General features: G+C 36.6%; 11 protein-coding genes and 7 pseudogenes across 13 annotated transcripts in view; 11 read left to right on the forward strand and 7 right to left on the reverse strand.

Moving 5' to 3' along the window:
• The first annotated feature begins 292 nt into the window (after window positions 1-292).
• Window positions 293-32,737, forward strand: LOC137730929 (uncharacterized). The gene is made up of 63 exons (XM_068469940.1): window positions 293-600; window positions 1,774-1,855; window positions 2,048-2,151; window positions 2,260-2,355; window positions 2,497-2,541; window positions 3,057-3,107; window positions 3,835-3,938; window positions 4,058-4,175; window positions 4,571-4,672; window positions 4,815-5,015; window positions 5,396-5,553; window positions 5,851-6,009; window positions 6,762-6,854; window positions 7,028-7,379; window positions 7,690-7,803; window positions 8,788-8,883; window positions 9,548-9,615; window positions 9,793-9,913; window positions 9,996-10,217; window positions 10,338-10,556; window positions 10,644-10,753; window positions 11,625-11,721; window positions 11,939-12,037; window positions 12,128-12,265; window positions 12,459-12,527; window positions 12,972-13,460; window positions 13,625-13,945; window positions 14,076-14,207; window positions 14,312-14,425; window positions 14,605-14,789; window positions 15,152-15,260; window positions 15,345-15,488; window positions 16,970-17,245; window positions 17,481-18,158; window positions 18,538-18,756; window positions 19,073-19,173; window positions 19,371-19,666; window positions 19,782-19,866; window positions 20,641-21,342; window positions 21,446-21,764; window positions 22,313-22,471; window positions 22,564-22,727; window positions 22,812-22,992; window positions 23,149-23,418; window positions 23,510-23,716; window positions 23,806-23,860; window positions 24,404-24,534; window positions 24,641-25,600; window positions 25,685-25,761; window positions 26,372-26,825; window positions 26,943-27,029; window positions 27,383-27,538; window positions 27,632-27,816; window positions 28,069-28,596; window positions 29,244-29,421; window positions 29,513-29,655; window positions 29,744-29,870; window positions 29,995-30,216; window positions 30,633-30,989; window positions 31,118-31,276; window positions 31,390-31,671; window positions 31,919-32,158; window positions 32,252-32,737. The coding sequence occupies exons 1-62, from the start codon at window positions 586-588 to the stop codon at window positions 32,063-32,065; spliced, it is 12,432 nt and encodes a 4,143-aa protein (XP_068326041.1). The 5' UTR covers window positions 293-585; the 3' UTR covers window positions 32,066-32,158; window positions 32,252-32,737.
• A 5,973-nt stretch (window positions 32,738-38,710) lies between these two features.
• Window positions 38,711-41,243, forward strand: LOC137731435 (probable protein phosphatase 2C 13). The gene is made up of 2 exons (XM_068470540.1): window positions 38,711-39,046; window positions 40,019-41,243. The coding sequence occupies exons 1-2, from the start codon at window positions 38,852-38,854 to the stop codon at window positions 41,009-41,011; spliced, it is 1,188 nt and encodes a 395-aa protein (XP_068326641.1). The 5' UTR covers window positions 38,711-38,851; the 3' UTR covers window positions 41,012-41,243.
• Window positions 41,244-41,915: 672 nt separating this feature from the next.
• LOC137731206 (dihydrolipoyl dehydrogenase, mitochondrial) lies at window positions 41,916-44,337 on the forward strand. The gene is made up of 2 exons (XM_068470309.1): window positions 41,916-42,310; window positions 42,856-44,337. Exons 1-2 carry the CDS (start codon window positions 42,032-42,034, stop codon window positions 44,104-44,106), a joined length of 1,530 nt encoding a protein of 509 aa, XP_068326410.1. The 5' UTR covers window positions 41,916-42,031; the 3' UTR covers window positions 44,107-44,337.
• Window positions 44,338-44,459: 122 nt separating this feature from the next.
• LOC137732634 (uncharacterized) lies at window positions 44,460-49,429 on the reverse strand (annotated as a pseudogene).
• Window positions 49,430-52,127: 2,698 nt separating this feature from the next.
• LOC137730535 (stress-response A/B barrel domain-containing protein HS1-like) lies at window positions 52,128-53,452 on the reverse strand. The gene is made up of 2 exons (XM_068469524.1): window positions 53,234-53,452; window positions 52,128-52,588 (listed from the first exon to the last, which is right to left on the reverse strand). The coding sequence occupies exons 1-2, from the start codon at window positions 53,374-53,376 to the stop codon at window positions 52,348-52,350; spliced, it is 384 nt and encodes a 127-aa protein (XP_068325625.1). The 5' UTR covers window positions 53,377-53,452; the 3' UTR covers window positions 52,128-52,347.
• A 1,936-nt stretch (window positions 53,453-55,388) lies between these two features.
• LOC137732635 (uncharacterized) lies at window positions 55,389-56,902 on the forward strand (annotated as a pseudogene).
• A 9,162-nt stretch (window positions 56,903-66,064) lies between these two features.
• On the forward strand, window positions 66,065-68,427 carry LOC137730442 (laccase-7-like). Its single transcript, XM_068469430.1, has 6 exons — window positions 66,065-66,154; window positions 66,415-66,566; window positions 66,660-66,904; window positions 67,017-67,145; window positions 67,245-68,198; window positions 68,297-68,427. The coding sequence occupies exons 1-6, from the start codon at window positions 66,065-66,067 to the stop codon at window positions 68,425-68,427; spliced, it is 1,701 nt and encodes a 566-aa protein (XP_068325531.1).
• A 366-nt stretch (window positions 68,428-68,793) lies between these two features.
• On the forward strand, window positions 68,794-70,133 carry LOC137732636 (peptide-N4-(N-acetyl-beta-glucosaminyl)asparagine amidase A-like; annotated as a pseudogene).
• A 5,078-nt stretch (window positions 70,134-75,211) lies between these two features.
• Window positions 75,212-75,992, forward strand: LOC137732637 (uncharacterized; annotated as a pseudogene).
• A 7,238-nt stretch (window positions 75,993-83,230) lies between these two features.
• On the forward strand, window positions 83,231-85,593 carry LOC137732516 (laccase-7-like). The gene is made up of 6 exons (XM_068471838.1): window positions 83,231-83,320; window positions 83,579-83,730; window positions 83,824-84,068; window positions 84,181-84,309; window positions 84,410-85,363; window positions 85,463-85,593. Exons 1-6 carry the CDS (start codon window positions 83,231-83,233, stop codon window positions 85,591-85,593), a joined length of 1,701 nt encoding a protein of 566 aa, XP_068327939.1.
• A 367-nt stretch (window positions 85,594-85,960) lies between these two features.
• Window positions 85,961-87,403, forward strand: LOC137732638 (peptide-N4-(N-acetyl-beta-glucosaminyl)asparagine amidase A-like; annotated as a pseudogene).
• Window positions 87,404-102,117: 14,714 nt separating this feature from the next.
• On the forward strand, window positions 102,118-102,588 carry LOC137732639 (pectinesterase inhibitor). Its single transcript, XM_068471941.1, has one exon. The coding sequence runs from the start codon at window positions 102,118-102,120 to the stop codon at window positions 102,586-102,588; it is 471 nt and encodes a 156-aa protein (XP_068328042.1).
• Window positions 102,589-102,774: 186 nt separating this feature from the next.
• On the reverse strand, window positions 102,775-104,558 carry LOC137731910 (stress-response A/B barrel domain-containing protein HS1-like). Of its 3 annotated transcripts, none has more exons than XM_068471168.1 (3): window positions 104,390-104,558; window positions 103,520-103,703; window positions 102,775-103,222 (listed from the first exon to the last, which is right to left on the reverse strand). In XM_068471168.1, exons 1-3 carry the CDS (start codon window positions 104,527-104,529, stop codon window positions 103,178-103,180), a joined length of 369 nt encoding a protein of 122 aa, XP_068327269.1. In that variant the 5' UTR covers window positions 104,530-104,558; the 3' UTR covers window positions 102,775-103,177. The 3 variants fall into 3 exon arrangements, with proteins under 3 accessions (XP_068327269.1, XP_068327268.1, XP_068327271.1); XM_068471167.1 differs by having other exon boundaries at window positions 102,775-103,225; XM_068471170.1 differs by lacking the exon at window positions 102,775-103,222 and having other exon boundaries at window positions 103,352-103,703.
• Window positions 104,559-105,187: 629 nt separating this feature from the next.
• LOC137730707 (stress-response A/B barrel domain-containing protein HS1-like) lies at window positions 105,188-106,130 on the reverse strand (annotated as a pseudogene).
• A 175-nt stretch (window positions 106,131-106,305) lies between these two features.
• On the reverse strand, window positions 106,306-108,806 carry LOC137732382 (galactinol synthase 2-like). Its single transcript, XM_068471692.1, has 4 exons — window positions 108,475-108,806; window positions 107,411-107,731; window positions 107,127-107,261; window positions 106,306-106,700 (listed from the first exon to the last, which is right to left on the reverse strand). The coding sequence occupies exons 1-4, from the start codon at window positions 108,763-108,765 to the stop codon at window positions 106,476-106,478; spliced, it is 972 nt and encodes a 323-aa protein (XP_068327793.1). The 5' UTR covers window positions 108,766-108,806; the 3' UTR covers window positions 106,306-106,475.
• A 6,581-nt stretch (window positions 108,807-115,387) lies between these two features.
• On the forward strand, window positions 115,388-118,149 carry LOC137730783 (small ribosomal subunit protein bS1c-like). The gene is made up of 7 exons (XM_068469742.1): window positions 115,388-115,764; window positions 116,196-116,471; window positions 116,682-116,762; window positions 117,028-117,309; window positions 117,393-117,503; window positions 117,720-117,806; window positions 117,928-118,149. The coding sequence occupies exons 1-7, from the start codon at window positions 115,471-115,473 to the stop codon at window positions 118,033-118,035; spliced, it is 1,239 nt and encodes a 412-aa protein (XP_068325843.1). The 5' UTR covers window positions 115,388-115,470; the 3' UTR covers window positions 118,036-118,149.
• Window positions 118,150-118,434: 285 nt separating this feature from the next.
• On the reverse strand, window positions 118,435-122,613 carry LOC137732640 (uncharacterized; annotated as a pseudogene).
• Window positions 122,614-132,257: 9,644 nt separating this feature from the next.
• The window catches only part of LOC137731649 (E3 ubiquitin-protein ligase UPL6-like), a 12,169-nt gene continuing 2,157 nt past the window's right edge, over window positions 132,258-142,269 (reverse strand). The window contains exons 3-26 of the mRNA XM_068470821.1: window positions 142,257-142,269; window positions 141,344-141,455; window positions 140,572-140,752; window positions 139,295-139,477; window positions 139,000-139,182; window positions 138,578-138,659; window positions 138,304-138,425; window positions 137,884-138,188; window positions 137,629-137,725; window positions 137,258-137,398; window positions 136,987-137,070; window positions 136,840-136,926; window positions 136,592-136,732; window positions 136,202-136,327; window positions 135,475-135,573; window positions 135,326-135,393; window positions 135,163-135,229; window positions 134,330-134,500; window positions 134,156-134,245; window positions 133,487-133,567; window positions 133,247-133,320; window positions 133,044-133,115; window positions 132,844-132,933; window positions 132,258-132,744 (exon numbers count right to left, since the gene is read on the reverse strand). The exon at window positions 142,257-142,269 is cut by the window's right edge and continues 115 nt beyond it. Coding sequence (XP_068326922.1) covers window positions 132,678-132,744; window positions 132,844-132,933; window positions 133,044-133,115; window positions 133,247-133,320; window positions 133,487-133,567; window positions 134,156-134,245; window positions 134,330-134,500; window positions 135,163-135,229; window positions 135,326-135,393; window positions 135,475-135,573; window positions 136,202-136,327; window positions 136,592-136,732; window positions 136,840-136,926; window positions 136,987-137,070; window positions 137,258-137,398; window positions 137,629-137,725; window positions 137,884-138,188; window positions 138,304-138,425; window positions 138,578-138,659; window positions 139,000-139,182; window positions 139,295-139,477; window positions 140,572-140,752; window positions 141,344-141,455; window positions 142,257-142,269 — 2,736 coding nt within the window. The 3' untranslated portion in view covers window positions 132,258-132,677. The remainder of the gene's footprint in view (window positions 132,745-132,843; window positions 132,934-133,043; window positions 133,116-133,246; window positions 133,321-133,486; window positions 133,568-134,155; window positions 134,246-134,329; window positions 134,501-135,162; window positions 135,230-135,325; window positions 135,394-135,474; window positions 135,574-136,201; window positions 136,328-136,591; window positions 136,733-136,839; window positions 136,927-136,986; window positions 137,071-137,257; window positions 137,399-137,628; window positions 137,726-137,883; window positions 138,189-138,303; window positions 138,426-138,577; window positions 138,660-138,999; window positions 139,183-139,294; window positions 139,478-140,571; window positions 140,753-141,343; window positions 141,456-142,256) is intronic.

Raw genomic sequence — 142,269 nt, forward strand, 5'->3', positions numbered from 1 at the left:
GAACAATAGAAAATTTCTCTAAAAGAGGGACTTTAGCGGCCAATAGTAAAGCACATCATTTATTTCATTTTTGACAAAAAAAAAAATCATTTATTTCATTTTTCAGAATATTTCCAAAAATGGACACAGTTATTAATTATCGTAACAAAAAGACAAGATCAAAACGCACCTGAGCTTGTCGTATGACACACTTTGTAAATTCAGAAAAATAAATAAATAAATAAAAAGAAAATAAAAAAAGGATCACCTGATAGCCGTACCACGGTACAACCGCCGGCATTGCACAAACTTCCCACTGGGTACACGCACATATATAAACGTTCACGCGCCTGCTGCTTCTGGCTTCCAAATAAAATATTCCCCATCTGGTCCTTTCAAACCGCTCGCTTCTCTCCCTCTCTCTCTCCTCACTCTCTCTTTCTCTATCCTCCCCCTCTCTCTCGCTCCGAGGGTTTGAGCTTGCAAATCCTAATTTAACCGACTTCTATGGCAGTGCTTGGGCGCCGATCACACTCCGTTTGCGCATTCTTCAGGTCGTGATCTCCGGCTGATCGTGTCCGATAAGTGGCGGTTCGTTTCGCCACCATGTTTGAAGCACACGTAAGGCTCGTCGTTCCTTTCTTCCCGATTTTTATCGTTTACACCATGAATTTGATTGTATAAGCGCTCTGTTGAATCTGTTTGATTGTTTTAGCTTGTTTAATTGTTGAAATTTGGTGAAAGCCCTTTGGTTACTGGCTTTGTTGGATTGGAACAATTGTATCTGTGATTTTTTTTTTTCCTGTTTTTCTGGTGTCAGGGAAGGTGTAATGTGCATATCAAGTGTATATCTAAGTGATTATTCATAGAGCTTGGTATTATTGCACTTGAAAATGATCGCTATGTGAATTTGACGACGTTACGGTGAAGAACCGGCTTCTTTAGTATTTTTAAACCCTGAGGACTGTAATAGGAAGTGATTGTTCTTCTGGTTAACATACACTAGTCTGTGCATGTGGAGAATTTTGATAGTTAATGCTCGCTAACTGTGACAATGGGTTGAGCATTTCATGATTCGAGTGTCACATCCTCGCAACTCGGCTTTTTATAGTTCGGTTAAAGAGCACTACTCTCTCTATCTATGTCTTTGTGTATGTGTGTGTATAGAAAATATATAAGTTGCTAGAGTAAGAATATTGAAAGTTGAAGGAACAGAAGGGTTGGAAACTTAGAATCTAAAACTGGATGTTTTTTGAGCTTAAAATCCTTGCCAGATTCTAGTTGAGGCTGAAGATGATATGTTATGAAGGTTTTTCATCATTTATAACGAAGTGAAATTATAATTTTGGATGACCTGCAAACCTGTATAACCCCTACAATGTTCAATTAGTACAGCTATCAGAGATACTATTAATAAACAAGACTCAACTAGGCCAAGCAAGAAATTCACGGACTGGCTAAGAAACAACAGTCTTCCAGTTCATATTCAGCAGAAGGAAGGGGTATCTGTGAAATCATTTGAAACCACAGGGCATGGGAAGTCCCAAATAAGACCATATCCCATAAGGAATTCGCTTCCAACTCCTGTTGTCTCAAATAGTTTGTATTCCAAAGTCTCTGGTAGATGAGATGAAAATCTTGTTTATGCATGTAGTTGTTCTTTCTTTATAATAAACTAATAAAGTTATGTTTATCATATGGAAAAGGATTACGTTTAAACATTAACGGACATGCATGCTTGTTCGTATCTAGTAGCTCTAGATGAAATGATAACTTATAATGTTTTATTGGTAGGTTCTGCATTTGCTTCGAAGATATTTGGGCGAATATGTCCACGGACTCTCAGTTGAAGCTTTAAGAATCAGTGTCTGGAAAGGTTTGTATTATGACTTAAGTGGTCATTTCTCTGTATTTTCTCGTCCTTCCTACCTAAGTTTGAAGATTACTACATTTTACCTTAATGTTTGTGAAACTTTTAAGCAACATGCTTACCATATTGGGAACATGTACTCAAGTGCGGTGGTTTATAGTGACTCGCTGATACTTTTATATATCCTCAAATTAACAGGTGATGTTGTTCTCAAAGATTTGAAGTTGAAGGCAGAGGCCTTAAATTCACTGAAACTTCCAGTCACTGTGAAAGCTGGTTTTATTGGTACCATTACATTAAAGGTATCGAGTGGCTTAAACCTTCTCCCTGGCTGGGTTTTAGTTCTTAATTACTGCTGATAGTATGTCCACTTTTCTTTTTGATGTTCTTAATGTCCTCTTTCCTTGTAGGTTCCCTGGAAAAGTTTAGGCAAAGAACCTGTCATTGTTCTCATTGACCGTGTATTCATTCTTGCTTATCCACTTACTGATGGCCAGAATCTCAAGGTACGGTGATATCCTTATGGTGGAAAAACTTTTATTTCAATTGCATACTGCTGGAGGTGTATTTTCTTATGTATTAAGATTACCTTGTTTTACATTACTATCATCATTAAATTATTGATTGTTACTAATTTTGTTGTGTAGGAGGACAGGGAAAAACTATTTGAATCCAAACTTCAACAGATTGAGGTAAAACTCAGTGTTGTCTATGTATGCTCTATCTATTTTTGATTGAGGCTGCTAGTATGGTTTTGATGGACATATATTTCGTCCCACCGGTAGTAGTTCTTTCAGAAGTAAAATGTGTGTTTCCTATAAAAAAACTGGTAAAAGTAGTAAAGGAGAAGGTTTATTGTGAGGAATAGAATTGGAAGATCTTTGACAATTGACTGTATAGTATAGGCCTGTGACTGACCATTGACTAGTTAACCTAAAAGGTAAAAGAACACACTAGGCGAAGAAAAAATCAACTGATTGAGAAAATAATGATTGAAAAAGAAAAATGCATACCTATGTCCTGCCTAGCGGGTTTTCTTATACATTCACATTGAAATTTAGTTGTGCTGTTAATGTTCATTGGTTAGGGTATGTAAATTTGTTTCTTAAATATTATTTATAGATAGATTTTGATTTTTGCAGAGGAAAAATTTTTAGATGTACTCTCTGGTCAAATATTTAGGATTTTTTTCATATATTGCGTGCAGGAAACAGAGGCAGCAACTCTTGAAGCAATGTCGAAGTCAAGGCTAGGAAGTGTATGATACTTAAATTTTATTAATATTACATTGGGCATCTATTTTTGGTTAAACTTGTTATGCATCCTTAACCCTTTTTGTAGCAGCTCTCCTAGTACATTATGCCTTACTTATAATGCCTTACTTATAATAGGCTTTTTGCCACATATTACTTGGATCTGGCTTTTTTCATTTTTCCTACATGAAACACAAAACATGGCCTTTTTTTGCTCATGGAATTTTTAGTGAGGCCACGTAGCTCATGATAGGCTTTTTGCAAATCCATCCACAAACAAGATTAATCTTGATGGCATGCACTTTTGATTTGTTTTTCCCTTTTCATAGCCAAAAGATTGGTGAAAGTGATGTTGGTTGGCTTTTTTTGATTGAGATATATGTTTATGGACTTGGGTAATGTTGACATCTATGAAATAGATATCTCCCATGAAAGTAGTGATGGGGAAGGAAATCAGGTGGTGCTTGCTAGGAAATTCACATATGTTTGACATGATGAATTTGTTAAATTTGTTACAAATAAGCATCTAACTAAAAAACTGAAGGCTTTATGCGGGAAGTTCTTGTAACACTTTGCATAAATCAAAGTAGCATTTTGTGCTAACACTCTCTTACATACAAACTGGATTGAATTAGCACCCCACTTTGTTTATTAAGTGAATAGATGGTGTATTTCATTCCCATTCTTCGATACAAAATTTAGCAGTTCAGTTGACAGCTGACTATTTTGCAGCCACCTCCTGGGAATTCATGGCTAGGTTCCCTCATTGCTACTATTATCGGAAATCTGAAGATATCAATTAGCAATGTACATGTTAGATATGAGGATTCAATCAGGTTGGTAACTTCCTTAACTTCTTTTGAAGTCTGAAATCTTCTATTTGTTTTGTACCCAGTTTATTTCTATTTTTTTGCTCTCCGGATGTTAAATTTTGTGTCCTTCTATTGTTTTCTAGCAATCCAGGACATCCATTTTGTTCGGGTGTTACCTTAGCCAAGCTCGCTGCTGTTACAATGGATGAGCAAGGGAATGAAACATTTGATACCAGTGGTGCGCTTGATAAGTTGCGGAAGGTTAGCCTTGTCTTTTATTATTTAGGATCCTGGTTTTTATGAGAATGCTCATCTGTCGAGCACGGAGCACTATCTTTTCAATTTTCTGGACTGCTTTGATCTTTGTCAATACTAAGCCATCTAACAAAACAAGCAAGTCCACATACACATGCCAACTGAATAAACCAAAAACCCGCAATGGCACTTTTGCACAAATAATATATCAATGAAGACGAATCACACTGTATCGAACATCCTTGAAAGGCTTAGAAAAGGACGCCCTACTTTGTAGAATTGTTTTCATAATTGTAACAATGTCCTGTGTTTTGTGGTTTTCGTATTTATTTGTATGTTTTATGCTTTTACATGTAAATTTGATAATCTTATGTTGAATACGAACAATCTCCTTGTGACAGTCCTTGCAACTTGAGAGACTTGCTATGTATCATGATTCTGATAGTGTTCCTTGGAAGATAGATAAGGGATGGGAAGATCTCACTCCTGAGGAATGGATTCAGGTTTGTTCTTATGCTGCAGTATTACTAGCCCCTGTACTCTACTATATTAAAGCATCTACTTTTGGTAATGTTGTCTCGCCTAACCAAATCTATTTACTGCCTAAAAGTTCTTCTAACTTTTCTTTGTATCAATATGTACTAGATCTTTGAAGATGGTATAGATGAACCTGCTGATGACAGTGGAATGGTGTCTAAGTGGGCTGTGAATCGCAAGTATTTGGTGTCACCTATAAATGGAGTTTTAAAATATCACCGCATTGGAAATCAAGAAAGAAATGATCCAGAGGTTCCGTTTGAGAAGGCTTCCCTTGTGCTGAGTGATGTTTCTTTGACAATAACTGAGGTGCACAATGTTTTTCCCTTTAAAATGTCTTATTTTCTGGTATTATTTTATTCACCCTCTCTCCTGTTCTGCCATTGGGAAACAAATATTTGTATTTATATTTTTAATTCATGGTGGGAGTTAAGAAAATGCAATAAGATTTCGTTGGAGGATCTCTTTCACTTTGTAGTAACCCCCGTATTCCTCTCTCCCTTGCTTCTTCCTCTCTCAATGTTTTCTTCTAATATGTAAGTATCGAGTAAACTTGCTTTTCTCAGCTCTCGGAGGAAAGTTAGAGGTGTTAGTTTTCTCTTTTCCGCAACCCATAAAATTTGTTCTTTTTCGTACTTTCTTGGTGTGCAGCTGGAGTGCTATGACTCATTTCTACTGGTTTTTTTCAGGCCCAATATTATGATTGGATAAAACTATTAGAAGTTGTTTCAAGATACAAGACTTATGTTGATGTTGCCCATCTGAGACCTTTGGTGCCAGTTTCAGAGGGTCCGTATTTGTGGTGGCGCTATGCTGCTCAAGCGACCCTGCAGCAGAAGAAAATGTGGTAACATATATTTTGATAGAGAAAATGTATCTATATACTCTTTTATGGTTTGTTTGTAGCCTGTTTATGGCCTGGTAGATTGTCTTAATTCAAGTTTTTTTTGTCAGCTTCTCATTTTTACAATTTGCCTTTAAATTTTATAAACTAAAAATACTGGAATTGAGTTGAGGGTTGTATTTAACTTTTCAAATATTGAAACTTCTCACAACATTCTTTTGGACGTATATTGCAAATCGTAATGTATTTTTATGAATTTCCCATGTTGGTTCTGACTTCACACTTGTTTGCCTGAATCAGTTACCGATTCTCTTGGGACCGCATTCGAGATCTTTGTCAGCTTCGCCGCCGTTACATTCAGTTGTATGCTGGTTCACTGCAACACTCATCAAACGTTAATAATGCAGAAATTAGAGAAATTGAGAAAGATCTGGATTCTAAAGTAATTCTTTTGTGGAGGTAAATGTTTTTTTATTTCCTTTTGACTTCATTGCTATTTATTAAAATTGATTGTAGATTTTAGGGAATGCATATATTCCATTTTAACCTTGGCATTATGCCTCATAGTTGTTATTTCGGGTTCAAAGGAACCACAGTTGAATTTGGATTCTATTATTTATGTTAAGTGTATGGATTAGCAATTTAAACCCATTTGGTATGTTTATGAAATTTGCAAAGTGATTAGCTTTTATTCCCTTAAATTGTTGGAATAAATGCCAAAGCAATAAGATTATTATGTTCAATTAAACTTGGAATTTAGTCTTGGAATCTGTGAGGAATTACTTATATTTGTCGCTTTAAATTAGTTAAACTTGAGAAGGTATTGAATTTTGCCTTTAATCCAAATGTTACCGTTAAATGTCAGTGTAGGTTTCAATGGGGATAGTGCAATTTTGTCTTGCGCTTTTTTATGGATTCCAAGATTTGTGAATCTTGCTTCTCCTTTATCCTATTCTGAAGTACTTTACTTGACCATAGAATGTGCAATTTAAACAACTTTACTTTCCATGGAGGGTGTACCAAAGAGGCACAAGAGGATTTCCTATGGATTTATATAAATTTTTAGCATATCTACATATTTGGGGTATTTATTTTCTGGGCTTGCTTGCTGAAGAGACCGCTTACTCTGTTCTTGTAACACTATAAATACTATAAAGGTACATTCAATTTATGATGTTGTGCTCATTTGATGTTGTGCATGTATCCTGTAGGTTACTTGCACATGCAAAGGTAGAATCTGTTAAATCCAAGGAAGCAGCTGAACAGAGGTCATTGCAGAAGAAAAGCTGGTTTTCATTTGTGTGGTTAGTCAAGACTCCGAAATGCTCCATTGCAATTTCTGTGTTCTGTGATTGTTTGTTTCTGGGTCACGTGCTGTGCTTAAGTTATTTTGACCTCTATTTTTGTGAAAGCTCTGCATGTAGTTTTATCTACGTACACCTCCCAATTTGTGTAGTGCCACTTTTTTTTCCCTCAGGCGTACACCTGCTGAAGATTCTGCCATTGTGGATGCTTCTGAGGGATCACAGTTAACGGAAGAAAGACTGACTAAAGAGGAATGGCAGGCAATCAATAAGTTACTGAGTTATCAGCCAGATGAAGCAGTGACAGCACATTCAGGAAAAGACATGCAGAATATGATCCGGTTTTTGGTAACTGTGTCTGTTGGTCAAGCAGCTGCTAGGATCATTGATATAAATCAAACGGAGGTTGTGTGTTGTAGATTTGAGCAACTTCAAGTCTCAACCAAATTTAAACATCGAAGTACCTATTGTGACGTGTCCTTGAAATTCTATGGTTTGTCTGCGCCTGAAGGCTCACTTGCCCAGGTTTGTTTCCATATAAATGTCAGAATTTGATTTAGCAGTAACAGGTTTTAAGTTGGCGACGGGAGAATGTTATGTGAATTGTAACTGTTTTGATGTCAATGTTTTCTGAATTTAGTGAATTTCTATAATTTGAAGTGGTTTTATTTATTTCTTAACAGTACTTAATCTCCGCCCTCCCCTCTCTCTACTGTTCTTACATGTGAATTTCTGATATTAATCCGACACAGAATCAAAATGATGCTATGTTGCGCTGCTGCATCTTGCTTTTAAGTTACTCATCTTTTCTTCCTGTCCTTTTTTCTTTTGGCAGAGTGTCTGTAGTGAGAAGAAGGTGAATGCACTAGCCGCTAGCTTTGTACACTCTCCAGTTGGAGAGAATGTTGACTGGAGGCTGTCAGCTACAATTTCTCCCTGCTATGTCACGGTGATTGTCCAATCTTTGAATATATATATGCACGCGCGCGCACACACACACACATATATATATATATATAGAGAGAGAGAGAGAGAGAGAGAGAGAGAGAGAGAGAGAGATCCTCAAGCTTTTGTTTGAATTTTGTATTTGTGTTGGTCTTCTTTACCAACCTCCTTTTTCTACTCTCTTAATACTACTGGGCAGCCCTCTGGGCATTGGTTTCGAATGAGTTCAGGGATTATTCTCTTTCTCATATAGTGTGGGAGGAAAGCTAAAGCTTTGTGGGGTTGTCTGGTGTCGGCAGTTTTTTGGAACATTTGGTTGGAGCGTAACAAAAGAATTTTTGAGGATTATACTGGTGTGGGGGTAGCAGATCTATGGGGAAGAGTAAGATATTGGGCAGCCTTCTGGGCTTCAGTTTCAAATGAATTTAAGAATTACTCTCTTTCTCACATACTGTGGGATATGTTAGCAGTAGTAAAATGATTTTGGTTGAGGTTGTCCTACTTGTAATCTGATCCTCTGGAGAGTTTTTCTTGTTCTGTTCTTGGTGGATTTCTTATCCACTTCTGTGTATTACACTTTTCTTTTTTAATAAACTGTTACAGTTTCTTCTCAAAAAAAATATAGTGTGGGATATGTTAGCAGCCGTAACTTGATTTTGGTTGAGGTTATGTTACTTGTAAATACATCTACTTGAGTGGTCTTAGCTAGTTTATGATGGATTTCTTATCCACTATTTTGCAATTCATGTTATTATTGTAATAAAGTGTTATCGTTTCTTCTAAAATTAAAAAAAAAAAAAAAAAAAAAAAAGAAGAAGAAAAAGAAAAGAAGAGAGAGAGTGGAACCTAGTTCAAATTATTATCATCTTGAAGTGGTTACGTGCATGGATCCCTAAGGCTTAGTTTTGATTTTCTTTGTATGCTTCCCCTCTTTCTTTTGTTCAACATCTTTTTTACATGGAGCTTCCTGAATCTTTTCTTGTTGCAGGTTTTGATGGAAAGCTTTCATCGATTTTTAGAATTTGTGAAAAGGAGTAATGCAGTTAGTCCTACTGTCACGTTGGAAACTGCAACTGCTTTGCAGGTAATAATATCATTATTGTTAGTGTATTAAAAGCGTGAGGCATGGGTGAGGCGTCCGAGGGATAGCCCGGTCTAGGTGTGAGGCAAAGCCTTACTGGACCTAAATTTTTTAATATATACATTGAGCGTACACATATATTATATTAAAAAAAAAAAGAAGCTTATTAATCAATAATCACCCTGATCACACACATATATTATAAATATATACACACACACATATATACATATATTATATTATATATATATACATATACATATATATATATATAAAATAGAGGATGAAAAGCACAATAAGCACACATATAACAATGCATGCAGACAACACACACATCCATTATATAAAAAAATAAAAATCAGAAAAAAAGGCAGAGAGATGATAGTGCAAGGAAGAGGTATGAGGTAGTTAAAACCTACCCAAAATTTGGGTTTGGGAGTTAAAAAAAAAAAAAAAAAAAAAAAAGCCCCTGAGGCGCCCCTAGGCAGCTCCAGCGACGCCTTCCACCCACTCCCTCAAAACAGAGGCGGCAACCCTCACGCCCAGCCTTAGAGGACGCCTAGGCGCGCCCTGAGGCGAGCCTTTTAAAACATAATGTGATGTGTGTTTAACTTTAATATGAATTATACTCGTTGACTAATCTTTTATCATTCATTTCTACGAGCAGATGAAAATCGAGCAAGTAACTCGTAGAGCACAGGAGCAGTTTCAAATGGTATTAGAAGAACAAAGCAGGTTAATATACTTTATGCTTAAATCTTATTTCACTTAGTAATATATACCTCTATTTGTTCAGCTTTTATATGCTAAACATCATAGCTTTTCTATTTCGTATTCTTTTAATACTTTGTACAGAGTAAAGCAACTGAGTTTTTTTCTACATTGCTCTTATGTTTACTGATCCTGTTTCAGATTTGCTCTTGATATCGACTTAGATGCTCCAAAAGTAAGAGTTCCTATCAGAACTTGTGGCTCTTCTAAATGTGATAGCCATTTTCTTTTGGATTTTGGTCATTTCACACTGCACACAAAGGTATGCCTCTTTTTTCTAATGACCTTTCCAAATTGTGCCTGATTGATTCGCATTACCTGAAATGATAAGTTAATCGTTGCAGGATGGTCAGCATGACGAACAGAGGCAGAACTTATATTCTCGGTTTTTTATAACTGGAAGAGATATTGCTGCCTTTTTTATGGATTGTGGTCCTGACTGTCGAAGTTGCACTTTGGATGTACCAGATTATGATAATCACCCACCTTTATCTCCTACCCCCTACAATGTTGAGAATTGCTATTCTCTCATAGATAGGTGTGGAATGGCTGTACTTGTTGACCGGGTAATTTGCCATATTTCTCTCCTGCTTGTTAATATTTATATTATTTGGTGTGCAAGTTTTACTCTGGTTCATTATTAGTAGATTTGTTGCTAACCATACCTATGCATCTTTGAATTTAAGATCAAAGTGCCCCACCCAAGTTACCCGTCAATGCGCATCTCAATTCAAGTGCCAAACCTTGGGATTCACTTTTCACCATCGAGATTCCAGAGGCTCATGAAACTGTTAAACATATTTACATTGGAAACTTGCAGTCAGCCTGCTCTTGATGATTTTCAAGCAGAAACTCCATGGAGTCCGGCGGATCTTTCTGCAGAAGCTAGAATTTTAGCATGGAGGGTATGTCGTCATTCGAAGGAGCAAGTTGGTAATTTTATTTGTATTTCGGCGTCTGATGTTATTTTTCCGTCTATTTTTCCAATTCAGGGGATTGGCAATTCTGTGGCTACCTGGCAACCATGTTATCTTGTGTTGTCGGGAATAAATCTTTATGTGCTGGAGTCTGAAAAGTCACAGAGTTACCTGCGACACTCAAGGTTACTTCTCTCTTTCTCTCTAGGTGAATTTTAGTACAGAGGGAGTATACATTAGAAATACCAGAAAGTTACTGCCAAATTTCCTTGATAGATGGTAATAAAAAAGGAAAAATGAGACTAGTCAATAATTGGATCATATTCCTTCATTTCTGCTTTGCTGTTGTGGATAACAGAAAATCATGATTTTTTTTTTTTTTTTGCAACTGAGAAATGAAGGACAAGATGATCCATTGTCGCAGCACTATCTACATACAACCCAATCAACCTTCCAAATGCTGGACCAGGGGAAGGAAATAGGCATCCCGCCCCTTAAAACCTTGTAATAAGGCTAACTTGAATAATATTCCCGTGGCCAGGGTGCTACTACAACTTATCAGCATCTGTCCTCCTTATCCTTACAGAGTATAAGTAATACAAAAATGTATAAACTGGCTGTAGTTCCCAGTCGTGGGTCAACATTTTAAGGGTTGGAGCCCACTGAAATCCTCCATTTGACTGAGCACCAAATCATATAATTGGCGACAAGATAAAGCTCTGGAGGAGATCCTTCAAGGCGTACTGCTCCATCGATTACACCAAAGCTATATCTGCACCCTTCACCCACATCAGTGCCATAACATTGGAAGAGGTCCACCTAGACCTCTTCCCAATTCTCTTACAAACTCTATAAGGCTCCATCACCTCATTTGTATGCTACTAACCCCATCCAAACGCATTCTTCACCAATAGCTTTTCTTACTCTGTGCCCTACAGTTTGGTTTCTTTTTCGAGCAATATGAAATGTTTTGGTTGTGCATTTCTTTTGCTATTATCTCCTGCAATCAAATGTTTTATGCTACTAACTGAAAATTTCTATATTTGGATGGTACAGCATGGCTGGTAGACAGGTATATGAGGTTCCCCGAGAAAACATTGGTGGTTCACTGTTTTGTCTTGCTGTAAGTTACAGGGGAATGGACAATCAAAAGGTATGTCAAATTTGTGGGAAGTGATAGTTTACTGTCTGAAGGTCAAACAGTGGAATTGAATATTTATGTCCGTGCTTTCGACTTGACATCTGAATTATTGGATTGTGGAAGAATTATAGTAATGTTTATGTTTATTTTGTTCAAGCCTTGCTTGGGGCTGGGCATATCCTTCCTTATTCAAATATCATACATGTTATGGATTTGTATTTCTTTCCAGGCTTTGGAGTCTCCTACTACCTTGATTATAGAGTTTCGGGCTGAGGACGAGAAGGCCATTTGGTTGAAAGGGCTTATACACGCTACATATAAAGCTTCTGTATGATATAAGATCTCTATCTTAACTTAAAACTCCTATTTACTTATCTCCTTGGTGGTATCTATAAGTTTGTATTTATTTTGCATTTAGGCTCCCCCATCAGTTAATGTATTGGAAGAAACAAGTGATCCCCCTGAATATGGTGAACCCCAGACTACGAATTCAAAAATAGCTGACCTAGTTATTAATGGGGCACTGGTGGAGACAAAGATATTCATATATGGAAAGGTTGGTTTTTCTTTTAGTAGATTCATCGTGTTAAAGTATCTACAGCGTCCTGCTTCCCATCATTTTTGGTTATTTTGGAAAATGATTATCACCTATGGGGCTTACTACTGATATTTAGAACAAAATGAAAAAAACTTACAAGGCTAATGATTAACCAAATCTGACAGTGTTCCCTTCCTACTTTATTGTGCAGACTGCTGATAAAGTTGTTGAAGAACATGGTGAGACTCTTATTCTTGAGGTTCTTGCCAATGGTGGAAAGGTTTGTTGCTAGTTTATACTTCATTTATGATTTTATTAAGGGCGAATGTGGAATTATATGAGATTTTTAAAGTAAAAAGTCAAATGCGATTGTTGACCCTGTTCATCATTGTTATTAATGACTTGTGTATTTACCCTATATTAGTTGAATTGATAGGGAGAGTAGCATCAGAATAATTGGGCTATTGGCGGGGAAGGCGTTTCCATGTTTGGAACATATTTCATTGTTCTCTGTCTATCAGATTTGATATGGTTGATATTTCTGTTTTACATTTCTTGGGGTTGTGGTATTTTGGAACATACTGTAACAAGCGTCATTCTTCTACATTACTCTCCAGTTTGTTTGTTATCCCCACTATCTTCTTGTTATCATGTTCAAGTGTTCTTAGCTCATTGTCATGCACAAGTGTTTTGTTATTAAATACTATGCCATTTTGTTTTACAGTTACACATGATTCGCTGGGAAGGTGACCTGACACTTAAGATGAAACTGCACTCTTTAAAAGTCAAAGATGAGCTTCAAGTTCGTCTGTCAACAACCCCTCAGTATTTAGCTTGCTCCGTGCTAAACAATGACAATATAGTTTCTTCTCCTGGCATAGTTGATCCACACATGAAAGAAATGTCTGCTTTGCTTCATGAGGATGATGATACTTTTACAGATGCTTTGTCAGATTTTATGTCTATCTCCAATACAGGCTTAGGTTCACAGATAATGGATATGGATGCATGTGCAACCACTGAGGACATCAATGATGATACTGGATTTGCATCTCCACAGGCCATAATTCATGAAAAAAATTTGGTTAAGGAAAAGGTCATTTCTGGTGAGACATTTTATGAGGCGAAGGGCGGTGATAATTCAAATTTTGTATCTGTTAACTTCTTGACTCGGAGTTCTAGCTCGCCTGATTATAATGGTGTTGATACCCAGGTACTACCGACATGAGCAGTTGACTTTAGTTATAGTCCTGGATCTTTGTTATATTGGTTTTATTTGCAATGCAAAACTAAATTACTGAAACCTGTGTTTCTTACAAATAGAAAAATCTTAATCTTCAATGCTAATGCTTTGTACTGATCTTTTTTTTTCTTCAGATGAATCTCCGCATGTCAAAATTGGAGTTCTTTTGCAACAGACCCACTCTTGTTGCTTTGATTGATTTTGGCCTGGATTTAAGCTCTGTGTATGACGCAGAAGGTAGTGCAGGCATGACTAAGGTTCCAGATGATAAACATTTTATGAACAAAGAAAAGACTGAAGAAAATGGGCGTGTCAAGGGGTTGCTGGGTTATGGTAAAGGTCGTGTAGTATTTTATTTAAGCATGAATGTTGACAATGTGACTGTGTTTCTCAACAAAGAGGATGGCTCTTCGTTTGCGATGCTTGTGCAAGAAAGTTTCCTGCTGGATCTCAAGGTGATGGGAATATTGTGATTAACAATTATTTCGATGTGTTGGTTGAAATTTACTACTGTGTGTAGTTTCAGACTTGATATTTTAGATATCAAATAACTATATTACTGACTTGAGTTGTTTGTTTGTTAAGGTCCACCCGAGTTCTCTTTCCATTGAAGGCACCCTAGGAAATTTTAGACTTCGTGATATGTCTCTTGGAGCAGATCACTGTTGGGATTGGCTTTGTGATATACGTAATCCAGGTGTTGAATCCCTTATCAAGGTACAAATAACATCAATTATCAGCTATTGCATTGCAGACATGATTTTTTTTTACTGTGATATTTATTTTGTTATGAAAATTTCATCTTTTTATTTGTTTTGCAGTTCAAATTTAACTCTTATAGTGCTGAAGATGATGACTATGAAGGATATGATTACAGTTTGTGTTGCCGACTTTCTGCTGTCCGCATCATTTTCCTCTATAGGTTTGTTCAGGAGGTATGTTTGGCGTTGCTCTCAATCATTTGAATACAACATTCACATGGATGTGTTAATGTGTGTAATCTAAATGCTTGAAGTTTATATTTTCGGGTTTTATGTATATTTGTTCTTTATTTTGTAATTAACGATATTCCATCTTTGAAGTATCATGTATTTTTTTGGACATGCTAATGCAGATAACAGTGTACTTTATGGAACTTGCCACCCCACATACCGAAGAGGCAATCAAACTTGTTGACAAAGTTGGAGGCTTTGAGTGGCTGATTCAGAAATATGAGATTGATGGAGCTACAGCATTGAAGCTGGACCTGTCACTTGATACTCCAATAATCCTTGTTCCAAGGAATTCAAGAAGCAAAGAGTGCGTGAATTTGGATTCTGTTTTTACTATATAATGCACATATTTGGGTTAATTAGATAGTTGGGTTGCTGTTTGATGAAGAAGTTGAGAACTGCATGGGAATTTCCAGTAAAGAGTTTATATAAATTTTTTGAAAATGGCTATCTGGTTCAAGTTTCAAATAGTTGGCAGATGAATAGTTTTCATTAATTGGAGGGGCATGGTTCTGGTGTTACTGAAGACTGCTTAATTTTTGGTCATACTGGTGGTGCTGCTCAAGATTTGGTTGCTTTATGTCTGGATCTTGTATTTTCAAAGTTAAATACATTTGTTATAGCAGTACTTAAGATTGACATTTGTCTCTATATTTGATCCAATTGCAGTTTCATTCAACTTGATCTGGGACAGCTAAAAGTCACAAATGAACTTAGTTGGTATGGTTCCCCTGAGAAAGATCCTTCAGCCGTCCGTATTGATGTCCTTCATGCTGAGGTAGGTGATTTTTTTTTTTTTCTTTTTCTTGGACATGATGACTGAAATTACTGAACTAATTTTTACTCTGACATAAAATTTCAGATTATGGGGATCAACATGTCTGTAGGAATTGACGGTTGCTTGGGCAAATCAATGATACGAGAAGGCAAAGGACTTGATGCTTATGTGAGGAGAAGTTTGAGGGATGTCTTCAAGAAAGTTCCAACAATTTCTCTTGAAGTGAAGGTAACTATTGTGTGTGAGATGTAAAATTTTATTGAATTTATCCTTATGGTGGTGGCAGATAACACATCTTTAGCAGGCATTACAATGGTTTTTGGTTGGGGGGGGGGGGGGGGGGGGTGGGGAGGGGTGGGGTGGATAGTTAATACATGTGGTGGATGATCTTGTGGGGGAGTTCATCCTGTATTGATTGTTAGTTGATACAGTACAAGATGATATTAAGTGCATGGGGTCATAATATTGTTTCAAATGGCGAACATACTTGGGAATTGCTGAGTGTTTTGGACCTATCCTTTACTTTTTTAGAATTAGTACTCAATATATGGTGATCTAACTTATTCATCCTCCTTTGAAAAAGAAAAAAAAAACTTATTCATCCTCCATTTGCTCCATTGTTGTGATCACATGTTTTAACTTTGTATGATTCCCTACATATATGTTTCTATAGAGTGATGTTTCTATTGAGGGATGCCTCACCTTGTATTTCAATGATCCAAACCATCTAATTTTAGGTTTTCTCTCAAATATCATGGTTGCAAAATATCACTCAAATCCGAAACCATTCAACCACTTGATTAAATGGTTGTCATTTAATGTTCCCTTGAAATAATGTATTCTATCTTCTTGGCTACAATGAGATGTCTTAGTGGTTTCGGATTTCTCTAACCTTTTGCAAGGATGATCGTTGGGCGGGACCTACAAGGTATTCCGCAATAGAAGGGACAGTAATTATATATATATATATATATATATATATATAATATATCTAAACTACATTAATAAAACCTCTTTGTCAACCAAAAGAGGGTAAAAAGACAATTTTATCTTCTACCACAAAAAGAGAATCATGGGCAGTAAAGTAAATTCACACAAACTAAATTTTACAGTTTTTTTTTAAAGCCTAACCCAAGGGCAATCCTAAAATCCTCTAATTTTGAAAAATAAAATATAAAAAAGAAAACTTCTCTATCCAATCCACTTTCCTTTTTTCTCCCTTTCTCCTTCCCATTTTAAAATAAAAATAAAAATTATTTCACACACAAAGTGTGGGGCATATGCTAGTATATATTTATGCATACAAATTGTTAACTTTATTTATACCCTCCAAAAAGTGAAACATTTGTGGACAAGAAATCAAAGTTTTGTTTCCTCTGATTGTGATCTTGTGTGTTCTGTATTCAAATCTTGAACCCCTTAACTATTTTTTGCCTTTGCTTCTACATGTGGCCTATACATGGTTTGGTTATATTGGGTGTGCGTGAATAGTTTGGGTGTTTGCTTATTCAGCTTTATTTTATTTTTATTGTTCAAGTATTTTTTCCCCTTTTTATATGGCTCCATAGTTGAATGAGTTTTGCTTTCCTGAATTTCAAATTGGTCTTGAATCGATGCTCTTCAGGCTTTTAGTTAATTGGATTTTATTCCATTATCATGCAGTGTCATATTTTTCTGCTGATTCGTACCCTTTGATTGTCTTCTACCAGGTTGGATTATTGCACAGTGTCATGTCTGACAAAGAATATAAAGTCATTCTGGACTGTGCATACATGAACTTATGCGAAGAGCCAAAGCTTCCCCCTAGTTTCCGTGGTGGTAAATCTGATTCAAAGGATACAATGAGACTGCTGGCTGATAAGGTCAACATGAACAGTCAACTCCTACTATCAAAAACTGTTACCATAGTGGCAGTTGTGATTGATCATGCCCTGTTGGAATTGTATAATGGCATTCATGCGGAGTCTCCTTTCGCACAAATTGCTGTGAGTATTTGCATCAATCACATTTAAGTAGGGTTCGTTTTGAATTGTGTGTACTTAAGTCCTGTTTTAACTCTCTGAGATTTCAACTTTCATCTTGGTGTTAAGATTTCAAACACAGAGTTGTTTGTTGTTTTTTGACATTGTATGACTTCTGATCGCTTGGTTATCATCTTATCTACTTGTTTCATAGAAAAAATAAAAACAGAATCTTATGTAATTTGTTTCTGTTTAACAGATCGAAGGTCTTTGGTTATCATATCGGATGACTTCATTGTCAGAGATAGATCTCTACATAACCATTCCGAAATTTTCTGTTGTTGACATTCGGCCCGATACAAAACCTGAAATGCGCCTAATGCTTGGATCATCCACTGATGATTCCAAACAAGTTTCTTCTGGAAGTTTGCCCTTTTCCTTGAATAAGGGGAGCTTTAGAAGAACAGACTCTGATGCTGGATTTTCTCATGTGGATTTACCAATATCAACAATGTTCTTGATGGACTATAGATGGCGCAAATCTTCCCAATCATTTGTGGTTAGGGTTCAGCAACCTCGAGTTCTTGTTGTAGCTGATTTCCTTTTGGCTGTGGGTGAGTTTTTTGTGCCTGCATTACGAACAATAACTGGTAGAGAGGAAGTGATGGATCCTACGAATGATCCCATTGGTAAAAACTGTAGCATAGTATTCTCTGGACCTATTTACAAACAGACAGAAGATGTGGTGCACTTGTCTCCAAGTAGACAGTTAGTAGCAGATTTTTTGCACATTGATGAATATACATATGATGGATGTGGAAAGACCATCTATTTGAGTGCGGAAATGGACGCAAAAGAACTCCATTCAACTAGGCCTCGGCCCATTATTATAATTGGACATGGAAAGAGGTTGCGATTCATGAATGTCAAAATTGAGGTACAGATCCATCCTTTCATCTGCGACAAATAGTTGACGTTTTTTTTTCTTCAGTTGTTTTTAATGCAGGCATCAAAATATGCATAAGATTTCAGTACTATTTAGAAGGTGTGTAATTGGTGTGGAGAAAATGTTTTCCGAAAAACTTCACAAAACATAGGTTTAGGATTCAGAAACCAGAAAAAAGGACTATATAGAGGTACAAAGAGCATTTCACAGTGTAGTCAGGAAAAGATAGAAAAAAAGTGCATCAAATTTTTATATGTGACCATACGTGTTGTTTTGTTTTACTTATTTTATTTTTAGTTTGTTTTTCTCATCCCTCAGTAATTGACATGTGTTCCAACTATTGATTGACACTTTCCTGTTAATACATCAGAATGGTTCTATTTTGAGGAAGTATACACATTTGAGTAATGATAGCAGCTACTCAGTATCTTCAGAGGATGGTGTGGACATCACGTTGCTGGACAGTTACTCATCTGATGATGACAAGAAGCGTTTAGAAGACTTGCATAAATCGTCAGACACCTCCAACATTTCTTCAGATTCTGAAAGTGATCCAAATATGATCCCAAGTTTCAGTTTTGAAGCGCAGGTAAGTAATTTATTATCAACATAACTGTTTTACAAAGTAATTCATGGCACCGCTTACATTGAAATTGATAAACTGATAGAAATCATTGGTAGATTATTTTGTGGTAATCTGTATGCTGTGCAGTGCTTCCACAAGTTACTACTTAAGTACTTATTAGTTATAATGGGATCATTATCTCTAGCATATATATATATATATATATATTTTATTTTATTTTTTTTAATTTTTATTTGCTTATATTATGCTGATAAACTTTTGTGCAGTTAATTGATTTTGATGTTCTGTTCGTTTGTGGATTACTTATTTTGGCTTTTAGGTAGTTTCTCCTGAGTTTACCTTCTATGATTCTTCAAAGTCTTCTCTGGATGATTCATATGGTGAAAAGCTTCTCCGTGCAAAGTTGGATTTTAGCTTCATGTAAGAGATATTTATTTTTCACATACTTTTTCACCTTTTCACTTTTTCGAGGGAAAAGTTAGGGGCGCAATAGAAGTTACTTTGAAAGCTTTGGCATATGTGAACTTTTAACACTTATTATACTTCTTAAAGTATTTTAAGGAAGAATTACGTACAAAGAATTTACACTGATTGATCTACATAACCTGTTAATACAGGTATGCATCCAAAGAAAATGATACCTGGGTTCGAGCCCTGGTGAAAGATCTTACAGTTGAGGCTGGTTCTGGTCTTATTGTTCTTGATCCAGTGGATATATCAGGGGGTTACACTTCTGTGAAGGACAAAACAAATATGTCTTTGTTATCAACCGATGTTTGCTTCCATCTTTCACTGAGTGTTGTGTCTCTTATACTTAATTTGCAAAGCCAGGCAACATCAGCATTGCAATTCGGAAATTCTATGCCGTTGGCTGGATGTACCAATTTTGATCGAATTTGGGTGTCCCCAAAAGGTATTTCTCATAACTTCTCTGGTGAAGTTTGATATCTTAATTGCACTATTTCTTTTCATCAGAATGGTTTTCATGTCAGTCATCAAATACTTGACATTTTTGTGTATTTATGCAGAAAATGGATCCTCTTACAACCTTACCTTTTGGAGGCCTCGAGCACCTTCAAATTATGTTATACTGGGAGACTGTGTGACATCAAGGTAGAATTAAATGGAATATCTTTTTGAGGACACAATAATTTCTTAATGAAATGGAAATTACAATCTCTTGACAAGCATTCCACAGCAACAGAGATGAAAATAAAAGGTCCTATTTTACAAGAAGAGTCATCAAGGAATTTGGCCCTGTGCTGCATATTGTTGTCCTTTATAATTGTAATTTATGCAGATGAGTTCCCAAGTAGTAATAAATTAAAAAGGAAGGCAATGTGAATATCATAACTATGAGTATGAGTTAATCTGGTGATCTTGTTTGTATGCATCATGGTTGTAAAGGTGGACTTCGTTTCCATCACATGTACTTTTTGAGCTTATTCACTTAAATCTTGAGAAGAAGAAAAATCTGTAGTTGTAGGTTGCCATTAGGTAGAAACTTCCCAGCCATGTGCTAATGCTCCTTTATCATGAGAAATTAGTACTCTTGATGAGTTTCAATGAAGCTTGTTTAATAACAAAAAAATTGAGTGCTGGCATAAATTTTATTGCATGAAAGCAATTTACATTTGCTCGTTCCCATGTAAGCATGATTTGTATTATTTTAATCTAGCTGTCTGGAATTAAAGGAACATAAGGTAGATGACCTAATTAATAATATATGGATGGTTTGGGTACAGCTCATTGTATTTCGTTTACTTTCTTTATTGTTGATCTATTTGGGGAAGATACTCTCCTTGTTCGTTCAAGTAGTTCTGTTTTGTGTGACAGTGTGTTTAGATGCTATATCTAATTATTTTTGGTTTCTTGTGATGTCTTCAGGCCAGTTCCTCCTTCACAGGCAGTAATGGCAGTGAGTAATGCATATGGGCGTGTGCGTAAACCAATTGGTTTTAATCTCATAGGCTTGTTCTCTGCTATTCAAGGATTTGGTGGGGGTGATTCTGATGTTGGTAGTGATTGTTCTCTTTGGATGCCCGTAGCACCACCCGGATACACAACATTGGGTTGTATAGCAAATATAGGGAAAGAGCAGCCACCTAATCATATTGTTTATTGCATACGTTCTGATCTTGTTACATCAACAACATATTCAGAATGCTTATTTTCTTCTCTATCAAATCCTCAATTTGCATCTGGATTTAGCATCTGGCGCATGGAGAATGTTCTTGGATCATTTCATGCCCATTCTTCTATTGAATGCCCTTCTGAAGACAATTGTTGTAACCTCAATCATCTTCTTCTTTGGAATTGGAATCGGCATCAGTCTTCTCCTATAGAATCCGCCTCAAATTTGGCTGTTGATAATAACTATGCAAGTCAGCAAACCAGAAACCAGACTGGAAATTCTTCTGGATGGGATATAGTCAGATCAATTTCAAAGGCAATTAATTGTTTTATGTCGACCCCCAACTTTGAGAGAATCTGGTGGGACAAGGGTAGTGACGTCCGCCGACCAGTCTCAGTATGGCGGCCCATCACACGTCGCGGCTATGCCATATTGGGTGATTGCATAACCGAAGGGTTAGAAATTTTATCTTTGTGTTTTCTTTATCAGGTTTAGTCAGTTGAATTTTTGTTGTTATTGTAAGTTTTGTTAACCAGCATGTGTTCTTCTTTCTTTCAGCTTAGAACCTCCAGCTGTGGGCATAATTTTTAAGGCTGATGATCCTGAAGTATCTGCGAAACCTGTACAATTTACTAAAGTTGCCCATGTTGTAGGGAAGGGTTTTGATGAAGTATTCTTTTGGTACCCAGTTGCTCCACCTGGTTATGCATCTCTTGGATGCATAGTCTCCAGGACGAATGAAGCCCCATGTGTTGATACAATTTGTTGCCCTAGGATGGATCTTGTTAACCAAGCTAATATTCTTGAGGCGCCAATTTCAAGATCTTCGACTTCCAAGGGATCTCAATGTTGGAGCATTTGGAGAGTTGAAAATCAGGTTGGGTTTCAATCTTTCTTTATTCAGTTTATTTAATTTTGTGTGTGGAGGGAGTGGGGGCCTGGGAAGGGATTTGAGACATAAACTAAAGATCTAACCTAAACATAACTGGTGGCCACAGCCCATACAAGAAATTAAGTTACATTCAGCTCAAAACCAGCACCTAATCATGTTGAATGACACTAAAAGAAGTTTCCTAGACTTCTTGGTCACAAAGTTCTTCAAGAAGCTAAATATTGATTCTGGCCTCAAAAATTCCACTGCCCCTGCATTGTGATCAAATGTCCTGTTATTTCTTTCTATCAAAAAAAAAAAAAAAAAAAATTACAGAAAGAAGCCAGCTTGTTAGATGAATATTTTTTTATATGTAAGTCTAAATCTGTCATGTAAGTATGCAGCTGCCATGCCTGAAGTTTGGTAAAATTATAAGAGTACAGTAACTTTCGCCTTTCATATGAAGTTTTTATTTTTATTTTATGTGATGTGTTTGTTGTGTCATAACTGAACAAGTTTTTACATAATTGTGAGGCGCTCTTCTGTTTCTGCAGGCCTCCACTTTTCTTGCACGGGATGATCTGAAAAAACCGTCAAGCAGATTGGCTTATGCTATTGGTGATTCCATGAAGCCAAAGACTAGGGAAAATATAACTGCAGAGGTGAAGCTGAGATGCTTCTCTTTAACTGTTCTAGACAGCTTATGTGGAATGGTATGTCTTATAAACACATTTCTAAGTCTGGAAACTGATGTAAAGATGGTTTTCATTTTCATACTGATATTGGTTATATTTCGATTTTTCAGATGACACCACTATTTGACACGACAATCACCAATATCAAGCTTGCAACACATGGTCGACTGGAGGCTATGAATGCAGTACTGATTTCCTCAATTGCTGCATCAACCTTCAATACTCAATTAGAAGCGTGGGAACCACTTGTGGAGCCTTTTGATGGAATATTCAAGTATTATATTTGCTCTTTCTATCTGATTTTGAGTTCAATTAAAATTTTTTTTACTCAGGAATTATTTTTGTTGACTTTTTCCAGGTTTGAAACTTATGATACTCATGTGCACTCGCCATCAAAATATGGGAAGACACTGCGAATTGCGGCCACCAGTATCCTTAATTTAAATGTCAGTGCTGCAAACCTTGAAACTTTTATTGGGAGTGTTCTTTCTTGGAGAAGACAATTTGAACTTGAACAGAAAGCAATGAAGATAAATGAGGTAATACCTCGGGTTGATTTGTTGTGTATCTATGCGTCCTGTATTTTCTATTCTTTGTGATGGGGGGATGGGGATGTGGGTGGGAGGGTTTTTTTTTTTTTGGGGGGGGGGGGGGGGTGGTAACAATACTTTGAATACCAAATTGTGTCTTTGCAGGAATCTCGTGGTCTATGTGGACAAGGAGAGGACCAGACTTTATCTGCATTGGATGAAGATGACTTTCAGACTGTAGTAGTAGAGAATAAACTTGGGTGTGAGATCTATGTGAAAAGAGTTGAGGAAAATGCACACAGAGTGGACCGGTTACATCATGGTGACTACATTTCTATATGGGTGCCGCCTCCAAGGTTTTCTGATAGGTTCAACGTTGTAGACGAATCTAAGGAAGCACGCTATTATGTTGCTATACAGATCCACGAAGCCAAGGTTACTGGTTAAATTTATTTTTTTCTTACCTTCAATGTTTTATCATTTTGTTTCCTACGTTCAGGAGATAAGGTTGATTCTTTGTTTGCAGGGTTTACCTATTGAAGATGATGGTAATAGCCACAACTTCTTCTGTGCTTTGCGCCTTGTTGTTGATAGTCAACCAACAGATCAGCAAAAACTTTTTCCTCAAAGTGCAAGGACAAAATGTGTTAAGCCTGCAGTTTCAAATTTCAATAACTTGAATGAAGGCACAGCGGAATGGAATGAACTTTTCATATTTGAAGTTCCTCGGAAGGTATCTGACATAGTTTGTGCTGTTTTTTACTCTTTCCTCCCACTCTTTTATTCTTTAAGTCTCCAACCTTGAGTGTGCAAGTGTTGCAGGGCCCAGCAAAACTGGAAGTAGAGGTGACAAACCTTGCAGCAAAAGCAGGAAAGGGTACGTTCTATTGGCAATCTTCCCTGAATTATGCATTCTTTCTTGTTTTGAACTTGCATTCGCATTTTTTTATTCGTGCACTTAGGTGGTTGATTCACATGTTTATCTAGAATTAGTAAACCTTGTATTCAAGAGGGGATTGAAATATTCAGTATATAGAATATCTTTTCCCACAGCTACTACATATACCATTTTGTATGTTTATGGTCACATCTGATAGCCTATCTGTTGCTGCTCTGAATGTGTTTTTCAGAATTGTTTTTCCCAAATCCGAGCTTCACTTTGTACTACTGCTTTCTTTTTCCAGTTCATTTATTAACCAGATGTACGGTGTACCTTACAAATGTATCATGATTCTTGTGAATCATTTCTGTTTTTCTTTATATTTTTTGGTTGGATCTTTCGGGCCTTTTCACGCAGAAGGATATGATATTACATGTTAATAATTATTTATCCTGCTTTCTTTGCAACTTCTTACTGAATAATAATCATCTAGAGGCAAGTTTCTCATGCATTTATTATGGTCTCAATACAATGATACAGGTGAAGTTGTGGGTGCCCTCTCATTTTCTGTTGGGCAAGGTGCAAATATGTTGAGGAAAATAGCTTCAATTAGGGTGTTCCATCAAGGTCATGATGTTCAGAACATGGTATCACATCCACTAAGAGGCAGGGTGAGCATGTTTCACCTTATTTATGCATTGATTGGTGTCATTGGTTGTGCACATGCAGTTAGGAATTGACTTCTTTTTCATGCTTCTTTGATGTTGTGCTTTAAAGGCTCAACATAACAGTACTGAAGACATGGACGAATGTGGATGCCTTCTGGTTTCAACTTCTTATTTTGAGAGGAAAACAACTCCAAGTTTTCAAAGAGATTTGGAGGCCGAAAATGCAACCGATAGAGACATAGGTTTCTCTGTCGGACTTGGCCCAGATGGTGTTTGGCAGAACATTCGCTCATTGCTTCCATTGTCAGTTGTCCCAAAATCATTACAGAATGGTTTCATGGCTTTGGAAGTTGTTATGAAAAATGGCAAGAAGCATGCAATTTTCAGGGGTCTTGCAACAGTTGTAAATGAGACCGATGTTAAGTTGAAAATTTCAGTATGTCATGCATCTCGAATTCAAGGTCGTGATTCCTCTCTTGGAAGAAGTGATAGCATAAATCCTGGGAGTTCTTTTATTTTGCCTTGGAGAAGTACATCTAGTGATTCTGACCAGTGCTTACAAATATGTCCTTCTGTTGATCAACCTCAGCCTCCATATTCATGGGGTTCTCTCGAGGCAGTGGGTACTGGTTATACGTATGGAAAGGACCTGACTGTTATAGATCAGGTTTCACTTTCTAGACAATATACTTCAAAGCAGGAAAATAAGATGCCAAATGTTACTTTCAAGTTGAATCAGCTGGAGAAGAAGGATATACTTTTGTGTTGTACTAGTACCGTAAACAAACAGTTTTGGCTTAGTGTCGGGGCGGATGCCTCGGCACTTCATACTGAACTGAATGCACCTGTTTATGACTGGAGAATATCTGTCCATTCTCCTATGAAGTTGGAAAATCGCCTTCCCTGTCCGGCTGAATTTACAATCTGGGAAAGAACACGAGACGGAAAATGCGTCGTACGACAACATGGTATTATCTCTTCACGTGGGGGTGTACATGTATATTCAGCAGACATTCAGAAACCTTTGTATCTTACGTTGTTTGTCCAGGGTGGTTGGGTCCTGGAGAAGGTACTAGCTCTGTCTAAATATAAGTAACATGCTTATTATATCTACATACCATTGTGAGTTTAATAACTATGGTTGTTCTGGCAGGACCCCATTCTTGTTTTGAATCTTTATTCCAATGACCATGTGTCATCATTCTGGATGGTTCACCAGAAAAGTAAAAGGTTTGTGCTTCAGAGAAAAGATTTCTTTGATATTTTTTGTTTGGTTTTGTCAAAAGTTGTTATTGTACTGTTGTTCCCAAAAGCTCAACCTGTTAGGATATAGCAAATTCATATAATATTCAACACTCCTCTCTTGTGGATTTCTATCAACCAGCAATGTACCTTTGGAGGTTTTAATTGCAAGGATTCCAACTCAGAATCTCCTATTATGCTATGTTAGGTTTTTACACTGTGGGCCAAATTTTGTTTTCTACTTAAGTCTTTTTAGGGTAAATTGAATATGTTTTGGTGTTCTCAACTTTGTTTATGTTCCTTTTATGTTGTTATGTTTTGGTGTCCTTATATATTTATCTGTACTTGTGTGTGGGTGTTCCACTACTAGTGACCCCCAACTAGCTGTTATGCAGGAAATAATTTTTGTATGATGTTTCCTCATATTTTTTGTTCTACACTTTTCTACCATTTATAATGTTCTACTACTAGTGACCCCCAACTTGCTGTGGTGTCTGAAACTCTTTCTTGTTGGAAAATTTAAACATTTCTTGTAACTAATATAACAAGTATTTTATTAATTATCATATCCCTGATCTCCATTACTATATATTTGCAGGAGACTGCGTGTGAGTATTGAACGTGACATGGGAGGAACTACTGTTGCACCCAAAACAATAAGATTTTTTGTTCCATACTGGATTACTAATGATTCATCTATTTATTTGGCATATCGAGTGGTAGAAGTAGAACCTTCGGACAATGCAGATACAGACTCCCTCATGCTTTCTAGGGCAGTCAAGTCTGCAAAAACAGCCTTGAGAAGTCCCACAAACTCTATGGACAGGAAGCATTCTGCCACAAGGAGAAACATCCAAGTACTTGAAGTTATTGAGGACACTAGTCCTGTTCCTAACATGCTTTCTCCACAAGATTATGCCAGCCGTAGTGGGGCTTCACTGTTTCCATCTCAAAAAGATGTGTATTTGTCCTCACGAGTGGGGCTTTCTGTTGCCATTCGTCATTCAGACATTTACAGTCCTGGGATATCTTTTTATGAGCTGGAAAAGAAGGTGATTTTAATAGAGCATCAAATTGGCTCATGATATTCATTTTCCTTCTCACGAGTATTGCTCCACAGTTGCTGAAATTTGTTCTCTATTATATGATCCTTGAACTTTCTTTTCCAGGAAAGGCTTGATGTAAAAGCATTCAGTTCAGATGGATCCTATTACAAGCTTTCAGCGAGACTGAGCATGACCTCAGACAGAACAAAGGTTGGATTTAAATATCTTGTGACTTAAATCTTTAATGGTTCACGACTGATGAACTGCTAGGAAGAATGTGATGAGGGACTTACCAAATTAGTCTCTAAAACATTAGCTCTGAAGCCTGTTTACAGAAAATAAGATGACCCTGCCTTGGCCTAAAGAAAAATGATGAAAGATTCTCTTCACCAGGCCATCTGTTTAGAATGGACAGATGGTTCCTTACTACTTAGTCCTTAGTAAAAGCTGTTGTTGTTGGTCCCAATTTTTTGTGCTCGATGGTACTGATAAGCTATGCATTTGTCAAGTTTCTTTGGTATATGGTAAAAATAATAAACAACCGCTCAATGGTTAATATTCAGGTTGTGCACTTCCAGCCCCACACCTTGTTTATTAATAGAGTTGGTTACAGTCTCTGCCTGCAACAATGTGATTCTCAGTCTGTGGCATGGATTCATCCCACGGATTCTCCAAAGCCTTTTTGTTGGCAGTCTAGTGCCAAAGTTGAACTGTTGAAGGTCAGTGTAGGTTTAAAATCTCTCATGTTCGCTAATTATGCATGAATAGCATACATTGTCTGAATCCCGTATGGGATTTATTCTTAAAATCAGGTGCGGGTGGATGGTTACAATTGGAGTGCACCATTTAGTGTTTGTTATGAAGGTATCATGCGTGTTTGCTTGAAGAAGGATGCCGGAAATGATCTACTTCAAATTCGAATAGCTGTAAGAAGTGGAGCAAAGAACTCAAGCTATGAAGTTGTTTTCCGTCCAAACTCTTCCATGAGTCCTTACAGGTAACAGTTCACTATGTCTTATGAAATCTTGTGAAATGGAAAAAGATAATGTAGTTATCATAAGGTATATCATAGGATAAGAAAAATAATTCTTGTTGACTAGAGTGAAATTTTGTTGAACTTGTAATGTCTGTTCATATGGGAGTTGTCTTAGAACAGTAAAATAAAAACATAAACATGGTTTATTCTCCTTTACATGTATACATGTGTTCTTTTGTTTTTGGTCCACTGCTGATAGTTTTCTATCAACAGGATTGAAAATCGTTCCATGTTTCTACCCATCCGAATTCGGCAAGTGGATGGTACCAACGATTCATGGAAATTTCTTCTTCCCAATACAGCAGCTTCTTTTTTATGGGAAGATCTTGGCAGAAGACGTTTATTAGAGATCCTGGTAGAGGGGGAAGACCCATTAAAATCAGAGAAGTATGATGTTGATGAGATTTCTGATCACCAACCCATTCATGTGGGAAATGGGCCTTCTAAAGCTTTACGTGTTACTGTAATAAAAGAAGAGAAAGTGAATGTCATCAAGATCAGTGACTGGATGCCAGAAAGTGATCGATCTGGAATCTTGAGTACAAGCCACTCATCACCTATGTCTCAGCTTTCTATACAGCAACAATCACCAATAGTCACTGATTGTGAGTTTCATGTTATTGTTGAGCTTCCTGAGCTTGGAATATCCATTATTGACCATACACCCGAAGAAATCCTGTACCTTTCTGTTCAGAATCTTCTTTGTGCATATTCCACTGGCTTAGGTTCTGGAATCAGTAGGTAAGTTTGCTATCAATTTTGTGGCTTGGGGAACAATTTGCTTAATTTATTAGTGCGGGTGCAGCCTTCTTAACTGTTGAAAAGCTGCTGTGACCTTGAGTGTTGTTGTAATGATATATTTTTGTTTGTTTGTTTCTGGTGTGTTTATTAGATGATGTTAGTAGAATTAGGTATATTGACATCTTGTCCTCTGTTTTGTACAGTTTCATTTTATTATTGATAGTTTATTTCCTATCGGGAAAAATAGGAAAAGAACAATGTTATTGTGCATATATTTTTTTTAAAATATTAGTATGTTATGAAATACTTTATGTGTGTTGCAGACTATTTGAATATATTGCTATTCAAAGAAAATATTATCGTTTAACATTTAGGCTTAGTTGGTAAAATAAGATATATAATATACTAGCAGTCAACAGGTGGTGTGATAGGCTTTCATGTTATGAGGTCCATGGTTCAAGCCTCAGCAGATGACTTCTTGTTAATTCCTGTTAGCAGATCTATATGAGAATCTCTATTCAGAAGTGTAAATTTGGCTTAATTAGCAAAAAAGACCCGTAGGATGCTATTGTTGAATCTTGGACTGTTTATGTTTCTCTGACAACGGCAGTTTATTAAATCTGGAGTCTTCTGTGTCCTGTTTTCAGGTTCAAACTTAGAATGCGAGGGATACAATTGGATAACCAGTTGCCCCTTACTCCAACACCTGTTCTTTTTAGACCACAGAAAGTTGGAGAAGATACTGACTATATCTTGAAACTTTCAATCACAATGCAATCAAATGGGTCACTAGATCTTTGTGTCTATCCATATATCGGTCTCCAGGTAAGTATAAGAAAGTTATCATTTTCCAATAGAAGGTTTTCTGATATTTTTTCTCCAATTTATATTTAATTATATGCAACTGATTATTCAGGGACCTGAAAACTCTGCCTTTTTGATAAACATTCATGAGCCAATCATTTGGCGCCTTCATGAGATGGTTCAGCAGGTCAACCTCAGTCGGTTGTCTGATACTCAAACGACTGCTGTTTCTGTTGATCCAATTATTGAAATTGGGTATGCCAGGACTTCTAAAATTGTCTTTTCATAGCTTTTCACTACATTTAGTCATAATTCCCTTAAATAATGTTACTTGTACTTGCAGAGTGCTTAGCATTTCAGAGGTTCGATTCAAAGTGTCAATGGCTATGTCACCTAGTCAGCGGCCAAGAGGTGTCCTCGGCTTTTGGGCATCTTTGATGACTGCATTGGGGAACACTGAGAATATGCCAGTAAGTGTTGGGATTCTACCTCCCGCTGTGCTGTGATTTCATGGTGTTTTCTTTTTTTTTTTTTTCCTGGAATTCATCCTAGAAGATTTTCGTCTGGCTGAAGTACTTACATTTGTTATTTTAGGTGAGGATAAACCAAAAGTTTAATGAGAACGTGTGCATGAGGCAGAGTTCAATGATTAGCATTGCTATTTCAAATGTTCAAAAGGATCTTTTAGGCCAACCTCTTCAATTGCTATCTGGGGTTGACATATTGGGCAATGCAAGTAGTGCCCTTGGACATATGAGCAAGGGCATGGCTGCCTTATCATTTGATAAGAAGTTCATTCAAAGCCGACAGAGACAGGTTTGCTTTAGTTTGTCATTCGAATTAATATAATTTCACATAATTACTTAAAATAGGATATAATTAATGAAAAATCTTTTTGGTTAGGCCTGTGCACTGATTATTTTATCATACATACAATTTTTTTATGGTTGCAATAGTATTTTGTTCTTATGGTACATGTGAGGGACATAAAACAATTATTGGTCTACATATTTTTGTGGGAAGTTATTGATTTTTTAAATTAACATCTGTTAAGTAAATTTGTTTATATATAGTAGTGAAAATAGCAAATGCAATGTACCTTACTCTCCTTGGGTTGTACTTTTCCAGCTCTTGCTCCTTGCAATTATGACAATCTCGGTATTAATTTATAGCTATATAAGCTGGACTATTTGTATTATTTTTAATCGTACTTCAAAATTTTCACTTTTCAGGAAAGCAAGGGCGTAGAGGACTTTGGGGATGTTCTCAGAGAGGGAGGTGGAGCACTGGCAAAAGGCCTCTTTAGAGGAGTTACTGGCATATTGACAAAGCCGCTGGAAGGTGCGAAAAATTCTGGCGTCGAGGGTTTTGTTCAAGGTGTTGGGAAAGGATTAATAGGTGCAGCTGCACAACCAGTGAGCGGGGTTCTCGATCTTCTGTCAAAAACCACTGAGGGTGCCAATGCGATGAGAATGAAGATAGCATCAGCAATAACTTCCGATGAGCAACTCCTCCGCAGAAGGCTGCCTCGTGTTATTGGTGGTGATAATTTGATTCGACCATATGACGACTACAAAGCACAGGGACAGGTACTGGTTGTTTGACTGCTTTCGATCCCCAGTAAAAAAAGTTCTGTCATTGTATCTTGGTTTGGTTTTTATTGATACCACCTTCACTGTTTGTTCTTACTCCAACTTTCATTTTCTTGGTCATGAAGGCCATTTTGCAGCTGGCAGAATCAGGTTCCTTTTTCCTCCAGGTTGATCTGTTTAAAGTACGTGGGAAGTTTGCTCTATCAGATGCTTATGAAGATCACTTTTTACTCCGCAAAGGAAGAATTCTTCTAGTCACTCATCGAAGAGTGATACTGTTGCAAGTAAGTTAGCAGGATTAGAATTATTCGGAGTGCTACTATCTGTCCTTTCCTATCTTCTATAAGCCATACTCAAAATTCACCAAACAATGACATTTGTACCTTTTGTCATTCAGCAACCCTTCAACGTAGCTCAGAAGAAGTTCAACTCGGCTAGGGATCCCTGTTCTGTATTGTGGGATGTACTGTGGGATGACCTGGTGATAATGGAGATGACACATGGGAAAAAGGACCACCCAAAAGCTCCACCTTCACGGGTCTTTCTTTATTTACAAGATAAATCAGAGATGAGGGAACAAGTTCGTATCATAAAGTGCTTCCCTGATACCCCCCAAGCACTGGACGTGTACTCTTCAATTGAACGAGCAATGAACACTTACGGGCCAAACAAACAAAAGGTTAGATTGTAATGCCATACCTCTGAGCTGTGCAGCGTCATGTTTTTGCTTTGACTTTTAACTTTGTCAAGGTTGGTTGACCATGGAATGCTAAAATTGTACATGCAAACTAAAGAATAATTGATAATATCGTACACCCTTGCGTTGGTGTTTGTAACACATTGCAAAAGTTCGTGATATTCTTCCTTTCCTAGATAGTTGACGTTTTATTTTGTAATGGATTTTGTTGCTTTGCAATGCTATTCAGAAAATGCTGAAAAAGAGTGTGACAATGCCATACGCGCCAATTGTTGATAGTGCCAGTCCTGAAGCTACACCAAAAGATCTAGGGTCGCCCAGACTGGTGCCTGCATCAATTCCTCATAGCTCAACTTTTGGTAGCCGCTCCAACTGATCTCGAGATTGTTGGTAAGGAACTATGGTGTTTGGGATTTCTGCTGTGGTTCGGTCACAATCCCGCATGCGCAGATTTTCATACCATTCCCAGGTATTCTAATTGTGATCATTGCATGAAGAATTATTGCAGCTCATAATGTTAAAACAAAAAGTCTGAGAAGTCCAGTTTACATTTATTTCTTAGGTTTACGACAACGATGAGGTTGTTTGAAGCAGGTGTTTTTTAAGAAGCCGTGTAAAGGACCAGTGACAAGACATGCCTACTTTAAGTTTGCCATTAGTCACCAGAGCTCTGCTATAATTATGTACAGGTTTCAAACATTCCTTGTATATGTCTTGGAATAGTCGATGAATACGCACCGATTTACCGAAGGTGATGACGCCGAAGAGCATGAAAGCCGATTGTAGGTCAGGTGCCATATTTACATGATGCTGTATAATTAAGGCGTAGGAAGTAAAATCCTAGTGAGTGCACCGTGTTTTACGTACGGCGTGTAGCGCCTTCGGACAAGGAAAAGAACCTCACCTATTCAACAACTATATGAGCTGTAATTTGGTTTTTGTATATCATATATTCGCTTCATGCTCATTCGATTACGCTGGGGAGTCGAACTATCTCGTAATAGTGTTGTCACTTGCAATCCAAAAACAAAGAAAAGTTTAAAACTAATTACTGTTATCGATGTGATGTACTCTAAAATCCCACACTTTAGTGTTGTATTAAAACCAATTATTCGCTAGGATTTGTCGTCGATGTGAACTCGAATGACTTCTCCAACTGAAAACCCTACGTTACACAAATTTATTGAATCAGTTATATGACTTCGTAGGTAGTATGATGGCTTCCAAATCAGTTCCCTTATCTTTAAAAACTCAATCGTCTCATTTTCACATTTTACTCGAATTGGCGAGGATCTACGAAATTCTATTTAAGACCATGTTTGTGTGTGGGATTTAAGAGATTAAGGTCAAATTAGTATTGCAAAGTCATGAGTGGTTTTGAATGTGTACTGTTTTTTGAATTAGCTATAACTGTTGATGGATCTGTTTCCTTGGATGGTGAGAAGTCGACGTCTTGAGGCTTGATGATGTCTGTGTAGGGTTTAACATGGAGAACTTTAATGAAAAGTTTCCGGTATTGTTCACTTTAACTAAAAACTATATTTTTACATTAAAAAGTCAATCTTGGTACTATTCATTTTACCCTTTATTTTGTCTTTATCGTTAAAATTTAAAATTTTCAAGTTATTTTCATTAGTTTTTCTTATATGAACTTAATACTTACCTTATTGCTTGGTGGAAGTTCAGCTCATTTGACTGCTTCATGACATTGTACAAGTAGGGTTTTGTTGTGTGTTATGATTTCGTTATGTTTGCGCAACCGAAAATATGTGGCTTCTTGAAAATTCACAGCTTCATATTGAAGAATAGTATTCCACATCGTTTATATGACAAAATAATATGCAGTTAATATATGAGTCTCCACCCCTAATATCACTCAGTTCTTTTGTAATAAAACTCAAGACCTAATATTAGTTGAATAAGTGGAATAGGATAATATTAGGGAGACCAAACGGTAGCTTACCCTTTTAACACAAGCAATTTGCTATTGCATCATGTAAAAAAGAAACACAGTTCAAGAGGCCAATTTTAACTTGAGTAAAAATGGAGAAATAAATGCTCTTAGATCATGAGGTAGTGTCTCGTTTGGTTACATTTGAGTTCAATCTCAACTTGATTTATTTCTAACAAGTAAAATATTTAGGAAAACCGTGATTCTTCCTTGTTTCCAAAAGGTGTGGATAACTGTGGTTTGCCACAAGTTGTCCCTCCTTTTAAAAAGAAAAAAAAATATTTACAAAAAAAAAAAGTTATCATTAGATCATCTCCAACCCTTGATTTAAAAAGTTTAACCCAAAAACTTTAGGTTTTACAGATAATGGGTTTTACATGCTGATGCGAGGCGAACTATGCTCTCGTTCGTTGCCAATGCCCGAGACTGGTGCTGTGCGGCTGTGCCTGTGGGAGAAGCTGCAGAAAGAGCATGAGGCCGTCTGCTGTGAGTAAAATGTCAAATCTTTTGGGGTTCTCGGTGGTTTCGGCAACATCCAAGGGCTTTTTTGTTTTTCTAGATAAGATCAGATTGACCTAGCAAACAAATTGTCAAGAAGAATTTAGTCATGCTTTTGAGCAAAATTGTTTCAAGCCTATTTATTAACGATTTTGTTGACAGCACTTTTACTTATAAATGCTTTTTTAAAAGAACTTTGGTTAGAAGCACACCAAATTGCCAAAAAAATTCTTACAAATGACGTGGTGGACTAGTGGATGAATGACAGTGGAGCATTGAGGAAAAGAGTGATAGGTTGACCTGTGGCTGTAAGCTCACCCCCCAACCCAACCTCCAATTTTGGACCACGAGAAGTGTGGCACCAAATCAAATAGCGATCAGACACTATCATTCTTCTACCACACGCCACATGCATTTTCTCCCATTTTTTTTTTCTCATTTTCTGGGTACCAAATAATTTTTTTTATATTTAATTGTAAAGAAATATTAAAAACTCTTTTAAAGGGAGGTTCTCTATAAATTATTTCTCTTTAACGTTATTTTATGTGTTAACATTATAAAATATTTTATTAAAAATATGAAGTAGCAAAATGTTTATACAAAATTCTAGTTTTAAAAGAGTCGACTTAGGGCTGGTTTGGTATTGCTGTGCTTTGAAAAAAAGCTGCTTCTGCTGTGCTGTGAGAATAAGTAGCTGTAAAATAAAGCAGCAGAGTGTTTGGTAAACTTTTTTGTAAAAGTGCTTTTGAAAAAAAAAAGCAGTATTAGAGTGTTTGGTAAACTTTTATGTAAAACAGATGTGAAAAAAAGCTGGTTTTTCAAAGCTAGGTTTTGCAGCTTCTTGTTTTTGGCTTTTTTTCATCCAAAACTGTGAAAAAAAGCTGAAGCTGAGTGTTTACCAAACACAAAAACAGCTCCCAGCTTTTTTTGATAGCAGCTTTTTTCAAAATCACCTCAGTACCAAACCAGGTCTTAATGTATATCCTCCTCTTATTTGTATGGTTATTTAGATGCGAATATTTGTGGACCGACAGAGTTTGAATTTCTGTACACTTTTAAGCTGATGTGACATTTGGCAGGCTGTTTGATGAGCATTGGCCAGTTTGGATCGGGGAGATCAGAAGAAAAGATTGGCCAATCCAAAGTCTTGGATTTTAAAGACTTTGCTTAATGGGTAGGCTTTATGCTGACGCACTCTCTAAAAATATATTGTTTATGAACTTTCTGTTACAGAATTTCTCTGCAATTTTTTTTTTCACAAATCATACTTGCTATCGATATAGCTCACTAAATAATAAACTTCTAGGTTAGGAATGTATGTAAATTTTATTCGCTCTTTCCTTGCGGAATTCGTTTATACTGTATTTGTGACATATACATTATTGTGCATCTATTATTCTCTGTGAATTGTTATTAGACTCTATCAAAAACAAGCTTAGGTGAAATTTACCGATACATGTAGTCTTTGCCTTGAAAAGTTTATGTCGAAATTTGGACTTAACACAATAAAGAATAAATATTATATAAGCAACCTCAACTGAAATTTTCTTTTGAACGAACACCTACACCTGCTTTTGAGCAAGCTTGCTAATAACATTCGGCTAGTTCTTAGAACCCGAATTTCAATTTCTCTTTCGTTCTCCACGACATAGCGGTATTTTAAGGTTTCTAATAATTTACAATTTATTCTAAAGTTGTATAATCCACAAAGCACCCAAGGGAGTTTAATTTATAAATTCATGCTTCGGTGATCTACATAGCAATTAGCATGTGTAGAATTATTAGATAAACGGGTCATACGGTCCACTTCCAACAATACTGATATTGTCCATAATTTGGTATTTACCATCTGCACAATCCGTCAGGTATGAAGTTTTATCACAAAAGACTTCGATATTAATTAAAGTGGAATTTGGATATTTAAATTATTACTTATCCTTTAGTATGGACGATGTGGGATTCAACAGCATGCACTATATCCACACAAAAAGACTCCACCTTACCTTGTAATGGATATGGATGCCATTGCCAAAGAAGTTAAACGTCAGAATCTTGATGGATAGGCCAGGATAGTTGATTATCTGTCTGGCTAATCTCCTTTTAACTTTTTGTTAAATATATTAAATTAATAATTAACAAAATAAAAAATAAAAGTAAATAAAGTAGGGGAAAGAGGACTTGTGAGTTAAGTTAATTTGATTAGTATTGGTCTTAAACAACAAATTAGTGGACTCGAGTGCTAATTGCTCACCCAAGCCACAAACTTCAAATCCAACAAGGCAAACAACTAACAAACACGAACTCTCGTACGCAACCTTTTGGTTATATGATTTAAAAGTAGGAGCATTAATAAAGTTCTGTAGCCATTCCACTTCTTTTAATTAAAAAATTAGTTATTGTTGAAACCAAGTTCGAGTACCATTATGTGCGGAGGAGATGCACAAATTCAATTACTTGTAAAAGAACAAACACACATAAGACAACCTTGGCATTAGTGGGGTACTGGCCAAAAACTCACCAACCGTAAAGTTAGTAAGCGATATATGAGACTCTTGCAGTGGGCAAACGAATAGAGTATATGATAATTGTGTTACTATAAATGAACCGTAGAGAAGTGTATTTATACTAGTCGAAGAGACTTTTAGAATATGTAATCTGTATTAAAACGGGAGAATTTTAAAGGATATCTAGATATAGATATTGCTTCCTTTTAGGAGTGTGACCACTTGCGTTACACGTCAATTGAATCAGATTAATGATCAATCTCAACGAAGTTGACAAACTTTGCTTTACTTCCCATAATGCAGGATGATGATGGCATCGCTAGCCCATTTGTGCAACTTAATTCAATCGGAGTTGTTGAGTCCATGACTTGACTTATGAGTTAAGTGTATTTCAATCGCTTTGCCCTGACCTTGAAAATCATGATCCACATTTAACTAATTATTGAAAGAAAATAAAATAAAAATGTTTAACATAAAATACTGTACTTTAACGGGACATGCATATCGGATCCTTGTGTGAAATGAGGGAGGAATTTCGGCTTCGTTTTCTTCATGATTCATAAATAATGGATTCCCCTTAATTTAATAATTGTACATCATGCTTCATGTGAATTAAAAGCGAAGATAATAAATTTATGTAATGATATTGCTTATAGCTATATAAATTTAAACCAAGATTTTGTGGCTAAATTGTACATATGATTTGTGTGATATTAGTCATATATAAATGTTACTCTCGTGGTTAAAAACCCTTTCAATAATGGCAGTCCACACCAAACTTCTATCCTACTTTCCACGAATTCGAAATAATTTGTGTATCAGTTATATGTAGTGACAAATCCAGAAGATATAATTAGGAGGGTTAGTAAGAATAACGTGTAAAATTTTAGGATGGAATAGCATGAAAATTGACATTTCATTGAGCTTTGTAGGCATGAAATCATTTGCCAAGTCATATTGCATGTTTGTCGACAGATGCTAACAACTTCCCGATCGGGCAAGTTGACTGATATCAATAACTTTTGAGCAAGCAAGGCGACATATGCCAAATATGCCGAGTGAGGCTATCGACAGATGCCAATAGTAATACATATAAAGCAATGCGGCTAGCAGTTACCCTACTCAATGCCTATAGAGGCCATTTGTCGAGCAATTAGAGGGTAGATTTTCAAAGGGCATAGCCCGGCTCTTTCCTAGAGTATTTATGAGATTTGAAAGGTTAAATGATTTTAAGTGTTAAATGAGTTTCGATAGCTTAAATTACTTGAAGAAGTGACTCGTATGTGCACGATATTGGACATAACTTAAGTAGAACTATCAATTAAGACTAACAATGATAACATACTTAATCATTGTATTATTACGAATTTTTTGACCACATGACTAACATTGACATATGAAGTGAACTACGCCATATGGATAATTTGCAAAATTAGCAAAGAAAAAGCCCTCCGTAACCAAAATTCCAAAATATTACAGTTGATATAGTTAGGGTTAAATAGTAATTTCCACAATTTGCACAAATTTAATTTCGGAAAAACAAATTACTGTTACCGAATAATAAGTGGCGTCAAAGTAAAGGAAAGTGATTCCCAAAAAAATAAAAATAAAAAAAATAAAAAAATAAAGCAAAGCGCTGTTTAGGAAAGCTGTCACTCCGTTAAAAGGAGTCGGTTTCAACCAGCCGCAAAGTAAAACCCAACGAAAGCGTAAAACCATCTAAAAAAACCATTCAACTGCTTTCGGGCTTTCAATTTGTATTAAGATCTAGTGATATTTCTTTTCACGTGTAGGTGAGAGGTTTTATATTCAATTTTCATTAAAAGAGAATTTGAAACACATTATTACTAACTCATTGTGAGACTAAACTTATCATTTTTTTTAATGTAAATAATATCAATTGTTAAAAAAAAAAATAAAAACTGGCTTTGGCTGCCACCAACAATTTACCCTCCAGGATCACGTGTCAGACACGCTTCCTCATACAAAGCACCCGAACTTGACTTGGATTCCCGATACAAATATAACACCGACCCTCTCACGTTCCTTCTCATATTTACACACACAACAGAAAAATCCGAGAAAATCATAGAGCGATCGAGAATTCGAATCCCCAAACCCGAAATAGAAACCCTAATTTGCTCCCCCTCTTCTTCTTCACAGAAAAATCTGTAATTTGGTATTTTTTTTTGTACGACGGCGTTTAAGGATGATTGTGAGCCAGAAAATGGTGGCTGAGGCGGATGTTATCTGCCAGAAGACGGTGCTGGACATGAAGTACCGCGTATGCGTGGCTAAGGAGCACAACCTTCAGATCGACGCGGCGGCGTCCTCGCCTTCCTCTCCGAGCTACGAGGTTCTCGTCGCCGAGACGATTTCCACTGAGATTTCTCGCTTCGAATCGGTATGTTCTATTAGCTCCGTTTGACTTCGTATGAAGAATTAGTGAATTATCTGCTGATTTCAGGGTATTTTTTAATTGACCTTTCTTTTCTGTGGGATTTGTCGCTTGTTTTGCTTTTAATTGGGTTTTTTTTTGTGGGATTTGATTCTTCTGCTCGAGATAGTTGTGTTTTGGGAAGTCTATTAACATAATGGACATGGGTTCTTGAATTTTTGTGGGTTCAGAAAGGGTCTACTGAATTAACTGCTTCCGAGGGTTTTTCATTTCCTTTATTTTTTGGAGATTTGATGGTGTTTTTCATTAGCCTGGAATACCTTTTCCTGGCGAACTTTGGCGAATTTTTTTTGACCGAATAAGTTCTAATTTTTTGGTGGTTTAGCTTTACAGTAAATTCCATGTGAACTCTGATTTGGTACATTTTTTTAATGGAATTGATCAGAATTGTGTACTTGGTAGATTTATGCTGTTTGTGGAATTTCAAGTCTGTATGAACCCGATTAAATTGGGTGAGAATTTATATACGAGGATTTCGAAACTGATTGTCTTATATGGTTTCCTCTATGCTGGAATTTCTGTTTGATGGGTTAGTTAGGAGTTTCAGGACGTTTAATGGGTTAGTCATTGGGTGATCGAGTTTTTCTTTGTATAAAAATTTGATTTGCTGCTTAATATTTGGGAAATTCTAACAGACAATCAACAGCGTAATTAAATATCAATTGCAATGAAAGAATTAGAGAAAAAGAATGAGCCTTTACACTTGTAGCGCTGTTAGACGAAATTTTTGGGTGAAATCTTGTATTAATGATGCTATACCAGTCAGTTTTGCATTTTTGGTGATTTCTTCATTCATACATTTTATGCTTGTTGGATGTCCTGTTTCTTTGTGTGCATACCAAAATCTATATCCAGGATTATGTTCTTTTGAGATGCATGGAACATGTCTGCTCACCTACTTGTTTTCTCTTTTACCAGGTTCTGAGTTGCACAGAGACGATTAATAATGCTGTAATGGAGTCTTCTGCAGTCAAGTTTGTCCCGAACATTCATTCAGGAAGCCACAGTGACATTGGATCAAGGGATTCCATGGATGACGAACACATTCGGATCGATGATCTATCTGCCCATGTGGGGCCTCGCTTCAAGTGTCCCTTTCCAAGTGCATTTTATGCGGTTTTTGACGGTCACGGAGGGCCAGAGGCAGCTGCTTATATCAAGAGGAATGCCATGAGACTATTCTTTGAAGATGCTGATTTACCACAGAGAATGGATATGGATGCTGTTTTCTTCAGAGAGTTGGAGAATTCCCACAGGAAAGCATTTCTACTGGCAGACCATGCCTTGGCTGATGAACAAAGTGTGAGAAGTTCGTGTGGAACAACAGCATTGACTGCTCTTATACTTGGAAGGCATTTAATGGTTGCAAATGCTGGTGACTGTCGAGCGGTTCTTTGCAGGAAAGGAATAGCAGTTGACATGTCTCAAGATCATAGACCTAGTTACTTGCCGGAACGTATGCGAGTTGAGGAGTTGGGTGGTTCCATTGATGATGGATATCTTAACGGTTCTATCTCAGTCACCCGAGCTCTTGGAGATTGGGGCTTAAAATTACCATTGGGTTCCTCATCGCCTCTCATTGCCGAGCCAGATGTTCAGCAGGTTATGTTAACAGAAGATGATGAGTTTTTTATCATTGGTTGTGATGGGATCTGGGATGTCATGTCAAGCCAATATGCTGTCAGCCTGGTTCGGCGTGGGCTGAGGAGGCACAATGACCCCCAACAGTGTGCCAAAGAGCTCGTCAAGGAAGCACTGCGCCTCAACACATCAGACAACCTCACAGTTATTATTGTGCGCCTCTCTACTCCAGAACGTGTTGAGTTCCCTCGCCAGCGCCCGAGGTTGAGAACCTGCAACCTCTCGGAGGAAGCACGCAGCCGGCTGAGAAGCTTGTTAGAAGGCAATTGAATGTAAATAGTAGTCAATTCCTATTTACTGAGACCTAAGGGGAGATGCAATTTTTATCTCTTTGTGGCTGTTTCAGATTTTAGGTTTAGAAACAAAGCAGCCGCCAGTTTTGCTAGAACAGAACTTGATTGTGTTGTTGAGTTGTGGATTGTAGCGGTAAAACGGAATTAACCCTAAAATGGTTAATTTACATTAATTAATTATTATTTTAAATAATTGAATTTGTTTCGAGCGAACTTTCTCTTCATCCCTGTTAGTATCTCTCTCTCATTACGGGACACAAATACTAATAGACGTGTTAGTATCTCTCTCTCATTACGGGACACAAATACTAATAGACGAGTGATGTTCTCGATTATATGTTAGAATCTCTTTGCTACCGAGGAATTTAGCGTCTATATTGTTTTAATTGGCAGAAGACAAATAACGTCATCATCTTTTGGGCAATTGTTCCTCCACCAAACATCCAAATTGGTGATATGCTAAGACCTTGTGAGGCTCTACCATTTTCTCCATTTTGTATTTTTTGCTTCAATTTTTTATTTAATAAAAAAAATGTCAGCACAAATGAAAATAAATTAGTAAATTATATTGATTTAATTGCCACCGCATGATTGTTCTTCCAATTTATTTAATAAAACATGGGGAAAAAAAAAAAGTAGTAGTCAAAGAGTGAAAGCGTGGAACAGCCGTGTTAATCACAATATACAACCATCACGATCAGACGGATACAATCCCATCTCATTTCTAAATCACAACTATATTACAACCTGTCCACTAATTTATGGAAGACCGGGGATTATATATCCTGGACCTTAGCACACTGTATCTGCAAAACAGAATATATTTAATTAATAAAAACAGAAAATAATCGTGAAAAAAGGCAAAAAACACATAGTAGCCAATAGGCCATAGGATTAGGGGCTCATTAGGCTGCGGTCGTATTTGAAGCCCCTTTACCAAACGCAGCAGAAACGAAAAGCGAGAGGTTTAACAACGAATCGGAATTTCCAGAGAGCAATGGCGATGGCGAGTTTGGCGCGGCGGAAGGCCTACCTTCTCTCCAGAAACTTGTCCAACATGTCATCGGAGGCCGTCAGGTACTCCTCCCTCACCTCCTTCTCCAGGGGCTTCGCCTCCTCAGGATCTGACGAGAACGACGTCGTCGTCATCGGCGGCGGTCCAGGCGGATACGTGGCGGCAATCAAGGCCGCGCAGCTCGGCCTTAAGACCACCTGCATCGAGAAGCGCGGTGCTCTCGGCGGTACCTGCCTTAACGTCGGATGCATACCCTCCAAGGTGCTTACTCCTACAGTCCTGTACTTGCCTACTGGGGTTTTATTTTTATTTTTATTTTTTTCCTGGGTATTTCTTATCAATTTTGTTTGATTTGTTTGGTTCTTGGTTATATTTGATTGATTTTACTGCTGCTCAGATCTAATTGTTTGAATCAATGGTGTTAATGTATGGAATCTCTGTTGATCGATTGTATTTATGCTTGATAATATTCATTTCGATTCAAATTAGTTAATATTAAAATTTGATGGAATCGAAAAAATTGCAGCCAAATTATGGAAATTTATTGCGTTTTGTGCCCCAATGGGATACCTCAGAAGTATATATAAAAGAAAAATCTTGAGTGGCATGGCCTTGAATCTGCGATTGGTAATTTACTATATAATCCATTAGCATTTGCAGTTGAAAATTCTAAAATGTTTTATGAATTACATATGCTCTTTTTGGGTTGTATTTCGTGTAATTAGGAGTGTTTCTTATTCATCGAGTGATATTGGTATTGGCTGCGTGTGGAATTTATCTCTAATGTCGTTCACTTTTGTGTCCAGGCGCTTCTTCATTCCTCTCACATGTTCCATGAAGCTAAGCATGCATTTTCGCATCATGGAGTGAAGTTCTCCAATGTCGAGATAGATTTACCTGCCATGATGTCCCAGAAAGACAAAGCTGTTTCCAATCTTACTCGAGGAATTGAAGGGTTGTTCAAGAAGAACAAGGTCACTTATGTTAAAGGTTATGGAAAGTTCATCTCCCCGTCCGAAATTTCAGTGGACGCCATTGATGGTGAGAATACAGTTGTGAAGGGAAAGAATATCATAATTGCCACCGGTTCTGATGTCAAGTCTTTACCCGGAATTACCATTGATGAGAAGAAGATAGTATCATCCACAGGAGCTCTGGCTTTGCAGGAAATCCCAAAGAAACTTGTGGTGGTTGGAGCAGGATATATCGGCCTAGAGATGGGCTCTGTGTGGGGCAGACTTGGTTCTGAGGTAACTGTTGTTGAGTTTGGCCCTGATATTGTCCCAACAATGGACTCGGAAATCCGCAAGCAGTTTCAGCGTTCCCTTGAGAAGCAAGGGATGAAGTTCATGCTCAAAACAAAGGTGGTTGGAGTTGATACCTCTGGAGATGGTGTGAAGTTGACTCTTGAACCAGCATCCGGAGGCGACCAGACATCCTTTGAAGCTGATGTTGTTCTTGTATCTGCTGGTAGGGTTCCATTCACATCCGGGCTTGATTTGGACAAGATAGGAGTTGAAATGGACAAGGGAGGGAGAATTTTAGTGAATGAGAGGTTTTCTACAAATGTCTCGGGTGTTTACGCAATCGGAGATGTTATTCCTGGACCTATGTTGGCCCATAAGGCAGAAGAGGATGGGGTTGCATGCGTGGAGTTCTTAGCCGGTAAGGTTGGCCATGTGGATTATGACAAGGTCCCTGGGGTCGTCTACACTCACCCTGAGGTTGCATCTGTTGGAAAAACTGAGGAACAAGTGAAGGCCTCTGGCGTTGCATACCGAGTTGGAAAGTTCCCTTTCATGGCAAACAGCAGAGCCAAGGCAATAGACAATGCTGAAGGACTCGTCAAGATATTGGCCGAGAAGGAAACAGATAAGATATTGGGAGTTCATATCATGGCATCCAATGCCGGAGAGCTCATTCACGAGGCGGCCATAGCCTTGCAGTATGATGCATCGAGTGAGGACATTGCACGCGTTTGCCATGCACATCCAACCATGAGCGAGGCGTTGAAGGAAGCTGCCATGGCTACATATGACAAGCCCATTCACATCTAGAAAAGTCATTACTTGATTAATCTTCGTTTTCAATTTTTGTTTTTAAGAATTTTGGAACGACTTGGTAAGAAGTTTCCATTTAGTTGTTTTAGCCTTCATCGAAGGTGGCAGATAAAAGCGCTTGAAAACAAGGTTGGTGTTTTGTTCACCCTTCCCTATGGCGATGTCAAGGGAATAACTCTCTATGCTCTCTCATCTCACTGTGAATAACAACATAAGGATTGTTACCCATTTTGTGCGGTTTTACTGCCTAGTATTTACGTCTTCTTGTATGCTATGGGTTAAGTAGGGCATCGGATCTCTTGCTTTTATCGTGTCTTAATACTCGACAACGGATAACGATAGGGCAGGGATAGGTCAGGTTTCGATTCAAACTACTCGGATGGAGATTAAAACTTAAGGTTCATAGAGGGAACTCTGCTTTCTTAGCCAACTTGGTTACGCCCGTGTTTGCAATTTAGGTTCATAGAGGGAACTCCGCTATCTTAGCCAACTTGGTTACGCCTGTGTTTGCAATTGGCAGCTGATTTGTATGTCTTTTGTCCTGATTTTTGGCCTAATGCAGTACTCAGTGAAACTAGCAACATGATGAATAGTCCAGTTAGAACTTAGAAGATGAACCGTTATTTGACATATGTTATTTCAACAAATGAAGTGAAAGAATTGAACTCACTCATTATTCCCATCACCTGACGCTGCAAGTTCCTCATCTAAGAATCGAGACCTACAATCTCATCAGAAAAATCGGATTACAATTACCGGCCATTCTCTCCTCTCCTTGAAAATCCAGGAAATGTTGAAAAAACCTCAAGCAAATGCACAATACCCCGTAAAAATTGCAGCAGCCGCCCATCCTCCCGCGAAAATTCCCAGTTGGGAAATGTGAACATGTCAATCGGACGCAACCCTGAATCTTTTGCAGTTATGGATCCTCCCGCATATATGGCTTCCCTTTGGCCTGCACGGCCAGCTGTGCATCCCTCTCCCGTTCAAACTCTCGGAAATCTGCTCGCTGCAAGAAGTTTACCTTGTCCAAATATTGGTTTGAACTCTTCTTGTAAGATTCCAACTCCTCCTCCAACCCTTTCTCTTCTTTAAACTCCCCCCAGTCCTTTTTCGTTTTGTCAAGCACACTGAGCTTTGGCTTCTTCTTAATCTGTTCGAGGAAAGCATCGACACCTGAAGATGCAGGAGCTTTCGCCTTTTCGGATACTTCCTTTGAATCAGCATCGACAAGCTTCTTATATTCAATTTCTTGACCAGCAAAATCCCGAACCTCCGTGATCTATAAAATGAAAAACACGTCGCTGTCAAATATGAATATAAGTTTACCAATAAATTCTCAAAAATGAAGTGTGGCACACAATCAGGATTTTTAAAACTTCGAACTTGTCTGTAGCATTAGATACAGACGATGATTGATCGCGCCAATCTAATAATTACAAGTTTTGGTCAAAGAACCAGCTCCAAGAGATTCAAGTTAAACAGGTTAAACAGGAAAACTCCTGCCAATCAGAGAGACTAGTTAGGTGGTAAAAGTGGTGTGTAACGACATACATATATTGACATCTGTGGTAATGGATTGGAAAGGAAATTAAGAACCAGGTACACATCTTTGAAAAATGATTCTCAAGAAAATTAAACTAATGAAAGCAAAAGGTCCATCTACTAAGTTCCACATACGAAAACCAAATTTTAGCGAGACAGGTCTCCCGACAGAACAGCAACAAACAGGTGATAAAACAATGTGCATACCTCAACTTTCCGTCTGCCAGATGTTGCAACTGCAGCATCCTTAACTTCTACAAGAGCAGCAGCAACAAGCCTTCTGGCCTTGTCATTAGATTTATCCTGCACACCATTGTCGCTGGAGCTGTTCGGCAAGACACTTGATCCCTTCTTGTAATGCATCTTCTTTAGGGGACTCTGCCTTCTTTTGTGCTAGGCCCAGATATCCCATCCAATTCTGAGAAAAAAATCGACGTAAAAGATTAAATTCTAGCCAACTACAATTTTATAATTCCAACACAGATAGGAAGAATGAGGAAATTCTCACATGAGATGATTTCTTTGGAGTTTGACCTATGGTCAATGAATTTACGTGACCAAACAGCAGAACAGGAATTGGATAAACCAGCGTTTGTGACTACAAAGAATTACTGAGCTGTTTGTTCCTGTTTTGTCTCTAAGCCTGGAAAAGGAGCAGCTCCATTGGTAGACTCGACCGGTAACGTATCCTTTTCACCAGCAGTACCTGAACAGAAAACCCAACTGCTTAATCATAAGTAAGAACAAGCGAAAAACAAACTGCAGCTAAGCAGCCATTGAAAGAAAAAGTTGTGGTATGATTAGTCGTGGCAGTGCCCGCTTCAAATAGCATAAAACCTAAATGCTGGATTTGAAACAACCCAACATCAACAATTCCATTAGAAGTTGCGACATTGTTCCATCTCGGAAGCAAAGTCATCCAATGAAAGGTTCTATTTACCAACAAAGTCATCAAATGAAGAGTTCTATTTCCCAATGATTTTATCTTTCGTCGAAAAATTCTGTAACACTTGAGAACACATTAAGATATCAGCTCCAACTCGTTTTGGAGATCAAACATCAAATTTGGTTTACAACTAAATATCCGTAAATAAAATTATAGCAACAAATGAGATGACGAGATTCGATGTTTAAACGTACTACTCCACCTATACTAATTAATTTGAGATAACTAAAAACTGAAAACACCAAATTTTAGACTGCATACACTTCACCCTAACTTTGTGGTTTGATCAAAACCCATTAACAGTAGATAACCCACCTCAAAAGCCGAAATTATTGCAGGAAAATAATATCCAATGAACTGGGTTTTCAGCTTTTCACAGAAAAAAAAAAGCAAGAAACTTTAGCTCATAAATCCATGAATGCTACACCAAAGACAAAAAAAAAAACTAATGAAAATAACTTGAAAATTTTGAGTTTTAATGATAAGGACAAAATAAAAGGTAGAGTGAATAGTACTAGGATTGGCTTTTAGTGTAAAAATATGATTTTTCGTTAAAATAAACAGTACCGTGAGCTTTCGTTAAAACTCCAAGAAAAAACTCCCAAGTCTCTGTAGCAGATATAAATTCATTATTCCCAAAGTTAAAAAAGGTGAACTTTTCAGGCTCAGCCTGTTTCAACCTCTCGGAAAACCCATTGATTTTCTTTGATCCTCAATGGTTTTTTTTTTGGTGGGAAACAAACAGACATGGCCCAGCGTAAACAGAGAAAATAAGGAACTCGAATAAGAAAATAAATTAGAGAAATATAAAAAGAAAAATAATGGGTAACCTGAACTAGAGGCGCCGAGAGCGGCTGCGGCGGCGGCGGACCTGGTGGTAGCCACCCAAGAGAAAACCAAAAAGTGCAGAGAGAGTCGTTGGTGGTGGTACCAAAAGAGTTTTCATTGGGTTTCGCTCATGATTTTTTCAAGGGTTTAAAGCACTTCCAGCCATATTCAGAATGCTATAACCAATGATCCCGCCAATTTAAATGTAAACGTAATTAATAAAAAATTTGTCCGGTGAGTGATTGCGTGACCATCTTTTTAAGGTATTTTTGTTAAATTAAACCCTCAATGTAACAAGGGTAGTGACAAAATTTTCAACGGAAGAAACAAAATTAAATAGTTTTATTAACAAAATATGTCAATATCCTCTTCACATGACAATTTAACGAGGATATTAACAAAATTTTCACAGAAGAACGAAAATGATTTACGATGGACAAACTCAGAGACCACTTCTATTCATTTTCATTGTCGGGGACCAAAGTGATGAACTATGTTTAATCTTAGAGACCATTTTGGCTAAAAGTGGTTGGTTTGACAAAAATATCATTAAAAAGATGGTCACGTGGTAGCTCACGTGATAATTTGACAAATCTCTATTTTTTGTACCCGCTAAAGTACACATATGAATATCAAAACGAAACCCTCAAATTATCATAGTATTCCCTTTCTATCTTAATTTTTGAAAAAGGAAACACAATGATGGAAGACAAAAATTCGACAATTTTATCTTGTAAATCATTACTACATAGAGTCAAAAGCACTTCAATTATGGAAGGAGGGAAAATAGGTGCAAATAACTGGTGCTCAATAGAAATCACTGCCTAATCATCAACTCTTTGTAAGCAAAGATTAGAAAAGTTTACGATCTAGCATGATAATTTAAGTTACTTGAGATTTTTCAATGTTTGCAATCATTCTGCTACTATATAAACTGATGTATTCTTCAAAAGAATATAATTGGTCTGTACTTATATTTAACACCACATAATTAGCCTTAAAATCAATATGCAGAACTTAATTAACTTGCACAACACTCATTTTATTGCTTACTCACCAACTTAAATAATGGCTCTTAGATAAGAGATGTAATGGTGACTTATTAGCCTTATACGATGCATGGTACCATAATTCGCAAAACCTCCAAAACTCTTTGAATGCCCAAAATTCACAGTTCTATAATCAACAAAACCCCCTGTAAAATGTTTTATACAATAGTTTTCAATATTGTTAACAAAATGCACATGTTTATTCAGGGAGTTAAACAAAACGTAAATCTTGGTATTCTTCCCTAAACTGTAGAAGCTCGCTAGACCTAAACTCTTTTTAATCTAACCCAAGTTAGTAATGATCTACTGTAGGTTCTTTTGGTCTAGATAGTCATTGAATGCAATCTGAGTGTGAAGGTTACTTGATGCATGGTGGTTTAATTGTCATCTGCTGCTTTTTGAGATGGAAATGGACTAATTGTCATCTTTAGCTTAATGATATCAAATTTAGCTTGGTTCCAAACGTACTGCAAAAGCCAATTGAAAGTTAATAACATCTTCGCAAGTAAAAAATAGTTTAATTAGTCATAAAATTTGATCAGCTTTGCATCACAGAGATGAGAGCACCATATAAACTTAGGTCCCTAAATATTTTCAGCAAGTCAAATGACAATATTTTAAAAACGAAATAAAGAAGCGTTGCCAGAAATAACAATTCTGATTTGTTTTGGTCTTATGATCACTCACTCCCAAATTATCAGATTCTCAATACCATTTTTTCAAAACCTTGCATCTCCCAGATTATCAGATTCTTAATACCATTTTCTCAAAAACTTGCATACAACAACTACCTTCTATTGTTTTCAATGTTTATAGATTACCGAGCAGTGTAAATTTTGGATCCTTTCTTTAAAGCCAGAGCATATAGACAAACTAATTGTAAAAAAACACATAAAACAGAGAGAGAAAAAAGATACCTGGGATAGATGGAAACTTGTTTGCAATTTCCCATGTATATCCATAGCATGCTTTTGAATTAATCTGCAAAACAAAATAAGTTTTGCAGGACACACGATATCAGGTAAAAAATGGTATACAAAGATTATGATAGACTGTGGGATGTTGTGATAGGCTTCTTGTCAATACTATATGTTATGTCAGATTCTTTATAAATGCCTCTAGGTAACAAAAGTAAGCATTCTTCACTACTTAATTCTCTCAAATAGGCTCAATTTTCAGTTTAAATTTGGTCAACCATTTGGAGTGCTTAACATTTTCAGATTCTTCATTTCTTAAATTGACTAAAAAGAGCAAAAATTAAAATGAAATTAAAAAGGTGAACCTGGTGGTCGCCGCCGCCGCCGATGAGGAGATCGAGGGGATTGATTTTAGCTTATCGGTTGAAAAGCTGGCTTTCTTCTTTCTTCTTTCTTCTTCTCATTCAGGTTCTATTATGTGTCTTCTTGTTCCTTCAAAACACTACGGAAGTTGGAAAAAAAAAATTTATATGACATCAAGTTCAAGCCTGGGCATTCATGTGGCTTCCCTTTCTCTAGACAAAACCAAACAATATCATGCTCATCCTCTGAAATTAAAATACAACAAAAAAAAAAACATCAAAATGATAGGAGTAAAAATTTAAAAGATTCATTTTTTCTCAGATTCTCAATTGTCTCTAATCAAATCAGCTAACGCTTTTCAAAACCCTACAAATAATAGATTGAATGGTTTATGCACACCCAAATTCAACCATTAGAGAAAAGGTAGTGGCGATGGACTTCTGGAGAGATAAAGTGCTTTGAAGAAGGAGAGAGAAATGGAATTTTGGAGAGAGATGGAATTTTAAAGAGAGAGAAAGCAGAGAGGCGAGCGATAGGAAGAGAGAAGGAAGACATTGGATTTGTGTTTGTCGTTCGTGGGTTCCTATTGGAGGGATCTGCACTGGAAGGAAATGGAAAGGTTCATTGAACCTTTGAGAGAGAGCTCGAGAAATCTGAGAAAGAACACGCATGGCCAACAAAGAAAGAAGCGGAAGACAAAAGAATGATCGAGAAAAAGGAACAAAACCACGGGGTTAACGATGAGTGACGCGCAGTGAAGATGGCAAAATCGGAATTTTACTGTACCAAGCACACATTAAAACTTGGAAGTGAGAAGAAACAAAGGGTATTTCCATCATTTCACTGTTCACGAACAGTGAAAAACAGTGCCATCCGAACTGAGTTTTAGTATATGTATAATATATCATTAAGGAGTGGTACACAAAAAGAAAAACTAAAAGTTATTTCAAGTTATTTTTAGGGTAAAGTACAAAAAACTACCCCAACTATTGGTGTCCCGACACTTTCATACCTCATCTTTTAAAATTGACAATGTCATACCTCATCTTACGAATTTGTGCCAATGTTATACCTTCCGTTAGCTTGGCGTGAATTTCTCAGTTAAATGCTGACGTGTCATGATTCAGGGCTCACTTTTTATTTAAAAAATTAATAAAATACTATTAAAAACTAAAAAAAATCATTTAATATTTTTTAAATATTAAAATAATAAAGAAAAGTTTAAAAAAAAAAAAAAAAACCCTTCATCCCTTCCCCCACCCCCCGGGCATCCTTCTTTCTTCTCCCCCATCCCCCCTCAACCCCACCCCCGCTGCAAACCTGCAACTCAGAAAACAAAATAAGAAAAAAAAAAAAAAAAAAAACTTTATCCCTTCCCACCCTTCCCCCCCCCCCCCCCAACGTCCTTCTTTCTTCTCCCCCATCCCCCCTGCTGCAAGCCTGCAACCCAGAAAACAAAAGAAGAAAAAGAAAAAAAAAAATTTTATCCCTTCCCACCCTCCCCCTCACGTCCTTCTTTCTTCTCCCACATCCCCCCCCACCCTCTATTCTCCCCCACCCGAGCCCCTACCTGCAACCCAGAAAAAAAAAAAAAAAAAATCTCAGTTCGTCTTCCCCTCGCATCCACCCTCCGCACCCACCCAACCTCGCACCCACCCCTCGCGGAATCGGCGAACGGGATCTGGGTTTTTTTTTCTTCTTCTTCTTCTTCTTCTTCTTCTTCTTCTTTTGCTTTCTGGTTTGGCAGGGGGTTGGATTTGTTTTTTGGGGTGACGAACTGGGTTGTGGTTTTATTTATTTATTTATTTTTCTTCTTCTTCTTCTTCTCCTCCTTCCTTCATTCCTTCTTCTTCTTCTTCTTCTTCTTCTTCGGGGGGTTGGGGCAAATTTTTTTTTTTTTGGTTGAATCACGCAGGGAAGAAGAAGATGGGGAGAGAGAGAAGTGGGGAGGGGATGGGGAAGAAGAAGGTTTTGATTTTTTTTCTTTTTTTTTTGTTTCAACTTTTTATTATTATTTTAATATTTAAAAATATTAAATGATTTTTTTTTAATTTTTTTAATTTTTTAATAGAAAGTGGGGTCTGGATCAAGTCACGTCAACATTTTACTGACAAATTAACGGCAGGCTAACGGAAGGTATAACATTGACACAAATTCGTAAGATGAAGTATGACATTGTCAATTTTAAAAGATGAGGTATGAAAGTGTCAGACACCAATAGTTGAGGTAGTTTTTTGTACTTTACCCTTATTTTTAATTTCAAGATCTTGATTTCCCCTTCTATATGTCAAGCGAAAGAAAGAAAAAAAAAAAACATAATCACGGTAAATAAAAGGTTTTAAATTTGAATCTCATAAATAAAATGTTCGATACCAATTTTTTTCTCACCTATTAATTTATATATTATAAAAAATAAAAAATTTAAAAACTAAATAATTATCAAACAGACCAAACTAGTGTAAATAGCTTCAGCGAATGAGTAATGTCACTAGTACCTCATTGCATGCAGTGACACCATTACAATCACTTTACACTTTATTAGAAACGTAAAGGGCAGGCCCAAATTCAAGAAATATTCTGATTAATCTTTCTATTTAGAAAGGAACTTCATCAACATAGCCTGTATTTCGGTAGGGTTTTTGAGGGTCATGACTTGCTGATCTGGTGCTGCGATGAAACACATTTTCTCCAAATTGGGAAGGAACAGCTTCGCAAAATCATGGTGGGCAGGATGAACTGCATACTCTGCCATACCCTCCATACTCTCAAAGGTGGTCTCAAAGACATGAGTGTAACCTTCCTCCGCCTTTTCAATGCTCAGCTCCTTTCCCCTGATTAAAACATTCTAACGGTTAAAAAGTTCAAAATATTTATAAAATCTCTGCAAATATATCACATAAAATCTCTGCAAATATATCACATCAGACACTAACGTATTACACAATATTTGGTTTGTCGAATGATATGACAATTTCGCATTTGTTGTTAAAAGTCCACAACGTAGTCTTAAAAACATAAATAAAAAATGTAACATTGTTACGTATTGGAAGGAGCGAAGTTATGAAGGATTAGATATGAGATAAACAATCCCTCCTCGATAATCACATACCTTAATTTTTTTTTCAGATATGTGAAGGTATGAGAGACCTCCACTTAAATTTTTTTTTTTTTTCATGTAGTAAATAGACCAATGAGAATCATATTCTTTCACTCTTTATAATTGGGTAAAGGGGAAAGAGAACCTCTTCAGCTTTCTTCCTCAAAAGCCTAGATCAAATGATCCGGGTTTTTGAAATTTAATCCAACGGTAAAAAATTATTATAACTTTCATAAGCTTGGATTTCAAGAACCATTTGATCAAATTTCAAGAGTACGGATCACTTGATTAGCGAGTTTTGAAGGAAGAGATCCGGAGACGATCTATTTCTGTGGAAAAGAATCAAGAAAGAGATTAGGGAGGAGGAGGTATTGTGTACCAGTGGAAGGATTTCATGGGCTCAACGAGGTTGACCAGGTTGGCAAAGGATTCGATGAGCAGCTCGATCTGGCTCTCTGAAGTTCCTTCTTTGAACTTTGCCATCAGAACATTCTTTAACTCTCCTCCCCTTGCTTCCTCCATCTTTCAAACTTCTCTGGTCATCTGTTTTGGTCTAATCCTTCTTCAACTCACCATTCCTGCTATATTTTAACTTTCTTTTGTCGCCTTCAAATAAAAAATAAAATACATTATTTTTTTTGTTTGCTTGTATAGTATAATAAAGGCATCAACTTAATAATTGAAGAGCCTTCGTACACTAAAATTTATTCATTAAATGATGGGTAAATTACATTTTACCATTTTAGATTTGAGATCTATTGCAATCTCATATAATATCTTCAAAACATTTCACTTTCATAACTCAAATACTATTTTATTTCAATATAATACATCCGTTACATTTTTCATCTATTCATCCGTTAAGAGTTGACGTGACTGTCACATTTATGCTGACGTAACTGCTAAATTTGTAACTTGTGGTATTTTTTTTATGAATTTAAAATATAATAATGTACTCTCAAAAAAAAAAAAAAAAAAAAAAATCCCTGAAACCCATTCCCCTTTCAGTTCCCCTTTTGCTGCTATTTCTTCTCTCTGATGGCCTTTTCTCTTCCTGTCCATCACCCTTCCCACTGTCTCATCTCCAATCCACATGTCCTCATCTCTCTCTCTCTCTCTCTCTCTCTCCCTCTCTCCCCGATGGCCTCTTCTCTTCCTCTCCATCACCCTTCCCACTGTCTCATCTCCAATCCACATGTCCTCATCTCTCTCTCTTATTTTTAAAAATTTTCTATGTTATTAATTTTGACGTATATGTGAAGAAGCAGTTTAGAGGTTCCAACAATGGATGCTCCCCAAGACCCAGAAGCTATTTCCCCACAAAAGACATAGAAAAAGGCGTTAGCTTTCAACCCATCAAACCAAAAGCAGCCACGGAGGCTCCTCCATTTTCTCTCTTTCAGCCTCCCAAAGATGAGAACTCTCAACATTTATTAGGCCAAAATGAACCTGTACCAAACATTCAAATGATCCTCAAAGACTTCACGTGTATATTTTCCAGACTCGGGTGATCCTAGGACCACCTTGTCCCTATTTCTATCCACCCCTGGCCACATGTAGCCTTTACATGGCTTCGCCACAGAACAAATATAATAGAATAATTTAGTTACTCATTACCCTACATATTCACCTTTTTATTTTGGTCCAATGATATTTTAACGCATGTTTTGTTGTTTTAAATAATAATAAACATGTTAATTAATTTTGGATGACTTTGGATGCGGTTCCAATTTATCAATGTTTTTTGAATTAAATTTTGATATTTGTAGTTACTTTTATTAATGAGATTTTAAATAAAATCCATAACTTGTGGGATTGAAAATATTAAAAAAGAAATTATACTTGTATAAAAATGGCTACGATTGGGGAACATAATTTGTGGGATTAAAAATATTAAAAAAATGAATTATACTGATATAAAAAAAATATAATTTATTTTAATGACATGATTTGCGGATTGAAAATATTAAAAAAAAAAATCATCCTATATAATATTTAATAGGAACATGAACAGAACTTACGCGCAAGGCGCAAAGCATAAGTAGAAAAACCATGTCTTGGTTGCCACTTTCCACTTAATCAACTTCATAGTCTTATTTCTCATAGTCATCAAGACGAAAAAAATGAAAGTGAAAATGTTGAAATGTGTTCTTTCCTAGCCTTTAGAGTCTGCTACCAAGGGTGACCCCTAGGGTAAATCTTTAGGGTAAGGGTAAGGCTAAATGTATTATTGTAAATCAACTTTCCCTTGATTTAAGGGAGGAGACTAGTTGGGGTAATGTCTTTGTGTAAGGTTTAGGTTAGGTAGGCAACATGCATTCTTCCTTCTTGTTGGCTGCTTGCAGCAACCATTCTTTCCATCTCTTTTCCCTCTCTCTTCTCTTATATACCCATCTCACTCTTGTACATCATACATATGAAATATACATTGAAACTTAAAACTAGAAACTCTACATGGTATCAGAGCAAGTTCCTTTGTGACCTGTTTCTGCCAATTCTTGTTGTTGCATTTGTTTCGTTCAAAAATTTGAGCTATGGCTGAAGAAAGTTCAGTGAACCATGATGAGGAAACTCAGCATAGTCTCTCCCCTAAATTTCTCAGACGTCGAGGTTAACACTAATCAATGTTTTTGTTTAGTTCTCTTGAATGAGTTTAATTATCTCCCTTGGTCTCGAGCTGTTTCTCTAGCTCTCGGAGGCAAAGGGAAATTAGGGTTTGTAAATGGAAGCGTTGAAGCTCCAGACAACTCCTCCTCTGTATACGGTGCATGGCTTTGCAAGGATCAACTTGTCATGTTTTGCTGCTTAACACTATGGAGAAACATGTTGCTAAGATTTTTAGCTACTACAATTCTTCATGTGAGCTTTGGAAAACCTTGCAGGACATGTATGGAAATCAAAACAACTATACATGTGTCTTTCAACTTAAGAAAGACATTGCCAGTGCTCAACAAGAAGGGAAAACATTTGTTCAACACCTTAGAAGCCTCAAGGCCATGTGGAATGAGTTGGATGTATATCTTCCATATACCACAGATCCTACCATTCTCCTAAAACGAGTCGAGGAAGATAGAATCTACTAGCTGTTAGGGAGTTTCAACTCTGAGTACGAGGATCTAAGGAGTCATATCTTGATGAGTCAAGATCTACCCACTTTCAACAATGTCTGTGCAACTATCCAACGAGAAGAAGCAAGGAAGAAAATGATGAATACTGAGCACAACTTGAGATTGACTGAGACTCGTGCATATGCCTCAAATTACAAGACCTCAGAGGTTAAGGTGTACAAAGGTAGAAATACACACTTGAAATGCAAATATTGTAATGGCGTTGGCCATGTGGAAGATAAGTGTTGGGAACTTCATCCTGAACTCAAGCCTAAGTTCAGCAAAGATGGAAAAATGATACCAAGGTTCTCACAGCAATTTCAACCTCATTACAAGGCCCAACTTGAGAGTGTTTATCCCTCTATTGCCTCCCAAGGATCCATGGAGTTCACTGCCAATCCATTGTCACTTATCAATGAATTTGCAGCTTATCTTTAAAGTAAGGGACACGGAGGAGGTTCACAAGCCCAAGGAAATGAAGAGAACAACCATGCAGCCATGTTGGGACAATTTGCTGGCTTTCTTGTTGGAAATGAGAAAGTTGCAAGGGATGAAGCACCAGGTATACTTAAGGGATTCACTACTACTTTATTAACTAGTATTGAAAATGATTGTTGGATAATTGATTTAGGATCCACAGATCATATGACAAAGTCAAAAATTTGCATCATTTTAAACGTTTTTCAAATCCCTCACATGTGTCTGTTGCAAATGGAAAAAATGTCTTAGTTTTGGGAAAAGGAGAAATAAACTTACTCTCACACAAAACACCTTCCACTGCCTAATATGTACCAACATTTCCTTTCCAACTTCTGTCAATTGGAAAGATCATAAACACCCTAAATTACCATGCCATTTTCTCACTAGATAATGTGATGTTTCAGGATGTTCTCACCATGAAGATGATTGGTGAAGGGGTCTTCATAAATGGACTTTACTAGCTGTGCAAGAACGCATGTTTTACTCAGGTCCTTCAAACTCAATCAAAGTCCACAGATGAAAACCAACTTTGGCATAAGAGATTAGCTCACCCCTCTGAAGTTATCTTGTCTAAACTGTTGCCAATTTTTTGTAAATCTCATTTTACTTGTGATACTTGTCATTTTTCTAAGTTTACTAGACTACCTTTTGGTAACTCAATGTCTAGGACAAGTAAACTTTTTGAAATGGTGCACTCCAATGTATGGGGACCAGCAACTGAATCAATAGAATGGTTTAAGTACTTTGTCTTATTTGTTGATGACTTCTCTCTAATGAGTTTTGTGTATTTTATGAAATCAAAGAGTGAAGTCCAAACTATTTTCAAAGATTTTCATATGCATGTTAAAACACAATTTCAATCAGACATTAAGGTGTTAAGATCAGATAATGGCACTGAATTTCTATCTAACAACATGCTTCAATACATAAGTTCTCAGGGCATAATACATCAAACCAGCTGTGTAGGGACTCCTCAACAAAATAGAGTAGTCGAGAGAAAAAATAGAGATCTCTTGGAGAAGACTCGTGCCCTTATGCTTCACATGAATGTTCCCAAGAAATTTTGGTCATTTGCTATCCTCACTGCCACTTACCTCATTAACCGACTCCTAAGTCATGTGCTAGAGTTTAAATCTCCCTATGAAGTACTCAAGGGTAAAGAAATTGATTTGACACACCTTAAGGTATTTGGATGTGTTTGCTTTGTTCACATTCAAGCCTTGAACCGTGAAAAATTAGATGCCAGGGAAACCAAGTGTGTGTTTATGGGGTATTCTTCCACCCAAAAGGGGTACAAGTGCTACAATCCAGCCACTAAGAAGTGTGTTGTGTCAAGGGATGTGAAGTTTGAAGAAGATTGCCATTATTTTACTCACACCGATAGCCATATCCCTGCCAATGAGAGAGACGATGAGTCTCATTTTGATCATTCACAATCTCCTACAGAATCTCAAGGGCTTAGAAGAAATCCTCCTCAAATCAGAAAACCTCCAACTAGGCTACATAACTATGTTACTTATGGCTCACAGTATCCTATCAGTGAAAGTATCAACCTTAGTGAGTTCTCAACATCTCATGTTGCATTTCTCTATGAAATTGATAAACATAGTGAACCTAGGAGCTTTCAAAAGACATCTCTCCTCCCACAATGGAATTAAGCCATAACAGACGAGCTTCGTGCTCTAAAAGAAAATAAAACTTGGAGCTTGGTTCAACTACCACCAGGAAGAAAAGGTTGTTGGATTTACAAGATTAAATTCAACCAGGAAGAAAAGGTTGTTGGAAGTTGTTGGATTTACAAGATTAAATTCAAGGCTGATGGTTCTATTGAGACACAAGGCCAAACTTGTTGCTCGAGGTTTCACCCAAACCTTTAAGGTAGATTTCAAAGATACCTGTAGCTAAGATGAATTCATTGAGGGTTCTACTCTCAGTTGCAATCAATTGTGGGTAGACTCTTTATCAAATGGATGTAAAGAATGCTTTCCTTCATAGAGAGTTACAAGAAGAAATGTATGTGCAGCCTTTTCCATGTTATGATGGTATTAAACGCAACATGGTTTGTAAGCTGCACAAGGCAATCTATGGATTGAAACAATCCCCAAGAGCTTGGTATGCCAAGCTTAGTTCAGTTCTAGAGTAGACTGGATTCTTACGAAGTAATGTTGATTCTTCATTGTTTGTAAGAACTGGCACCAGTGGGAAATTGGTGGTGCTCATCTATGTGGACAATCTCATTATCACAGGAGATAATGCTGCTGAAATTGAGGCACTAAAACTCTCATTATGCAAAGCCTTTGCTATCAAAGACCTGGGGAAGCTGAAGTATTTTTTGGGCATCGAAATGGCAACCTCTTCAAAGAGGCTGTTTCTACATCAATGAAAATATGTATTGGATCTTCTTCAGGAAGCAAAAATGCTTGATTGCAAACTTGCCATGACTCCCATGAATTGTAAACTAAAGCTCAACATAGATGGAAAAGCCATGCATGATGTGAGTTACTATCAACGATTAGTAAGCAAACTTATATATCTCACCATCACACGTCCAGATATCACATATGCAGTGAATTTGGCAAGCCAATTTATGCATTCTCCAACGGTTGATCATCTTAACATGGTTAAGAGAGTCCTGCGTTACCTCAAGGGTTCAATAGGGCGAGGAATCATCATGCGTAACAACAATTCCACTGCCATCAGTGGCTACACAAATGCAAATTGGGTAGGGAATGCACTTGATCGGAAATCTACCATGGGATATTGCATGTTTATTTGTGGAAATCTTGTCACTTGGAAGAGTAAGAAGCAACATGTCATTGCTCGCTTTAACGCAGAGGCTGAATATTGAATCATGGCGGCCACTGCGGCATGTGAACTTATATGGCTTAAAGGACTTCTTTCAGACTTAGGGTTTACTAATACTACTCCCATGTCTCTTATGTGCGATAATCAAGCAGCCATGCACATTGCTGCTAACCCTGTGTTCCATGAAAAAACGAAACACATTGAAGTGGACTCTCATTTTGTTAAAGCTCAAGTGCAAACTCAAGTTATCCGGAACATCTTCATGCGAAGCCATGATCAACTGGTAGATCTCTTGACCAAGGCTCTGGCATCTACTCCATTTCATCATTTTTTGGGCAAGCTTAGCTCGATTAACCTCCTCAATCGAGCTTGAGGGGGAGTGTTGAAATGTGTTCTTTCCAAGCCTTTAGAGTTTGCTACCAAGGGTGACCCCTAGGGTAAATCTCTAGGGTAAGGTAAGGCTAAATGTATTATTGTAAATCAATTTTCCTTAGATTTAAGGGAGGAGACTGATTGGGGTAATGTCTTTGTGTAAGGTTTAGGTTAGGTAGGCAACATGCCTTCTTCGTTCTTGTTGGCTGTTTGTAGCAGCCATCCTCTCCATCTCTTTTCCCTCTCTCTTCTCTTATATAACCGTCTCACTCTTGTACATCATACATATGAAATATACATTGAAACTTAAAACCAGAAAATCTACAGAAAAAAATGTGAATAATAAGGATAATCATGTTGAACATGAAGTTTTTATTTAATCTCTCTCAAATAATAAAATTGTTGGAAGTTTAGGAGACTAACTTTCCACACCTGGTAAACTCGATCAAAGGTCTTTACGTGTGTGAATTTTTAGGGGTCTTCCAGTACTTCTATTTCTGGATACATTTTCAATTTATCACCGAACCATCAAGTACTACCTAACTTCAGTTGATTCCATAGAAGAATTTGTTTAACCTTACTTTAGTGGACCAAATTAAAAATATTTCTCTCTCATAACGGTGTTAATTTTTTTTCTTTAAGGAAACGATATTAGATTTATTAATAAAAAAATCATTACAGAGGTTCATTACAAAGAGCCAATCAAGGCAACAGACTTTCCTCAACAAGTAAATCTAAGATCAAATTTGGAGGAGAGAACCATACCACGAACTTGACTCGTAGGGAGACCAAAACATGAGAGCCTATGGGCACCAACGTTAGCTTAATGGCGAGTACGAATAAAAATAGCTTCGGTGATTGTCGGGAGTAACGTCTTGATTGTTGGGACTAATGGTGTTGATTCTTGAATGCCAAGGCAAAGTGAGCAACTTGATTCTAGTCAAATATTATTTTTGTCAATAAAGTAGATATTTTATCAACAATATGGCCAGTAAAGTCGATTATTTATAGACAGCTGTTTAGGTTGGTAGCTTAATTATGAAACTAATAACGAATTTTCAAAATGACATGAGGTAAGATTCACGATTTCTACCTAACAAAAATTTCTGGGTTTTAATCTGTCAAAGATGGAAATGTACGTGCAGTGGCCTAGGGTTTCATCGAATGGTCAGTTACGATGGTGGGAAATCGAAGCAACAGCTAGCGGCTAGAAATGATCATAAGATCTAAACTTTTTCAAAAGTCTTCAGATTGATCTCCCCCAGGAGCTCTCCAAAAGCAAATATTCATTGTTATATATATATATATTCCCATGTCATATTCGTTTATAAAAAATAAAACTCATCATTGTATATTAATTAACTAAACAATATATATTTTATCCTCCCTCCCACGTTATATAAAAAGAAGAAAAAATAAAACTCATCATTGTATATTTAATTAACTAAACAATATAGTATTACTCAGATAAAAAAACAAAAACAAAACATAACGAAATCCAAGTATTTGCCGATGGCTGAATAGCAGGCTAGCCTTGAGAATTTAGGAGGTCTTAGGCGAGCCTTTGAAATGTGGCTCTAAAGTTCTTTAACCCTCGGTTTTTTATACATGATACGTATAAAAAAAGAATTCGCTAAATGCATAAAAAATTATATTTCTACATCAAATATCATTAAAAATTAATATTAAAAGAAGATAGATATACAAACTGTGACATCCCACACCAACCAGGGGAGTGATCCTTATATGTATATTCTCATCCCTACTTAGCATGAGGCCTTTTGGGAGCTCACTGGCTTCGGGTTCCGTGGGAACTCTGAAGTTAAGCAAGTAGCGCGCGAGAGCATTCCCAGGATAGGTGACTCATTGGGAAGTTCTCGTGTGAGTTCCCAAAAACAAAACCGTGAGGGCGTGGTCGGGGCCCAAAGCGGACAATATAGTGCTACGGTGGAGTCGGGCCCGGGAAGTGGTCCCGCCTGGGCCGGGATGTGACAATTTCTTATGATAACCTAATCCTGGTCGTGGTGTGCTAACAAGAATGTCGGGCCCCTAAGGGGGTGGATTGTGACATCCCACATCGCCCAAGGGAGTGATCCTTATATGTATATTCCCATCTCTACCTAGCATGAGGCATTTTGGGAGCTCACTGGCTTCGAGTTCCATGGGAACTTCGAAGTTAAGTGAGTAGCGCGCGAGAGCATTTCTAGGATGGGTGACTCATCGGGAAGTTCTCGTGTGAGTTTCCAAAAACAAAATCGTGAGGGCGTGGTCGGGGCCCAAAGCAGACAATATCGTGCTACAGTGGAGTCGGGCCCGGGAAGTGGTCCCGTCCAGGCGGGGATATGACACAAACACTATGTAAATATTACACGTCTCAAGTTTTCAGATGCAAATGTACTAAATTTCGCAGTCAAGAATCTAAGATTGAGAGTGAAGAACAATAAAACTTGATGATCAAGAGAGTAAAGAACAATAAAATTTGATTAACGAGTTTAATAAATTTAACGCCAATTGTTTATCTTGCGTTTTTTTTCCTAAAATCAACATCAAACTAACAAATCGAATATTAAAATAATTCATTAAATAATAAATTATTGAAAAAGCAAAATATAAATTCAAATTTGTGATTACCTATAAGTACAATCTTCAAGATCATGTGATAGCTGATTTAAACATTCGTTAGGAATTAAGATATTGGGAAGTTGAAATATAAAAAAAAGATTGCAAATGGACTTGAATTTTATAACTTTCTATGCATTTGGATAGATGAATAGTGAGTAAATTTGAAAAATAAGAAAAAACTAGTAACTAAAAAGGTTGCTTCATGCTTTGAAGGAAGCCAAACATTTCCACTGAACCAACAAATGAGTTATGATATATTTTTTTTGACTTTTCCTGTATTAAAATGTTATTTATAAAATATATAAAACTTTTGGGAACTCACTGGCTTTGGGTTCCATGGGAACTCCGAAGTTAAGTGAGTAGCGCGCAAGATCATTCCCATGATGGGTGACTCATCGGGAAGTTCTCGTGTGAGTTTCCAAAAACAAAACCGTGAGGGCGTGGTCGGGGCCCAAAGCGGACAATATCGTGCTACTGTGGAGTCGGGCCCGAGAAGTGGTCCTGCCCGGCCCGGGATGTGACACAAACACTACGTAAATATTACACGTCTCACAGTTTCAGATGCAAATGTACTAAATTTCGCAGTCAAGAGTCTAAGATTGAGAGTGAAGAACAATAAAACTTGATGATCAAGAGAGTAAAGAACAATAAAATTTGATTAACGAGTTTAATAAATTCAACGCCAATTGTTTATGTTGCGTTTTTTTCTAAAATCAACATCAAACTACCAAATCGAATATTAAAATAATTCATTAAATAATAAATTATTGAAAAAGCAAAATAAAAATTCAAAGTTGTGATTACCTTTAAGTACGATCTTCAAGATCATGTGATAGCTGATTTAAACATTCGATAGGAATTAAGATATTGGGAAGTTGAAATATAAAAAAAAAGATTCCAAAGGGACTTGAATTTTATAACTTTCTATGCATTTGGATGGATGGATGGTGAGTAAATTTGAAAAATAAGAAAAAACTAGTAACTAAAAAGGTTTGAAGGAAGCCAAACATTTCCACTGAACCAACAAATGAGTTATGATATATTTTTTTTGACTTTTCCTGTATTAAAATGTTATTTATAAAATATATAAAACTTTTGAGAACCCTAGACGAACTCTTACATGGATTACCTTTAGGGCCGGCATTGCCAAACAAAAACAGTAAACGATGCATGGCCTTTTTTATATATATATATTTTTTACTATTATTAAAAGAAAAAGGGAAATTCAAAACTATTAAAATAATTTTGAGTTAGAGGAGCTTAGAACCTTGACACATAAATAGAAATTTGGCACCTTATTTACAAGAATATTAAATCATATGCAACCTATGCATGGATCACCTTCCAGCAGAAAAGCAATGGTGTAAACGCATAACTAAACACGTTATCATGTTTTATTTTCTTTGCTAATTAAATAATTTTCAATTTGCAGAGATAGTAAGTAAAATATTACTTTTCATAAAAATATAAGATAGGCAGTTTTGATTATTTATTTAATCGATTTGGATCTCATCCGGATTCAAATTATGGAGATTTTAGAGATCCTCACATCTTAGTCATTCATTATATATATTGTGTGATTAGAAATCATTTAACTTTCTTTATTTAAAAGTAAACACAAATAGTACCTGACGAAAACGAGTCGCACGATGTAAAATGAACGATTAAAATATGAGGATCCCTAGGATTTCCACGAAGAGAATCCGGAGAGGATTCTCATCCTTATTTAATACTACTTGCATTACTGTTAACATAAAAAAAAAAAAATAATCATATTAAGTGTGAACCTATCATTTCTATTTTTTGGACCCGCAAATTTTAATATTATTAAAGTTTAGGGTTGAAGTTTGTTTAATTAGTGGATTTTGATATATTTTGAAATATTATTCATATCATGTTTTTGTACCACATTTTCATATCATCTTAGGTGATGTGGATAACCATATCATTTGAAAAATTTGCAAAACCCAAGGAAAGGAAGGAGAAAGACTCATCGTATACCACAATCATCATTTAATTAACTAGTTTTTTTTAATTATTAGTTTATTAAATAATGGACTAAATTTAAAAATCTGATTAATTCAAATGATATGGTTGTCCACATCAAATGTCACCTAAGGTGGAATAAAAAAAGGGTATAAAAACATAGTACGAATAACATTACTGTCAAATCCCGGCTCGGGCGAGACCACTTCCCGGGCCCGACTCCACCGTAGCACGATATTGTCCATTTTAGGCTCCTAACACACCCTCATGGTTTTGTTTCTGGGAACTCACACGAGAACTTCCCGATGGATCACCCATCATGGGAATGCTCTCGCGCTACTCGCTTAACTTCAGAGTTCCAACAGAACCCGAAGCCAGTGAGCTCCCAAAAGGTCTCGTGCTAGGTAGAGATGGGAACCCATATATAAGGATCACTCCCCTGGGTGATGTGGGATCTTACAATCCACCCCCCTTAGGCGCCCGACGTCCTCGTTGGCACACTACGGCCAGGGTTAGGCTCTGATACCAAATTGTCACATCCCAGCCTGGGCGGGACCACTTCCCATGCCCGACTCCACCGTAGCACGAAAATTGTCCGCTTTGGGCCCCCAGCACACCCTCACGGTTTTGTTTCTAGGAACTCACACGAGAACTTCCCAGTGGGTCACCCATCATGGGAGTGCTCTCGCGCGTTACTCGCTTAACTTCGGAGTTCCAACGGAACCCGAAGCCAGTGAACTTCAAAAAGCCTCGTGCTAGGTAGAGATAGGAATACACATATAAGGATCACTCCCCTAGGCGATGTGGGATCTTACAATTACTCATAAGAAAATACACATGCGTCGAACTTTTATCTTGTTTTTTTTAACAAACTTATATCTTGTTTTTTATTCCTTTTGTATTCTGCACAATATCTCATTTTGCTCTCTAAATTTTCTTATGGGATAATGACAATCTTTAAAAACTGGGCGATTTCATGCCAAGGTGATCTTTGGGGTTTTAGATTATCCAATTGTGAAAACGAGCTGAACATATTTAAAAGAATTGAATTAATCCATGCCACATCAACGAAACTAATGTATCATTTAACTCAATTGATGGAATGAGATAAAGTAAAACACAAAATATGAGTATTGAAGGTAAAGAGCGACAAGTACAACATACGATTAATAATAAATTTTATATAGAGTACTCGGGATGTAATATTAACCCTTTAATTTCTTAAGTACTAAGAACTGCTCCTAAATTAAATATAATAATAATAATAAATTATATATATATATTTACACAGATGGAACCGACTCTATTGAAGTCTCTTCAGAGCTAAGTTATTTACTGGGAAAATGCATGTCTTAATATGTTTACATTGAGTAATACTCAAATCTAAACGTGTTCTAGTACACCGCGGGAGTTGCCTTTTCTTTTGGTTCGCCAGCCTGTAAACTGTGGTTGGACACTGTCAAAATGATGTTATTGGTTGTTTTGCTTGAAGAACCAAGTTTCTGGCCTTGTTCAGATCTTTATGCTAGCATTCTCTGCTGAGTCACTGATTTAATCAAACTGTTACTGGAGATATTAATATATATACCAAAGTAATTTTATATGCCTTTATGTTCAAAATTTCAAAGTCCTTATCAAAATAAATGCAAATTTGTTTGCTAATTCGTCACGCAAGTGGGGAAAAAGTGGGTTAGCAAATGCCTTCCAAATGCCTATATAAACATAGCATCTATCGACCACTGAGATATCAGAAGAGTAATATAATATCTCCATAACAATAGCCGATTCTCAGACTTCTCTTTTCCCCCTTGAGATAGCTCTTTTAATTTGTTCCCCAAATGGCACGGTTAGCCTTTGTGCTAGCTTGTGCTCTAGCTCTATTGGCTTCCTCAGCAGCCTCTGGTGCAATTGTTGAGCACTCGTTCAGTGTAAGTCTTGCCTCAATTTTGGTAACACTCAGTTAATGTTTCTAGAATGGCTAAAAGCACAGTATAGCGTTTAAAAATACATCTGATTCAATTTAACAAAAATAATTTAAGTACTTTTGGGTCATTGAAGAGGTTTTCAGAGACAATTTCGAACGAGTCCTTTGGGAATCTTATTTTCTCATGCATATTTCCTCACCAAATGTTTGAATGTTTCCTTTGAATAATAGTAGTCATGACACTTTTTTATTCATTGTTTTCAGGTGAACAACCTAACTGTTACCCGATTGTGCCAAAATCAATCGATTACTGTAGTGAATGGGAGTTATCCTGGACCAACCATATATGCACAAGATGGAGACACATTAATCATCCATGTTTTAAATCAGTCGCCCTATAACATTTCTATTCACTGGTAAACACAAATTATATAAAACCATTTAACAACCCCCAAGGGGAATGTTGAGTTATGTTTTGTTCACGTTGTATAGTTTCTTTCTTAATGCAGGCATGGAGTCTTTCAGCTTCTGAGTGCATGGGCAGATGGGCCAACATACGTAACTCAATGTCCTATACCCCCCGGACAAAGCTATACTTACAAATTTAATATCACTGAACAAGAAGGCACCCTTTGGTGGCATGCCCACATTTCGTGGCTCCGCGCAACTGTCCACGGAGCGCTTATAATACACCCAAAAGCTGGTCAATCCTTCCCCTTCCCCAAGCCCGCCAATGAAGTTCCCATCCTATTAGGTAATTAACAATTAAACTATACCATTCAACTTGTTTAACGTTAATCTTAATACGTACTTCAAATGGTAAATTTGATGACTAATTATATATTAACTGTTTGATGGAATTGCAGGAGATTGGTACAGTGGCAATGTGGTCGACATTGAGCAAGAAGGCCTATCCAAAGGAATAGCTCCTAACCTTTCAAATGCTTACACCATCAATGGACTTCCCGGCGATCTCTACGGTTGCTCCTCAAATCGTATGTAACCATGCATGCATGCAAACTCATAATTTATTAATTTAGTTTATATGTCATTTTTACATGGTGAATATTAACAAATTGACATCAAATTATCAGAAACATATCAACTCAGTGTGGTGAGCGGAAATACTTACCTGCTACGCCTAATCAATGTTGCACTAAATACCCAGCTCTTCTTCAAGATAGCCAACCACAACATGACAGTTGTTGCCATCGATGCCTGCTACACGACTCCTTATGTCACAGACGTGGTGGTTATTGCACCCGGTCAGACCACCGACGTTCTCGTCAAATTCAATCAACTTAATGGATCTTATTACATGGCCGCCACTCCCTATGCTAGCGCTGACGATACCGTTGCCTTTGATAACTCGACAACTAGAGGCATCATCGTCTACGAGGGCTACACGTCATCAACCCCTATTATGCCCCCCATGCCCAACCCTCACGACACGCCGTTGGCCAACAAGTTCTTCACCAATCTCACCAGCCTCCCTGACGGGCCCCACTGGGTCCCGGTCCCACCCAAAGTGGATGAGCACATGTTCGTGACAATCGGTGTTAACTTGGCGATGTGTCCCGAAAATGCCACGTGTCAAGGTTTATTCAATGACCGATTGTCCGCGAGCATGAACAACCAGTCATTCATGGTCCAGACCAATACATCCATGCTGGAAGCACATTTTAACAACGCGAGCGGGGTTTACACCAGAGATTTTCCTAGCGAGCCTCCGGTCAAGTTTGACTACACGGACACGAACCTTAGCCTCGACCTATCCCTGATATTTGCGCCAAAATCAACCAAGGTCAAGACGCTAAAGTTCAATTCGACAGTACAATTGGTGTTTCAGAACACAGCGTTTTTGGTCTTCGAGAACCACCCGATGCATCTGCATGGCTTCAATTTCCATGTATTGGCACAAGGGTTTGGAAATTACGACCCGATTAATGACCCCAAAAAATTTAACTTCGTTAATCCACAAATACGCAACACAATTGGTGTGCCGGTCGGAGGATGGGCTGTGATCAGGTTTCAAGCAAATAATCCTGGTTAGTTTTCTTAATCATCTCGTTAACTAAGTTTCTTTGTATTTTAATATGTTATAAATAATTAAGTTTTGATTATTTATTTTAAATTATTGTTTCAGGTATCTGGTACATGCATTGTCATTTAGACGTTCATCTGCCGTGGGGGCTAGCCATGGCTTTTGAGGTTGAAAATGGAGGGACGCCAGAATCTACTTTGCCTCCACCACCACTTGATCTACCCAAATGTTAGAAGTTGTTTGGAAGACACCTCAAAATATTGTTTCATTTTGTATTCTTGAAATTACAATAACGAGGTCAATTTCATTCGCTTGGTTACAAGTGAATCACCTTGTAATAAACCTTGTGACAAAATGTATTGTATAAGTTGGTCATCATTGTTTGACTAAAATCAAAATAAATTATAAAATATTAATAATTGAGGTGTCTGTTAGGTTACAGTAATGTTATTCTTACCGTATTTTTATATCACATTTATATATTAACTTATGTAGCATCTGATATGAACAGACACATCATTTAAATTAATCAGAATTCTATTTAAATTAAAAACTATTTAATAAACCAATAATTAAAAAAAAAAAGTTGAAATTAAATGATGATTGTGGCATTCAAGAGTCATCTTCCTTCCCCATTTAATCCTGTTTTTTCTCTCATTTCTTCTTCCACGTCAGTGCTTTCACGTCATTTTTTTTTCACGTTAGTGTGGACTACCAATGATCGGATTTTCGGGGTTTGGCTCGGTGGCGTTGAGCTTCTCAGGAGCTACACGGCTGAGTCAACGCAGAATGGGATTGTTTGGAGTGTCAAGACGGACGTCACAAGGTACTATTCTTTGCTTCAGAACAATCAAATTATCTTGGGAATTTGGTAGATAAAACATGCACAGGGATTTACCAAGTGAATATTAGCATCCATTTTTACCCTGCTGAGAAAAATTTGAATTATAACTATGAGCAAAATTTGGGAAATTTGGATTCTGGGTACCATTATTGGGCGGATTTGATCTTGCCCATTTCGAGAAATCTGCCTTTGAATGATGGGTTGTGGTTTGAAATCCATTATTCGACCGATACACAGTTGAAGGAATTTAAGATTCTTCAGAATGCTTAGAGGGCTGTGTTGGAGGTATATGTTTCATTTCATGAGAATGATGAGTTTTGGTATTCAAATGCTCCGAATGAGTACATTGCTGTAAACAATCTTAGAGGTACACCTGGAAACGGGCCTTTTAGGGAGGTTGTGGTGAGTTTAGATGGTAAGGTTGTTGGTGCAATCTGGCCTTTTACTGTGATTTTCACTGGAGGGTTCAATCCCCTCCTGTGGAGTCCAATTACTGTGATTGGCTCGTACAATCTCCCTTCTTATGATATTGAAATCACGTCCTTTTTAGGGAAGATATTAGATGGGAAGAGCCACACGTTTGGTTTTAGTGTCACAAATGTGTTGAATATTTGGTGTGTTGACGCGAATTTGCATCTTTGGTTGGACAAGCGGAGCACAAAAACTGAAGGAGGGCTTTTGGAGCATAGTAGCTTGCCCCTTGTTGTTTCATTGGTTTTGGATTTCAAGGGTTTAAATGGCACATTTTTGACAAGCGTCGGCAGGTCTGTGTCATCGACTGGATGGGTGAAGTCCTCCTTTGGGAATATCACAACTGATGCAACTCAAGACCTCCATTATGGTAATACAATGGTCATCAAGAATGATGGCAATACGCAGATAGTGAATCAGACAATCCATTTCAACGATACAGTTCATATCAGGCCGCCATCCTCCATTATCCACTCAATGTCATCAAACGAAAAATTTCCTCTTTACTTGTACATTGACTTCTTGGAACAAGCAAAAGAAACATATAAGTACATTATAAATGTCGAATTGGGATTTCTGTTATGCATAGTATATGTCAACCGTCATCCTTGGCTTAGGTGGTAACTAGAAAATGTGTATGCGCTTCATTGCGGGGATTGAATGTGTTAGTTGCAACATAACAAAGCTTCAATCCAATACTTTTGAATATTTTGACTAATTGATTGAAAAGAAAACAGAACAAATATGGCTCCAAATGTGTTAACTCTTGTAAATATGCCATCTGTTTACTGAAGAACTGTTGAGCTCCTGAGGAGACTACATTACCATTTGTACGATCCTAAAGACACGAATATGAATTGCAAGCACAATGTAAATCACTCCGCTTTCTATACAACAAGAATTAGAAGAGTAACATATCTGCATACTGGCTGCTGTTACAAAATATTTGAAATGCATTGAAATCTATGTTTAGAAGAAATATGATCTAAATCCACAAAAACTCAAACTGCATAAAGAAATTGCTTTCATTTTTTGCTTCCATTGCTTAGTTGAGCTCCTCGTCATCGTTCCTCTTGAAGTAGACCTATGTATATTGTACATACTATAACCTCCATTCCAGTATGTGTATTGTTGACCCTAAATAAAGAGAAAGAAAAAAAAACCCATAAGGACTACAGATATAAAATTATACTCTGTGATGTAAACAAATATTTAATTAATAACAACAACAAAATTATATGCAACCTCTCAATGTTTACCTGAACATAATTTCCATGCATAATAGGATAACTTATATTTCCAATCTCAGACTCCTTGTACAACGGGTTTGGATGACCACCTTGACTGAGCCCCAATAACAAAGCCATGTTTTCCTACAATAGCTAATATTTGTTCAATAGCTAACACAAAAGCAATTCAAATATATCAATAAGACAAAATGCACAACTTACATTAGTAAGGGGGAAAATAGGATATTGGTTGGCAGGCATGCAAATTTGAACTCCTTGTGTAAGATAAGAATGTTAAATCCCAAATAATAAAAGTAATTACAATTACAAAGAGTAAGGGATGACAATTATAACTGCTAAACCCGATAATCGTGGATAACCGCCCGAATGGATTGGATTTGGATATGAAAATTCGGGTATGGTATGGATATGGGGAAAAATTGTGAACTTTATTCAGTTATGGTTTTGGATATGGTTATAGGGGTCCCCAATCCGTATCCATCCCTAAATCCGACCCAAATATATATATATATATGATATATAATATAATTTTATTCAATTTGCCGAACCCTCCCTATACTAATTCATTATGCATGCATCAAACCCTATACTATCTTTATTATGCACCAAACATCATGCATGGGGCATACCAACAACCTCATCAATTCAATACTCTTATTGTTATACTCAACCAAATTAATTCATTGAATCATTTTATATATCAATTATCAAATATTATAAGTTTATCAGATTCATCTCTCTTCAAGAGTCTCACTATCAAGAAATTGGTGCATGTTATCATGAACAACTTCAAATATATTGTTAATTTTTTGTAATTGGATGTTGCTATTTAATGATGGAATTAGTATCTACTAAAATTTATAATGCGTCAATTGGATAAATATAATTTTTTTTTTTTCGTTTTTTGACGAAGATGGATATAATCGATTGAAAATCCGTTACCCGGTGGATATGGTTATGCATAATCCCTGATGGTTAATTTGTGGTTATGAATATGGTTAATTTTCATGGTTAATGGGAATGGATATAGCATTTCCGTCCCCAAACCGAACCTTTGTCATCCCTAAGTAAGTATAGTAATTATAATGACAATGATTATTAACTAAGAAAAAAGATAAAAAGAAGATCAATATATTTATCCCATACCTTCACAACAACATTACTCTCTTGTGTTGCAACTATGTTATCACTTCTACAACGGGGTGGACCATCAATATGGCATATTGCATCACTTTCTATGGATTTCTACAAAATTGCAAGTGAAACATGTTATGATTTATCAACTTATCACTTATATAAAACAAATATGTTTGTTACATGTGTTCCTTCCTCATCTATATTGTCCTTATGAGATGTAATCTTTTTCTGTCGTTTTTGTCTTCTTTTGATTACTAGCTTAACCTTGGATTGTTTCCTTTTAGATGGTGGACGACCTTTACCTTTAGCCAACCATGGCGTAAGTATACACTAACTTGGGTATGATTGCTACTAGCCGCTCCGTCATGTTTACATATTTGCTCCTTTATTTTATGCATCCTTCTCACCACAAGCATACACTTATCATTAGAATCATTGGCTAATTCCTTAATGTCATCAAAGGTTTTCTGCATCTTATCTGATCTTTGTGCTTCAGGTGTAGCAACCCAATTACTGTAACTTATCTGAAACCTTGTGTGGCATCTATTCACATCCTTCCTCCATCTCCAAATGATGTACTTATCTGGCATAAAGTCAATGTCATGATGAACTAAAACATAAAGCGCATGTCTACATAATATGCCTTTAAACTCAAACTTGCAGGAATTGCAATTAACTTCAATCTCACGCTCATTAAACTGGACCTTGAAAATGACAGTCTTCTTTTTGTTCTCCTTGATTAGAATACGTTCAGCTATTTGGTACTAACTCAAAAGCCTACATCAAATGATCCGGGTTTTTGAAATTTAATCCAACGGTAAAAAATTATTATAACTTTCATAGGCTCGGATTTCAAGAACCATTAGATCAAATTTTAAGAGTACGGATCACTTGATCCGCGAGCTTTGAAGGAAGAGATCCGGAGAGGATCTATTTTTGTGGAAAAGAATCAAGAAAGAGATTAGGGAAGAGGTATTGTGTACCAGTGGAAGGATTTCATGGGCTCAACGAGGTTGACCAGGTTGGCAAAGGGTTCGATGAGCTGCTCGATCTGGCTCTCTGAAGTTCCTTCTTTGAACTTTGCCATCAGAACATTCTTTAACTCTCCTCCCCTTGCTTCCTCCATCTTTCAAACTTCTCTGGTCATCTGTTTTGGTCTAATCCTTCTTCAACTCACCATTCCTGCTATATTTTAACTTTCTTTTGTCGCCTTCAAATAAAAAATAAAATAGATTTTTTTTTGTTTGCTTGTATAGTATAATAAAGGCATCAACTTAATAATTTAAGAGTCTTCGTACACTAAAATTTATTCATTAGATGATGGGTAAATTACATTTTATCATTTCAGGTTTGAGATCTATTGCAATCTCATATAATATCTTCAAAACATTTCACTTTCATAACTCAAATACTATTTTATTTCAATATAATACATCTGTTACATTTTTCATCTATTGATCCGTTAAGAGTTGACGTGACAGTCACATTTATGCTGATGTAATTGCTAAATTTGTAGCTTGTGGTATTTTTTTTTTTTTATGGATTTAAAATATAATAATGTACTCTTAAAAAATAAAAATAAAAACCCTGAAACCCATTCCCCTTTCAGTTCCCCTTTTGCTGCTATCTCTTCTCTCTGATGGCCTCTTCTCTTCCTGTCCATCACCTTTCCCACTGTCTCATCTCCAATCCACATGTCCTCATCTCTCTCTCTCTCTCTCTCTCTCTCTCTCTCTCTCTCTCTCTCTCTCTCTCTCTCCCCCCGATGGCCTCTTCTCTTCCTCTCCATCACCCTTCCCACTGTCTCATCTCCAATCCACATGTCCTCATCTCTCTCTCTCTCTCTCTCTTATTTTTAAAAATTTTCTATGTTATTAATTTTGACGTATATGTGAAGAAGCAGTTTAGAGGTTCCAACAATGGATGCTCCCCAAGACCCAGAAGCTATTTCCCCACAAAAGGCATAGAAAAAGGCGTTAGCTTTCAACCCATCAAAGCAAAAGCAGCCACAGAGGCTCCTCCATTTTCTCTCTTTCAGCCTCCCAAAGACGAGAACTCTCAACATTTATTAGGCCAAAATGAACCTGTACCAAACATTCAAATGATTCTTAAAGACTTCACGTGTATATTTTCCAGACTCGGGTGGTCCTAGGACCACCTTGTCCCTATTTCTATCCATCCCTGGCCACGGGTAGCTTTTACATGGCTTCGCCACTGCACAAATATAATAGAATAATTTAGGTACTCATTACCCTACATATTCACCTTTTAATTTTGGTCCAATGATATTTTAACACATGTTTTGTTGTTTTAAATAATAATAAACATGTTAATTAATTTTGGATAACTTTGGATGCGGTACCAATTTATCAATGTTTTTTTACTAAAACATTTTCAGTTTTTTTATTAAAGTCCCTGAAATTAATGCAATAATTCATTTTTTATGTAGGTTATTATAATTTTAAATTAAATTTTGATATTTGTAGTTACTTTTATTAATGAGATTTTAAATAAAATCCATAACTTGTGGGATTGAAAATATTAAAAAAGAAATTATACTTGTATAAAAATGGCTACGATTGGGGAACATGATTTGTGTGATTGAAAATATTAAAAAATAAATTATACTTGTATAAAAATGGCTACGATTGGGGAACATGATTTGTGGGATTGAAAATATTAAAAAAATAAATTATACTGATATAAAAAAATATAATTTATTTTAATGACATGATTTGCGGATTGAAAATATTAAAAAAAAAAAAATCATCCTATATAATATTTGATAGGAACATGAACAGAACTTACGCGCAAGGCGCAAATCATAAGTAGAAAAACCATGTCTTGGTTGCCACTTTCCACTTAATCAACTTCATAGTCTTATTTCTCATAGTCATCAAGACGAAAAAATGAAAGTGAAAATGTTGAAATGTGTTCTTTCCTAGCCTTTAGAGTCTACTACCAAGGGTGACCCCTAGGGTAAATCTCTAGGGTAAGGGTAAGGCTAAATGTATTATTGTAAATCAACTTTCTCTTGATTTAAGGGAGGAGACTAGTTGGGGTAATGTCTTTGTGTAAGGTTTAGGTTAGGTAGGTGCCTTCTTCCTTCTTGTTGGCTGCTTGCAGCAACCATTCTTTCCATCTCTTTTCCCTCTCTCTTTTCTTATATACCCATCTCACTCTTGTACATCACACATATGAAATATACATTGAAACTTAAAACTAGAAACTCTACATGGTATCAGAGCAAGTTCCTTTGTGACCTGTTTCTACCAATTCTTGTTGCTTCATTTGTTTCGTTCAAAAATTTGAGCCATGACTGAAGAAAGTTCAGTGAACCATGATGAGGAAACTCAGCATAGTCTCTCCCCTAAATTTCTCAGACGTTGAGGTTAACACTAATTAATGTTATTGTTTAGTTCTCTTGAATGAGTTTAATTATCTCCCTTGGTCTCGATCTGTTTCTCTAGCTCTCAGAGGCAAAGGGAAATTAGGGTTTGTAAATGGAAGCGTTGAAGCTCCAGACAACACCTCCTCTGTATACGGTGCATGGCTTTGCAAGGATCAACTTGTCGTGTCTTTGCAGCTTAACACTATGGAGAAACATGTTGCTGAGATTTTTAGCTACTACAATTCTTCATGTGAGCTTTGGAAAACCTTGCAGGACATGTATGGAAATCAAAACAACTATACATGTGTCTTTCAACTTAAGAAGGACATTGCCAGTGCTTAACAAGAAGGGAAAACATTTGTTCAACACCTTAGAAGCCTCAAGACCATGTGGAATGAGTTGGATGTATATCTTCCATATACCACAGATCCTACCATTCTCCTAAAACGAGCCGAGGAAGATAGAATCTACTAGCTGTTAAGGAGTTTCAACTTTGAGTACGAGAATCTAAGGAGTCATATCTTGATGAGTCAAGATCTACCCACTTTCAACAATGTCTGTGCAACTATCCAACGAGAAGAAGCAAGGAAGAAAATGATGAATACTGAGCACAACCCAAGATTGACTGAGACTTGTGCATATGCCTCAAATTACAAGACCTCAGAGGTTAAGGTGTACAAAGGTAGAAATACACACTTGAAATGAAAATATTGTAATGGTGTTGGCCATGTGGAAGATAAGTGTTGGGAACTTCATCCTGAACTCAAGCCTAAGTTCAGCAAAGATGGAAAAATGATACCAAGGTTCTCACAGCAATTTCAACCTCATTACAAGGCCCAACTTGAGAGTGTTTATCCCTCTATTGCCTCACAAGGATCCATGGAGTTCACTGCCAATCCATTGTCACTTATCAATGAGTTTGCAACTTATCTTTAAAGTAAGGGACACGGAGGAGGTTCACAAGCCCAAGGAAATGAAGAGAACAGCCATGCAGCCATGTTGGGACAATTTGCTGGCTTTCTTGCTGGAAATGAGAAAGTTCCAAGGGATGAAGCACCAGGTATACTTAAGGCATTCACTACTACTTTATTAACTAGTATTGAAAATGATTGTTGGATAATTGATTTAGGATCCACAAATCATAAGACAAAGTCACAAATTTGCATCATTTTAAACGTTTTTCAAATCCCTCACATGTGTCTGTTGCAAATGGAAAAAATGTCTTAGTTTTGGGAAAAGGAGAAATAAACTTACTCTCACACAAAACACCTTCCACTGCCTTATATGTACCAACCTTTCCTTTCCAACTTCTGTCAATTGGAAAGATCATAAACACCCTAAATCACCGTGCCATTTTCTCACTAGATAATGTGATGTTTCAGGATGTTCTCACCATGAAGATGATTGGTGAAGGGGTCTTCATCAATGGACTTTACTACCTGTGCAAGAACACATGTTTTACTCAGGTCCTTCAAGCTCAATCAAAGTCCATAGATGAAAACCAACTTTGGCATAAAAGATTAGCTCACCCCTCTGAAGTTATCTTGTCTAAATTGTTGCCAATTTTTTGTAAATCTCATTTTACTTGTGATACTTGTCATTTTTCTAAGTTTACTAGACTACCTTTTGGTAACTCAATGTCTAGGACAAGTAAACTTTTTGAAATGGTGCACTCCAATGCATGGGGACTTTAGAGTCTGCTACCAAGGGTGACCCCTAGGGTAAATCTCTAGGGTAAGGTAAAGCTAAATGTATTATTGTAAATCAATTTTCCCTAGATTTAAGGGAGGAGACTGATTGGGGTAATGTCTTTGTGTAAGGTTTAGGTTAGGTAGGCAACATGCCTTCTTCCTTCTTGTTGGCTGCTTGCAGCAGCCATCCTCTCCATCTCTTTTCCCTCTCTCTTCTCTTATATAACCGTCTCACTCTTGTACATCATACATATGAAATATACATTGAAACTTAAAACCAGAAAATCTACAGAAAAAATGTGAATAATAAGGATAATCATGTTGAACATGAAGTTTTTATTTAATCTCTCTCAAATAATAAAATTGTTGGAAGTTTAGGAGACTAACTTTCCACACCTGGTAAACTCGATCAAAGGTCTTTACGTGTGTGAATTTTTAGGGGTCTTCCAGTACTTCTATTTCTGGATACATTTTCAATTTATCACCGAACCATCAAGTACTACCTAACTTCAGTTGATTCCATAGAAGAATTTGTTTAACCTTACTTTAGTGGACCAAATTAAAATATTTCTCTCAAAATGGTGTTAATTTTTTTCTTTAAGGAAACGATATTAGATTTATTAATAAAAAAATCATTAGTTCATTACAAAGAGCCAATCAAGGCAACAGACTTTCCTCAACAAGTAAATCTAAGATTAAATTTGGAGGAGAGAACCATACCACAAACTTGACTCGTAGGGAGACCAAAACATGTGAGCCTATGGGCACCAACGTTAGCTTAATGGCGAGTACAAATAAAAATAGCTTCGGTGATTGTTGGGAGTAACGCCTTGGTTGTCGGGACTAATGGTGTTGATCCTTGAATGCCAAGGCAAAGTGAGCAACTTGATTTTAGTAAAATATCAATAAAGTAGATATTTTGTCAACAATATGGCCAGTAAAGATGATAATTTATAGACAGTTGTTTAGGTTGGTAGCTTAATTACGAAACTATTAACGAATTTTCAATATGACATGAGGTAAGATTCACGATTTCTACCTAGCAAAAATTTCTGGGTTTTAATCGGTCAAAGATGGAAATGTACGTGTAGTGGCTTAGGGTTTCATCGAATGGTCAGCTACGATGTTGGGAAATCGAAGCAACAGCTAGCGGCTAGAAATGATCATAAGATCTTAACTTTTTCAAAAGTCTTCAGATTGATCTCCCCCTCGAGCTCTCCAGAAGCAAATATTCATTGTTATATATATATATATATATATATATATATATATATATATTTCCATGTCATATTCGTTTATAAAAAATAAAACTCATCATTGTATATTAATTAACTAAACAATATATATGGTATCCTCCCTCCCACGTTATATAAAAAGAAGAACAAATAAACCTCATCATTGTATATTTAATTAACTAAACAATATAGTATTACTCAGATAAAAAAACAAAAACAAAACATAACGAAATCCAAATATTTGTCGATGGCTGAATAGCAGGCTGGCCCTGAGAATTTAGGAGGTCTTAGGCGAGCCTTTGAAATGTGGCTCTAAAGTTCTTTAACCCTCAGTTTTTTATACATGATACGTAGAAAAAAAGAATTCGCTAAATGCATAAAAAATTATATTTCTACATCAAATATCATTAAAAATTAATATTAAAAGAAGATAGATATACAAACTGTGACATTCCCCATCAACCAGGGGAGTGATCCTTATATGTATATTCTCATCCTTACTTAGCATGAGGCCTTTTGGGAGCTCACTTGCTTTGAGTTCTATGGGAACTCCGAAGTTAAGCGAGTAGCGCGTGAGAGCATTCCCAGGATAGGTGACTCATCGGGAAGTTCTCGTATAAGTTCCTAAAAACAAAACCGTAAGGGCATGGTCGGGGCCCAAAGTGGACAATATCGTGCTACGGTGGAGTCGGGTCTGGGAAGTGGTCCTACCTAGGCCGGAATGTGACAATTTGGTATCAGAACCTAATCCTGGTCGTGGTGTGCCAACAAGGACGTCAGGCCCCTAAAGGGGGTGGATTGTGACATCCCACATCGCCCAAGGGAGTGATCCTTATATGTATATTCCCATCCCTACCTAGCATGAGGCATTTTGGGAGTTCACTGGCTTCGAGTTCCATGGGAACTCCGAAGTTAAGTGAGTAGCGCGCGAGAGCATTTCCAGGATGGGTGATTCATCGGAAAGTTCTCGTGTGAGTTTCCAAAAATAAAATCGTGAGGGCGTGGTCGGGGCCCAAAGCAGACAATATCGTGCTACGGTGGAGTCGGGCCCGCCAAGTGGTCCCGTCCGGGCCGGGATGTGACACAAACACTACGTAAATATTACACGTCTCACGTTTTCAGATGCAAATGTACTAAATTTCACAGTCAAGAATCTAAGATTGAGAGTGAAGACCAATAAAACTTGATGATCAAGAGAGTAAAGAACAATAAAATTTGATTAACGAGTTTAATAAATTCAACGCCAATTGTTTATCTTGCGTTTTTTTTCTAAAATCAACATCAAGCTAACAAATCGAATATTAAAATAATTCATTAAATAATAAATTATTGAAAAAGCAAAATATAATTCAAAGTTGTGATTACCTATAAGTACAATCTTCAAGATCATGTGATAGCTGATTTAAACGTTCGTCAGGAATTAAGATATTGGGAAGTTGAAATATAAAAAAAAGATTGCAAAGGGACTTGAATTTTATAGCTTTCTATGCATTTGGATAGATGAATAGTGAGTAAATATGAAAAATAAGAAAAAACTAGTAACTAAAAAGGTAGCTTCATGTTTTGAAGGAAGCCAAACATTTCCACTGAACCAACAAATGAGTTATGATATATTTTTTTTTGACTTTTCCTGTATTAAAATGTTATTTATAAAATATATAAAACTTTTGGGAACTCACTGGCTTCGGGTTCCATGGGAACTCCGAAGTTAAGCGAGTAATGCGCGAGAGCATTCCCATGATGGGTGACTCATCAGGAAGTTATCGTGTGAGTTCCCAAAAAACAAAACCATGAGGACGTGGTCAGGGCCCAAAACGGACAATATCGTGCTACGGTGGAGTCGGGCCCGGGAAGTGGTCCCGCCCGGGCTGGGATGTGACACAAACACTACGTAAATATTACACGTCTCACATTTTCAGATGCAAATGTACTAAATTTCGCAGTCAAGAGTCTAAGATTGAGAGTAAAGAACAATAAAACTTGATGATCAAGAAAGTAAAGAACAATAAAATTTAATTAACGAGTTTAATAAATTCAACGCCAATTGTTTATGTTGCGTTTTTTTCCTAAAATCAACATCAAACTAACAAATCGAATATTAAAATAATTCATTAAATAATAAATTATTGAAAAAGCAAAATAAAAATTCAAAGTTGTGATTACCTTTAAGTACGATATTCAAGATCATGTGATAGCTGCTTTAAACATTCGATAGGAATTAAGATATTGGGAAGTTGAAATATAAAAAAAAGATTCCAAAGGGACTTGAATTTTATAACTTTCTATGCATTTGGATAGATGAATGGTGAGTAAATTTGAAAAATAAGAAAAAACTAGTAACTAAAAAGGTAGCTTCATGTTTTGAAGGAAGCCAAACATTTCCACTGAACCAACAAATGAGTTATGATATATTTTTTTTGACTTTTCCTGTATTTTGAGTTAGAGGAGCTTAGAACCTTGACACATAAATAGAAATTTAGCACCTTATTTACAAGAATATTAAATCATATGCAACCTATGCATGGATCACCTTACAGCAGAAAAGCAATGGTGTAAACGCGTAACTAAACACGTTATCATGTTTTATTTTCTGTGCTAATTAAATAATTTTCAATTTGCAGAGATAGTAAGTAAAAGATTACTTTTCATAAAAATATAGGATAGGCAGTTTTGACTATTTATTTAATCGATTTGGATCTCATCCGGATTCAAATTGTAGGGATTCTAGAGATCCTCACATTTTAATCATTCATTGTATATCGTGTGATTAGAAATCATTTAACTTTCTTTATTTAAAAGTAAACATAAATAGTACCTGACGAAAACTAGTCGCACGATGTACAATGAACGATTAAAATATGAGGATCCCTAGGATTTCCACGAAGAGGATCCGGAGATGATTCTCATCCTTATTTAATACTACTTGCATTACTGTTAACATAAAAAATAAAAAAAATAATCATATTAAGTGTGAACCTATCATTTCTATTTTTTGGACCCGCAAATTTTAATATTATTAAAGTTTAGGGTTGAAGTTTGTTTAATTAGTGGATTTTTATATATTTTGAAATGTTATTCATACCATATTTTTGTACCACATTTTCATATCATCTTAGGTGATGTGGATAGCCACATCATTTGAAAAATTTGCAAAACCCAAGGAAAGGAAGGAGAAAGACTTCTCGTATACCACAATCATCATTTAATTAACTAGTTTTTCTTAATTATTAGTTTATTAAATAATGAACTAAATTTAAAAATCTAATTAATTCAAATGATATGGTTGTCCACATCAAGTGTCACCTAAGGTGGAATGAAAAAGGGGTATAAAAACATAGTATGAATAACATTACTGTCACATCCCGGCTCGGGCGGGACCACTTCCTAGGCCCGACTCTACCGTAGCACGATATTGTCCGCTTTAGGCCCCCAGCACACCCTCACGGTTTTGTTTTTGGGAACCCACACTAGAACTTCCCGATGGGTCACCCATCATGGGAATGCTCTCGCGCTACTCGCTTAACTTCAGAGTTCCAATAGAACCCGAAGCCAGTGAGCTCCCAAAAAGCCTCGTGCTAGGTAGAGATGGGAACACACATATAAGGATCACTCCCCTGGGCGATGTGGGATCTTACAATCCACCCTCCTTAGGGGTCTGACGTCCTCGTCGGCACACCACGGCCAGGGTTAGGCTCTGATACCAAATTGTCACATCCCGGCTTGGGTGGGACCACTTCCCGGGCCCGACTCCACCATAGCACGATATTGTTCGCTTTGGGCCCCAGCACACTCTCACGGTTTTGTTTCTGGGAACTCACATTAGAACTTCCCAGTGGGTCACCCATCATGGGAGTGCTCTCGCGCGTTACTCGCTTAACTTCGGAGTTCCAACGGAACCCGAAGCCAGTGAACTCCCAAAAAGCCTCGTGCTAGGTAGAGATGGGAATACACATATAAGGATCACTCCCCTGGACGATGTGGGATCTTACAATTACTCATAAGAAAATACACATGCGTTGAACTTTTATCTTGTTTTTTTTAACAAACTTTTATCTTGTTTTTTATTCCTTTTGTATTCTGCACAATATCTCATTTTGCTCTCTAAATTCTCTTATGGGATAATGACAATCTTTAAAAACTGGGCGATTTCATGCCAAGGTGATCTTTGGGGTTTTAGATTATCCAATTGTGAAAACGAGCTGAACATATTTAAAAGAATTGAATTAATCCATGCCACATCAACAAAACTAATGTATCATTTAACTCAATTGATGGATCATGGAATGAGATAAAGTAAAACACAAAATATGAGTATTAAAGGTAAAGGGCGACAAGTACAACATACGATTAATAATAAATTTTATATAGAGTACTCGGGATGTAATATTAACCCTGTAATTTCTTAAGTACTAAGAACTGCTCCTAAATTAAATATAATAATAATAAAAAATTATATATATATATTTACACAAATGGAACCGATTCTATTGAAGTCTCTTCAGAGCTAAGTTATTTACTGGGAAAATGCATGTCTTAATATGTTTACATTGAGTAATATTCAAATCTAAACGTGTTTCTAGTACACCGCGGGAGTTCCCTTTTCTTTTAGTTCGCCAGCCTGTAAACTGTGGTTGGACACAGTCAAAATGATGTTATTGGTTGTTTTGCTTGAAGAACCAAGTTTCTGGCTTTGTTCATATCTTTATGCTAGCATTCTCTGATGAGTCACCGATTTAATCAAACTGTTACTGGATATATTAATATATACCAAAGTCATTTTATATGCCTGTATGTTCAAAATTTCAAAGTCCTTATCAAAATAAATGCAAATTTGTTTGCTAATTCGTCACGCAAGTGGGGTAAAAATGGGTTAGCAAATGCCTTCCAAATGCCTATATAAACATAGCATCTATAGACCACTGAGATATCAGAAGAGTAATATAATATCTCCATAACAATAGCCGATTCTCAGACTTCTCTTTTCCCCTTGAGATAGCTCTTTTAATTTGTTCCCCAAATGGCATGGTTAGCCTTTGTGCTAGCTTGTGCTCTAGCTCTATTGGCTTCCTCAGTAGCCTCTGGGGCAATTGTTGAGCACTCGTTCAGTGTAAGTCTTGCCTCAATTTTGGTTACACTCGTTAATGTTTCTAGAATGGCTAAAAGCACAGTATAGCATTTAAAAATACATCTGATTCAATTTAACAAAAATAATTTAAGTACTTTTGGGTCATTGAAGAGGTTTTCAGAGACAATTTCGAACGAGTCCTTTGGGAATCTTATTTTCTCATGCATATTTCCTCACCAAATGTTTGAATGTTTCCTTTGAATAATAGTAGTCATGACACTTTTTTTTCATTGTTTTCAGGTGAACAACCTGACTGTTACCCGATTGTGCCAAAATCAATCGATTACTGTAGTGAATGAGAGTTATCCTGGACCAACCATATATGCACGAGATGGAGACACAGTTATCATCCATGTTTTAAATCAATCGCCCTATAACATTAGTATTCACTGGTAAACACAAATGATCTAAAACCATTTAACAACCCCCAAAGGGAATGTTGAGTTATGTTTTGTTCACGTTGTATAGTTTCTTTCTTAATGCAGGCATGGAGTCTTTCAGCTTCTGAGTGCATGGGCAGATGGGCCAACATACGTAACTCAATGTCCTATACCCCCCGGACAAAGCTATACTTACAAATTTAATATGACTGGACAAGAAGGCACCCTTTGGTGGCATGCCCACATTTCGTGGCTCCGCGCAACTGTCCACGGAGCGCTTATAATACACCCAAAAGCCGGTCGATCCTTCCCCTTTCCCAAGCCCGCCAAAGAATTTCCCATCATATTAGGTAATTAACGATTAAACTATACCATTCAACTTGTTTAACGTTAATCTTAATACGTACTTCAAATGGTAAATTTGATGACTAATTATATTTTAACTGTTTGATGGAATTGCAGGAGATTGGTACAGTGGCAATGTGGTCGACATTGAGCAAGAAGGCCTATCCAAAGGAATAGCTCCTAACCTTTCAAATGCTTACACCATCAATGGACTTCCCGGCGATCTCTACGGCTGCTCCTCAAATCGTACGTAACAATGCATGCATGCATACTCATAAATTTATTAATTTAGTTTATATGTCATTTTTACATGGTGAATATTAACAAATTGACATCAAATTATCAGAAACATATCAACTCAGTGTGGTGAGAGGAAAGACTTACCTGTTACGCCTAATCAATGCTGCACTAAATACCCAGCTCTTCTTCAAGATAGCCAACCACAACATGAAAGTTGTTGCCATCGACGCCTCTTACACGACTCCTTATGTCACAGACGTGGTGGTTATTGCACCCGGTCAGACCACCGATGTTCTCGTCAAATTCAATCAACTTAATGGATCTTATTACATGGCTGCCACTCCCTACGCTAGTGCTGACGATACCGTCGCCTTTGATAACTCGACAACCAGAGGCATCATCGTCTACAAGGGCTACAAGTCATCAACCCCCATTATGCCCCCCATGCCCAACCCTCATGACACGCCATTGGCCAACAAGTTCTTCACCAATCTCACCGGCCTCCCTGATGGGCCCTACTGGGTCCCAGTCCCACGCAAAGTGGATGAGCACATGTTCGTGACAATCGGTGTTAACTTGGCGATGTGTCCCGAAAATGCCACGTGTCAAGGTTTATTCAATGACCGATTGTCCGCGAGCATGAACAACCAGTCATTCATGGTCCAAACCAATACATCCATGCTGGAAGCACATTTTAACAACGCGAGCGGGGTTTACACCAGAGATTTTCCTAGCGAGCCTCCAGTCAAGTTTGACTACACAGACACGAACCTTAGCCTCGACCTATCCCTAATATTTGCGCCAAAATCAACCAAGGTCAAGACGCTAAAGTTCAATTCGACAGTACAATTGGTGTTTCAGAACACAGCGTTTTTGGTCATCGAGAACCACCCGATGCATTTGCATGGCTTCAATTTCCATGTATTGGCACAAGGGTTTGGAAATTACGACCCGATTAATGACCCCAAAAAATTTAACTTCGTTAATCCGCAAGTACGCAACACAATTGGTGTGCCGGTTGGAGGATGGGCTGTGATCAGGTTTCAAGCAAATAATCCTGGTTAGTTTTCTTAATCATCTCATTAATTAAGTTTCTTTGTATTTTTAATATGTTATAAATAATTAAGTTTTGATTATTTGTTTTAAATTATTGTTTCAGGTATCTGGTACATGCATTGTCATTTAGACGTTCATTTGCCGTGGGGGCTAGCCATGGCTTTTGAGGTTGAAAATGGAGGGACGCCAGAATCTACTTTGCCTCCACCACCACTTGATCTACCCAAATGTTAGAAGTTGTTTGGAAGACACCTCAAAATATTGTTTCATTTTGTATTCTTGAAATTACAATAACGAGGTCAATTTCATTCGTTTGGTTACAAGTGAATCACCTTGTAATAAACCTTGTGACAAAATGTATTGTGTAAGTTGGTCATCATTGTTTGACTAAAATCAAAATAAATTATAAAATATTAATAATTGAGGTGTCTGTTAGGTTACAGTAATGTTATTCTTATCATATTTTTATATCACATTTATATATCAACTTATGTGGCATCTGATATAAACAGACACATCATTTAAATTAATCAGAATTCTATTTAAATTAAAAACCATTTAATAAACCAATAATTAAAAAAAGAAAAAAAGTTGAAATTAAATGGCGATTGTGGCATATAAGAGTCCTCTTCCTTCCCCGTTTAATCCTGCTTCTTCTCCCATTTCTTCTTCCACGCCAGTCCTTTCACGTCATTTTTTTTTCACCCAGTTTTTTTTACTTCCCCGTTTAATCCTGCTTCTTCTGCCACTTCTTCTTCCACGCCAGTTTTTTCTCGTAATTTTTTTTTCACCCAGTTTTTTTCACGTTAGTGTGGACTACCAATGATCGGATTTTCGGGGTTTGGCTCGGTGGCGTTGAGCTTCTCAGGAGCTACACGGCTTAGTCAACGCAGAATGGGATTGTTTGGAGTGTCAAGAAGGACGTCACAAGGTACTATTCTTTGCTTCAGAACAATCAAATTATCTTGGGAATTTGGTAGATAAAACATGCACAGGGATTTACCATGTGAATATTAGCATCCATTTTTACCCTGCTGAGAAAAATTTGAATTATAACTATGAGCAAAATTTGGGAAATTTGGATTCTGGGTACCATTATTGGGCGGATTTGATCTTGCCCATTTCGAGAAATCTGCCTTTGAATGATGGGTTGTGGCTTGAAATCCATTATTCGACCGATACACAGTTGAAGGAATTTAAGATTCCACAGAATGCTTATAGGGCTGTGTTGGAGGTATATGTTTCATTTCATGAGAATGATGAGTTTTGGTATTCAAATGCTCCGAATGAGTACATTGCTGTAAACAATCTTAGAGGTACACCTGGAAACGGGCCTTTTAGGGAGGTTGTGGTGAGTTTAGATGGTAAGGTTGTTGGTGCAATCTGGCCTTTTACTGTGATTTTCACTGGAGGGTTCAATCCCCTCCTGTGGAGTCCAATTACTGTGATTGGCTCGTACAATCTCCCTTCTTATGATATTGAAATCACGTCCTTTTTAGGAAAGATATTGGATGGGAAGAGCCACAAGTTTGGTTTTAGTGTCACAAATGTGTTGAATATTTGGTGTGTTGACGTGAATTTGCATCTTTGGTTGGACAAGCGGAGCACAAAAACTGAAGGAGGGCTTTTGGAGCATAGTAGCTTGCCCCTTGTTGTTTCATTGGTTTTGGATTTCAAGGGTTTAAATGGCACATTTTTGACAAGGGTCGGCAGGTCTGTGTCATCGACTGGATGGGTGAAGTCCTCCTATGGGAATATCACAACTGATGCAACTCAAGACCTCCATTATGGTAATACAATGGTCATCAAGAATGATGGCAATACGCAGATAGTGAATCAGACAATCCATTTCAACGATACAGTTCATATCAGGCCGCCATCCTCCATTATCCACTCAATGTCATCAAACAAAAAATTTCCTCTTTACTTGTACATTGACTTCTTGGAACAAGCAAAAGAAACATATAAGTACATTATAAATGTCGAATTGGGATTTCTGTTATGCATAGTATATGTCGACCGTCTGCCTTGGCTTAGGTGGTAACTAGAAAATGTGCCTGCGCTTCGTTGCGGGGATTGAATGTCTTAGTTGCAACATAACAAAGCTTCAATCCAATACTTTTGAATATTTTGACTAATTGATTGAAAAGAAAACAGAACAAATATGGCTCCAAATGTGTTAACTCTTGTAAATATGCCATCTGTTTACTGAAGAACTGTTGAGCTCCTGAGGAGACTACATTACCATTTGTACGATCCTAAAGACACGAATATGAATTGCAAGCACAATGTAAATCACTCCGCTTTCTATACAACAAGAGTATCATGTGTGCATACTGGCTGCTGTTACAAAATATTTGAAATGCATTGAAATCTATGTATAGAAGAAATATGATCTAAATCCACAAAAACTCAAACTGCATAAAGAAATTGCTTTCATTTTTTGCTTCCATTGCTTAGTTGAGCTCCTCATCATCGTTTCCTCTTGAAGTAGACCTATGCATATTGTACATACTATAACCTCCATTCCAGTATGTGTATTGTTGACCCTAAATAAAGAGAAAGAAAAAAATCCATAAGAACTACAAATATAGCATTATACTCTGTGATGTAAACAAATATTTAATTAATAACAACAACAAAATTATATGCAACCTCTCAATGTTTACCTGGACATAATTTCCATGCATAATAGGATAACTTATATTTCCAATCTCAGACTCCTTGTACAACGGGTTTGGATGACCACCTTGACTGAGCCCCAATAACAAAGCCATGTTTTCCTACAATAGCTAATATTTGTTCAATAGCTAACACAAAAGCAATTCAAATATATCAATAAGACAAAATGCACAACTTACATTAGTAAGGGGGAAAATAGGATATTGGTTGGCAGACATGCAAATTTGAACTCCTTGTGTAAGATAAGAATGCTAAATCCCAAATATAAAAGTAATTACAATTACAAAGAGTAAGGGATGGCAATTATAACTGCTAAACCCGATAACCGTGGATAACCGTCTGAATGGATTGGATTTGGATATGAAAATTCGGGTATGTTATGAATATGGGGAAAAATTGTGAACTTTATTCAGTTATGGTTTTGGATATGGTTATAGGGGTCCCCAATCCGTATCTGTCCCCAAATCCGACCCAAATATATATATATATATATATATATATATATATGATATATAGTATAATTTTATTCAATTTGCCGAACTATACTAATTCATTATGCATGCATCAAACCCTATACTATCTTTATTATGCACCGAACATCATGCATGGGGCATACCAACAATCTCATCAATTCAATACTCTTATTGTTATACTCAACCAAATTAATTCATTGAATCATTTTATATATCAATTATCAAATATTACAAGTTTATCAGATTCATCTCTCTTCAAGAGTCTCACTGTCAAGAAATTGTTGCATGTTATCATGAACAACTTCAAATATGTTGTTAATTTTTTGTAATTGGATGTTGCTATTTAATGACGGAATTAGTATCTACAAAAATTTATAATGCGTCAATTGGATAAATATAATTTTTTTTTTCTTCGTTTTTTGACGAAGATGGATATAACCGATTGAAAATCCATTACCCAGTGGATATGGTTATGGATAATCCCCGATGGTTAATTTGTGGTTATGGATATGGTTAATTTTCATGGTTATGGGGATGGATATAGCATTTCCGTCCCCAAACCGAACCTTTGTCATCCCTAAGTAAGTATAGTAATTATAATGACAATGATTACTAACTAAGAAAAAAAATAAAAAGAAGATCAATATATTTATCCCATACCTTCACAACAACATTACTCTCTTGTGTTGCAACTATGTTATCACTTCTACAACGAGGTGGACCATCAATATGGCATATTGCATCACTTTCTATGGATTTCTACAAAAATTGCAAGTGAAACATGTTATGATTTATCAACTTATCAGTTATATAAAACAAATATGTTTGTTACATGTGTTCCTTCCTCATCTGTATTGTCCTTATGAGATGTAATCTTTTTCTGTCGTTTTTGTCTTCTTTTGATTACTAGCTTAACCTTGGATTGTTTCCTTTTAGATGGTGGACGACCTTTACCTTTAGCCAACCATGGCATAAGTATACACTGACTTGGGTATGATTGCTACTAGCCGCTCCATCATGTTTACATATTTGCTCCTTTAGTTTATGCATCCCTCTCACCACAAGCATACACTTATCATTAGAATCATTGGCTAATTCCTTAATGTCATCAAAGGTTTTCTGCATCTTATCCAATCTTTGTGCTTCAGGTGTAGCAACCCAATTACTGTAACTTATCTGAACCCTTGTGTGGCATCTATTCACATCCTTTCTCCATCTCCAAATGATGTACTTATCTAGCATAAAGTCAATGTCATGATGAACTAAAACATAAAGCGCGTGTCTACATAATATGCCTCTAAACTCAAACTTGCAGCAATTGCAATTAACTTCAATCTCACGCTCATTAAACTGGACCTTGAAAATGACAGTCTTCTTTTTGTTCTCCTTGATTAGAATACGTTCAGCTATTTGGTACTCCAAAATTGCATTATCAGTTTCAATTGAAACCCTGTCACAATACATTATACTTGTCAATTCCTTTTGGAACTCCTTGAATTTTGAAATTGTGTAAATAGCTTGAACTTGCTTTTCCATGTCATAGTGAGTTGCACAACGAACATTTGAAAAGATAGAATCAAAATCTGCAGAGGCCTCTTCTAGCACCTTACTCCTTAATGCATTCTCATATTGCTCCACAAATTGTTTTAAAGTAGTCTTGGAGTTCACATGGCCATCAAAAAAATGCATTCATGCTCTCACTCCTTTGTATCGTTAACATTCCAGCCCAAAATTTATTTTTCACATACACAAGCACCCAATGATGTCTCTTTGCATACAAGCTTCTAAACCATATACGTGCTTGCTTTTTAAACTTATAGTATCCAACCATCTCAGCCCAATGTTCTTCAAAATCTTCAGAAGTCATTGAGTCATAAACAATGTTATCTAACAAAGAGTTCATGGACTCATATTCCTTATAACTTTTGAGCTTATCAGGAACCTTTTTCATTATATGCCACAAGCACAACAGATGTCTAGTATTAGGAAAAACAACTTTAATCATTTTTTGAATAGCTTTGTCTTGATCTGTAATTATTCCACTTGAAGCATGACCAGACATACAAGCATGCCAGGTCTTAAACAACCAAATAAAGGAGTCGGTATCTTCCCTTGAAATGATTCCACATCCCAATAAAATTGATTGGTTGTGATGATTAAACCCCACAAATGGAGCAAATGGCATATTGTACTTATTAGTTAAGTACGTTGTGTCAAATGTTACAACATCACCGAATTCTTCATATGTTACCCTACTCCTTGCATATGCCCAAAATACATTTCTTAAATGACCATTTTTGTCTAAATCAATTGCATAGAAGAAATTTGCATTCTAAGCTTGCATGCTTACAAAGTAATTTTAAACTGCAGTGGCATCCCTTTCTCCAAGTCGTAAGCACCTTACCTTTTCAATATAATTTCTACAATCTTTTTCTAAACACTTCATGTTCTCATGCCCCCCAACTTCAACCACCACTGAATTATAACTTTTGTTGACCCTTATTCTGGCTTTATCATTCACTTCAAGCTTCTTTTTTACAGAAGAACTAACTTCCTGAAAACACTTCCAATAACGAGTTTTTGTTGGACTCAACCCATGATTATGATCAAGCTTTACAGAATTCACTCGCTATTTCTCACCCCAAGTATAAACCTGCCCTTAGTTGAGCCTTGCAATCATTCTTTATACTTGGATATGGCCTAAGAGGATTATTTGAAGTACTTTTTGATGTTCCTAATCGAGCGCAACACATAGTAATATACCTCAATTTTCCATCATCTCCCTTCGTGATGATCTCTTTATCATTGGAAATCCTGATTGTCTCCCATATTTTTTGTAATATGTAGCCACTTGATCCGCCTTGTCAAAGATCATTCCAACTTGAGGCTCTTGGACTTTTCTTCCACATTCATTGTGTTCTCCATGTTAGTCCCATTATTTTCCACTGCATGAACCCCATTGCTTTCTTCTTCAGTGGCATCAGAAGTTGCTTCAATACATCATCTTCTTCAATACTTTCATTAAAAGTTTCTATTGTATGAACCCCATCGCTTTCTGTCTCATTACAAGAACTCACTTCAACTGCATCATCTTCTTCAATAAATTCATTAGAAGAACTCCCTATTCCTAAAACATAAAACATAATTATACAAGTTTATATATTACACCACACTATCAATGTAAATACACTAGCCATATGTGCAAGTCTCTTAATTTTAGTGTATGCACTGCAATGGCTGAAAAAACAAACCCCACAACAAAAAATCTTTTATCCCTAACACGAAGTGATGTATAATGTCGATCACAATAATATAACAATATGTAATACTATTTCTTTCATCTTTGCTGTAAAGGTTCGGTTTTCAAGTGATAAGAAAACCTAATTTGAAAGTGATCAGAAAGCCTAATCTAAAAGTGATAAAATGTCTCTTTATTTGTTTGCCAGTAATAGGATCTCTAATATATTATTGAGGAACTAAGCCAATTATAGATACTAAGATGATAAGGTCTCTAATGTTTTAGATGTTTATTCTTCTCTGATCCATCTTGACATTGATAAAGAACATAATAAACAATAATCAAACCACGAAACGTATTGTGATCAATGCCTACTGAGGGTTCACCATATCTTGACTTGGGTTCCGAGTTAATTGACCTATTTAGTGACTTTCTCCTAGCAAGACTCTCATTGCGGGTGGGAATCTTGGGAGGCTTACCAGGACTGGCTCTCGAAAATTCAGTTGAAGAAGAGCTCACTGGGACTAATTTAGAGAACCCACTGCTGAACTTAGCCGATGTTTTGGCGGGTGAGCCCACTTTGCTTTGCTTGGGAGCTGAATATTCTAAGCCATTGGAGGGAGATCCTTTTGCTGCATTGATCTCTTCGCTTCGAACTTCCAGTACAACTTCACCTCCATTGGAAGAAAGCTTCTCCGACATGCTTGCTTCCTCGCCTTTCAAAAGCTTTTCTCTCTCTATGGCCTTCATTGAAACCCTACCACATCAAACATCACAAAAATCTTACATTAAACCCCAACTAAACAAAACACCAAAATTGGAATGGCATTCAAAAGTGCGAATTTTTCATATCCTTTTGGTAGATAAATCCCAAGTTCCCTCTTTTCTTTCAGGATTAATCAAATCTTTGTTTTCCTAATTAAATGTTGAAGATTTATATCGATGGCTTTCTAACAACACCATAATAAACTAGTTATGATCAAACTCTAAAACATTAAACATCACAAAAAAGCTTGCACTAAACCCCAAATAAAGAAACGATGGTACACCAAAAACAAAATTTGCTTTAAAAATTTTGACTTTTCAAACCTTTTAGGCAGATATATCCAATCTCCATCGTTTTAACCAAAGATTGAAACTTTACAACAAGTAATCTACTTCCGTTAACGTAACTGGAAAAGAAGTTACCTTGGCGCCAAAAAGATCAAATCAAACAGTACAAAGTGTCTAGAACAGTAAGAAATACTATTCTTATTCACCTAAATATGTAAATAATCAGACTCACCACACCAGAGCTATTCACAGAGCGGAGACAGCACCCCACCAAGGAAAACAATGGAAGATCATTCCAGCAAGTTCTTTGATTCATTAGTGGAAGAAGAAAGGGGAGAACAAGCAGGATTGAACGGGGAAGGAAGGAGAAGACTCCGCGTATGTCACAATAATCATTTAATTCCAGTTTTTTTTTTAATTATTGGTTTATTAAATGGTTCTTAATTTAAATAGAATTCTGATTAATTTAAATGATGTGGTTGTTCACATCAGATGTCATATAAGATGATATATAAATGTGGTATAAAAACATAGTAAAAATATCTATTATTGTGTATATGTATCTAACTACTACAATGTTTACCAATTGGCAGTATACACCGACTCTCACCAAAATGCTTGACTGCATTTAATTACGAATTATTAATTTGCAAAAACTGCCACATTGCTTTTAAATTACAAGACAAAATTAGCCCTCACGTGAAGAATCAATATTTTTCATATTTTTCTTACTCACCAAGGAAACGGATCCCATTAATCCTATATAAAGAACTCACACTTGCAAAGTAATTAGAACCCTCAAAGAAATGAGAAAAATGAGTTCTTCAATTTGTAACCCTAGCTCCATTTGCATTCTGCTAATCTCTTTCTTGGTCATGACTCCTTCTCATGCATTTGATCTCAATTCCATTTGCAAACAATCCATGAACGCATCATTCTGTTCTCTACTCCTAAGTTCGAATCTCCGCATGACTGAGGCACTTTTTCATAGCCTGGCTAGTGTCACCGTAGATTTAAATTCATAATTCCCAAGGAAAAAAAGGTGAACTTTTCAGGCTCAGCTTGTTTTGACCTCTCGGAAAACCCATTGATTTTCTTTGATCTTCAATGGTTTTTTTTTTGTGGGAAACAAACAGACCTGACCTAGCGTAAACAGAGAAAATAAGGAACTGGAATAAGAAAATAAATTCGAGAAATATAAAAAGAAAAATAATAGGTAACCTGAACTGGAGGCACAGTGGTGGTGGTGGACCTGGTGGTAGCCATCCAAGAGAAAACCAAAATCTATTGAGAGAGTCGTTGGTGGTGGTACCAAAAAAGTGTTTATTGGGTTTCGCTAGAGGTTTTTTCAGGAGTTAAGAGCAATTCCAGCCATATTCTGACTTGTTGGAGGCCCGTAATGCTAAAACTAATGATCCCGTCAATTTAAATGTAATTAATTAAAAAATTGTCACGTGAGCAACTATGTGACTATCTGTTTAAGCTTTTTTTGTCAAACTAACTTCTCAACTTGATGAGAATAGTGACAAAAGATTTTTCACAGAAGAAACAAACTTAAATAGTTTTATTAACAAAATATGTCAATATCCTCGTCACGTGACAATTTAACAAGGACATTGACAAAATTTTCACGGAATAACAAAATGATTAAGGATGGACAAATTCAAGAACCAAAGTGACAAGTTATGCTAATATTAGGGACCATTTTGGCGAAAAGGGGTTGGTTTGACAGAAATATCATTAAAAAAGTGGTCATGTAGTCTCTCACGTGAAAATTTAACGATGACGTTAACAGATTTTTTTATGGAATGGTCAAAATGATTTACTATGGATAAACTCAGAGACCGCTTTTATCCATTTTTAATTTCAATAATCAAAATGAGGAATTATGTCAATTTCAAAGACCATTTTGATTAAAAAAAACCTGTATAGTATAATGAACTCGTAAACCTAATTATTCAAGTAATGTTAGGCATCAGATTTGTTCACAGAATTTTATTCAGTAATGATGTGGAAGTGTGTGATTGATTTAATTAGGTAAAATCTAAAATTTATTTTACTAAACAAGACACTGACACATGCACTGACACATTCTTTGGTAATTAAATTTAGTAGTAAACATATCATTAAGGAACCGTACACAAATAAAAATAAAAACTAAAAACTATTTCAAATTATTTTCACTTTCAAGATTTTGATTTCCCTTCCTATATGTCAAGCAAAAAAAGTATAAAAAATAATAATCACCGTAAGTGAGAGATATTAAGTTTAAATCTCATGAATAAAAAGTCATTACCAATTTTTCCCCACCTTTTCATGTATATATCATAAAAATTAAAAATCTAAAAACCAAATAATTTTCAAACAAACCCTGCAGTTTTCGTTTTCGTTATTCACCTGCTGGCAAACTGGTACAAATAGCTTCATCGAATGAGTAATGTCACTAGAACCTCATTGCATGAAACTGACACCATTGCAATCACTCACACAGTTACATTTTATTAGGAACACAAGGGAAAAGCCCAAAGTCAAGAAATATTCTGATTAATCTTTCTATTTGGAAAGGATCTTGATCAACAGAGCCTGTACTTCGGTAGGGTTTTTGAGGGCTATGACTTGCTGATCTGGTGCTGCGATGAAACATAATTTCTCCAAATTGGGAAGGAACAGCTTGGCAAAATCATGGTGGGCAGGATGAACTGAAAACTCTGCAATACCCTCCACACTCTCAAGGGTGACCAAGACATGAGTGTAACCTTCCTCTTGCTTCTCAATGCTCAGCTCCTTTCCCCTGATTAATGTTCTAACGGTTAAAAAGTTCAATATATTTATACATTGGAGCACTATAAAAAATATTTGCAAATAGATCACATCAGACACTAACGTATTACACAATTTTTGGTTGGGGTTTTTGAACTTTAATCCTTCAAGAAGATTAAAATTTAATAAAAATCTGGTGTTAGATTGAATATTGATTTTAGACCCTAATGTGTACTTAATTCAAATTCATATTATATTTTTGTTTTTATATTTAATAGATGACTTATTTAATGTTATTACATTAAATTTTAAATTTATTATTATACACATTTTAATTCATTAATTTTATTTGACTTTCTCTAATTAGTGTACCTAAACGTCTGTATCATAACATATTTTACTAAATTAATGTACCAAAATGCCCGTACCTAAATATATTGTAGTGAATTAGTGTCACATCCCGGCCCTGGCCCCCACCACATCCCGGGCTCGAATCCGCCATAGCACGATATTGTCCGCTTTGGGCCCCGACCATGCCCTCATAGTTTTGTTTAGTCGTACTATCTATTATGCTCTGATACCAAGCTAACACATAAGAAAATATGTAAAACCATAAGTATAACAAAAATTCCGTACCTAACTATATGATACTAAATATTGGTACCAAAATATATTATACTAAACTAATGTACCAAAATGTCTATATGTAAGCATATTATACTAACCCAGTGTACCGAAATGTTCATACCTAAATATATTGTAATTAATTAGTGACCAATAAGAAAATATGCAAAAACATAAGTGTACCAAAAAAATCTCTACGAAAATATTTTCTTATATAAGATGCTTACCATAATGAGAATTAAAATTTATAATATTTTTCATAAAATTTAAATTCACTAAATTATAAATAAATAAATAAGAGACATTGAATGCATATGTTGGCATTAAATAGAGTCTAGGGACTAAAATCAATTTTTAATCTTGTATAAGACATTTTTCTAAACTTTGTCTTATTTAGGTATTAAAATCTAGTTTTCTACTTTTGGTTTATCAAATGATGTGACAATTGCTTATTTATTGTGAAAAGTCTACAACATTCTCATAAGAACAAAAAAACAAAAAAAATAAAACACTATTACGTCAGTTGGGATATAAAGTTGGTCTCTGATACCACTCAAGCGACATGTAGACATGGTATAAAGTATTTCTCTAGTACTACGTTGGACACCAACTTATTACACAAAGATTGTTTAACAAATTCATTGCAATGATTGATACGTAAATCCTCAAAAAGGTTATGATGAGTTTAGATCTATTGGTGACACATCATTTGGTTTGCAATTTGGTTTAAAAGTTTGGTCTCCCTCGCATTACTCATTAAAAAATTGTCACAAGAGCAGATAATGCTTGGGAGACCAAAATATTTAAACCAAATGATGTGGTTGTTGATGAGTGAATTATTACTTAATCGTTGATTAATGTGCTTATTTTCTATTGGTGACACATCATTTGGTTTGCAAAGTTGATTTAAAAATTTGGTCTTCTTAGCATTACCATTATAATAAATACATTAAGGTATGTTGAAGAAACAATAATATTTTGTCCAACTTGAATGTAAATAATGAATTCCTCATTAAAAAAAAAAAAAAAAAAAAAAATCATTTTAATTCTCCTAAATGAGAGGATAAGTTTTATCCATTCTTAGGCCCAATTTGGTATTTTTCTTCTTTTTATCAAAAGTTGTTTCACTTTAAATTTAAGCAATAAAAAAGTGTTTGGTAATTACTAAAATGTAATGCTTATTTTAAAAGCAATGACCTCCAAACAACAGCTTTTAGAAGCAGTTTGGTAAAATATATGTTGTTGTTGTCACCCACACTATCATGTCTGCTTTGTCATTGTATATCACGTTTACTCTAAAATCTACCAAACGCTTTTACATTGCTTTTCATACTCACAACCCTCTTAAAAATATAGTTTATCAAACTCTCACCTGTTTTATTTTGCATTTGATTATTCTTAAAACACAAGACAAGCAGTTTGAAAAAAAAAAAAAAACACTGCAAATGTGACAACCCGTCCCTAATTTTACGATTTTATTTATTTTAAATGAGTGAATTAACGAAATACCCCTTGAGGCGAAGGTGTTGACTTTTGTTGACCTGTGTATTGGGAAACGTATGAAACATTCTTTTAGCGTATCCTTATAGTGCTCGTCATTACGAACATGAAGGCACAAGCAGAATCAAGATTGGAATTGCGATGAAAATTTTACGAAACTACAAATCCGAGAAATACTTTTGTGAAAAATTACTAATTTATATTTTATACATTTGTTTTGAAATCATTATATTATTATTTTATTATTAGTTGAGAGAAAAAAATGGGAGTATTGGCTAATCAGAAAGATAAGGAGAAGAGAAAGAAGGGACGACATTAGCTGCCCAATCAAAAAAAAATAGGGGCAGATGAATCAAGAGAAGAAGGAGGAAAGTTTGACCAATGAGAAGAGAAGAAAGGAGGGGAAAGGAAGAATGAGAAAATGAGAGGAACTAGCAGGGTTCCCTTCGACCTGCAACCTAGTTTCGACTCGGAGGGTTTTCCAGTGATTCTCATCCAATTTTCCGACAAATTCTACCCAACCCTTACCTGCACACACAACCCTAACCTCCATTCTCTCATTTCCACTAAAAATCTGAGGGTTTTGGCCTCAATTTTGCGAGGAACGAAACCGACGGCTTCAAGGACACCCAACAGCAATTCGCCGTTTTTTGCAACTTTTCCCGTCGATCTCCACCATCAAAAAATTTCCCTTGAGCTCAGTAACAATGCCCGATTAGTGGTTGGAGCGTCGGAGTTGATTTGATGACGAATCAAGAACACCCAAATTCTAGGGTTCCGGCGAGTTCATGGCGATTTGAAGCTTTTCCCTGTCAAATTTGACTTGGCCACAGGTATAAAACTTGCTATACTCGTTTAGATATTTATTCTTGTAAAATTTAAGATTTTTTAGAAATAGTTGAATTTTCCGGCGAATTTGGTTGGCCGGCCACCGCGTGCGGCAGCACGTGGTGGCGGTGCGTGGGCCGAGACCCTACCTAAGCTTCCTAGGATAATTTGGATGCCCCGATTCCATATTTGACATCTGATTAACAATATTCCATTGTTTGGGTATAATTTCGCTAAGGTCCGCCACTTGGAACATTATAGCAATCGACGATCCGACCGTTGGATCGGTACCAAACTTTAATACATTATAGTACGTAATATTTGAGGACTATAAAAACTTACGGATTGGGAATCCAACATACGGATATTTCCAAATTGGATTTGTAAGTTCGTAAAATAAAACGTTGACTGCCACTTGAATTGTGATTGGCGGAGATCCGACCGTTGAATCATGGTAAAATTTTATTATGTTGTTTTAGAAGCATAATGTGGATCTTTGGAAGTTACATATCAGAAATTCGAGGTGCGGATCTTCCGGATCGAGTTACATAGGGTTATGGACCCTACCGTTGACCTTTGACCGACAGTTGACTTTTGGTCAATGGGTTTCAAATCATTCTAGAACGTCCTTGGGGATGTGTTTTATGTAAGTTATGTGTTTGATTGATAAGGATTCTAAGACGTGATTAGACATTTGTTCTAGGCGACGATCGTTCGTGACACCTTGATATTCGTTCTAGAGAGTTGTAACACAAACTTCAGGTGATGGGGTCTTTTCCTTGTTATAGTGTGTGTGTGTGTGTGTGTGTGTATTTATATGATTGATAGTTTCCATTTATGCATTTGAAAAAGAATTTCTTACATACACCTGGATTAGACTAAAGTTTATAAGAATTAGCAAAACGACAGAATTTATGAATTATGCTACATCCTACGGGATGCACAGTTATGCTTATAATCTTTGATGCCATAATTATATCTACGGCTATGAATGTCAGTATGTTGATTAGAATTATCGAATCATTGTGGCATGCTTATATTTATGTAGTTTGCTCATCATTGCTGCATCTCAGTGTTAGTGCTCGCCCAAGGCCAGGGCTAGTCTTTCACGTGTATGTTCACCTCCGTACCTCATGCTAGCCTTAGATCCAAGTAGGTGCCAGTCCTGTCGTACTGGTTGCATTAGGCAAATCCGACTCTTAAGTGATCGCGAATAGCGCCATTTTTCGCGTGATTGTAGCACTATAGCGTATATTATGATTACACCTAGTCTTGTCGTACATGTCGCATTAGGCAACTTCGACTTGTGTGCTAGCATAGGTTGATGAGCATCATTTCAATCATACAGGTCGTGTTAGGCGACTCCAACTTGTGTGCTAGCATAGATTGTTTGAGCACCTGATTTTACTTATATTACTATGGAGATTTTGTGATTTTGGATATCCTGCCCTTAGTTACGAGATATTGTGTCGTAATGAATTCTTGAGATTTTGCAGTCTACGGTAAGTATTTTTATACTATACATAGTAAGTATATTTTGGAAACATACTTGTTTTACGACGAGGGGTTATAATGTTTTCAAAAAGGTTTTTATAAAACTTTATTTTCAGACCCACTCACCCTTATTTTTCGCCTCTCCAGGTTTTAGCTGCCAAACTTTTGTATCGACAAGGATTCTTAGAAAATCTTAGTATAGGTGGCTACCTTTGAGGGTATAATCCTTATCCTACCTTATTGTACTTTACTTATGCTCTGTCATCACGTGTGAAATGGATTCATTTCCACTCACAACGCACTCTTATATTTAGGCACTTTTAGGTTTAAATTTATTCACATTTCCACATCACTATACTTTATGACTTCATCATCCTCCTGGTGTCGGCCAGCACAGCTCGATTCGGAGTCCAGGTGGACATTCCGGGTCGGGGTGTGTCAGCAAAACTAGCCCTTTATCCCATCAAAATAAAAAATAAAAAGCTTTCACCTCTATAAAATATACTTCAATAAATGTTTACTTATCACGAGAAGGAATAATGATATGAAGGATTAGAGATGAGATTGACATCCCCTATCTTGATAATCTCATTACATTGATTTTCCGGTACGAGATACCTTCACTTATTTTATTTTATTTTTTCATTTCCTTACTTATTAGTAAACAGATTAATGAGAATGTTGACAAAAAAATGATGAGAATCATATTTATATTTTTTTCAAATCGATAATTTTAAATAAACATACGATTTAGAATCATATTCATTCATTCTTTCACTCGTTATAATTGGGTAAAAGAATCAAGATAGAGATTAGGTGGAGGAGGTATTGTGTACCAGTGGAAGGTCTTCATGGGCTCAACGAGGTTGACCAGGTTGGCATAGGATTCGATGAGTTGCTCGATCTGCGTCTCTGAAGTTCTTTGAACTTTGCCATCAGAACATTTTTTAAGTCTCCTCCCTTTGCTTCCTCCATCTCCCAAACTTCTCTGATCATTTGTTTTGATCTAATCCTTTTTCAACTCACCATTCCTGCTACAATTTAACTTTGTTTTTTGTCTCCTCCAAATAAAAAATAAAATAGATTTTGTTTTGGTCTGCTTGTATGTATATTAAAGGCATCAACTAAATAATTTAAGAGCACTTCGTACTATAAAATTTGATGTGACAAATGTTTGATTGATATTAATATGAACGTTATTTTACTATTAAGTAAGACATTGACTGGTTCATAAGGTCTAATTAGGCCTAATCCTATTTAGGCACAAACTTGACATTATGCCATTGGCTCCGCTGGAGAAAAATTTCTAGATCCGCCACTTGACTACACGATGTTCTTACGTTGTGAAGGTGTCATGAAATACATGCATTCCCAACTTAAATTACACTCATCCTTCAACATTTAAATGCATGTTTTTCTTTAAAAAATATTATTATTATTAAGGGGTAGTGCATGGTTTAAAATTATTACAATAATTAAGGTAATTGAAAATTTTTGAACCCAAGATGCATGTGTAGAACCCAACACCTTATTCACGAGAGATTTTTCTGTGTGCCAATAATATAGATACACCAAATGTCACAATACAAGTGATTGGATACTTAAAAAAAAAAAAATTAACACTTGTATTATGAGACTTTGTGTACTGTTTATGTTCCCGGCACGCTGAAAATTGTCTCCCTGTCTCCTGTCTATTGAACTACATGCATTTACACTCGTGAAACTCCAACGTGTAACCGTGCCAGAATGACATTTAGTCCACTTATTCAAATTTTACCTGTATTAATGTATCTAATTACTACAATGTTAACAATTGGCAGTACACACCGACTCTCACCAAAATGCTTGACTGCATTTAATTACGAATTACCAATTTGCAAAAACTGCCGCATTGCTTTTAAATTACAAGACAAAATTAGACCTCACGTGAAGAATCAATATTTTTCATATTTTTCTTACTCAGCAAGGAAACGTTACCTCCCATTAATCACTATATAAACAACTCACACTTTCAACACTTCAGAAACCCTCAAAGAAATGAGAAAAATGTGTTCTTCAGTTTGTAACCCTAGCTTCATTTGCATTCTGCTAATCTCTTTCTTGATCATGACTCCTTCTCAGGCATTTGATCTCAATTCTATATGCAAACAATCCATGAACCCGTCATTTTGTTCTCTGCTCTTAAGTTCGAATCCCCGCGTGACTGAGGCACTTCTTCGCAGCCTGGCCGGTGTCACCGTAGATTTGGGATATTCCAATACTACAGCCACTAGAGATCACATAGTAAAGTGGAAGAACCGGACGGACAATCCAGCGTTGCGGCTGAGGTACACATCTTGTGCCGGAAATTACAACGAGGCCGTTGCAAATTTCAAGGAGGCCAAGGAGAAAGCGAAGGTTGGTGACTACAATGGTGTGAGAAATGCAGCAGCTGGTGCCTTGGGAGAGTTCAATGGGTGTTCAGAGAACTTTAAGCAGCCACCATCTGAACCAACAAGTCTCTGGCAAGATACTAAGGATTTGCTAAATCTTTCTAGTATTATATTAATTGTTTCTAATACTTTGCTTCACAAATGATTTATGTTTCCTTTGATCTCATGGATGTCGAGTTCGGTTACTTTTAGCGAAAGAATTCTCTACATGTCTTGTTTTTACTTATAGACTTTCAATTTGAGTTGTGTATTGAACAGTACTGTACATCTAAGAATCTCTTCTTTTTTATTAGTGAAAACGATCCGATTCCCTCATCATAAAACACAAAAATAGAAGATTAAACTTTCGGATTCATGGAAAAAGACTTTGATTTACAGTCAAGTGAAACATAAGACAATCAGAATTCAGATCCTATCTTACCATGGGACGAATAATGTACTTCTTCGGCGTTGGTGGCTGATAAACGCTCTATCAAAATTTCAAAAGTTACTCGGAAACCAACTCCTCAAGGGCATGTTTGGTGCTTAGAATTGCGTTAGATAACTCACAGGATTCAAGGTATGTGTTAAAGTAAGAAAGGACGGTCAAATTCCAAGTTTTGTCCAAGTTAAAGGAATTAGATCGATTCCATTCTTGCAATTTCGAAGTTGGCCTCCATTTCTTCATGCGTCACATGCCCGAAGTACAATGAGTTGTCCAATCCAATCCCAAAGAATCCGAGGCACCAAATGCATTACAAATCTCCCTCTCCCCGTCTCTCCTCTGATGCTCTAACATACTGCTACGGAGGGAGTCAGCATAGAAGAGTTTAAAGACATTATTAGTAGGGTTTAACTGACTATTAAACCAATTCAATAGCATCAACACGAATACAAAGCAATGCAGTGAAAAATTGAGGCAAAACCAATGACTTAGAAAACATTATCTCCTCTCTTTCATTATTTCATTCTACATAGGGTTTGTAAATCAGGTGAAACAGACCTGAATCAAACTCTTACATAGAAAATTAAGTTCCACTCGGAGAAACAGGACGATATATGACACCTGGGATAGTCCTTCCGATTTAAACACTTACTGCCGTTGGTTTGTAATCGATCACAAGGACTTTCTCCACATGTGAAAGGAACAAATTTGCGAAGTCAACATGGGCAGGATGAGCTACGTACACGTACTCTGCAACACCCTCCGTGCTCTCAAAGGTCCACTCAAAGATATGAGTGAAACCTTGATTCAGGTTCTCAGAGCTCACGTCCTTTCCCCTGATCACAAAAACATGAACCAAATACTTACATCATTAACAGAAACTTGTCTAACTCAGGAGAACGCTAGTTGAATTTACCACTCGTTCGACAGCTTTAAGGGAAGGGGGAATTGCAGCAGTGATGTCCATCTCTTTGATGATAATACTATACGGCCTCGTTTGATCTAGAGGACTGAATTTACGTGTTTGTCCATTCAAATCCAATCCTAGAAACCAAACGAGGCCTATATTTGACACAAGCAACTCTAGTGTGATATGCCAAATGTGAAAACAGTGAACCTTATCTTACCAATTCGAGTTTTTGGCAAACATACCCACCCAATAAAATTAACTCTTTTCAAGAGAAAAACTGCAACTTTAACCAATAGCTGAAGCGTTAACCCCCTTCAAGCATCAAATTTTGACTAAAGCTGCACCCTTTGGAGAAATGGCAGCTAAATTTTGCCTAAAAATCTAGGATTTGAGGACCCATCAGACTCCCACAGTCAAATCAGCACCAAAACCTCTGTATTGATCAGACTGGGGAAAAGCTAGTCTAAATCAAAGATCAAATTGCAATAAAAATCAGGTAAAAATGCATCAGGATTCAATTCTTTGAATTCCAAGCAGGAACAAGAAGAAGAATTGAAGTTAAATACAAAACATTATGATTTAACAGATATTACAAGTAACTTGGATGATTACCAGTTGAAAGATTTCATGGGTTCGATGAGGTTGACGAGGTTGGCGAAATCTTTGATGATTTCTTCGATCTTATTCTCTGCGATTCCGTCTTTGAACTTTGCTAGCACTACATGCATCACCACTCCCTTTGCTTCCTCCATCTCTCTCTCTCTCTCTCTCTCTCGCCAAACCTCGTATTGTATTGTACATGTATTGAAAAGAAAACGACGTGTCGTGTGATTGTGTGGACTCACATTCTTTTACATTCATGTATTAACATTAGTCACCTACTTAAATAATTCAAATTTCCCTAAATTATGAAGAACATTATATCGTTTCCATAGACAGTTTGACATGTTACATTTGTAGAATATGATCCGAACAATTAATTCTATAGAATTTTGTTTGATTATACTGTTAAAATTGCGTCAACGACATGTTTAAACTACACCGACAATATATTTGAACTGCATCAACAATATATTTGAACTGCGTCGACAATATGTCTGATAAGATCAATTACCTCCAAAATAGGAAGGTTTGAGTATTTTGTGACATAATAACTAATAAACCATGGAAAATTGGGTTTTAGTATTGAGGAGGAGTGGACACTAGACAGGTTAAATTGCATAAACAATGATCCTTGAGAGTGAAGGTATGCAGATTTGGTCTTCATAAGGCCCTTGGTTAGGCCGCACCTTTTTCAATGGCATCATGCAAGCAGTGTAAAATCAGATAGAACACAGTGTTCTGTTACAAAGCTAATGAAGTTCCAATCAGTGCAATAATAGGCATGATTTCGACAGTTCTTGTTCCGATTTATATACCAACTGTAGGTGATTTATACTCAAACACGTAGATTTTGTCCAAATGCGAATCGAAAAGAGTTTGCAAAATCAACATGAGCAGGATGAGCTATGTACTTTGCAACAGCCTCCACGCTCTCAAAGGTAGACTCAAAGACAGGACCAATGAGTCATTCAGACTGAGTTGAAAACTTTCGGTTGCGATGGATTGGAAGAGATAGGAGAATTTGGTTTTAGCGGGCTTAGCTTATCAGCAGGTTCTCAACGCCCACAAGCTTTCCTCAGATTACGAAACATTAACAAACAAAATGGATTGAGAAGTTATGCTACTAATGCTTGACACACAAATTAGCTGCAACTTCTCTGAATTCCTGGAAAACTTTGGTTAAGTGTGGGTGAGAAAATTCTTCAGCCATACACGAACAAAGACGATAAATTTGTGTCAAATAGTCTATAAAAAAAACTAGGGAAGTATTTCAGGTAAAAGATTGACGTTTAAGTCAGATATTCAGCTCTTTGATCTTACATGTATTATGTGCTTAGGATGATACAATCAACTACGTGTGTGATATATTGTCAAGATTTCAAAGAGACGTGTCAGAATATACATTATATTTTATTCTTCAACCTCTTTCACCACTCCCTTTGAGGACCCATCAGTTGCTCAAGAACCAATCATATAACTTATATGCTGGGATTTTTGGCCGCTAAATTCTTTGGTTAAGGATTTAATAAACAAGATTTAAAGGACAGAAATCTAGGGGTATAGGATATACCGAAACATATATTAGAATTTTCGAGAGTGGAAGAAGTCGGTATTATTGAAAGACTTTATGGGTTCGATGTGATTGACGAGGTTGGCATAGCTTTTGATGAGTTCTTCAATCTTACTCTGCGATTCCTTGTTCGAATTTTGCTAGAAATACATGCTTCACCACTCCCTTTGCTTCCTCCATCTCTCTCTCTCTCTCTCTCTCTCTCTCTCTGTGATTTTTTCCCTTTCTTAGTCAACTGCCAATCATTTCATAATTATTGCAACCATTCCTTGTTTAATTAAGTGAACCTACCAAATGAAATATAAAAATTAATAAAAGGTGTATAAAAGTAAAAATAAGTGTGTAGATAGCACCACTTACTATTTTATTCGCAAACTCGGTTCACACTACAAACACAACCCATATATATATATATATATAGAGTATTAATAGGTGTAGTTTCCTACAATATACAAGTTGGTATAGCTATGTAGTTCTTACATATAGGTGTGGAACGGCGTCACATTAAACCCCATAACCAGTTGATCAAGCTGCAGATGGTACACTTCTTTGGTCATCATCGTCAGTCCCAGATAATGCGGAATTAAAGGGTGGAAGCTTCACATGCTCCTCAGCCTTCACCACACGACCATCATTATTGTAATCCAGTGAAGTGTCATCATAAATGTCCCACCACCACTTCACCAGCATCTTTATGTCTTCCCTCTCCATATGCTTTTCCTTTCCTGTGTATCTCCATGGTTTTGATCCCTACATCCCACTCAATTTAATCAAACTTCGGTTTTGCATCATATACTCATACTTATGTTGTCAGATTGTGAATTTAAAGTGTTTATTATGGAAAAATTGGACTCGATAAATGATCCACAATCTCATATGAGAACATTTCCTTCTGAATTATTTAGGCAATCTTTGTATGTGGCTGTAAATTTGAAGTTCTGTTTTGGCAAAAATCAACTTCATCCACCATCAAGATTCACTATCTAATTACATTTCCTCACTCATAACAAAAATTGAATGATATTTAAGTGATCAGTTTAATGATTTATTTTGGTAAATCCAACTTCATGACTGATCAAGATTCATAGTCTAATTAGAGAATATTTATGTATTCGTAATGAAAATTGAATGATGTTTAATTGATCTATGCATAGATGAGTTATGGTTATAACATACCGCAGCACAGTAATGCACAACCTTCACTTTGTCAAGGTCCACATTCTCAGGGTGGCGCCACAACATAGCCAAAACAAGATTGTATATAGGTGGGATAGGACTGTATATGTCCTTGAAGAACATGTTCAAAAAGTCCTGCATATGATCATCAAAATTAATTTTCAAATTGAATCGATCGCACACAATTATAATTTTTTTCCTTCAAAAAACCCCAAAATGTCTTGCGTTTGTGGCCCAATTAAGTGCAATATCAACACAGAAATATAAACAGATTATCTTGTTACCTGCTCGGCGAACGAGGAAGGAGGGGTAACTTCAAGGGTCTCTAGCAGATCATGGTAAGTTAGAACACAAGGCTCAAAGACAAACATGCCGGCATTGAAGTAAGGTGGTGGTGGTGAACCCAACTCGGCCGGCCACTGCACCTTCTTAGGGCACTGCTGGCAGTATCCAATCTTGTACTGTGGAGACGCACTCCATGTCTTCTCACAAAAGCAATCCATCACAGCATAAAAACTGCCCTCAGGCATGTCGAAAAGGTGATCAATGTTATCAAACACTTGAATGTCTCCATCCAAGTATATCATCTTCTCATACTCCATAAACTACAAGTTGATACACATAATCAAATTAGTTTACACATATGGTAGATAGTTGCATGATTGAAATGCATTTACTACTTGTAAATCATTTAAATTAGGAAAAGTATTCTCTTTTGCCTCACCATACAATTTCATATGTTGCGCTTATAGAATATAATCTGAACCACTAATTATGTAACATTTTGATTAAACATATGGCTTAAACTGCACCAACAATATGTATAAACGGACTGCTTAAACTACACCGACAAATAAACTGACTGCTTAAACTACATCAACAATCTATTTAAATTATATTGATAATATGTTAAATTGTACAAAAGATATGATAAACTGCACCGACAATAAGTTAAATATGCCTAAATTGCACTGACAATATGTTAAATATGCTTAAAATGCAATGACATGCACCCACAACATGTTTAACTGCATCGACAATATGTTTAAATTGCACCGACAATATATTAAACATGCTTAAACTACATCAACAACATGTTTAAACTCCACCAATAACATGTTTAAACTCTACCAACTACATATTTAACTGCACCGACAATATGTTAAAAATTCTTAAATTGTACTGACTATGTTAAACATGCTTAATTACTTCACCGACAACATGTTAAACATGCTTACTTTACCGACAATCAATTTAAACTACACCGACAACACAACTACACCAACAATATATTTCATTGCACAAACAAACATGTTTAAGCTGCGTATATTTGACGAGAGAATACTACCTCCCAAATACGAAGCTTGGAGTAGTTGATGACATAATAAGCCATGGCAAATTGGGTTTGGTTTTCAGGAGGGTAGACAGGCTCAATTGCATGAACAATGCATCCTTGAGACTGAAGAATCTGAAGGTGTTCCTCAGGAACATCAGGCAGAACAGCCACCACAAGAGGATATGCAGATTTGGCCTTCCTTAGGCCCTTGGCTAGGCCAACTACCCCTTTCCAATAGTCTCCATTGCCAGCCAAGAAGGTCACATAGGCCCTCTTTGAACCGTTTGTCTCTGCAGGTGACATATTTGGACAAAAGTTGGGCAAGAGATTACAGAGAATTTGAGAAGATTATTAGAAGTAGAGAACAAGAAAATTAGATGTTGAGGAGTAGTAGTAGTTATCAGTTTATATAGAGGCATGAACGAAAAGCATGTGTATGCGGTGGCATGAATATGGGAGAATTGCCAAGGGTGGAAAGTTTCGTTGAAGTAAATGATTCTTCGTAATCTTTCTAAATTTTGCAACAAGTGGCAAGGAAAAAGTGACAAGTGCAATTGTTATATTAAAATATGGTGTTATGAATTCATTTTTATTGTCTACTATTTTTTTATTACAAGCGATATTCTATACCAATTTATTTTAAAAAGTGAGAGAATTTGAAGCCAAGTTGTAATGAGTTAAAGAAAGAAAATCTAACCACTAGGACAGTCCCCTACTTAATTACTTCGACAACTCATTTTCTAACACATAAACTTGTAACATGACATAACAATAATATATGATGCTTATGAGGCTTAACTTTTCCTGTTTGAGCTCAATACTCAACCCATAACATATTAACGATTTGATATTTGGCAAATACATGATAGTATCAACTATGTATATGTACTGAAAGTCAGTATCCATACCAGATATTCTTTATGTTCTAACATAAACGACACAAATTGTTATTTATGTTAATTTTTTTAAACAAAACGATAGCGATTTATTGATGATTAGGAAGGAAATTTTCAAATTAAATATCATGAGTGTGATTTGGAGGTACTTCAAACTAAAAAGTCATCTAAAAAAAGCTGACTTGTCCGATCTATTTGTGTCAAACCGTCGGGCATGAGTAATACGAAAACCAGAGAGAAATACAACATGGCATGCAAATTCAGAAGCCATATGTCATGCATGCAAATATCATCAAATAAAACAATTTTCATATATCAAAGAATATTGCTCTCATTAGACGTAAGCATGCACAATCTGTATATATATTTGTTTATCCTCTTTATCTTTTACTTCTCTTTTCTTTGGTGAGAAATGAAATTAAAGCCGATCGTATTTCTGATCCTCGATCGATATAGGATGTATATTGGTGTAAATTATAGAGATTTTCTTGATCTCGGACATTCATTATTTCCAAGTTAATATATAACACAAATTAAATTTTGTTATTTCTAGCTGAAGCTTCAAAAGATAGTTCAGAATTGTAATGTTTAATTTGTTTCCATTTCCGTTTTAACTCAGAAATTCGTTCATGGCAACTTAATCGAGGAAGATTTTTCTATATGCTACATACCGTTTCTTGAAAAAACCTACACTCCCTATGGAATATACGCAACTTAATTGTAATTGAAAGACCATTAAATATAAATAGAGGAGTGATATTTACACACTCAATTTTATTTCTCACCATTTCTTGAAAAACTACACTCCCTATGGAATATAATCAACTTAAAAGGCCATTAAATATGAATAGTGAAGTGATATTTACACGTCCATTTTTACTTCTCACTGTTTCTTGAAAAACTACACTCCCTATGAAATATAATCAACTTAACTGCAATTGAAAGAGACCAAGATTGTCTCCTCTCCTACTTTATCAACCATTCATTCTATACCAAGTTAATTTAAGGTTCCAGATTTCGCCACATCACCAACAACACTCAAGTTTCTTTAATGCCCAATTTTTCTGCCTTTCCCTCCCACTCCAATTTTCCTGCCGTAAAACCACTCTTTTGTCTTAGCAGCAATATTTGAGGATTTTCAAGAACAATATGGGGAATCCCTTGATTTAAGAATAAAAAGTACCGTTGATGATGGTGAAGATGTTGTGTGCACAGTTTTGCACCTTATGGTGCTTTTATGGAACCACATGTGAGGTGGAAGAGAGATTCAACTGTTGGTTCTGCAAAACAAATATTTTTTGTGAAATTTTGAATCTGCAGTTTCTGGTGCTTCAGTCCATGTGTTTAATTTTGATTCTGCAGATTTTGGTGTTGCAGTATAGGCTTATGAAATTTCGTTTTCCAGCAAAAGCACTCTTACTTTTGTCTTAGCAACAAAAACATAGTATATAACAGACCAAATATATAAAACATTTCAGAAACAAGGCAGCGCGCCTAAGGCAGATTGGAGGGGGAGGGAAAGGCAGAAAAATTGGGCATTAAAGAAACTTGAGTGTTGTTGGTGATGTGGCGAAATCTAGAACCTTGAATTAACTTGGTATGGAATGAATGGTAGATAAAGTAGACGGGGATGGAAGGGGATGGAAAGTAAGAGGGGAGACAATCTTGGTCCAATTGAAAGGCCATTAAATATAAATAGGGGAGTGATATTTACATGTCAATTTTTACTTCTCACACACTCTTCTCAATTTTCAGCCGAGAGATCAAAAGAATTTAAGAAAATTAAAGGCTAAAAGTTAACAAAGTGTGTGAGAAGTAAAAAGAGTGTGCGAATAGTATTTTCGATAAAACATAGATATGTAATTAGTTTGGGTTACTTTTTGGACATTATATTTACTATAAAGCTAATTTGAATCCCTAATAGTTATTTGAATATTTATTTACAAATAATGGGTGCTTCAAGGTACAGAAGATTTGAAGCGTTACACTCCATCAATTAGTAAGGGGAAAATATATATCCTCATTTCCCTAAAAGTATTTCTTTCTGGTTGATTTGGTAAGAGAATCAAATCTTGTCATTTACAAATATAACAAATGAAAGTAGGTAGCAGAAAACATGATGAAAGCAAAGGAAAAGATAATCGGATTAAGAATATTTTTTTGGTGTTTTGTCTTTGAAGAAGAAATGATGCTCCACACGGTTGAAACACCAAAGTATTCTAACTTATAAGTTAATGGAGCAAGTTGTTAGGTTATGTTAACTTTTTACAAAATGTTTTAGTATCAGTGGTCAGAGCCAGATTAGCCAATGAAGGTTATTATACAAAGATTAGTAACTAAACAGATAAATTTAAGTATTAACACCAAAATAATCTAGTTTCAAACTCTGCATGCAGATGACTTTTTGAAACGTCACGTTCTTTTTTATTCTTTGATTCCTACCATTTCTAACTAAGACACGGAGATACTTCTTTTAGTATTCTGTAAACAAGTGTAAAGGGTGGCATAAAATAGTGGGAATCTGCCCAAATAATTCTGATGCAACTTTTCTGGGTGAGGTGTAGGGGTGCAATTTGAGTTGGGTACACTCGGCTTCGCTCATGTTTAACTCGATTTCGAATCCGATCGGACGGGTTAGAATGTAACAAAAATCCGCCCACTCAACCTCAACCTGATTATTTATTGGGATGGATTGGGTTAATGCTTTGTCCGCCCCATGTCAACCCAAACTCAACCCGACTTATATCCTGAATGTTCATGGAAATATATGTACACATACATACATACATACATACATACATACATACATACATACATACATATGTGTGTATATATATATATATATTCATGTAATATGTACAAGTTTGAAAGGACTATACTTGAAGTATGTTGTTTGGTTTTCACTTTAAATGAATGACATTGTTGCTTTTGCATTTTGTTAGTTTATTTAAACTTTGGTATTGCCTTATAATTTAATTTTAACTTTACATAGTTGAAACTTAGAAATGCATTTCACATTATTTGGTTTATCTTTGGGTTAAACTCTATTTACTACCTTCATGTTTCGTGGTTTTCAAAATCATACCTAAAGTGTTGATTTTGGCACAGTCTCATACAACCGTTAGTCAAACTGTTAATTCTCTCATTAAGTGATGACGTGGCGCCCAAGTGGACAATGACTAGGCACCACGTGTCATTAAAAATATTAAAATAATTAATTTAAAAAAAAAAAAAACCATCCCTTCTCTCCCCACACCCCCCCCTCCGGCCCCAACGCAGAAGAAGAAGAAGAAGGAAAAAAAAACCGAATCTGCAACCCAGAAGCAGAAGAAGAAGAAAAAAAAAAAAAAAACAACAGCCTAAACCCAGTTTATCCCCCCCCCCAGCGACCCTCCTGTCTTCCTCCCTAGCCCTGCGACCGCGAACGCGAACCCAGACCATGAACTCCGTATTTTTTGGATTTTCAGTGTGGGTGAATTTCAAAATTACTTTGAGATGGGGAGTTTGAGTTTGAGATAATTTTTGGACTGGTTTTGTGGTAGATCTAACTAGGGGTTTTTTTTTCTCCTTATTCTTCTTCTAGTTCTTCTTCTTTTTCTTCTTCTGGGTTGGGGGCAGGACTGGGTTTTTATTGTTTGTTTTTTTTTTTTTAATTAATTATTTTAATATTTTTAATGACACATGGCGCTCAGTCATTGTTCACCTAGGCGCCACGTCTTCACTTAACGGGAGAATTACTAGTTTGACTAACGGATATATGAGATTGTCCAAAAATTAACATTTTAGGTCTAAATGTTGAAAACCACGAAACATGAGGGTAGTAAATAGAGTTTAACCCTTTATCTTTTGTATGGATTGATGTTTAAAATTTGATTTTACATAAAAAATACAAAAAGGTCACGAGATAGAAATACGAAAAAATTCTGTTTGTGTTGTACGTAATCAACAGGAATTATAGTTTATCAAAACTCAGAAGATACGGTTTTTAATAGACAATTTTGACATTTATTTAACTATTGGGTGTGATCTGATTATGTTGTTGATGTTTTCCCTTAAAATAAATTTCTTTTTGGAATATTAGATGATTTCATTAAAATTACCATAAGTTAGTACAAAGGATGACTAAAAAGAAAATCCAAACTCAATGTGAATATTAAGAACAAAAGCTGCATCTTATAAAAGATACGTTGTCGGAAGAGTATTAAAGGAAGTAAAAAACCTTCTTGAAAAAAATCACCTAGTACAAAACTTTAGAGTAAGAAAAAGAGGACGCACACAGACTAGAAATTAGAAGAACTCATTTGGAAATGCTAAAAAAATGACTGAAATCGCTTTTTAGAAAAAATGTTGTTGGATTCCAAAAGAACTTGAAGTGCTTCTTGCAGGATGCACCTTAAGTGATTTTGCAGGATTAATTTGCATTTTTACTAAGAACTGGTTCTAAAAACATTTTCAATAGAAGTATTGTCAGTCATTTTAAAAATACTTCCAAATGAGTCTGAAAACACCACGGCTTCTTCTATCCACACTTCACATTGTTGCTCAGTGTTAGCATCATTCTCCTACAACAAAATAATAAAATAAAATTAGAAATATAGAAAGCATAAAAACATTAAAAACCCAAGTAACCAAAAAAGTTAAAACGATAAAATTAGTGATTCGGATCAAAATAAAGAAAAAACATACACTTGATAAAATAACTAACCTCTTCGCAAACGTTTGGTACATATGATGAGCCTTTTTCTTATCTTTCTTATCGCAGCATGCTACGCAGGAGTTTAAAAGAATTGTGACTATAAACTACATAAGACATATTACATCAATGTTGAACTACTAAATTCGTTAAGTATTGTAGGTATCAAACTTAAGTATAAAAATATACAAAAAAATGCAACACGTTTCTTGATCGCATTCTGACACATCTATTCTATACTAAATCGTATTCGTAGAATCATTTTTTCAATGTGCGGGCAATAAACTCTTTCTTTCTTCTTTCTAATCAAACACTTCTCAAGTTTTATTTTTTGTTGCAATTATACTTGCATGGAATCAATTTCAGCATGCCCTTTTGTTCTTCGGATGCACACTATTTTAGTCTGTTAGATCAAATAAAGTAAAAAAAAATCAACGAAGATAAAGTGTGCAAAGATAATTTGTATTCAAGGTTGTCCATGTCTAAAATGCATGAAATAATTTATACAGAGTCTTCGAGACGCCACCCTAATAATCATGTCAATAATTATAATACTATGTCATGTATCTTGACTCTAATAATGTATTACATTTACAAGTTTCGAATGCCAATAACGTCTCATGGTGCATGGAAATTTTTTCGAGTCTCTCTCTTATGTTCACCTTTATGATTAGTAATTGAAAAATGTTAAGGAGACTCTCTCAAAAGTGAGACTTTTTATAGACTCTCCACCACCTCATGTTTATAACATAATCCCCGTGCTAACATTATAAAATATTATGCAAAAAAAATGAGGTGGCGAAAAGTTCATGAAGAGTCTCACTTCGAGAGTCTCCTTAGCATTTCTCTTAGTAATTTAGTAAGGCATTCCACAGTGAAATAATGAGTATAATGTCCATATATATAAATGAGGCACTATGAGTTTGATTCATATTACACGATTATCATATTGGTTTGATAGGAGGAGTTTTATATATTAAATGTGGGAGTCAGTCTACTTTTTTTTTCTCTATCTTATCTTATGATTAGTTACCTCTTTATCTCTCTCATCATTTAAAATATAAGAATCTCTCATTTCTGGTCTACTATAGGAGTTTTATTCCTGTATTATTGATATCATACTCAATTTTTACGACTCGGTGGAAGGCCTAAGGCAAAATGGTGTGTGGATCATGAAAGCCCAAATTGAGGGAGGATCTTGATCCAATTAAATGGGCCTATATTCATAACTACCCATGAAATCAAACAAAATCACATTATCCAAAAATCCATGCCATTCTGTCACATTCTCTCTCCCCGTCAGTGCCTTATCTAAAGCAAAACCGAAAGCTTTCAACTTCCTCAAAAGCTACACTGTGAGCAAAGCAACAGAGAAGCACAGAGAGAGAGAGAGAGAGAGAGAGAGAGAGAGAGAGAGACATGGCGTCTCTGGCTCAGCAATTCACAGGCTTAAGATGCTCACCGCTCTCCACCTCGCGGCTCTCGAAGCCCTCAATCCTTCCCAAGCAAAACAAAATGCCGGGTTTGCTCCCCATCGTCTCCGCCGCGGTCATCTCGAATGCGCAGACCAAAGAGCGCCTCAAGCTGAAGGAAATCTTCGAAGACGCCCACGAACGGTGTCGTACAGCCCCCATGGAAGGCGTCTCTTTCACTCTCGACTCCTTTTACAACGCTCTCGAGAAGTACGACTTCAATTCTGAGATTGGAACTAAGGTCCGCTTATCACCCTCTTCTTTTGGTAATTCAAATTTTGTTTCTTTTTTTCAGTGCAAATTTGATGGGTATGAGCTGAAATGAATAAATTATGTCTTTGTGTCGAATTCAAGACTCGGTCTGTGTCATTGGCTCACATTAAGCATACCCAGAAGAACTTTTCTTCTTCTTTTATGTGTAGAATCTAGAATTGCATACAGTGTTGGAAAATGGGGACTATTTTGTTGGTGGTTTTGTAAGTTTACATTGGCAATGTGTGCGAAAATTTCGGTTTTGAGTTAATTAATTTTGTTTTTTTCACTTGGCACATAAGTTTACAATGTGAGCTCGAGTGAGGAACTGTAACTGCATACGGCATATGTAATTTATTTGTGATTCCGTGGGAGATTATAATTTTGCGCATACGGTTTTGTTTTGTTGTTTTTTTTCAGGTGAGGGGGACAGTTTTCAATATAGATAACAATGGAGCATTAGTTGACATTACTGCAAAGTCTTCAGCATACTTGCCTTTGCAAGAGGCATGCATTCACAAAATAAAGAGTGTAGAAGAAGTGGGCATAGTTCCCGGAGTGAGAGAGGAATTTGTGATTATAGGCGAAAATGAAGCTGACGACAGCTTGATCTTGAGCTTGAAGTCCATCCAGTATGACCTTGCGTGGGAAAGATGTAGACAGCTCCAAGCTGAGGATGTTGTTGTCAAGGGTAAGGTAGGTATCCGCTTCAAGTTTTCTTGCCCGTAATGTTAGTAGATTGGTCTTTGTCTATTAATGTCAAGAATTGGTATATTTCCAAGCATCAAGAGTTTGATATTTAGTACACTTTCAGACATTTATTCTTCTTCTTTGCAGACAAGTTCACGATTTCAACTTTTTATTCAATCTGTTCTTAGAAAGCTCCCGTAAAATGTATTTGTTCAGGTTGTTGGTGCGAACAAAGGTGGAGTGGTGGCTGTGGTGGAAGGCCTTAGAGGTTTTGTTCCTTTCTCACAGATATCAACAGTTAGTTCTTTAACCTGCCTCTTAATTTTCCAGTCTCTTCTCAGCTTGATACTTACGCAGTTACGCTATCTTTCTGATTACTCTATTTGTGCGGTAAAATAATACAGTTGTAATGTAGTTTCTCATTTTCTTTCGTGTTGGCCTTATGCCCTTGTTAACCTAATACGAAAGAATACAACTGTAAGGAATACTAGCTCTGAGTTTGAATTACTTTTACAACTAAATGTTTCAGTATCTGAGTCACATTTACTTCTGGATGTACTAGAAATCAACCGCAGAAGATCTTCTTGAAAAGGAGATTCCTCTGAAGTTTGTGGAGGTCGATGAAGAACAGTCTAGGCTTGTTCTCAGTAACCGCAAGGCCATGGCAGACAACCAAGCACAGCTTGGAATTGGATCAGTTGTCATTGGAACTGTCCAGAGCCTGAAGCCATATGGTGCCTTTATCGACATTGGTGGAATCAATGGTCTTCTTCATGTTAGCCAGATCAGTCATGACCGAGTCTCAGATATTGCAACAGTTCTCCAACCTGGTGACACTCTCAAGGTATAGATACTATATCCTTATCTTGTTACTTGCTCGTAGTATTTTTCTACTCAACATCTCTAAACTGATACCCTTTTGTGTAGGTCATGATATTGAGCCATGACCGTGAGAGAGGCCGTGTAAGTCTATCTACCAAGAAGTTAGAACCTACTCCTGGTGACATGATTCGCAACCCAACGCTTGTTTTCGAGAAGGTATTTTCTGGATAATACACCCCAAAAATTTACTAGTTGCACTTGCTCGATAGTAAATTCTTGTAGTGAATCTCAGTCTGATCTTCTTGATGTGTTTTTACCACAAAGGTTCATTTCTGCTATAAGATGTTTTGGCACGACAATGATCTCGTAGTTTAACTGAACAATGAAACCAGATGAATGACTGAATATATGTTTGTGATTCTGTTCCGTTAGGCGGAGGAAATGGCACAGACATTCAGGCAGAGAATTGCTCAAGCAGAAGCTATGGCTCGTGCGGACATGCTCCGTTTCCAACCAGAGGTACTTACTGGGCTATTATCTCCTTATAACAAGTTCTATGACTTAATCTGAATGTCAAATGGAAAACGAAAGTTCTCATTTTCATTAACTTGACCATATGCTTCTTTCCTTAATTATGCAGAGCGGATTAACCCTCAGCTCCGACGGAATCTTGGGTCCTCTTACTTCAGACTTGCCAGTAGAGGGTTTAGATTTGAGCGATGTGCCTCCGGCTGAAGTGACTGACTGAGAAATAAACGTTCTTCAGCACTTTCGGGGTTTTCCCGCTTTGATTATAATGTAGAAATTGTTGTAAAAGCTCATACCACAGACAGCCTGTAATGCGAATACATTGCTTTAACCAAACAGTTTATATTTGTTATTCATTTTGAATAATATATAGCTTTCTTAAAAAAATAAAAAAAATAAAAAGGATCACTTTGTGGCTTTGTCAAGGCAGCGTACTGTTCCGGAGGCCGAGAAGACTTGAAATTTCATTTCAAGTCCTCGTAGGCCACCATCGTGTGATTTACTAGCATTGATGTGCCGTGTGAAATACGAGCCTAAAATTCGTCTCCAACCACTAGGCCATCCTGTGGTGGTTATACATACATATATAACATTCAGAATGATTGTAAGCGTGCTTCATAAATCATAATTCTCTACTTGTTCTGCTATTTTTTCCAATTGGTGACCCGATAAAATATCGATCAGATGTTTACCAAATGAAATGATGCTAGCTATGGAAAATGGTAACATCCTCGTACATTCAAGTTTCCTAACAAGATGCTGCTGATGACTGCTTTTGTACAGTGAAGTGTATACTAGCGTAACATATCCCAGACGGCCCCAAACAGAAACGAGTGTGGTCTGTGCTTACAAAACTGACGCAGCACGAAGCTGTTTAAGCTTCCTACTTAGCTTTGCTGCTGCCCTTCTTGACTTTCTTTGGTTCTGCTTCAACTGAGAAAGGCCTGCAGATGTTATCTTCACATTGCCGATAATGGCAGCGACCAGTTCAGGATCAGTACACGCTTTCATCAACTCTTTCTGTCTAACCGTTGCTTCCGGCCTGTGGCTAAACAGATTCATGACAGTTTTTGCAGCTACAAAAAATTTGTAAGAACAAGGTCAGTCTATGCGATAAAAGAAAGCTCTTGAACCAAAAAACCGCACGCAAGGGAAAAGAAAAAATAATTAAATTTCTATCCGAGCATTACAGATACTTTAAAAGGTTGCGGACGAATTCAAGCGAAGAAGTTCTTTACCTTTCCCTCTCTTCACAGAGCCAGGAACTATCTTCACATGATATTTGTAAGACTGGACTGAGCTATAAGGACCACAGACAGGTACCGCATATAAGAGAATATCACTGGACAGTGGATTGCCAGTCAAGTAATCGACATCGTTTAATCTCTCCTTCTCTTCTTCACCTATCTCATTAATATCATCCTCCTCCATTGTCACCTTGTCAACTTCAGAAGTAGATTTATCCAAATCCACAGGAGGGTCATCTTCAACTCCGCCATTTGCATGACCATGTAATGTACCATCTTGATGTTCTGGACAATCCCGGGACAGATGACCTACCTTTTTACATCTATAACATATTTTTGGAGTATCTTCAGGACCTGCTAGATGATAAGAATTGATGTTAACCGCAAAAAATCAGTGGACTTCCATTACATGATACTAGAGAGAATAACCACCAAAGGATGGCCTTGGAAGTTTAAATCGCTAATGAAACATGAAGAATGAGAATGACATACTTGGTTTCTTATCTTCAGCTGGAGCTGAAGTTTCATTTTGGGACTCTCCATACTTCTTTACTCTTCCAGCAGTCTGAAAATTCAAAAATATCGTCATTCCGATCAATTATCAGGTTTCTTAAGCAAATAAATGTGAGTAACTCCCACAAATTCATAGGAAAATCCTGTAGGATGTTGTTACACTTTTGCAGTTCATTTGTGAGAAAATATTAGAATGAAAGTTCTTTAACTGGCGCACATGCAAATATGCAGATGCAGTATGACATACAGGAAAAGCACGACATTATGCATCACGTGTAAAGGGCATCAAAGCTCAATTTGGAACAGATGAATTCAAGGCTAGAGAAAATCAATTGGTTAACAATATAAGGACGGTGCAAGTAACTGTACTCACAGCTAGTAAAGCCATACGGATCCTTCTTTCTTCCTCATCCTGATCAGCATACTTCTCTTTCATTTTCTTGAGCTTACCCTTTTGTCCACGGCTGGCTTTTCCACTACTTGGCTTCTTATCATTAACTTCCTTTTCAGTCTGGCTGAAAGAAACATTGTGTAGTTTCGATTGGCTGGTTTTTCCACCACTTGGCTTCTTCTCGTGAACTTCCTTTTCAGGCTGACTGACTGAACCATCATGTTTTAATTTTTCGTTTTGCACCTCAGCTTGTTCTTGAGCACTACCAGTCTGGCCTTTCTTGAGCTTTCTTCTTTCAGCTTTTGAAATATGAGGTTTATCTCTTCCTGTAGCCTTATTCTCTTCAACATTAGAGTTCCGCTACCAAATCAACTGGAGAAGTGTCAATTTGATATTTTTTTAGCAGACATAGCTGTAGATCCAAGCCCAAGAGCTCTATCAATGAGATGCCCAAGTTCTGGGGTGACAGATGAAACACCATTTACAGAAATATCAGCATCACTCAAGGCCTTCCTGTCTTTCATGGAAATTTCATGTGAGTCTTTTGCTTCAGCATTGCTTGTAAGTAAGCCATTCTCAGATGGGTCTTTCAGATCTGGTTTAGTGATATGTATAGATGAATGAGGAGCGGTTTTTGATTCTTCTGCAAGCTTTTCCTCTGCAGTTTCATTCTCTGACTCAGAATCAGATACCTCTTCTAGAGGTCCAATTTCATCAACAGCATCCGTCCCTTCCTCCTCACCTCTTACCCTCCTCTCATTCAGATGGGAGCCCAAGGAGCTTTCATCCAAGCGAAATAACAACCCAATGCCCATAATTAGAGGGTGTGGAGGAAGAAAATTCTTCCTCCCACGAATTATAAAACTTCCAACTGTCAGATACTCCCCTGTAGGAGCAGTTTTACTGACCTGGTGAGGATGAACCCACCAAGCACTAGTGACAATCTTTGAATCCCATGCTGCACTGTGGCAAACCTAGAGTATAATATCAGTAAACTATTCAGTAATTACAATTTACACATCCAGGGATATGAAGCACTAATAATAACACAATAAACTATATGAAAACAAAAGCATTACATGAAGGTCATAGACTTACTGTGAAGCATCCTGCTTAGTTTAATGTAAGTGGAGGCACTGGTTGGTCAGGCCTATGGTTCTTTATCACAGTGCTGGAAGCCCCATGCAACTCCGCATGGACATACCTGTTACATAAGGGAAAAAAAAAAATCAATCAAGAGAAAGAAGATGTTAAGTTGACTTCATGCTAGACGAGATAGGCAAGATAAGTACTGGCACATTTGTAATAACTTTGAGGTAAAGTAAAATTTCATGTAACCAGATTTTTGGAAACATGAAATTGACCAACTTCATTTAGAAAAGAATCACAACGTATTATGTCCACGTAACTAAATTGACTTTCAGATCTCCTTTTGACATATAGCGCTTGACTATCATCTCATTTTGTTGAGCATCACGTCCACTGATAATCAAGTAGTTCTCACTGCTGATGAACCAGTTAAATTTCTCAAACCAGTGAACCTTGCGCATATGTGAAATGCTAGCAACAGCTTTTTCCTGCAAGTTATTTGTAACAAAGTGGAATTAAAAACTCGAAGAGAGCTTATCTTCTAAGATGATATTGGATAATGGTGACAAACATCCACCTAATTCTGCCTCGCCTCTTAAACATAATTCTGTTTTTCCTTGTATACATATTTTTGTACATGCTTAACATTTTGGTTGCAATGATGTTGACATATTGCTCATCACACAGTATGTACTTTCTGATTCCCTTTTACTCTGTCCTAATATTTATGGCATCGCTGCCTTGAAAATTCATTTGTTTTCTTTTGAATTAACTAAAAAGAAAAACATGGTTGTGCTTGACATACTAGAGCTCCTATTTGGCAGTTGGATGAATACCATCAGAAATTACAAGAAGGCCATGCTGGACCTAAAAGGCTAAACAACTTATTCGTGTTCTATAGTTGGAAGTTAGCCATTTAAAACTATATCATAGGACTATGGAAGGTGAAGCTACCTGTGACAGCTGGAGACAAGTCTTTTTCTCAGCCGCCTTAAATGCCTTTTCATGTGCTGTTACAGTCTTCTCCTGTTTGCTCTCCTGTTTTTTCTTTAGTTCATACCACCGTCGAGCATTGGCATGTGCTGAAAGTGTTAAATCAACTTCCACCTATAAACGGGAAGAAAGGTAATGGAAGTAGAAGGTAAAATGAAGAGACTCATCGTTTTTTCCTAGAGAAGATGTAGAAAAGTAGAACCTTAGAACACACCTTATCTGCAGGGAGAGTCTTCTCATCATCATCCATTTCATCAAGATTGTTGCTCAGCAGCAACGTCATGCAATTCTTTTCAAGCTGAAGCTTGTCAATGAGGCTAGCAACCGGGTTTCCATACTTCTTCTCCTCCTTCACCATTCGAGCAATATCCTCCCAACTTGTGCCCTTTGCTAAAGCTACACGAACAGCAACTATAGCGGCATCCACATCATCTAAGTTATATTCTATCAATTCCGCCATTTTAACGCACTGATCAACTTCTTTCTTAGCATGTGAACACGATTTTCCTATATCATAGGGTTGAAATGATTGAGATAAAAGATTCCAAGCATAAATAGCACACATGGTCCAACAGCGTACAACGCATAATGTAAACCAAATATGTAATATATACAAACATTAATATTTCCAAACCCCTGACCCATATACCTGTCCCCCTTGCTTAAGTCATAACACAGAAAGATTGTACTCAAATATGACTTTGAATTGCAAATAGCATAGTAGAGGAAACAGGGCAAAACCTGATCAACACGTATTTTATTAAGCTTCTGGGTGGCAGAGCTCTCTTTTTAAGTTCTACATATATTAAAATATTGTTAAATAGATACACGTTTATAACCGCAAGTAATACCCATAACCGCCCATTTAAATTTCACGGGTAAACGATTATAGCCATAACCATTTATTTATCTAAACGGTTACCCATAACCGTAACCGTCAAATTTAAATGAGCGGATAATCACAGTTACCCAAAACCAATGGGTATTTGCCCATCCCTAGTGAGGATCCTCCTAACCAAGCCCATCGGGCCGTTGAAATTTTATCCAGCAGCTACAATTATTAAAACTTTTAGAGAGGCCCCCTGTTTGTAGCAGTTGGATAAAATTTCAACTGTCCGATAGGCTTGGTCAGGAGAATCCTCACCTTTTGCTCAGGAGAGGATCCTGATCCGCATGTTTTGATATGGATCTAATGTATTGCACAGTCATAGGTAGGATCTAATAAGTAGAGCAATTAAAGTGTCCATAATTTGAAAACAAAATTACACCAACTGCTATTGAATGTTTTATCATGACTCTTCCAGAATTAACATGGAATTTTAAGTTACGCATCAATTCTCATCATTTCATAAAAAACTCTCATCTTTTTTAGTGTAAAATATATCGTTGTATTTAAAAAATAAAATAAAAAAGTTACTCATCAAATCTCGTCGTTTCATCAAAAACTTTATCCGACTCCTGTTTTAAATTTTCCTCTCGATTCCTGCAGATTAGTATCCAAATTTGAATTTGAATTCTTATAAAGTTATGAGAACTACAAGTAATTTTACATGTTTTTGTTGAGTCGTTTACAACAGTAAGCTTCATTTTTGCTGGTATTTGTTATAAGCTTCATTTTTGCTGGTATTTGTTATATGATTCTAGTCTACATGATTTGTGAGCATTATACATTGATTGTTTTACATAAGTAATTGCTCAAGAGGCTTTTGACATTGATTGTGTTAGCTTCGGGGGCTTTTAACATTACCAAGATGGAAGACTACATCTTACTGTTAGAATAATGTAAAATTACTTATTCCACCATGCTAGGTAGTTTAGCTTGTACAAGTACTTATATGGCAGGTAGTTCAGACTGTAAAAGTACTTATATAATAGGTAGTTTAGATTTTAAAAGATCAGTTGAAATGTAAGTTTATGCCGACTAATATTATAATATGATCGGTAGTTTAGGTTGTACAAGTACTTATACAACATGTAGTTTAGACTGTAAATGTACTTATATGATAGGTAGTTTAGATTGTAAAAGATCAGCTGAAATCTGGGTTTACGCCGACCAATAGGGTACCTGAGTTAAAAAAAAAAAATTTTAAATAATATAACTAATAGTAAGGCCTCCCAAGAGATTTATAGGTGTCCAAAATTTTGGAAATGTCCTAAATCTAACTTTGGCTTGTAGCACACAGTTTTTTGTGAAAAAAAAAAAATTTGAAATTTTTAGCTTTAAGAAATATTTTGCCCTGGAGTTAAAGAAAATATTGCAAAACCTTTTGATGTGATCCTTCCGATTATTAGGTCCTCAAACTATTTTTTATTGATTCTTAAAGTGAGAAAATAGAAAAATATCTTTAAATTTAGGTTTTAAATCATTGATTACAAGTGTTTAAAAATGAATTATAATATATTTTGCACGGAAAAAATATATTTTGAAAAACAAAAATATGATAGTTTGTTTTTATGGTAAGAGAAATAAAAGAAACATTAACAAAATAAAAAATAAAACTAAAAAACTTAAAAAAAAATTGAAAGAGAGGGATCGGTATGAAGATAGCGACTATTTTGGGTATTGGTCGCTATTTTTTGAGCGACTATTTTGGGTATTGGTCGCTATTTTTTGAGCGATTATCCTGAAGGTGAATAGTTAACAAAATACCGATCGTATCATTTTCTTTTTTTTTTTCTTTTTTTTCTTTTTCCATTGAATAGATATAGTAGAGTAAAATAGTAACCACAATGCAAAGTATCAACCTAACAACAAAAATTGCTGACAAATGGAGTACTATTCATTGACCTAAATAAAAAAATAACTAAAAATTGGACTAATCTAATTGTTAGGCTATCAAAATTGGGAAAGGGATCCTTTCTAGATCTCTTTCACCAAATTCACCCAATCACCTAATTCGGACCCTTGAAATTTAGTCAAACGTCTAAAGTTATTATAACTTTTAAAGGGGCCCCTGTTTATAGTCGTTGGATCAATTTTCAAGGACTGGATTGATTGATTTGGTGGATTTGATAGAAGGAATCCGAAGAGGATCTCTTTCTATAAAATTGGACCTATTTCAAGTTAGTTTATTTACACATAACAAATTTGTAAGGAAGAAGTTAATTTAAACCACATATTAATAAAACTCTTTTTATCAACTATAAGAGGGTGAAAAAACATTTTTGTCTTCTATCACAAAATAAAATTATGGACAATAAAGTAATTTGCACAAACTAAATTTTACAGTTGTTTTTAAAAGCATCATCTACATGTAATCCTAACAAATCACCTACAAGAACTCCAGATTTTTACGGGTGTATTGTTTTATGAAACTTCGAATTTCTTTGGCATTTTGTCACATCCTGGCCCGGCGGATCACTTCCCGGGCCCGCTCCACCACCGTAGCACGATATTGTCCGCTTTGGGCTTACCATTCCCTCACGGTTTTGTTTTTGGAAACTCACGAGCAACTTCTCAGTGGGTCACCCATCATGGGATTGCTCTAGCCCCTTCTCGCTTAACTTCGGAGTTCTTACCGAACCCGAAGCCAGTGAGCTCCCAAAAGGTCTCGTGTTAGGTAGGGATGGGAATATACATTTAAGGATCACTTTCCTGGGCGATGTGGGATGTCACACATTTATTTTCAAAACTTCAAGTTCGAGTTTAAGTACGAACTCTAGGTTCATGATACTTGCAAACAAACACAATATACATATGTAGTGAACGGAAATAGGTTCGGAACCTATGTGTGAAAAGAATGAGTGACGACCCAAAATATGGGGTTGTCATGACTTGCAAGCCCAAAAGAAAGGTTGTTGGGGTTGCTGGGCAATAAAAGAGAAGTAAATGGGTTAATAGATTATATACTCAATTATTGGGCTAAGAAGGAAAAGTGAAAAATAAGGCCTAACCCATGGACTTGTTATTTCATGCGAGCCAAAAAAAATAAAAATGAAAACAAGGTCCAAAAGAAAAAAGAAAAAAACAAGTGGGACGAATTGGTGCATATGCCCAATTGGGTTGCGGGTTGACTGCAAGCAGCCCAAGTCCGTAAGAAAGGTGATGCAAAACGGCTTTGTTTTGGACCTCAGAGTTTTGGAGCAGGAACGACTTGGTGGCTCAGGCAGCGCGGCTTCAAGCTACGGTTCTCATGAGTGTAGGGTTTGAAAAATCCCATTTTTTTTCTTCTCTTATTCACGCATATTCAATTCACCACAATTATAAGAACAATAAATTTAAGCTGAATCCATAATTTGAAAAAGAAAAAAAAAACGTAAAATTAGAGTTCATGCTCCATTGTGAATGTTTCATGCAATCATTGCTGAAAAAATATCAAAATTGAAACCATGTTTTATGGATTACTTGGATTGCTTGATGAATATTGTGAACGGCTTTGTAGTAAACAAGCATTCAGTTCCTTAGCTTAGTGTCAGGAGCGTGTTTAACAATGCTTTGTGGCCTAAATTTAACTGAAGGAGAGAGAGAGGGGTGGAGCTACATAAAGAGAAAAGATAGGCTTAGGAATTACTGTGATGATATTTCTCCGTACCTTGTGCCTTTTTTAAGAAAAATAATGGGGTTACTTGCCCTACAAGAAATACAAAGTTGTACCTTTTTGTTTTTTTGTAATTAATTCTTGAATTGTTTCTCACTAACATTAGTAGTTTTTGAGACTATAAATACTCAAATAATGATTTTTGTTGTGAAATTGATGTGAATGCCCACATAAAGAAAATAATCACATATGGCTAATGGTGGAAAGTGGAAGAATAGAAGTCAAAATTATATTGGTTAAATAGTAGAAGTTTGGTTTTTATTGTTTTGATGTGTAAGCCTTTTATAAGCATTAAAAGAGACGTATGTTTGTATCATATGGGTAGTACAAAAAGATGAAAAGCAGAAGGTAATAATCATGTTTTCCTCATTTGTCCCTCTCTGCGTTCATTTTTCTTATCTGATACTAGTAAAGAAAATAAACAGAATAATACATAGCTCCCGTTTCACTTCAATCTCTAACAACTCTGATAATATATATAGGTACGCATCATTTGATAATAACATGTTTCTAAATGCTCAAGGTAATCATTATCTTGAATTGGTTAAAGCTCCAAAAGACTCTAAAACAAAATTGTCGAACACTCTAATGTTTTAGCACATTCAATCACATATATTAAACATTAGCTCGTTCTATCAACTATATTTTTCTCTCAAGTGAGGCATAAATATATATATATATATATATATATATATATATATATATTATGACCCTTTATAACCAAATATATCTCGGGATACTAAACCTAGTTAGAAATTAATTAATTTATTTATTTATTTATTTTTAGTTTTACATATATTAACATAAACGGTTAAATGGGTATCCGTTCATAACCGCGGGTAATATCCATAACCATCCATTTAAATTTCACGGGTAAACGGTTATAACCATAACTGTTTATTTATCTAAACGGTTATCAATGACTGTAACCGTCAAATTTAAACGGACGAATAACCGCGGTTACTCATAACCAACGAGTATTTGTCCATTCCTACTATATGAGTGTGAATATAATATTGCTAACAGCATAATAAAGATCTAACACTTCCTCTTTGTCTGATAATTGTGAGTCAGCTTCTACCAGAATTTCAATCTTCTTTTAATACTGGACGATGATTTTCTTATTTGAAAACATGATATGCAGTTCTAACATCTGTTTCCACTTAATTTTCGGACACATCACACTCACACGACGCCACACAGGAACACTTGACTTTCATCAAATCTTCTTGTCGTGATTGTTTCTGCTACATAGAGGTTTACTCGGACTGGATGAGGGATTTAAATTTTGTCTTGAAAGTGGTGATAAATGTTCACTACCGCTGAAGCTACCAGCCCCCGGTTTCCATTGTTTGATGAATGTAACATTAAAATGCGCACCTGCTATGTACTTTCTTATGCATAATTCAGAGTCATAGCTTGTAACAAGTGCCTAATTTAACTGTGGATGGATAATATAGGCTTTAGAAACATGGATTTTTTTTTTTAGAAGAGACGATAACAATTTATTAAAACAATAGCATGAATGAAAGAAAACTTTCTAACCTTATACAATCATAATTCCAAAATTGGTGAAACATTCATAATTCCAAAATTGGTGAAACATTCATAATTCCAAAATTGATGGAACATTCATAATTCCAAAATTGCCCTCTCTTATTAAATTTTCAAATAATATAAGAACTTCACAAAAAAAAAACCACTCCCATAACTAACTTTATTTATTTTTAAATATATTATTATTTTGTTTTTCTGTTTTTTGTTTTTTTTTAAATAAAAAATTAAAAGAGCCAATTGCCACACGCATTTACATGTGGCAAGAGGCTAGTATTAAAGTGTAAATAGATTTTCAATTGCACTATATTACGATTTGGACCTATTTTTATGGACATGATCTTTGTCTATGGAGTGAGGGCATTTTTGAGTTTTTAAATGTTTCATCTATTTGGACTTCTCCCTTTATAAGTACTATTTGGAATTCTCACTTTATAAGTAGATAAGTAGAAGAAGAATAAGTAGAACTTGCAAATTTCACCTTCAACCTATAGGGTTTAATTCGTTCTTATGTGCAAAGTTGTTTTGAAAGTGATATAGCAAGCTCCGATGCATAGCCTTTGCAAAGTTGTTTTCAAAGTGATATAGCAGGCTCTTATGCATAGCCTTTATTTGATTCATTGCATCATATTATTGTCAACCTATTGTGAGGTACTAATTATTTGAATCACATTATTTGTGAGATACTAATTGTCACATCCCGGCTCGAGCCCCTACCACATTCCCGGCCTGACTTCACCGTAGTACGATATTGTCTGCTTTGGACCCTGACCACGCCTTTACGGTTTTGTTTCTGGAAACTCACACGAGAATTTCCCAGTGAGTCACACATCAAAAACAAAACCGTGAGTTCTCATAAACAAAACAGTGAGGGCGTGGTCAGGGCCCAAAGCGGACAATATCATGTTGTGGTGTGACATCCCACATCGCCCAGGGGAGTGATCCTTATATGTATATTCTCATCCCTACCTAGCACGAGGCCTTTTGGGAGCTCACTGGCTTTGGGTTCCATGGGAACTCCGAAGTTAAGCGAGTAGCGCATGAGAGCATTCCTAGGATGGGTGACCCCATTGGGAAGTTCTTGTGTGAGTTTCCAGAAACAAAACCGTGAGGGCGTGGTCGGGGTATAAAGCGGACAATATCGTGCTACGGTGGTGGAGCGGGCCTGGGAAGTGATATGCCCCGGGCCGGGATGTGACAATTTGGTATCAGAGCACGAAGACCTGGTCGCGTGTGTGCCGACGAGGACGCCGGGCTCCTAAGGGGGGTGGATTGTGACATCCCACATCGCCCAGGGGAGTGATCCTTATATGTATATTTTCATCCCTACCTAGCACGAGGCCTTTTGGGAGCTCACTGGCTTTGGGTTCCATGGGAACTCCGAAGTTAAGCGAGTAGCGCACGAGAGCATTCCTAGGATGGGTGACCCCATTGGGAAGTTCTTATGTGAGTTCCTAGAAACAAAACCGTGAGGGCGTGGTCGGGACCCAAAACGGACAATATCGTGCTACGATGGTGGAGCGGGCCTGGGAAGTGATCCACCCCGGGCCGGGGAAGTGATCCACCCCGGGCCGGGATGTGACATGTGGGGGCCCAGATCGGGATGTGACACTAATTATTATAAAAATTAAACAAAAACTGTAAAAAAGAAATTAATTATTAAAAAAACATAATTAAAATAACGAAAATACCTCTACCACATTTGATGTATTATTTTGAGTTGCTTTTGAAGTTTTTTGTTTGATGGGCATTTTTGTCCAATTATTTTTTGTGAAGCTTGTGACACCAAAAACACTATTCATTTGGCCCTTGGTTTTATATATAATATATATTTATAGAAACGGAAGATATACAATTCATAGAAGTATTAACTTCTCTCCAACTATGGGGAATTTATTTAGTTGCTCCAGAAAAAAAGAGAGGCACAAGCAATGAGAGAGAGGGAGGCACAATCAATAAGGGAGAGAGGGGTGCTCAAAAAGTCTAGTGCTCTGAATCCTTTTCAGATCTTGCCGACATATGCGAGTTCGAAGATTCGAGACTCTACACGTGAGGGGCTCATTGCAATTCTGTCGAATGCAGCATGGACAATTGTGTCGTCTTCAATTTTAGCAAACGATTAGGTGATACAAGGCATACAGGAATATAAGAAATTCAAATGGGCAATTGTTTTGCTTTCTTGCAATGTTATGGGTATTCTCTGCTCATGTGCCAAAGTTCTCTGTGTGGTACACCGCACTCAGAAGAAGCCACTCTCCTTCTGCACCGGAGCTAGCAGTCGGTACAAAAAATAATAATCAAGAAGGAACCGGTCAAGGGAACCGCCGCAGCCCAAAAACGGCTAGAAATCAAGGGGCGATCTCCTTTAACGGTTAAGATCGCCCCCTTGATTTCTAGCCCTTTTTGGGTTGCTGTGGTGCCCTTGACCGGTTCCTTTTTGATTATTATTTTTTGAACCGATAGCTCCGGTGTAATTAGTGGAGTGGGTTTCTTCTTGGTGCGGTGTGGCATATGAGCAGAGAATACTCATAAGTTCATAACGTTTCAAGAAAAGTGAAACAATTGCCCATAGTTTGCATTTCTTATATTCCTGTATCCCTCGTATTACCTTAGTCGTTTGCTAAAATTGAAGACTTTGTCCACGCTGCATTCAACAGAATTGCGTTAAGCCCCTCGCGTGTAGAGTCTCGGATCTTGGAACTCGCATTTCTCGTCAGGATCTGAAAAGGATTCAGAGCTTGCTGGGCTTTCTCGAGCACCCCCTCTCTCTCCCCCATTGATTGTGCCTCCCTCTGTCTCATTAATTGTGCCTCTCTTTTGCCTCGCTCTCGCCGGACTCTGTGACTCCACTGGTGTTAATAAGCTTGAACATATACGTATGCAGAAAACCCAATTTCACAAGACATTTGAGAATCACACGATGATACGACTATGAATTTTGATTGATTTAAGGGAGAATGCGGAGAGAATGGAGGAGAGAGAAGAGACCTTAGGGGAGAGATCGTAGACGTTGGAGCAGCGCATGCCGATGAGCCGCCGCAAGAACTTGATCTCGGCGGCGACATCGACGGTGTTCATCCGGACCTTCACCATCTTCGCCGATGAAGCTCCTCCTCCTGTCTCTGTGTGGTGTTGTGTTGCGTGGTCGGCGGTAGTGTTATTAGCTTTCCGTGCAAGGCGAGGGAGCTTTTCTTCTACTCAAATTTTTATGGGAAAAATTAGAAGAAGGGCTTTTAGGTAATTATAGTAATACTAAGTGGGGATTAGTATTGTGGCAGTTCTACTTTTCTGGTCACGCGCGTTATGCGTGCTTTTGCTTACTTGGTGTGATCAGTGACAATGATACAACTAGGGGTTTTTAGGAAACCACATACACCCCTCATTTTTCTCCCCGCATATACCTATGTTTTAATTTTATCGATTGATTTTTGTTTGACGTGTTTAATTCAATAGCCAAAGATAAAAAGATATGTATAGCTTAAATTAGTCTTTTTTTCAGGATAGATTTAATTACTTGAAATCGGAGGAGTCATGAATCGGTATAAAAAGATGGGGATGTGAAGGATGCAATGAACAACTTTAAGCAACCAATCCGCAAATTGCATACTTAATGATTTAGGTTTATCATACCCAAAAATCAATGAAGGATTCACTTATTTGTTCATTTTTTAAATATTAATTAATGCATGATATAACATGAATCCGTATAATACTTATCATTTCGTAAGTCTTAGCTGAGTTTTGGTTTTTGTAAAGGCATGTACCTATGTAGACTCTTGTGCCATTTAAGTTAACATTTAGGAAAAACACATATTTTTCCCATTTAAATAACATCACAAACTTAGTAAAATCCGAATTTCACTTTGTATGATGGATTCATGGAAACCACATTCTCATTTGATTTACACGTCAATTTGCAAAGCGGACAAGAGCCCGTTTGGAAGTATCGGCGCCTAAAAAGAGAAAAAAATAACGTCAAGAGATGGAAGGTGAAAACTCAACTATGGCACATCTCTAAAGAGCAGTCCCGACGTTCCGCAGCTTTACCCACAACACACAGTGGTGCTAAGGAAATAACTTCAGAAAATTTTACATTCCTCGTCTTACAAAACACGACTTCATGGCAGGATGCAGCAACAGCCCAGCCCTGATTATTTCTGCAGATGATTGATCATGTTCAACAAGAGGAATTAAAAGCACTTTCTATTTATACAATAGCCTATCGATGGGGAGGAAAGCCATTCAGGACTGGCCAAGATCTGTATGTATAATCTGTAAACTTAACAAAAGCTGTTGTAATAACTTTGGCAGATCACCCCCACATATTTACATGTCAAATCGGGAGCTTGCCAGATATACAAATATCTACACGCCATCAAGTTTTGAGCTTCGCTCTATCGGCCTTTTTAAGTCCTTTGGGTTATTACGCAGCTCGGGTTAAAAGCAGGGACATAAACAGGGTATGATGTGAACTGTCTCCGCCCCACAGAATGACGCATCAGAGGATTGGGTGCACAACCAGAATGCACAGTTTCGATCAGCTCAAATCAAAGCCGGCATCTGCGCTTATAGCATACATCAATTTTGATTCCAGTTGCTCCTTACTGCATCATAACAAGGAAGCACTTTTAGAAGAAGAATACAACTAACAAACAGCTTATTTGCTTCTACAACGGAAAAAAATAAAGAGAGAAACAGCAAACCTTCTATATGGTGGAAGCTTTAGGAGATTCATACAAGTGGCTGCAGTCGGTAATCGTTCAAGAGCTCCTTCAGCTCCATTGCCACCAGCCCTAAGGAAAGAGCAGAAAAATTTAGTAAAACAAACTTTATCAGCCATTTCGCCCGGATGAAAAGAAAAAAAAAAACTCTAAAATGATATAAATCTTTCATGAACTCTTACCTCTGTATGCAAAACAATGGTTCCAAGTATTTGAATCCAAGCAGAGGTCCTCGAGAGCACCCGGTCACAAATCTGGATGAAAAATAGTGTGGTCAGTATCTCTCCCGATGTTCATTAACTTCAAATCCAATTAAATACAGGAACTTGCAATAACCAACATAAACATATGTTCGAGGGATTTTGTGATGGGTACTAAAACTCACTTTAGAAATTTCTTCTGATTTTCCAATGAAAAACTTTTCAGAACTTCCCAGAACATGTCAATGACATAATGCTCCTGTCAAAAACAAATAACAAGCAGTAAATCAGTTGCGTGAAAATGTAATGAAAAAGGTTGACAACCAATGACTGGGTTCATCTAGAGCTACATTTATCCATGCAAACGGTGATTTTATATGTCCCACAAGAACACAAATAAGCCAAACAAATGTGAAGGAACTTACACTATGATAGCCACCCACATAGTTTGCGTGCATCCGTAGGTCATCAACATCCAGGCTGTCAAGTGAACCTGATATCAGAAGCTGTAAAAACAAAGCGGGTCAAAAGAAGAGGACAGTTACGCATAATTGCCTGTGACAGTGGAAAATGCGTGCTAAGTGTATATTACAGATGCAGCCACTTCTCAAACAATGGAATGATAAAACTTTCGCTTCCTAATAAAAATTTTCTTCAGGCTTTGACTAGGAGAAAAGGTCCAGAATCAGAATGGAACAACGTGGATCTTACTCTAGGTTCCACCCAATAGAAACTTTAAAGTTGCGCCAAGCATGCCACATACAACATCCTGCATTGCCATGGCGGTACTCTTGTACAGCATAATGTGTACCAAAATATTCTCCTTCTTAAAAAAAGGTTTCCAATACCGGAAAGCATAACAAAAAATAGCGCACATGGTATGCCCTTGCAAAAACCTCACAGTAAGCATTTGTAGCATCACTAACTCTTAAATGCAATATGACATCACAACTATATTGTCAAATTGGACAGAATGACTTAAGCTTGTTTTAGTTTATTGATCTTAGAGAACCGGCAAAGAAGAAGTGAGCATACTCAGGTGATTTCATGCAAACAAACCCTAATCAACAAAGCCAAAGGGTATACGAATATACCTGAAGTTCATGCTCATTAAACATATCTATCCAATCTTTCTGTATAAGCTGCTGAAACCCCCTTAAGAAATGTGAACTTTGTTGACGTATCTGAAATTGATCATTTGTCATGTTTCACATAAGGAAGCTACGTCATCATTTGGAACAAGGGTTCAAAATGGAAAGTTGCACTACCTGAAAGTTCAAACGATGGTTGGCAACAAGATGAATAAAGGTAATGACATTCTCATTAGTGACACGTAGGTTTTTTCCCCCGGGACGCAGCTCCTCTTCTGTTTGCACTCCATATTCATTATTTAAAATGACAAAGTACAATTCTAATTCTGATATATAACCTTTATAACGCTGCAGATATAAATCACAAACAGGAAGGAGTCAGCTCTAGATGCAACTAAACAGGAGCCACACTTTAATCTGAAGTGCAGATGAGAGAGAGTTGTTGAGTCAAGTGCTTTCCATCAAGCATGATTATAGTATCCAATCCAATAATATGTAGACCAAGAATAAATTTTCGTCGAAGCCAATGACTGGAGGGTGAAATTCAGTTGTGAAAAACAAAAATTTATAAACAGATACTGTGAAAATTGACATAACTGAATGCAAATTTGCAATTCATACCATTGGATTCCTAAAAGAAATATCCATTCCATAGGACAAATCTATTTCTAAATCCAACAGTACATTGTACAAATATAAAGATTAGAAAGTATTTTTGTTTATAAATTGAATATTAGAGAACTTCATCAATACCGAGGTTCCAATAAAGCTTGGTGCATTTATGAAATTCCATTTCATCGACTATGTTAAATCCATATTATCAATCAATGGAATGCTTGCTCATACAGCGAAAGAAGTTAGATGTGAATGTAATTAATTTCTTTAAACCGAGTATTCGCAACAAGATGTTGGGTTGTGTGGTCTTTTCTTAGAATCGTGTCCATAAAAGAACGAGCAGTCAGTAAAAGCTACAATGTATCAGGAGGCATATTTAGAAAGCACTGGGTTACCTTCAGGAAAATAAGGTGACGGTACAACTCTGGGTCCAATGAAGGCAAATCATTTAAATAGTTGTACCTAATCAACAAAAAGAAAGAGATTTCTAGTATTAACATTGCAGCATGTTGCAAATGGTATATCAACAAGATTTTCTCAGAGAAAACATGCACTTACTTTTGTTTTAATTTGCTCAGAAAAAACGTTGCAAATGGTATATCAACAAGAATCCCCTCAAACATGGCCTGTAAGGAGTCAAACATGTGATACCATGAAGAAGCACCATATGAACTAAAAGTCTAAAACAGTATACTAATTTTTTATACCTTTGCAAGAAGAATCCCAAGAAAGTGAAAGAATTGGAGATGCTGTTCGTGAATCATTCCTGAACCAGGACTAGGGTAGAGTAAATGATCGGATGTTTCCTGGATTACCAAGCAAAGCAGGAGGAGGAAAACAAATAAGCAAAATCAGCATAAATATAATTTACCTAAGTCTACCTGTCTAGGTGTGAATATAATAATGCCAACAGCATAATCAAGATCTAACACTTTCTCTTGTCTGATAATTGTGAGTCAGCTTCTACCAGAATTTCGAGACATATCTTCTTTTAGTACTGGACGATGATTATCTTATTAGAAAGCATGATATGCAGTTCTAACCTCTGTTTCCACTTAATTTTCGGACACATCACACTCACACGACGGCACACAGGATCACTTGACTTTCATCAAATGTTCTTGTAGTGATTGTTTCTGCTACATAGAGGTTTACTCGGACTGGAGGAGGGATTTAAATTTTGTCTTGAAAGTGGGGATAAATGTTCACTACCGCTGAAGCTACGAGCCCTCGGATTCTATTGTTTGATGAATGTAACTTTGAAATGTGCAACTGTTATGTACGTTCTTTTGCATAATTCAGAGTCATAGCTTGTAACAAGTGCCTAATTTAACTGTGGATAGATACTACAGGCTTTAGAAACATAGATGTTTTTTAAGAAGAAACGATAACAATTATTAAAACAATAGCATGAATGAAAGAAAACATTCTAACCTTAAACAATCCATACTGAACATCAAAGGCTGCTCGAGTTATGTTCTCCATAAAGTCTTTGAAAATCCCGCCACCATCAATTCCAGCCTCCTCAACCCCAAATTCATTTACAAACGTTACACGAATCTGCAAATAGACAGATCAAGGTGGTAAGGCGGTTATTGTGGTATTGGATAAGAAGAGGAGAGGATAAGTGCTTGCTAAAAATAGGCAGACAATCACTTCTCCGAAAATTCAGTGCCTATTTGACCCCAAAAAGCAATCAGCAAAACATTACGAGGTAACTATTTTTGGTTTGGTAGCAACCATAGCATTCATAGTATTGTCAAACACACTCCCAACCACAACCTTCATCAATTGAATGTATACAAACAAAAACAGATGCATTACCGGTCCCCGAAGATCATCTTCAGACAGCGCACTCATTTGGTCATAAGCATCTTCCAAGATACGATCCCGCCGTATTCTGAATCGGTTTCTGGTAAACACAGAATTTGACTCATGTCTTTGTCTAGCTGCTGCCAATTGTGACTGACAAAGTGGTTTGAATAAACTGATTAATTTTTTTTCAACATGACAAGACTTTAAGCGCATAAAGATCGGCATATCGTTTTTCCTCTAACAACTTAAATACTTACAGTGAATATTTTAACTCTGCTTGTGAATGGTACCAGGAAGGGAGCTTGCTTCATGATGTCATTTGCTCGGGTATTTTCTATTACGGCCTGAAAAATAAAGACATTAAAACCAGTGCTAGCAAGATCTTGGTCCTAGGAAATGTTTACCTGTGTAATAAAGAACTCATTAACACCATCAGCATGAAAGTCACTGGGGGATGTGAATTCTCGTCTATTGTTCCAATCTTGCAACTACACAAAACAAATTGGAAAAACAAAATGTGTAAGATTTCCTGTTCATTGTATGGGGGGGCATATCTCTACAAAGAGAACCAAAAATACACAACCTGCAAAGGAGAGGGCAAACACAAAATGCACAACAAGAAGGGTATATCCTTTTCCAAAGAAAACAGACGCAACATATATAGCTTGTTAATACCTGGGAGAGGAGTTCAGAAGCTACAATGCTAACTCTATGTTGAATTAACTCCACAGGGTGCTTCTTAGAAGAGGTGGTTGTGACAGGTTTCGAAGAATTACTAGGAGCCGTAGGATTCACCCAAAGAAGTTGCCATAGGGCCTGCAGAAGAAAGAAAGTCCAGATAATGCATCTATTCATTTGAAATTACAGAGTAAACATGACAAATCAACACTAAGTGCAGAATTAGCAATCAATACAGTTTTATACATCTTGTTTGTCATACACAGAAAACAACTGATTAGTCTTACAGACTACATTTAACCAAAGGACAACCACAAGTCATTTCTACAATGAACATCATTCTTTTGATCATTTTACTACAGAATTACCTGTCTGAGTATGATAACTAGGTATCTGATATCCTTCAATGATAGTGGCTTCTCCTGCTCATAGAACTCCTCATTATCAACTAGTGTAAGCATGTGCCTGATCCATAACAAAAGGGAAACAGACAAATCACAGGTAATCCCATGTCAAGCTGCTACACGATACTCTAGGATCACCCCAGAATACATAAAACTAACTTCACACCACTAAAATATATATAGACAAAGATCCAAGCAAAATTAAGCAGGGACTATTACTTGTACACAGGACAGAATACAGCCAAAGGTAATAGCCAGCCAGGTGGATCTCCGGGCAGCAGATATGCCAACTGCTCAGATACTGACTGCCATTTCTGGTTTTCATGGCACCGTTTCATAAAATTCCAAAGCACCGAAACAAGTTCCGTTCTATAAGCTAGTATAGTCATGATTCTCTCCAGAGGTAAGGTGTTTAAAGTAACATGTAGAAAAGCACAAGCCGCACCAACAGCTGACACCTCTTTATCATCCGGTCTGTGGTGCAAGCCACTGGAAAGTGAAATCCCTCCAAACAAAACATTTGTCTGCTCAAAGCATTAAACAACAAATCTTGGTTAGAGTTTAGTGGTAAAGACAAATTTGCTTAATATAATTGTACTGGCATGGAAAATAGAAGTACATAATATCAAGATAGCTTACTAATTGTAGAAGAAAGCGCGGATCTATGGCATCACATATCTGTCGTTCTAAATCATTATTCAAACAAACTTCCATTGTTTCTATATCATCTCCTTCAATCATATCATCATCACCCATAGAATCTGAAAATCACCATATGTATGTACATATGCAATAGAGAATTTAAGTATGCTACACAAATTAAAAAATTGAACAGAAGATTATAGATGGAGACAACTTAGAAAAATGAAAGTACAAAAACAATAGTAAGAGGGCAATAAAGTACAATGCATACCTTCTTTGCTTTCTCTATTTGATGATTTCATTGAAGGAAGGGCCTCCAACAAGAATGTTGCGACGCCAGCAAGGTCTAAAGCCTGATATTAGAAAGAATACATTCAATCAGGGATCAAAGCCATGAAAATGGATGAATTAAAAATAATACATATATGTAATGTATGCATGTGTATGAGTGAGCACAATGAGAAACTTTAAATACTTATGAGATTAAATTATGCATTGTCAAAAACCTATCACTTGTACAAAGTTAATCTTCCAATTTTCGCAATAGTAGATCACAAAGTATACCTGTTGCTGAAATTGAACCTAAGATCTCCCTGATTTTTGAGCACATAAATTTATGCAACAACTTGAACAAAACATGCTAAACAACCAACATGTTGCCATTTCTAATTCTGATAGCAGTCCGGTATTTACCATTTGAAATGAGCAATCAGTCTGAGACAGAGCGACCCCGGAAGATTCCAATATATTTCCAATAAGGCATGCATAACCGGGTAACTCAACTGATGCATCTTTCGGAAGTACATCAGCATGATTTTTCACACAGAGTGACATCTGATTAATGTAATGCTGGCTCAGCCCTCGTCTTGCAAAAACCTAAATGAAAGAGATTACCTTAATTGCAGAATGGTATAATATGCCCAGGAAAAAAAAAAAAAAAAAAAAAAAACGCTTCAAAAGACATAGGGACCAAGTCATTCAAGTTTACCTCTCCTAAGTAGGGGAATAGCTTCCATACAAATGGAACTGTAAGAATTTGAGATGAAAAACTCCAATGTGGATCGATGTTTGGGCACGTACATGGCTCCTGACCAATGTGAGAAATTACAACAGCAAGACTACGCTCCAACGATGACACTCTGCCAATGTAGTTATGAGTCTTTATACTTTCCTGCACCCCATTACTCGTAGGTTTAGGAGATGAGTTCACTCATGTGTGAATGCCAACATCGAGTAAATGACAGATATCCAGAAACAGATAAAACTAGAAAAAAAATCAGGAAAAATACATAACCAAGTAAGTTGAACAAAAAATATTAAACAAGTGCTTTCAGCTAACTTTCTATAATAATGGGAAAGCAGATTGGTGATTTGAAGCTAATTGAGGGATGAGAAGGTGATCCCCTGTCATCTTCCGTATTCACTTTTGTTATAGATGTTCTGAGTAGCTTCTTTGCGAGAAACCTTAGTTTCAGGAATTAATATTGTAGGGAAATGCAAAGCTTGACAACTAGGTTTGGGGTTGGGTGTAAGATTCACCAATAACTTATTTCGGGTTAGAAGTAGGTGTTAAATGATGATAATTTCTTGATTGATTTAAATGCCTTTAGTTTGGGAATATTGTATTAGTTTCTGTTTACAGCTTTATATCATGTAATAAGTTCAGCCTCTTAGAGAGAAGAATATACAGAAAAAATTCTTAGTAATATTTTGTTGTGGAGCCTATCTGATTTAGAGTAGGTTCTAGGTTTTCTCTGAGTCGATGCATCATGGTAGAACTGTGGTGTCCTGTTGCCAAAATCTTTTTCAGTATTTTTTTTGTTGATTTTCTGGTTGCTTGGCTTCTGTTTGATCTGTCTTGGGATTTCGAAATGTGAGAAAATTCAGAAATTTAGCCCATCAAATTGAATGCAAAGAACTATTTTTCGTGAGTTTCAGTTTCATATGTTTGTGCGGAAGCAGCTGTAGGGAAATATTGATGGATCCAATCCGAAGCCAAATGCAGAAACTGATAATATTGAAATGTCAGAAAATTCAGAAATTTAGCCCAACAATTAGAAACAGCTCTAGAACTAATAAATTTTGGTTACTGTTGACCGAGATGTGGCCAAACCTTCATAGGTTTCCTTAATGGTTCATACTTCGTAAAAAGAAAGGGGGGTTTGCTACATCATTTTTCTTTGAAAAGTGATTTGGCTTGTGGGGAAAGCCTCTCCTGTTAAAACAAAAGCCATTAAGTATGGACAGCTGGAATCAGATGCATACCTTTCCTGTTAAAATAATCTCTCTATACAGGATAAAAGCCTTTCTCTGGAAAAGATAGCCAACTGTCTCACAAGCCCATGGAAGCTTGGGATCTATCAATAAAACTAATGCTTCTAACAGTAAAGTTGTTGACGTGGTCGCCTCCTCAGGGGCTGCAAAAAGTTGATCCTTCAACTGATTTCTGTCCAATAACACAGTTCAATAAGCAGCTATGGGTATCAAGCAACTCAAAAACCATATATGTATAGGATATCAGAAACCAACAAACCCATAGAATTAAAGTTTATACGCTACTTCTAAAACAAATTTGCAGATGACTCCTTTCTAGCATGCATGAAAGTCGTGTGAAATGCATATCATCAAGTCCAACCCAACAACCAGAACAACAGAATCAGTTCAGCCATTATAAATTACACAGGAATAGTATGCCATACACTTGCAAAGTTAAATATATCTGTAAACGCAAAATTACTAGAATTTGAATGTCTTCCATGACTTCATGTGCTATTAGATGCAAAAGAGACGTCATCATTCCTTAACCCACCCATTAATAGAAAAGAGTACAATGAGAACCAAAATAATGACTTGAGTAGTGATTTTATATAAGAAATCAATCAAGAAATGAGATGCTTATAATATAATTGAGCTAGGCATAACAAAAAAAAAAAAAAAAAAACACATGAAATCGAGAAAAATACCAAATTAGCGGTCTAAATCAGAAGAAAATGACCAAAAATATAAAACAAATTCAAAATAAGTTGATGCAGCCAACCTGTTTTGATGAACAGCCTTCATACAGATATATGCAAGTTGCTTCACTCTGTGTTTCACCAAAGCATGCTTGGACGAATAATCCATGCCTGCAACGAGGCTAATAATATCCCCTGTTTCATGATCAGATTTTGTCAGCAACACCAAAAATGTGCTAAGCAGTGTGACACAAGCAGAACCTCAAGACATCTTCATTAAATCTTAAAACCAATGTTATAATTGTACAAAACTTAAAAAGATGTGCTTCCTTGACTATTTCTTCATAGTCAATTTTGAACTTATTCATCAGATAAGAACCAGATCAATACCACACTTATAGCCAGCTCCGTACTTATCAAATACAACATGGATCAGGGTTTAATGTGAAGACAGGCTAGTCATATCTCTTTAAACCACAGTCAACTGCACGAAGTCATGGACAGTTGAAGATCCTTAACGGAAGAATTGGCATGTTACCTTTGATCACTGGTTGGGTAACCAGTGATTTCCAATCTAAATAATTCTGGATTATAGAAAAGTGTTGAAGGTTTCAGGGTTTTAATCATAAAAAGTCATTATAAATTAGTTCTATCTTTGTCAGATTCTTATTATCTTACAATCAACCAAGTCATTAAACCCCTCTTAAAAACCAAAACAAGCCTATTCAGCGGCCTTGCACATATACTGTCAATTATTCATTACTTGGGCATTTGGGGGAGACAGACGGGTCTCAGGTTAAGTCTTAAAACTACATGAGAAGGGAGAAACTGTGATAACGATCCCTACACTAAAATGAGAGTTCCAGAGAAAGATCACCCCCAAACAGAATTTACTAGTGGAGTATAAGTTTTTTTGAGAAAAAGAATTTATTATGTGAGGTATATTTATCACATAATTTCTTGTACAGACAACTCTTCATAAAAGAATAAACTTACCTGTCTCTCTGAC

Source organism: Pyrus communis, chromosome 4 (genome assembly GCF_963583255.1).
Source record: "Pyrus communis chromosome 4, drPyrComm1.1, whole genome shotgun sequence".
Taxonomy (NCBI): Eukaryota; Viridiplantae; Streptophyta; class Magnoliopsida; order Rosales; family Rosaceae; genus Pyrus; species Pyrus communis.

Bases quoted from the DNA above. Each gene is read 5' to 3' on its own strand.
- LOC137730929 (XM_068469940.1), top strand. The intron at 13,461-13,624 runs GTACTACCGACA...TTTTTTCTTCAG, and splicing joins ATAATGGTGTTGATACCCAG to ATGAATCTCCGCATGTCAAA. The intron at 27,817-28,068 runs GTAACAGTTCAC...TTCTATCAACAG, and splicing joins TCTTCCATGAGTCCTTACAG to GATTGAAAATCGTTCCATGT.
- LOC137731435 (XM_068470540.1), top strand. From the start codon at position 38,852: ATGATTGTGAGCCAGAAAATGGTGGCTGAGGCGGATGTTATCTGCCAG. The intron at 39,047-40,018 runs GTATGTTCTATT...CTCTTTTACCAG, and splicing joins AGATTTCTCGCTTCGAATCG to GTTCTGAGTTGCACAGAGAC.
- LOC137731206 (XM_068470309.1), top strand. From the start codon at position 42,032: ATGGCGATGGCGAGTTTGGCGCGGCGGAAGGCCTACCTTCTCTCCAGA. The intron at 42,311-42,855 runs GTGCTTACTCCT...TTTTGTGTCCAG, and splicing joins TCGGATGCATACCCTCCAAG to GCGCTTCTTCATTCCTCTCA.
- LOC137730535 (XM_068469524.1), bottom strand. From the start codon at position 53,376: ATGGAGGAAGCAAGGGGAGGAGAGTTAAAGAATGTTCTGATGGCAAAG. The intron at 52,589-53,233 runs GTACACAATACC...TGTTTTAATCAG, and splicing joins CCCATGAAATCCTTCCACTG to GGGAAAGGAGCTGAGCATTG.
- LOC137730442 (XM_068469430.1), top strand. From the start codon at position 66,065: ATGGCACGGTTAGCCTTTGTGCTAGCTTGTGCTCTAGCTCTATTGGCT. The intron at 66,155-66,414 runs GTAAGTCTTGCC...CATTGTTTTCAG, and splicing joins TTGTTGAGCACTCGTTCAGT to GTGAACAACCTAACTGTTAC. The intron at 66,567-66,659 runs GTAAACACAAAT...TTCTTAATGCAG, and splicing joins TATAACATTTCTATTCACTG to GCATGGAGTCTTTCAGCTTC.
- LOC137732516 (XM_068471838.1), top strand. From the start codon at position 83,231: ATGGCATGGTTAGCCTTTGTGCTAGCTTGTGCTCTAGCTCTATTGGCT. The intron at 83,321-83,578 runs GTAAGTCTTGCC...CATTGTTTTCAG, and splicing joins TTGTTGAGCACTCGTTCAGT to GTGAACAACCTGACTGTTAC. The intron at 84,310-84,409 runs GTACGTAACAAT...TCAAATTATCAG, and splicing joins CTACGGCTGCTCCTCAAATC to AAACATATCAACTCAGTGTG.
- LOC137732639 (XM_068471941.1), top strand. From the start codon at position 102,118: ATGACTCCTTCTCAGGCATTTGATCTCAATTCTATATGCAAACAATCC.
- LOC137731910 (XM_068471167.1), bottom strand. From the start codon at position 104,529: ATGGAGGAAGCAAAGGGAGTGGTGATGCATGTAGTGCTAGCAAAGTTC. The intron at 103,704-104,389 runs GTAATCATCCAA...TTTTGTGATCAG, and splicing joins CCCATGAAATCTTTCAACTG to GGGAAAGGACGTGAGCTCTG. The intron at 103,226-103,519 runs GTAAGTGTTTAA...CTCCCTCCGTAG, and splicing joins TCGATTACAAACCAACGGCA to CAGTATGTTAGAGCATCAGA.
- LOC137732382 (XM_068471692.1), bottom strand. From the start codon at position 108,765: ATGTCACCTGCAGAGACAAACGGTTCAAAGAGGGCCTATGTGACCTTC. The intron at 107,262-107,410 runs GTAACAAGATAA...GATCATATGCAG, and splicing joins CTTCCTCGTTCGCCGAGCAG to GACTTTTTGAACATGTTCTT. The intron at 106,701-107,126 runs GTATGTTATAAC...AGTGGGATGTAG, and splicing joins TTGTGCATTACTGTGCTGCG to GGATCAAAACCATGGAGATA.
- LOC137730783 (XM_068469742.1), top strand. From the start codon at position 115,471: ATGGCGTCTCTGGCTCAGCAATTCACAGGCTTAAGATGCTCACCGCTC. The intron at 115,765-116,195 runs GTCCGCTTATCA...GTTTTTTTTCAG, and splicing joins ATTCTGAGATTGGAACTAAG to GTGAGGGGGACAGTTTTCAA. The intron at 117,310-117,392 runs GTATAGATACTA...CCTTTTGTGTAG, and splicing joins AACCTGGTGACACTCTCAAG to GTCATGATATTGAGCCATGA.